The 121,896-nt window shown below is 39.5% G+C and overlaps 2 protein-coding genes and 1 pseudogene across 4 annotated transcripts; 1 reads left to right on the forward strand and 2 right to left on the reverse strand.

The window, feature by feature from the left end:
* Positions 1 to 36,472: 36,472 nt before the first annotated feature.
* c1qtnf12 (C1q and TNF related 12) lies at positions 36,473 to 98,656 on the reverse strand. Its single transcript, XM_020922246.2, has 8 exons — positions 98,221 to 98,656; positions 54,092 to 54,196; positions 53,546 to 53,657; positions 52,834 to 53,015; positions 47,123 to 47,231; positions 46,958 to 47,051; positions 38,535 to 38,613; positions 36,473 to 36,763 (listed from the first exon to the last, which is right to left on the reverse strand). The coding sequence occupies exons 1-8, from the start codon at positions 98,392 to 98,394 to the stop codon at positions 36,665 to 36,667; spliced, it is 954 nt and encodes a 317-aa protein (XP_020777905.1). The 5' UTR covers positions 98,395 to 98,656; the 3' UTR covers positions 36,473 to 36,664.
* LOC129412483 (5S ribosomal RNA) lies at positions 61,360 to 61,476 on the reverse strand (annotated as a pseudogene).
* Positions 98,657 to 104,028: 5,372 nt separating the features above from the next.
* Positions 104,029 to 121,161, forward strand: sdf4 (stromal cell derived factor 4). 3 transcript variants are annotated; one of them, XM_020922239.2, is made up of 7 exons: positions 104,029 to 104,161; positions 106,330 to 106,652; positions 107,680 to 107,816; positions 109,174 to 109,287; positions 112,857 to 113,015; positions 113,388 to 113,563; positions 115,066 to 121,161. In XM_020922239.2, exons 2-7 carry the CDS (start codon positions 106,342 to 106,344, stop codon positions 115,240 to 115,242), a joined length of 1,074 nt encoding a protein of 357 aa, XP_020777898.1. In that variant the 5' UTR covers positions 104,029 to 104,161; positions 106,330 to 106,341; the 3' UTR covers positions 115,243 to 121,161. The 3 variants fall into 3 exon arrangements, with proteins under 3 accessions (XP_020777898.1, XP_020777899.1, XP_020777897.1); XM_020922240.2 differs by lacking the exon at positions 104,029 to 104,161 and adding an exon at positions 104,585 to 104,664; XM_020922238.2 differs by lacking the exon at positions 104,029 to 104,161 and adding an exon at positions 104,672 to 105,162.
* The last annotated feature ends 735 nt before the right edge of the window (positions 121,162 to 121,896 follow it).

Consider the following 121,896-nt stretch of genomic DNA (forward strand, 5'->3'; position numbering starts at 1 on the left):
TAAATTTTCAACTAGTTCAAAGTTCAGTTCATTTTATTTTTAGGTGAGATCTGTAAATGAAAGGCTGAACTTATTTTTCAAACTGACATCCAGTTTACAACAACTTTACAACAAATAAACCATAAGCACTACAGAGCCACATCAGCCCGTTTGACATTATAATGTATAATGTGTAGCTTTGACACATTTGTTTTACAGAACAGAAAACTTAAAACCACATGGCTCATTTGCATAAACTGCGGTGATGCATCAGCTTCTGTCGGATTAAGGACACGACTATATGTGTTCTTTCTGTGACAGAGGGATGTCACTGTAACTTTTGGACGTGTAACTAGAATGCACTGAAAGTGAATGAGGGTGGCTCCACTGCACGAGGTCGGCGTGTGTATGGAGCAGCTCGTCCCGCACACGTAGATTTCAGAAAATAGGATCCATCCTATTTTTTGATGCTCTACGCGGGTCAGTCTGTAAATACAAGTGTGTTCAGCTGTTAGTTTCACTGTGGACCTGATACAAGCAGCTAAACGTGTCCAGTCAAGTCTGATCGGCTTTTCCATCCAGAGCCGCCCGTGTACGTCCTGCTGCAGCTGCCTGTGGAGCTGCTTTCCGAGTCGACGCGCGACAAAGCTGACGAGTGCCCTTGTCACTCGACTCATCAGGTGAAAACAAATGTCGACGTTTAATTGAAGCCCAACAGTGACGTACATCTTTCATCTCACATTAATTTGAAGAAATTCACGTTCAAGTTCTTGATTTACAAATGTGTTGCGTTCGGTTCAAAGTTCACTGAAAAATGAACGTGTGCAATGAACAACACTGGAACCACTCACGCATGTCATCTTCCTCAGCTCGAAATCGGCTGCTGCAAATTCAGACACGGTGCTCCACTTCTGCCCACATGACTTTACTTTGTAGATCGTGTCTGGATTGTTTCCGGTACATTGATACAGTGATACGGTGATTCGTTTCAGTGTAAACGTAACCTAAGATTCCACATGTTCTGAGGAGACGGACCAGATTACAAACTGAACAACGCGGAGAAAGTACAGAAGTCTCCATGTGTATCTGTATCGCAAACATAAAGCATAAATGAGTCTTAACTTCTACATGAGTAATATTTATGTTGAAGTAACAGTAGTCTTACTTGAGTTTTGTTTTGGTTTCTCTTCTCACTGTACATCTACAAAAGCTTTATATTGACAATTCTGTAAGGTCTTAGACTGTAAAGAAATGATATGTTATTCCCCAGACTATGCATTACTCCATTAAAATCCAGTTAAATGTCAGATTTCATCAGCTGGATGTAAATGTACCATAAGTGTGTTTACCTTTAGCGTACACGCCTGGATACTGAAGGATTTGGAGGATTAGGCTGCGTCGTCTGAGAGCTGTGTGAAAGTACAAGGTATTTACTGTTCTTCAGACGCAAATTATTCTATACAATCCACACCAAATATATAAACATGTGTAACTGAGGTCAATCTGAAGTTGTATTAAAGCTCTTATATTATGTCATGTTGCAGAAGTTTTCAAGTTAACAGCTCCTTTTACCTTTAGTTCAGTAGAGATTGGTAATTCTAGGGCAGAAATTATCCAAATGAGTGAAGGTGTATCGAGTTTAAAAACACAGTGGAGCTATTTGAGAGAAGAATTCAGCCTCAATATGCAGGGTTTCTGTGTTAAATTCATGTGAATGAATTAAAACACAACCCCGAGTATGTTTTTGGGGAGAAAACCACATTGTAACATAGTGAAAATAGTACAGTATTGGTCCTTTAAAGGCGCACTGTGTGAGTATGGAAAATAATTAGTTTCATCAGATTTTGAATTTGAAATGCCATTGAATTTCTCACTTTGAATTTTTTAACTCTGAAAAAACATGTTTGAATCATTTTTATTGAGAATTTTAGTGGCTGAAAATTTAAGTGTACATAAGTGTTTAAAATTCTGTATATTTTTTTAAATCGCATTTTAAATATTCAGCCTAAATATTTTCAAGCCCTCAAATTCAACTGTCAAAATTCAGAGAGTAAAATTCGCAGTGAAAAAAATTTGCAGAAAAGATCCAAGATGCAAAGGCAAAAGCAGCTGATCCAAAATGATCTGATCTAACTTACCCTGCGTTCAGTTTTCTTCTGACTCCCACTTGGACCTGCGACTTGATGTGACGTCTGAGCTTGAAGCTTATTATTCTGTTTTGTGTGTCGGACTACGTGGATTATGATTATGACTATTCTCTCATCTTATGAAAACGCTGCCACTTTAATTCATTAAATTTTGGAAATTTGCATTTCATTTTGTTATGATTTCTCTTCCTCTTTCTCTTACAACCTTAGGGACGTTAATGCCCATTAAATCAAGTATTTGTTCAATATTGGTCTCAGAACAACACCCAGTACCAAACCCACAGGCAGTGATACAGATGCAGTAATGTACTGCAGTAATACAAGTGACTGAAACTGTCATTTGTCCAAACACAATGAAAACACTTCATATTTACATGTCACAGTGGGCGGAGCCACTCAGAATCATGCTCGGTCTACTTTTTCTACCACCGAGGTCCGAGCTGCGCTGTCCCAGAAAAAGAGGCGTCTCACGTGTGTTGCTAGGCGACTTCCTCGGAAAACCGATTCGGAAAGACAATCTAACGCAGGATGAATTTTGACGGTTGAATGTGAGGCCTTGAAAATATTTGTGCTGAGTATTTAAGAGGTGATTCTGAAACATACTGGAAAAAGTACATGTGAAATTTCAACAACTAAATTCAGAATAAATATAATTGAAACATCTTTTTTCTGAGTTAAAAGGTGAGAAATTTAGCTGTATTTAAAATTCTCAATCTAATGGAACAAATGATGTTCCATAGAGGAGTGGAAAGAATGGAATTAAACATAACTATCTCCATGAAGACCAAAATGCGATGTCATCCAGCCAAGTTATAGGTCAGATCTGTGGAGCTGCAACCCCGCTCACTGTAAAAATGCATGTCTTTGCAATAAAAAGGCCTGTAATTGAATAATGCAAGATGTAAGTTTAATGTCATACTGTGAAACATTTTAAACTGCTTAAGTGACAACGCCCGCCAGACATTTAAAGAATAGTTCATACAGTTTTGCATTTTTTCATGTTTATAGAGGAGTAAGTGTGAGAGGACGATCACTTAAGGGTTATTGACATTTTTTTTTAGTTTACTGCATTTTAAGAGCGTGCTTCATTTCATTTCATGCGCACAGTCTTTTTGGAGTTAATAAATACAACATTAAATCTCCGTCTTAGCGGCTTCTTGTCTGACTAAGTTAAAAAATGTTCCAGTCAAATACTCCATTGTTCCAGGACTAATAAAGCAGAGCGTGGTGGGACTTGTCACCAATAAAGTCTTTCCATTCTTTGAGAAAAAAACAATACCATAGATTTACAGTGGATGTGTCTACAAATCTGTGCAATTCGGTGACATTTAAAAATCCTAAATTATGCAAAAAATTTCAAGTTAACAGCTACTTTTACCTTTTATCCAGGAAAGATTGGAAGTTGCAAAGCTGAAAACATCCAAATGATTCTCGTTCTTATAGTACTTTTCTAGACTCATAGGCAAGGTGTGTGTGGTGTCTTGCTTAAGGACACAACAATAGCAATGTAGTGCAGTTTTTAGTGTAGAGTTAAAAGCGGGTCATGGTCACTGGTCACTGTTTGCCTTGTACCATGGATCTGAGTTTGATCTTCATTTTGCAGCTGTGTACTCGTCAACGTTAAAGATGCATTGTGTCACTTTTCTGGTGGACGGCCTGTCAAATGTGTGTCTCTGTGGAGATGTTACTGCTCTGTCTGGAACTTTTCACATTATGGCATTAAAGCAGGGGTGTCAAACTCAAATTCACAGAGGGCTGAAATTAAAAACTGGCACTAAGTCTTGGGCCAAACTCAATATTTATTGAAACATTTCAACAACATCTGCATGTTTTCTCTTCTTTTGAGATATGTATTGTTAAAACTTTTCTCATTAAAATAACTACATTGAACTACATTGTGGAACATTCCAGGCACAGGAGTGATGTATAGTGTAGTGACGCAACTCCAAACAAGAAGTTGCACAGTGCACCTTTAAGATCATTTATTATACAGTAATGTGTTTTTCCCCATGTATTTGAGCAGCATATTCAAGTCATGTATAGATGTATGTATAAGCTGCTCTTCAGTATAAGTCAACTACATGCTCTCTGCAGGCAGTCTGCATAATTGTAAAGCACTTTATTCTTCAGTAATCAGGAACTGAGCGTTAGCATGCTAGCTGTTAATTTTACAGTCACAGCAAAACTTTGCTCTAGTCCAGTCGTGGGTCAAACTAAATATTTATTGAAAAATTTCAAAAACATCTGCATGTTTTCTCTTCTTTTGAGATATGTAATGTTAAAACTTTATTATTAAAATAAATGTTTAATAATAGTTTAGCTGAAACACTGAATTCAGAACAAGCACAATATAAAATAATAACATTTTAAATAAATAATGTCTCTATAGCCAATCTGTAGCCGCAGTCTTCATCATGGAGACTAGACCAGACCAGACATTTTTTAGGTATTTTCGAGCAATAAAACCACATTGAACTACATTGTGGAACATTCCAGGCACAGGAGTGATGTATAGTGTAGTGACGCAACTCCAAACAAAAAGTTGCACAGTGCACCTTTAATAGGGTGACCAAACATCCGTTTTTCCCCAGACATGTCCAGTTGGTCAGTCTGCAGCATGCTGAAGCGCACATGTGCATTTAATGATGCCTTACGTACAAGAAACACCCCTGGTAAGGCGTCCGGGTTTTCACAAACGGAAATATGGTCACCCTAACTTTTAAGCTAATTTGTTGTAATTTGTTGTTTTGTCCATGTATTTGAGCAGAATATACGAGTAGTGTACAGATATATTGGATAAGCTGCTAGAATAATCAGGAAGTGCACGTTAGTATGCTAGTTAACTTCACAGTCACGGCAAAACTTTGTTCTAGTCCGTCACAGCTGTGAAAAGCACTTATAAAGTCATTGTGGTGAAGTGAGGAAGAACTTTGGACGACTGCAAACTGTTTCAAATGAACTCGTTCTGTTTTCCACTTTTTAAAACAATGAAAATAATAAATAATAATATTACACCAGACTTATATAGTACTTTTTTGGGATACTCAGAGACACTTAAAATGATCTACTGTGCCTTTAATTAAAGACAAAACATATACTGTTATTGCCAAAACCTTCATAAATACAAAAGTCAGTAAGCCCTGACCTCCCAACATGTCCAAATGATGAAGTCAAGCACAGCAGAGGTTTGAGAAATGATTCAGACTGAACCTTTAAATCCATCACAAAATCACATGTGCTCATTTATTGTTCAGGTCGATTGTCGGGGTTCTGTGTGGCGTCAGTTGGGTCTGACTGCTCTTATTTCTGTCTACATGCATTAATAAAACACTAAACCCTGGATTAAACTCCATCATTCCTGAGCAGGTAAAAGGCTCCTGTAACACAAACAGTGGAAAACGTAATAATAATAATAATGGCTCAGATTTATATGATATTTTACAAGCTCCTCGTGTGCTTAACAGTAGTCCATTTTTCATGTATTGCTCAAAGTCATATTCAGAGGAGGTAAGCCAATCTGTTCCAAAGGCAACCGCCACTTATCACAAACAGTCATTTTTTTAACAAGCAATGCCAACTTTTGGGTTAAGCAAGAATTGTTTAAACGAAGAATTTCAGAATTTTTTTCCCACTAAAATATTGTATAATGATATGATTTGTGTAAAATGTTCAGTGTTCATGTGCACCAACTCTCTGGAGGATTTAAAACCACTCTGCAGTCGCTATAAAAGAACTTATTTGCTCCCAAGGTCAGCAGCCCCGTGCAAAATAATACTGCTCAAATGACAATGGTGGTGTCTGTAGGAACTTCTGGAATAAGACAGCTACAGTTTGCATGTTCTTCTCATGTCTGGTCTCTGCATTTGATTTGATCCATGCTTCTGCGTTGCTGGGACGACCTGTCAGGAGTAATGTGCGACCACAGTGCAGCGCTCGGGGACCCGTCTGCAGATCTTGAACTAGTCTTGGTCAGGATTACTTCAGCTGGAGGATTTTATGGTGCATGTTTTGGGCCACAGCCACTAGACCAGGAGTGTCAAACTCATTTTGGTCCGGGGGCCGTATCCAACCTACTTTGATCCCAAAGGGGCCGGATCAGAAAACTCATGGCATATAAACCCCAAAAATAACAATAAGTTTAAATATTTGTGCAGAGAAACACAAATCTATTACAGAAATATTTTTTTAAATTGATGAACTCTTTCTTTTACAAAATATTATGATATTATGAACAACCTGAAACTTGACGAAAAATGCAATTTCAACACAATGTTTTAACACACAGGTGTCAAACATACGGCCCGGGGGCCAGATCCGGCCCTCCAAGTCCTTTAATCTGGCCCTCGGCTGATTTTCTACTAAAATATTTTAATTATATTTTCTATAAAAATATTGGTAATTTTCTGCGGTGCTGAGCATAACAGCGTCTCCAGCGTCTCTGTACGTGGCCCCTCCCACCAGAGCAGCACAAATGAAGACTTGTCTCTTTCCAAACGCTCTTAAAGGACGATCGTTTTGACTGTTGACCGTGACACCCTCATCAGAAAAATGTCCAACATGAGAAAAGTGGAGCCGAGTGCAGGATTTTACAACAAAAACTGACTTATTCCTATTTACAGACAAGTTAATGTTAAAACATTGTGTTGAAATTGCATTTTTCTTCAAGTTTCAGGTTGTTCATAATATTATAATATTTTGTAAAAGAAAGAGTTCATCAATTAAAAAAGATTTCTGTAATACATTTTTGTTTCTCTGCACAAATATTTGAACTTATTGTTATTTTTGGGGTTTATATGCCATGAGTTTTCTGATCCGGCCCCTTTGGGATCAAAGTAGGTTGGATACGGCCCCCGGACCAAAATGAGTTTGACACCCCTGTTTTAACATGAACTTGTATGTAAATAGGAATAAGTCCATTTTTCTTGTAAAATCCTGCACTCGGCTCCACTTTTCTCATGTTGGACATTTTTCTGATGAGGGTGTCACGGTCAACAGTCAAAACGATCGTCCTTTAAGAGCGTTTGGAAAGAGACAAGTCTTTATTTGTGCTGCTCTGGTGGGAGGGGCCACGTACAGAGACGCTGGAGATGCTGCTATGCTCAGCGGCGCAGAAAATTACCAACATTTAAATAGAAAATATAATTAAAATATTTTAGTAGAAAATCAGCCATGGTCTTGGAGGGCCGGATCTGGACCCCGGGCCTTATGTTTGACACCTGTGCACCAAGGCAACCACTTCATTTGCCAATCCTCCATCTAGGTACTTCAGGAGTCAGAGGACAAATTAACCTATTGGACAAAAAGTACATCTTCTGTGGTTTAGGGGCGGCTTTAGCTCAGTTGGTTGAGTGTTTGTCCACTGATCTGGAGGTTGGCAGTTTGAACCCCACACTCGACATAAACATCACTGGTTGAGCGGTCAGATCCACTAACCTACAGATTCCAGCTCCCACAGATGAATGATGTCATTGTGTCCTTTAGCAAGACACTTAACCCACCTCAGCCCCAGTGTCTGCGTACACAGGTGTATGAATGTTTGTGTGGATGTTGTAAAGAGCTTTGAGTGCCTTGAAGGTGGATAAATGTGACCATTGACCATACAGTATACCATCAAAAAAAAAGTACATACAGTATAGGCCGCACTTGTCTACTGTATAAGCTGCAGGTGTCCATGTTGTAACTTTAGGTATTTACACAGAAAGATTTTTTTAAAATTTTTTATTAAATGCAGCTTTTTTTTTTTTTTATTAAAGTAGACGCTTTTTTCCGAACAGTGCCTGTAACACGGCAGTAAAACAACAGTATTACGACTATCAAACTACAGGATTATCAGACTATGTCACTCAGCACTCTACTGCGTATGTCTCCTGCAGAAAGAGCTGCTGTCCTGTCTGTATCATGTCATTGTCTTGTAGGATTTCTGCAGATTTCAGACTCTCTCAGGGGCGGGGCTAGTTGTATTGATCAGGTCTGAGTGGATGTCCGGCTACGGAAGTTTGAGACGTTTCTTCTCGTCATTTACACACTCCTGATTTAACACATACGGGTCATTAAGATGTATCACACTCACTAATGTTCATTTAGCATCAGAACTTATTTTATCTCACGGTGATAAACTGTTTTAGTGCTGACAACAGCGCTCACTAACGCTGCAAATTCATGTTAAGCGCACAGACAGTGGTGCTTTCTGCACTCAGGCTGCGCGCATCCCATAGAGCGTATATATGAGTGGACATATCTAAAGCTGTAGCCACCGTGTGCCAAATAGGACATTCGTCAGGAGGCTCTTCTGGCTCCTTCTGACCCTGGCTCCAGTGGACTTACATTAGGATCTTGTGGCTCCTGTCTCTGTAACTGCTGCTGTGAGCCTCGTTATTTTGGTCTTAAAATGTTCGTATTAATCCGCTCTACATGATCCTGATTTTTTTTTTTTCGCTATTTTGTCTGTTAAAAAATGCTATTCATAACATAGAGTCTGGCTCCAGATTTGATCCTGTAACTTTTAGCATCTCGAGGCTCATTTGAGCGGTGCACGTCTTTTATGTTCTAGGGTGCATTCGCTGTGCTGATAAACAAATAATTTGTCCATATATTCGCCACATCGTTTTATAAGCCGCTTATAGTCTGGAGAAATTAGGGTTATAATTTTAGCGAGCCAGCCAGAGCCACACACTTTGACAAAACATATGAGAACAACATGGCTTTACTTGTGAAAAAATGAGAAAAAAAAAACAACATAAGTGACTGAGAAACCGTATGGATTTTCTCGGATTCAACAATCGAAGGAGCAAACTATTATTTATCTCAGGTAAAAGAAGTTATACATTTTGTTCTGAATGATACAAGAATTTCAAGAGGAGCATCTTTTGAATCTCATTTAAGAGCCACGAGATACAAATTAGTGGCCGTGATATGAACAGTCCAAGTTTGGTTTTTCAGTAGGGTGACCATATTTCCATTTGTGAAAACCCGGACACCTTACCTGGGGTGGGAGGTGGGGCCTCGACATTGAGCTACAGTCGTCCCTCGCTATATCACAGTTCACCTTTTGCGATCTTGCCGTTTCGCAGATTTTTTTTTTCTCTTTTGTGTGTGTGTCAATTTTGCATGTTCTTTTTTTTTTTTTTTTGTGTTTTTTTTTTACACACGGGTGGGTCAGGACTAAACCAGGTCTAAACCAGGACTAATCTTGGACTTAAGAGAGAGAACGCAGAGCAGTTTTTCCGCAAAAGCATGATTGGGCAATTGCCATGTTTACCTTCGTGAGGTGCGGGGCTCACTGTCGGTCCTTTCTCCTGCAGTCACCTCTGAGCCCGTCCCGACAGTGTGTCCTGTTTTAGTTCTGGTTTAGTCCGAGTTCAGTCCTGGAATCAGTCTTAGGTTAGTCCTGGGTTAGTCCTGGTTCAGTCTTGGTTCAGTCCATGGCATAGGCAGCGCAAAAGTTTGATATAATCTCAGGTTAAGGGGCAGGTGCGGTGTTGTACTGCGCAGGTGCGGTGTTATTCACCTATAACGGGTTAATTTTAGAACGCAACCCCGCGATAAACGAGGGACCACTGTACTCTCACTTCAAAACCTGTGCACATGGCCTCCCACTTGTCCCGACCGGGATGGAAAACGGATAATTTCTTGTACAAGTCATTGTTAAATGTGCATTTGTGCTTCGGCATGTTGCAGACTGACCGACTGTTTGTGTCTCGCTCCTACTGAGTCAGAGAGACGCTCAGTTTAATGCCCCCAATGAACAGTAATGACAACCTGGACATTTGCATCACTTTAAAAAAAAAACAAAAAAAACAGACACCCAGGACAGGACACAAAATACAGACATGTCTGGGGGAAAACGGACGTTTGGTCATCCTATTTTTCACCCTCTGTGGTCCAATTCCAGACACTTGTGGAATGAAACAGACAATTTGGCTGGTCAGGCAAGTACAGATTCTTGATTTGTACATTTTTCTGGGTTCTCTCTTTCAAAAACCATCTTATATTTGATTCAAGAACACTGTCTCCTGCCTCCATGTGAGCGACGTACACAAGCACATTGTATTATCTGAAAACACTGGTGCGCCGGTCATGTCCGATCACAATGGCGACTGCGCAGGGCCTCTTGTCCGTCAGCGCAGGGGGCTCCGTCAGCTCTTATCTTATCCACATTACCATTACCTCCATCTATCAGACCACAGCTCATCAGGAGAACAGGTCTACGCTCTTTTCCCACGGGACACGCATAATGATGGAGAATGTGCCCTTATTAGTGCTATTAAGAACCCAATCATGTCTAACATCTCATTGCAACTCCGTACAAATGCACCCAGTAGGAGACTCGAGCATGCAGGCCAGACAGAGAGAAGCCAGATGACCGCAGTAATAGCTGTATTTTGCAATTGTCCTGAATTATGACAATGATTTGAATAGCTGCGCATTCCACAGGCTCTTATGGTTTTGGAGCCGTGTTTTGGGGGAGTCTGTGGGACCATTAACACGATAGAATCTGCGCGCTGGCTCCAGTCTGCCCCCCCGCTGTTCCCCCCCTGTGATAGAGCCAGTGACACAACCCGAGCCAATGACAGATACATGTCAGACAGAGCGCTGTGCAGACTTTAGAGCAGAGCTTCACAAATGTTCAGAGCAGGACAAAACAAACTACTGTGCAAACAAGCCCCACTGCAAAATGTAAGGGTCGCTTGTAAAAATGCAATAATGTAGAAGTTTCAATATTATTTTAATGATAGTGTTTGCTATTGTGTTTAAAGTGTCTACAGTGGTATGGATTTATTTTTATTTTTTGCACCACCACCTTCTCTCGGTGGACTTGGGACTGCGTTTCCCTGGAATGTTCTACAGTATGGCATTATTTTATAACATTTTATTGCTCGAAATTATGATTAAAAGCATGCATTGGGCAAGACTCTCCACAGATCTGATCTCCAACTTGGCCTGGATGCATCACCTGCTTGTCTCCTGTAGAGAAAGATAAATTTAATGTCGTGTGAAATTCCAAAGGAACTGTCACACCTTGACGATTTAGCCAGTGTATGCCGACGTATGAAAAAATTTGTCAAATATTCTGGCGTATGTCGGATAAGTTATAGTTACGTTTGTTATAAGTTATGAGCACGCTGAAGCACGTTGGTATACAGCAAGGTCGCCGAAAAATTGAGAGAAATTTGAGCATGTTGAAAATTTCTCGATGTATGTGCTTATGTTTATACGTCCTGCACTTGTGGGCCACGAGTTGTAGGTAAGTTATGCGATCGTTGACACACGTTCACACACATTAATTGTAAGTTACTCATAAGTCCAAATATACTGAGAAAACTTGCTTTGAACCTGTGTGTAACTTACATCGAACTTACCTCCAACACACTGACGTATGCAGACGTATTTGACATGTTCCAACGACCACAGAACTGAACATGTTTCTAACTTACAGCTACCGTATAATGGCGTATTGGCAGCGTGTAGGGAAACCGGTATATAAAAACTGGGAAATTGTCAGTATTCCTCCAGACTTCATGGTGAGCAAACCTTGTGGTGTCACCCGCTACACAGATCATCTGAGAAACGTCGGATGCGGCAAGTCTGAGACGAGAATACATACTAGCTGTCCTCAACATCAGCATGATCTCATTGAGTTGTGACTGTACCAGCTGATGCCAACAGAGCCAGAAGAAGAAGAGATCACGTTGATTGATGTTGCGACTGCGATGTTTAGTGTTGTTACGAATCATCAAGCAGCAGTCTTTTTATAGGTAACGACATGTGAGCGTCGCCGATACGCTGCTGCGCGCTATGAATAAATTAGACTGTCGTTGGACGTAAGTTGTGGACGTTGGCAACACGCTGGCATTAGTTGGTATAAGTTATTTATACAGTTTTTGATTGATTGATTCGTTTTTATTTCGAGTTTGTGCCAAGAGAGAAACAATAATAATCATGTATACTATATATACATTGTAAACAACAGAAAAGCACATTAATCGAAAAGGAGTGGGAAGAAGAAATGAAAACGGAAGAAGAAAAGATCAAAACGTTCTATATAACTTACTAATATGTTACGTATACGTCCAACTTGTTACAAATATACTATGTCTACACCCAAAACTGAAAAAATAAAACATCAATAGTTCAGTGTATGCCAGCATTTTAGGGAAAAATAAACGCTCCATCAAAAAGTTACATAGTGTACCTTTCCTGAAAGAGTTATAGAAATAAAATAACCTGTATAACTCCCAGATAATCACCTTAGATAACTTTATGGGATGTCTCACTTTAGAACAGTATTCCCCACGGGTACAAGTATGGCACTTTTCATTTTTATTTAAAGGTCCCATGTTACACATTAATTCCTCATCAAAAACATACATGAAATAGTGTTTTGTTTCATTCATACATTTAACACAAAAATCTTGCATGTTTAGGCTGAATTCTTCTCACAAACATAAAACACTCACAACTCCACACCCCTTCCCTAAAATCTGTTTTTGATCATTTCAGTCCTGGTATTTGAACGGTAAAAGGCAGCTGCTAACTTCAAAATTACCACTTCATGACATCACAAGGTGGAACAGAGCAATTCGAGCTTTAGAAATGTAGACAGACTAATAATAAAGGATTACTCAAACATGTGTGAATGAACCAAAACACAATTAGAGGTCTGGTTTTAAGGCATTATATCACCATTTAAAGCTCAAGAGTCAGTTTTGCGTAACGTAGGACCTTAAACATTTTGTAAATATACGGCAGTAACTGTACATCTACACATGTACCATAAACATGTCATCAAAACTTTTGTTGTCGGTAAATCAAAAACCTGCCAGCTCTGCAATACAAACCACTGGTCCAATAAACGTTTGGATTCAAGACGTTTCAAATCTCACATAATCACATTTGATAAGTTTGTGACCTTAAATCTGGCAACGGTCCACCCAGCACAGGGTAAAACTATCCGCAAACACCCAGAGAATAGAAAGGGTTAAGTTCAGTGTAATTTGAGTTGGTTTGGGTCTGGACTGCAGGTAATATTTTATGTCAGAGCGGCGAGACTTGAAACAGCTTTAATCTGGTCTAATCATTTAGTGCCATTACAAAGCTTTAGTTAACGTACAGCACGGATGACACATGTAGACACCGTGTAGACAGGTAGGAGACTGCAACATTTACTGGTGCCAAATGAGACTTGGGAAATCCTGACAGCTCCGACAGCTCCAATCTAAGACTTAAGTTACTACAGGTACTCAGCGCTGTCTCCAGTGTGTCAGATGAGGCCGTTGTGAGCGGGGCTGCGGACTTGGCAGCAACGTCAAGTAATACGTCTTGATTTTAGGATTGTGTTTCTAGGAAGGTTATAAAATTATGATCGCTTTGTATTTGGCCTTAAATCCAAAGCTTGACACAGTACATAAGTCAAGGTTTTATTTACTTAAGAGGACACACATTGTGAAAATTGTACTTTTTTGACCTTTTAAACCATGTTATATTGTTTTCTTCTTCTCAAAGACATACCTGAAGTTGTGTTTTGCTTAATTTACTCTTATTTAATGAATCTGTTAATCCAAAATAGTCTTCTCTGAGCACTCAAAAATGCTCTGTTTGCAGTATGCCTGGATTGTTGCGTCACAGGTAAAAATGGACACTTCTCCTATGCAGTTAAACCATCATTTGTTTATTTTCCCCTTGTTCATTGAAGGTGCAATTTGTTAGCCAGGCTGGCGTCACCTAGTGCCTCCACTCAATTTAATTTCTCTCCAGCGATTAGGTTAGGAATTGGAATACACTAGGCGGTTTGCAAGAACTCCAGAATTGCGAGTCCGGGCACTAACCAATCAGCAAAGTCATACATTCTGTGTTGGCAATGATTCCCAAGATCAAGGATTTAAAACTGGATCAAAGAGAATGTTTGGTGAACTTTATCAAGGGGAAAGACGTTATTGTTCTTCTTCTAATGGGATTTGGGAAAAGCTTAATATACCAGTTAGCCCCGTTCGCGGCACATTACATACGTCACAACCAAATAGCAGCAATTGGTTAAATACAAAAAAGTACCCGCCCACTGTCGAGCGAACGAATTCTAATGCTGCGAGGTCAGATGATTTCCACAAAGTGAAACTGGCTGATGAATCAGGATAGCATTTTGTAACATTTCTTTGTTCTTGTCTCCACAGAGATGTTTATTGCTTTGCCACCATGTTCCAAAGTGTGGCATTAAACATACACTGTATCTACTGTATGTCCATGGAGAAGAGCAGGTGAGCCACCAGTCCAAGTTACAAGATCTGTGGAGAGGCAACACCAATAACAAGTGCATATTTTTCAAGGTATTTTTAAGCAGTAAAGACATGTGTATGGAATAAATGTGAAATACAAGTTCAATGACTTTCTGTGAGATACAAAAGAGCTTAGAGTAGAGCTGCTGCTCCTTCACAGATTTAAGTGTAGGCTCAGATTCTTACCTTCCCACATGTTGCTATATATTTTTAGCCTGGCCAGCCAAGACTATACACTCTTGCAATACTTAACCAAGTATTTTATATTGTCTGGAACAGTGTCCTTCCTCTACGAGTTCTGATGGGCATGACTGACAGCTGGTCTAATCAATCAGAGAAATGCACAGTCTGTTTATGTCTAAACCATACACTATATATATATATATATATATATATATATATATATATATATATATATATATATATATATATATAAACAACTGTCATGTTCCAAATAGGATGTGAGCATGGCGGCACTTCAGGGATCGGTTGGCCTACAACTTTTTAAGTCTAAATGAGGCAAAACTGAGGTCATTGTGTTTGGCAATACTGACCCCCTCACTGACCTGGGCCCCACTGAAACAGCATGTAAAACAGTCACCAACCTCAGCGTCACTATGGACAGTGATTTTACATTTGACAAACAAGTCAGAGGAGGAGTTCGGAGTAGAGCCGCTGCTCCTCCACGTCAAGAGGAGCCTGTTGGGGTGGCTCGGGCATGTGTTCCGGATGCCTCCTGGGCGTCTCCCTCGGGAGGTGTTCTGGGCATGTCCCACCGGGAGGAGGCCCCGGAGAAGACCCAGGACACGCTGGAGGGACTATGTCTCTGGGCTGGCCTGGGAACACCTTGGGGTCCCCCCAGAGGAGCGGAGGACGTGTCTGCTGGGTGGATGGACAAACAATGTAATACCAGGCTTGTATCACTTGTGGCTTTTAACTAAAATTAAACAATTTTTATCATTTAAATCAGGTGAACAGCCCACGCATGCTTTTATCTCCTCTTGTTTAGTCGACTGTAACGCACTTTTCTCAGGCATTAGTCATCATGCACTTTCCTGCTTACAGTGAGTCCAAAATTCTGCTGCGCGTCTTTTAAATTGGACCAAAAAACGTGAGCACATTACTCGGATTTTTGCATCTTTGCACTGACTTTCAGTTCATTTTAGAGTTGATTTTAAGATTTTACTGTTTGTTTTTAAAGCTTTGAAAGGACTGGCCTCACAGTACGTGTCTGACTTCATCCAGATTTACTCCCTCTGCGCTCTGAGGTCCAGCTCATGGAGCCTAAGATGAGACTTCTCTGTGACCGGCCCCAAAACTCTGGAACACTCTGCCCCCCCACATCTCAACAGCCCCCACTGTGGAGAGTTTTAAGTCTTGTCTTAAAATCCACTTTTATTCTCTGGCTTTTAACACCGCGTGAGTTGTGTGCTCCTCTGTGTCTTTTATTTATTTAATTTATTTTACTTATTTACTGCTATTGATTTTTATGGTTTTGCTCTTATTTGCTTTTACTGGTTTTATTGTTTTAGGACTGGTGTGACCAAATTTTAACAGTTTATCTTTTTGTTGTCTTCATTTTATGACGTCTGTGCAGCACTTTGGAAACTGTTTTATTTGTAAAATGTGCTATAAAAAATAAATTGGATCTGGATTCCAGCTCGATTGATTTTACTTCCAGTTGACTTAACGTTGAAAAATACCTCTCTGATTTTGGTCTTGGTCCTGCTCTACATGATCCTGGTGGGATATTTTTTTCACAGTTTTGTCTGTAAATAAATTTCTAATATCGAACTCTACTATAACCACTACCATCATGAGCTTCATTTGACTGGAGCTGAACATGGTGGGTGATGTCACGCTCCCTTAGTCCACTTTTTTACACCGTCTATGTGCAAAACAAACATAGCAGCTTACAAACTAAATTGTAAATCTGAGGTAAAATAAGCAGGCTGAAAATAAGTGTTAAATTTTTTGTTTTGAATGATATGAGAAGATTCAAAGGAAATGTCTTGCATATTTGAAAGACTCAAAATTAGCATCTATAAATAAATAAATTCTACCGTTGGGCCCGATCAAGCAGAAGTAAACAGCAAGGCCAAAAATTCAAGTTAATGCATCTGATATAAAAATGTATTGAACAGATACATATGTACTCTAGTTTATGAAACTGTTGACCTTTTTTCTGGACCATTTTTGGTTCTAAAGTTCCATATGTTTTAAACAGACCATGTATGAAACATGGAACAAAAATTATTTCCCAAATTTCAAAGACCTGAAAATCATGTAAATAAATGGATGTATTTCATCATATCTTGTGTTATTCCATCTTTGAACTGTGGATGAAGGTACATGATTTTTTTTTTTTTTTATGTATTTAAAATGATAAAAATTTGCTTGGAAGGACTGACATATTTTATAGAAATAGTTTCCATTCATTTTGAAGTAATATTAAAGTATTTGGAAGAAAAAAGTGACAAATGATGTAAAATCCTGCACCTTTTACTTGTTTGCACAATTTTCCCTCCGTTACTTTTCCCTCCGTTACCATGACCTTTCTTAATAAAAAATCTCATGAGTCAAAAAGTAAGAGGTTTTTCAACCTAATCTTGTACCATATGGTAGAAAACTATATGAAGCAAATATTCAAACCAGTTTGTTAAGGATATGGAAGTGAGAACCAAGAGTTATCACTGTTTGGATTTATTGCCCAAAAAGTGCTGCATATTTCATTCCCTCCGTTACCGACATGAGTTTTTACATTTTTTGTCAAGAAGGTTTAACCTGTTGGAGTGTAACTCTTTCCTACATTCTGATACTTTACTTATTTCAATAGTCCCTCTAGTTTCTGAATAAGAGTTATTTGAATGTAAAAATCTGCCCCTGTTTCCCTCCGTTACCACTTGACCGGACCCCGTTGTCTGGTGCCCTCTATGGTCTGATCAGGAAAAAAACTGGAAAAAAACAGCAAGCCTTTATTATACAACCCCACAAAAAGTTCACTTCTCATTGATTCACGATCTTCTAATAGCCCCACAATAGAATGGCTGCCATGCTCGAGTCTTATATTTACACAGCGCTTCTTAATAGAACAGAACGGTGCTATTAAATCAACTTGACCAGGCTAATCTGCGCAGTTAATCTTTCATCCTCTTGGCGGGGCGTCCCGTGAGGAGAGGGGCTCAGGAGGAGGCGCCATGGCAACGCTCCGGTTTGGCCCCTCCTCCGTCAGCGGGACCCGGACTGCTCGGCTCTGTTTGGACTGGGAAAAATCCGAGGCATGCTACAAACATAATACTCAGGAGCCTGCGTCCCCAGAGACAGAGCCACGCGGTCTGCTGCTCCCACGGCGACGGCGGACATGTTTGGAAGTGCTCATAAACACCCGGGGAGAAGGCACCGAACACGACGGGATCAAGGAGCTCATACAAAGACTGGACGCAACACGGGTTTTCTCCAAAATATTTCCACTGTGCTTTTGAAATTTGTACTTTTTCTAGCAACGTGGGAAATCTGTACATGCATCGAAATCCTGTTTGATCAAAAATTTGTTAATTAAAAGTGAAAAAATACATAGCACATTCATATGGCCAATGTCCAAAAGCTTTTTATTATTTTTATATAATGTTACAGTAAAAAAAAAGTCTTCGTCAGATCATTTTTCTTGCTTTTTTTCACTTTTATTTTACTGTTTCTTGCATTTGCACCTCTACAAGAACTTTAGAGTGTGTTTTTGGGGGTACTTGAGAGCTCCTTTTATCATGTGCAGTGGTGGAGTTAGCAATTTGGGGGCCCTAGGTGAACTTGAGTTTGGGGCCCACACTATAGTGCACCGTTTTGTTTTTTTTGTTAGTTTGTTTTGGTTTGGTTTTTTAATATATTTATTGTCTGTATGGTGGATTGGAAACTTGTCTTATTAGTTCCGTCACCTACTATATAACCAGAACTGAAAGTAGTAATATTTTTTTGCTGGTACATTTTTGTTTACATCCATTACATATAATATGATGATTATTATTTTTCTTATGATTATTGTTTAAAAGTAAAAAAAAAGTTTTTAAAAAGTAAACTCTCATTTAATGTCATATTGAGAGAAAATCTAATTGCCTCATATTGAGAGAAAATCTAATTGCCTCAACCATTACTTAAAAATTGTGTTAGTTAAAAGTGAAAAAATACATAGCACACTCAGATGGCCGATGTCCAAAAGCTTTTTATTATTTTTATATAATATTTCAGAAAAAAAAAAAAAATATAGACTTTGTCAGATCATTTTTCTTGCTTTTTTCACTTTTATTTCACTGTTCCTTGCATTTGCACTTCTACAAAATCTTTGTGTGTTTTTTGTTTCATTAGATTCAAAAATGAGTTAATGTGTTTTTTGGGGGGTATTTGATTCCTCTTTTTTTCATGTGCAGAGGTGGAGTTAGCAATTTGGGGGACCTAGGTGAACTTGAGTTTGGGGCCCCCACTATAATGCAATGTTTTTTTTTTTGTTTTTTTTTATATATATATTTATTGTCTGTTTTTACCATTGTTCTTGAGACATGCACATCTCTGTTTATCTGAATTATAGTGGATTGAAAACTTGTTGTATTAGTTTGGTCGCCTACTAGAAATCAAGAACTGAAAGTAGTTTTATATTTTTGCTGGTACATTTTTGTTTAGATCCATTACATATGATTTTTTTTTTTTTTTCTTATGATTATTGTTTAAAAGTAAACTACTCTCATTTAATGTCATACTGAGAGAAAATCTAATTGCTCTGAGGCCTCGCCCATTAGTGGCACTAAGGACAGTTGGTTGGGGGCCCCTCTAGGTTTGGGGGCCCTTGGCAGCCGCCTACTTTTGCCTAATAGTAGTGCCGCCTCTGATGATGTGAATAAATATCGTAACACATATTGAGCTCAAAATTGACCTTTATTTATTTACTGACCTTATTTGTCAGTTCCTGTTCTCTGCCTTTGTATCATGAGCCAAAAATAAGGAGTCATTCAAACACAAATATTCATATTCATAAATATTCATACATTTTCAATAAATTCACATTCATTTCACACATTCAATAAATATACCTTAGTATTCAATTATACTTCAATGATCTTTAATGTGAAAGTATTTGGTGTCATTTTTCATACTGTACACACTTTACTGCAAAGTCACTTGTGTCAAACTGTTTCACTCTGTAAGTGCCGTCGCACGATCCTGATCAGCACTAAAAAGGAAATCCAAAGCTCTTCTGTATCATTTCAAACAAACACATGATGACTGGAGCTTGCTGAGGTGTTCTTATCATGGATGGAAGTCTGGACAAGATCAAGCAAATAATGATCATGTCAGTTACTGCCTTTGGCCTTTGCACGACTCCTTATTTTTGGCCCATGATTTAAAGACAGAGAACAGGAACTGACAAATAAGGGTCAAAGGTCCATTTTGAGCTCAATATTATTCACATGCAAATATTTCTTCATGATAGCAAATCGTTGTCAAATTTTGGGAGCCCTGCTTATTATACTTCATACTCTGGATAAAACAGAAACTCTGAAGTCATTTTTCTCAGTTTCACACTCTGACGAGTTAAAGTCTTTGTAGGGCAGAATACCATTTGCAACCATCTAAAAACACACGTAACAATTTTTTTGGTTTGTTTTTATTTGTATTTATTGCACAGAAAAACATAGGTCCTCAGGGGCAGTTCAAGGAGAGACGCCACATGGTCCCTGGCCCTGACTCTAAACTGATTGGTCCCCGAAGTGTCCGTGTTCTGTCAATCAACTGACGAGAAGAACAACCGGAGAATTCAATGATCACTGATGCAATTCCACCCCCAAACTCTTGGCGGCAGTAGACCTATTGCATCAGTACAACTTAATGGGAGAAGAAACAGATCTGTGGAGGGCTTCTTTTTTTTTTTTTACTGTCTATGCTTGTATTTGCACCGTACTGAATTAATCATTTGTGTGCTTGGATGTTCCCTGAATTAGGCCCCTGAATGTAACATGTGGCCCCTTAATGGCTCCTGTTTCAGAAAAATCCTAGAATTGCCACTGTGTGTTCTTACATTGTGCGGGCTCGCATCTCCACAAACCTGACTCTCGTTTGTTCTGGAAAAGAGCCTTCTCCTACTTGTTTCATGGAAATGTTTATCGTATTTTCCGGGTTATTAGGCGCTCTGGATTATAAGACGCACTGTCATTAAATGGTCTATTTTCAAACTTTTTTCACAAATAAACCGCACTGGACTTTAAACTAAACACAACAGTGTGATGGGTCAGTGGGACTTTGTTTGTCGCGTTCACGGTGACTCTGGGCTTTGTTCAGTTGTGGCGTGTAGGGAGGGTGTGTCTGGGACCAACGGATTGTCGGCGTGTTCGCAGTGACTCAGTTGTTCAGTTGTGTCTAGAAGTGGCACATTGCACTCGCTTTTTCGGTTCGTTCCTTGAGTGATGAGTGTGTCTGTGGGTGTTTTTCGTTGTGCGGTCACTGTCTGCTCCGTGTGTGTTTGCGTGCGCTGCGGGTGGTGCGGCTTTGTAGTTTACTGAAGTCGTGCTGGGACACCTGAGTGGATTCGTGTATAAGGCGCTCTGAAGGGGCGCGCAGTCATTTTTTGATGGGGTTGGAAGGCCCAATAGCTCAGAAAATACAGTATTTGGCTACATTATGGGTTAAAACCTGTCTACCTCCATGGAGAGTATTTCAGTTTTTGTGATTTTTTTTTGGATTATATGACTATCTGTGACCTGGCCCCTGAAAATGGATGGATGGATGAATGACTGTCTTGTGGCATCAGTGGGGAACATGAGTATTAGCACCATAAACTCACGTAGAGATGATTTCTAGTGGTAAATGGTGAATGGTCACATTTTCATGCAACTCTTTTCCATCTTTAAGACCCAAAGCACTTTACTCAAGGAACCACTCACCCACTCACCCACTCACACACACACTCATACAAGGACTGTGTCTGTGGGAATCGCACTGCCAACCTGTGAGTCAGTGGACCTGACCTCTCAACCAGTGATGTTTATGTCGAGAGCAGAATTCAAAATGTCAGTCTTTGGATCACTCAACCAAATGAGCTCCTGTCACCCTTTAAATAAATCTATGCAGCGTTTGTTTGAACTCACTCAAAAATACATTTTTACTATCAGTGTTGGGGAGTAACAGATTACATGTACTGGAGTTATGTAATCAGAGTACAAATTATGAGTAACTGTATTCAGGATGAGTACTGTTTCAGTGAGTGGTAATTGGATTACAGTTACTTTGTTGAAATAAATGGATTACACGGCGGTATTTTCCTATTTTCACTTTTTTTTTTTTGGTAATTCCACTTATAGCTGGAAACTAAACCAGGCCTAAACCAGATCTAAACCAGGACTAAAACCAGGTCTAAACCAGGTCTAATCCAGGACTAAACCAGGAGTAAACCAGGTCTAAACTAGATCTAAACCAGGTCTAAACTAGATCTAAAACCAGGTTTAAACCAGGTCTAAACCAGGACTAAACCAGGTCTAAACCAGGTCTAAACCAGGACTAAAACCAGGTCTAAACCAGGTCTAATCCAGGACTAAACCAGGACTACACCAGGTCTAAACTAGATCTAAACCAGGTCTAAACTAGATCTAAAACCAGGTCTAAACCAGGACTAAACCAGGTCTAAACCAGGTCTAAACCAGGACTAATCCAGGACTAAACCAGGACTAAACCAGGACTAAACCAGGACTACACCAGGTCTAAACTAGATCTAAACCAGGTCTAAACTAGATCTAAAACCAGGTTTAAAACCAGGTCTAAACCAGGACTAAACCAGGACTAAACCAGGACTACACCAGGTCTAAACTAGATCTAAACCAGGTCTAAACTAGATCTAAAACCAGGTTTAAACCAGGTCTAAACCAGGACTAAACCAGGTCTAAACCAGGATTAAACCAGGTCTAAACAAGGACTAAACCAGGTCTAAACCAGGATTAAACCAGGTCTAAACTAGATCTAAACCAGGTTTAAACCACGACTAAAACAGGATTTAACAGGATTTAACAGGACTAAACCATGCCGCGTGGACGTGTCTCCTCGTCTTCCATCAATAATATCTTTAATACAGTTCAGTAAAGTCTGGGCTTTTCATTTTCTTTTAGCAGACAAAACATCGTATGTTACAATATCCTAATTTTTGCTTCTCTACAGCAAATCAAGTAATCCAAAGTATTCAGATTACATTACTTTAGGTGAGTAACGTAATGAATTACATTACAAACTACATTTTGGTGTATGTAATCTGTAATCTGTAGGGGAATACATTTTAAAAGTCACCTTCCCAACACGGTTTACGATGAGTGGTGTTGCCTCTCCACAGACCTGACCTGTAACTGCTCCCAGATTCTGCTGAGAAATAAACTTTACGACACGCTTAAACGCTCATATAAGTCGGATTTTATAACGTCTCTTTTGAACCCAATCCCAAATTCTTCTTGAAAGAATTCAAAAACATACAATTACTTGTTATCACCACTTAAACATAACTCCTCACCTCTTTTTTTTTTCTTTTTATTTCTCTGTCTCCTCGCTAAGATAATTTGCTTGAACCTGTCAGCTAATAAGCCTGTCCCTGCACTCAAAGAATCTCATAATTAAGGTATCATTAGCGCTATAACAACAGCGCGTTTGGTTTACAGGCAGACGGCGCACGGACGCACAATGGAGCCATTCATAGAAGACAGCACTTCAGTGGAGGAAGGCCGGGGCACAGGAGCTCTTAGCGTTTGGGCACATGTAATTGCCATCACTCAGTCTGTCTGATGCTGATAATGGGGCAATGGGAAATTCCTGTCAGAAAGTGTGGCGCAATAGAAGTGGAAGAATCCCTGTTTCATTGAGGTAAATGGGTTTTAACATGTTCGCATAGCTGTCATTAAACACTTCAGGAACACAGGAGACAATCCAAACTCACAAGCAGAGGAGAGAGGAGCCAAAACTCAACTCAAGTTTAAGGACCAAAAATGTACCAGATTTTTCCTGTCATGTATTCGAGCAAAATGTGTCTTTCCCACGGTACAGATTTGTTGTCTAAGCAGCTCAGGAGGTCAGGAGGTCTGCCTGTGTCGAAAGCGTGTCACTGTTCCATAACCAGGAAGTGCACCGTTAGCATGCTAGTTGTTCTTAGCCTTTCCGAGACATCAAAACTCCGCTCCGGTCTCTGAGAGTTGGGAAAAGTGCTTAACGTACGGAAGCGGAGAGGGGTCACGGCAAACGCGAAGGCCGCGACAAATACGAACGCGACGACACGACAAAAAGCCACAACACATCAAAAAGCCAGAACGGAAATGACCGTGGGACTCTATTTTCCGACGGACCGATCAAGCGGCAAGTGAAGAAGAAGAACTACAACGTGAAAAGTAAAGGAACGGAGAAGTTGGAAACATAAGTAAAAGTAATTTATTGTTTTATCATTATTTGTTTCATGTTGTAGTTCTTCTTCTTCACTTGCCGCTTGATTGGTCCATTGGAAAATAAAGTCCCACGGTCATTTCCGTTGTGGCTTTTTAATGTGTTGTGGCTTTTTAATACGTTGTGGCTTTTTAATGTGTTGTGGCTTTTTAATGTGTTGTGGATTTTAAATGTGTTGTGGATTTTTAATGTGTTGTGGCTTTTTAATATGTTGTGGCTTTTTAATGTGTTGTGGCTTTTTAATGTGTTGTGGCTTTTTAATGTGTTGTGGATTTTTCATGTGTTGTGGATTTTTAATGTGTTGTGGATTTTTAATGTGTTGTGGCATTTGCGTTTGTGTTGTCACATTTGTATTTGTTGTGGCGTTTGTGTTTGTTTTGACCCCTCTCGGCTTCTGTACTTATGAACTCATTGTGGTGAATAATTAGGCTGCTCATAAGGTAAGTGCAACTTTGAACCACTGTAAACCATTTAAAATGTAAATTTTAAGACAGTAAAAACAAATAAATACATGTATATAAATGTTTTATGTCATATTTCCATGTCATTATTTTACATTTATTCAAATAATTTGAGTTTTAATTACTTAAAACAAATGCATGTATTTAAACATTTAAATGGTTCAACTTTACATAATGGGTTAGGTTTGAAGGTTAATTGGAAAGTGCACTATGTACTTTTGTGGTGGAGGCTTTACTACCTTCTGGTCTACATTAGAATGTTCCACAGTATGACATTAGATTTATATATCTCCATGGAGACCAGTGGGTGATGCTCCCTTGCAGATCTTTGGGCGACCTATTCACAGAAAGACACATCCTGGTGTAGATATAAGGAGCGTTTGAGGTCAACATAAGTCTGCTGTCAGTGTGTACACTCTAAATCAAATTATAAAGCATTTAATTATCAGATAATCAGGAAGTGCGAGGCTAGCATTCCAGTTGTTGTGGCCATGTTTGCAAAAAGTGCTTAAGGTGCATTGTGCAACTTTTCTGGTGGAGGCTTTTCTCCATGGAGATGTTATTGCTTTGTCTGGAATGTTTCACAGTATAATATTAAACCTTTTTGTCTTCATGGAGACCAAACTAGACCAACTTACAGGTCAGATCTGTGGAGAGATGACCCCGCTCACAGTCAGAATGTCTGTTTTTCTTGGTATTTTTGAGCTATAATACCACCTGTAGTTCAATAAATGTAAGGTAGAGCTGTTTAATGTCACACTGTGGAACATTCCAGGCAGAGCAGTGACATATGTGCCAAGAGGAGTGGTGGGGTATCTGAATATGATACAAATTTAAATGAACAAAGTGATTTACAAAACTCAGAATAACTTATTATTACCATTATTCATTTGTTTCTTTTGTTGGATTAATTTAAGAGTAGACCACAGGGTGTTCACATAACTGCCAAATGAGGACTTCACAAAAGCAGCTGTAAAATACTGTGTCCTTAAACTAGAGTGACCATATTTCCATTTGTGAAAACCCCGACACCTTACCAGGGGTGGGACGTGGGACCTCGACACTGAGTTTCTTGTACAAGTCATTGTTAAGTTAAAAGCACATTTGCACTTCGGCATGTTGCAGACTGACCGACTGTTTGTGTCTGCTCCGAGCTACGAGTAATGGCCCCAGTTGAAAGATCATGAAAACCCGGACATTTCCACCACTTAAAAAAAAAAAAAAAAGGATGCCCAGGACAGGCGCAAAAAACGGACATGTCTTGGGAAAAACAGATGTTTGGTCACACTACCTTAAAACAAACATAAAACAGCTGAAACAAAGCAGCAGCTCGTTCACAGGGTCATCGCTCCACCAGATGACATGCCAAGGACCATTACGAACCCTAAAATGGACATTACATTTTATGCTTCACTCGCTACTACCCTGTTACATGAAGCTAGAACACAATGATCAGCCAACGTAGCTCAGAACACAAACTACTCAATCCACGAGGCCTGACGCCGAGCAGCTGGGACATCTGACAGCAGAACTGACCAAACAGTGGACAGCGGGTAACAGTGACGCTTGAAGAGATCAACATCAGATACACACAGGAGCTTTACATGACGAGCTATAACTCATATTGGTGGCACTATAACAAAGCCAAACGTTAAATTATGAACCTGCAAAATTGTGTTTAAAGAACAGCGGCTCTTTACCTGTGAACGACAAGAAGGCAACTTATACCAGAGCAGATCATACTGACTCCTATTCCTGATGGAAATGGCCGCTGTGGTGGGTGCAGTCAGTGTAACTACATGTATCGCTGCAACAGTTTTAAGCTCCTCACACTGGAAAAGAAATAATGATCAGAGGAATTATATCCTGCAACACAAAGTCTGTGATTTACATGCTCACCTGCCCCTGTGGTAAAGCCTCTGTGGGTAAAACAAGCAGGACTTTAAAAACACGTACTGCAGAACATAGGAGTACAATCAGATGGAAAAACATGAACTATCCTGTGGCAGCTCATTTTGTTGATTTTAACCGTCCTGTCTCTTCCTTATGATATATTGGCATTGAACATGTGGAGCTGCCCCCTAGAGGTGGTGATCTACAAATGCTCCTGTCAAAAAGAGACACTTCTGGATTCACCGAATTAAGACTCTCGCTCCTCACAGACTGAATGTGGAGTTTGATCTAAGATGTTTTTTCTGATAGACTTAATCTATTTCTGTATTTTACAAAATGTTTTTTTAATGTAAATATCTAAACTGTTGTTTCTTGTTGTAGAGTGGGCGGAACTCACTGGGTGACCTCACTTCGGGACCTCCCGTTCATTGGTGGGTATATGGGCACCTGGGCTGGCAACCATTTTGTGTGCTGTGGTCCAAAACAAGACAAATATCTGATGAAGGTTTGTTTTTTTTTTTTTTTGCCAAAACGTTATTTTGTTAATAAAAAAGCATTTGGACATCGGCCAACCGAGGGTGCTATGCATTTTTTCACTTTTGTCTGGCTGCTCCTTGCATTTGCAGCTCTACAAGAATTTTGAAATGCGCCGAATGAGACGCTAAGGCTCACACTGAGAAACACGCAGGTGACCTCCAACCAAAAAGTTACATAGTGCACTTTTAAATAAACTCATCATGGTTTCACTGTTTTAAAATCTGGTGCATTGCCTTTAATAAATACATGTCACATAATCAGTGTTGGGGAAGTAACAGATTACACGTATCGGAGTTAAGTAATCAGAGTACAAATTATGAGTAACTGTATTCAGTTACAGTTACTGTTTCAGTGAGTGGTAATTGGATTACAGTTACTTGTTGAAATAAGTGGATTACAAAGCGGTATTTTCCTGTTTTTATGTTTTGGGCTATATCCCCCTTTTTTTTTTTTTTTTTTACGTAATTCCACTCATTGCCGGACACTAAACCAGGTCTAAAACCAGATCTAAAACCAGGTATAAACCAGGTCTTAACTAGGTCTAAACTAGATCTAAACCAGGTATAAACCAGGTCTTAACTAGGTCTAAACTAGGTCTAAACCAGGTCTAAACCAGGTCTAAACCAGGTCTAAAACCAGGTCTAAACCAGGACTAAAACTAGGTCTAAACCAGGACTAAAACCAGGTCTAAACCAGGACTAAAACTAGGTCTAAACCAGGTATAAACTTGGTCTAAACCAGGTCTAAACCAGGTATAAACTAGGTCTAAACCAGGTCTAAAACCAGGTCTAAACTAGGTCTAAACCAGGACTAAAACCAGGTCTAAACCAGGTCTAAAACCAGATCTAAACCAGGTCTAAAACCAGGTCTAAACTAGGTCTAAACCAGGACTAAAACTAGGTCTAAACTAGGTCTAAACCAGGACTAAACCAGTTCTACAACAGGATTTAACAGGACTAAACCATGCCGCGCGGACCGTGTTTCCTCCTTTTCTATCAATAATATTTTTAATTTGGTTCAGTAAAGTCTGGGCTTTTTATTTTCTTTTAGCAGACAAAACATCTTAGGTGAAGATTTCCTCGTCTTTGCTTCTCTGCAGCAAATCAAGTAATCCAAAGTATTCAGATTACATTACTCACTTTAAGTAATTTGATGGATTCCGTTACAAACTAGATGTTGGTGTATGTAATCTGTAATCTGTAGGGGAATACATTTTAAAAGTCACCTTCCCAACACTGCACATAACACTATACCCTCCGGTGCTCACAAGAGTGCCATTCTTTAAACTGTTGAGCAACGCAAGGCTAAATATTGTGTGTCTGCGAGAGTCCTGGCACGGGCGTCTGCGATGAGAGACAACACCTAATAAAAAGTGAGTGAGCACTTTGTAACAGCAGTCTCTAGAAATATCCAATACCAGTTTGATCCAAGTAGTATGTTTTCAGAGTCAAGACATTTTATACATCGTTGTTTTCATTTGTCATTTTAATAACGTCTCCCGTGACATGTGAAAGGTTTGCCATGGGAAAATGAAAGCCACAGAAGAGTACGGTAATTTATTCAGGAATAATAAGAGTCTGTTTGTGTTTGAGAGCGGAGAAATGTGTGGTCAGCGTACGTGGGTGCAGCTATGTCCCTGCGGTCATCCTGTGAAGATTCTCAGAACAAGAAAAAGTCTGTATTATGTAATGGGCCCTGGTGTTAACAAGCCAATTAAACAGACTAGACTGAAGTTTGTACCTTAAAGTGAGAAAGTCCCAGCTACTTTCTATTACGTCCTTCTCAAAGACCACCCACACTTAGAATGAACTGTCCAGGATCCAGAATACACACTTTTTAATACTTTACAAAGATGTGTGTGTGGTCGCTGGTGAATATCCCAGTTTTCAGGTTGGTGTGACGAATGACAGGTGGATTAGCCAATCAGGGACATGCGTGGTCTGTCTGGATCTAAACAAACATGGCTGCTTATGAGGAAAAAAAGAAATGGAAATATCACAACAAATCTAAAAACAATGCAGATTTACACTGCAGAATCAGTGAGCAAAGCAAACTCTGTTAAAGGTGCAATATTTATGTATTTATTTATTTATTAACCTTTACTGACCTTTATTTAACCAGGATAGTCTCACTGAGAGTAAGAGTCTCTTTTTCAGCATACTCCAGAGGGTATTATATTGTATATGTTTAGTGGTACGGGAATCCAGAGCAGACACAGGGAGAACATGCAAACTCCACACATGTGCCATAGCAGCTTGTCAAAGTCTGATCTCGTCAGATGGCAGAAGCTCAGGGGCGGGTCTGGTTAGTACTTGGAAGGGAGACCACTGGGAATTCCAGGTGCCACAGGGGGTGTCATTGTGTCCTTAGGCAAGACACTTGACCCAGATTGCCTAGTAGTGGTATGTGTGGGAGTGATGGTGGTGGTGCAGATTGGCAGCCTTGCTTCCGTCAGTCTGCCCCAGGGCAGCTGTTGCTACAATGGAGGTTTACCATTACTGGGCGTGAGTTAATGAATAATGATCTGTAAAGTGTTTTTGTGATATAAATAAATAAAAACTTACTTACTTACTTCCACACAAAGGCCTCACACGGTGCCAGAATCAAACCCAGGACCTTCTTGCTGTGAGGAGAGAGCGCTAACCGCTTTGTCGACATCCCCTCAATTTTTGTGGCTTACAGTTCACAAAATTAACTCTTGTGAACTTCAAGCCATGTCATAATGCTGTTATCTCATCAAAACCAGACCTGGAGTTATGTTTTGTTTCATTCACACGTTTAGCTAATCTTGCATTATTTACTCTGTTTACATCTTAAGCTCAAAATGCTCTGTTCCACCTTGTGATGTCATGAAGCGGTAGTTTTCAGTTTAACAGCTCCGTTCAGTAGTTCAGATTAGAAATTCAATAGCTGAAATGATCCAAATAATTCTAGTGAAAGTGTATGGAGTTTAAAAACACAGTGGAGAACTTACCACATGACATCACAAGGTGGAACAGTGTTTTCTGTTTGAGAGAGAGCGTTAAAGATGTTTCACACGAGACAAAACACAACTCCAGGTCTGTTTGTGAAGAGGAAACATTAGTACAGATGTAATATGTTTGTAAATGATAGTTGAGCTTCTTGGTTTGACTGAGATGCGACTGACGGAGTGATTATCTTTGTCTTAGCATTAAATTAAAGTGTCTATAGTCTGCAAGATCAACTTTTACAACCGTGGTATAATGTCCTTTCCTCATTTCAAAATGTTATCTGTTTGACTAATCCTGCGTTTTAAGTCCACGAGCGATGATGTCATGAAGTGCTGCCCTCCATTTCCAGGTTAAGGTCTCGCGTGCAACTTTGTGTTTTCAATGTTTATTTCTACGATTTTAGTTTATTATTTAATTATGTGGTCGTGTGTGTTTGTACATTACACAATAAAATAAAATGTACTGAATTTGAGAAGACCTGGAAGAACAGCTAAACTAAATTAAACCAAAGCTGATTTTTCTAGCTCAGGGGTGTCCAAAAGTGGCCCTCAGACCAGTTTTTGTTGGCCCTCGAGTCTCCTGCTAAACAGCCCAGTGGTCGTAGGTACTGCTTTTACTGTAAATCCAAGTATTTGTCCCACTGCAACCTTAAAAACTTAACCGTGATATTTGATACAGACCTAAAATAATCCTTCCAAGTCTTATTAGCAGTGCAGGGGCTATTTTAAACGTTACATGCGCCTTCGAATCCGTGCCCCCTGCTCGGAATATGTTTCAATATGTGGCTTTTTTTGCTGGTTTCGGTTTTGGCTTCTCCTCGTTGTAGCTTTGAACCGAACTTGGCCCTCCTGTGGCTCTACCGTGACATTTGCAATACAGACGTGTACAGACAGTCCTGCTGCAGACACAAGTATCTGAGCAGATTTTTCTCTGTAAACAGCAGCCATCCAGACAGTTCATTTGGCTGCAGACCCAATGGGAAAAATATCTGAGGCATTTTTGGATCATTTATATTTCAAAACAAGTTATGACATAAGCCGTGTTTGTTTGGTCTCAGACGGTATGTGAATAACACCATATTTTTTTAGTTAAAAGCCACATTTTCTGGAACTAAATTTGTCTTAGAGTTGTTGCGTATAAGCAGCTCTTGCATGCCGTCGATCTGTCTCATTATAAAAGAATTTAAAAACTTCACTCTGGCCTCTGAAAGTTGTGAAAAGCGCGTATAAACTCGATCATGGTGAATCATTAGAGTGTTTTCAATGCGTAAGTGAGGAATAACTTTGGGCCTCTGCAAACTATTTAAAAGAACGACACTGCAAATTTCTCTGATCTGGCCAAGATTTAAAAATATATATCAGGTTACAGTCGTCCCTCACTATAACACAGTTCACCTTCCTGCAGCCTCACTGTTATGCATATTTTTTTTGTGTGCAATTTTGCAATTTTTTTTTTTTTTTTTTTTTTTTTTAACAGAGCATTGTGTTCCTCCCCCTGCGTTCTTATTGGCTAAGGGACTATAGACCATTGTCAGTCAGTCTCCTCCGTGCTGTGTCTCCTGTACAGTACAGAATGTGTTCAGTTTGACAAATGTACAGAAATGTTCGATCTCTAGCAGTGTGATTCTGAAGTGCTGTATGTTTGCATGTTTTCAATCCATCCATCCATTTTCTTCTGCTTATCCGGGGCAGTCTAAGCAGGAACTCCCAGACTTCCTTCACCCCGGACACTTCCTCCAGCTCCTCCAGGGTGGCCCACGAGGCGTTCCCAGGCCAGCCCAGAGACATAGTCCCTCCAGTGTGTCCTGGATCTTCCCTGGGGCCTCCTCCTGGTGGGACATGTCCAGAACACCTCCCGAGGAACGCACCTAGGAGGCATCCGGAACAGATGCCCGAGCCACCTCAGCTGGCTCCTCTTGACGTGGAGGAGCAGCAGCTCTACTCTGAGCTCCTCCTGTGTGACAGAGCTCCTCACCCTATCTTTAAGGAAGCACCCAACCTGCAGAGGAAACTCATTTCTATGACTTGTGTCTGCGATCTCGTCCTTTCAGTCATTACTTTGCAAGTTTTCCCCCCAACAACACCCACAATGTTGACAACAGAACTTTTGTTCTGCACCGACAAAGACTCCTGCGCTCGCACCCAAAAGGCAGAGGAAGATGCAAACCATCGCACAAAAAGTTGGACTTCTGGACACGCTGAAGGAAGGTAGAAGTTACGCAGCTCTAGCGCATTACAGAATAAATGAATCTTTGGTTTGTTACATAAAGAAGGAGGAAAATAACATAAGGATGACAGCAGTGATAAGTTTTAAAAAGGATGTAAAAAGGGTTGTAAGTGTCCTGTCTGAGAAAAGTGCATAAAGTGTGTGCTGAGGGGTTTTACAGACTTAAAACAGATATAAGAATTTATAAAATAAAGATATAAGAATTTAAAAAAGCTAAAAAATAAAGCTGACTACATTGTGGATTTCACCTAACGGGGGACCACTTTATACCACTGTATACATCTTGTTTTTAGATTTATTTTCTACTTACTAGTTCTGAATTCGTTGTATGATCTTAAAAATTGTCACATATATTTTTACAATGACATACATTTTCCATGACTCAACTAGTCAGAAAATCTTAGATTTAGGCAATAAATGTTTAAAAGAAGCTACCATCCATTTACCAGAGTTTTCCCTGCAACACTTCACTTGTTTTTAGATTCAGTGACACAGATTTGTTTATCTAAAACTTAGGATCCATAAACTTATTTCCAGCCCATGAACACTTATGAACACTCACCACGGACAACTTCATTCTAGTCTAGAGGTCGTTTATTTTAAAAGAACTTGTCAAGTAAAATAATCTTGCTGCATGAACACATCACTACATTTCACTACTTTTAAGTCTGATAGATTTAAGTGTTCATATGTTTAATTCTGGCCAAGCTTTGTTGCAGTGTAGTTCTGTTTCATGTTTTCGACAGTAAGCTCCTTTAAAGATTCTGTAGCCCACCTTCTGGCTCAGGAAAACATTTCCTTAATCCACAGTTGATTCTGAAATATGATGTTTTTTTTCAATAAGAACCACAAAGAAGCAACTGGATAGACAGTCAAAAGAGACACTGATAGATGTTCAAACAGCCTGACTGCCCCCAACGGTTGTTTCTCTGTCGTGGTTTAACATCAGACTCATCACACACAGCCCCTGTTGTGCCATGTTTGTATTAATTATTGTTGTATTTTGAGGTGACCTGGATGCACAAGGGCCCAGTGCATTCAGCCGCTTATAAAAGGGATCCGCCTCCTACACCTAAACTTTTGCAGTAGTCGTGTCTGTTGCAGTCACAGAGCCAGGCCGTGGACTAGAGATGCGCAGATTGCGGTTACAGCCGTGGTGTCCATGGCTAAACCGCGGGTCGGGCGGATGACGTGACAAAAAATAATATTTTAATTAAATTCGGGCGGGTGGCAGTTTAACTACTCAAATTATATATATATATATATATATATATATATATATATATATATATATATATATATATATATATATATATATATATATATATATATATATATATATATATATATATTACAGCCTTTATTGTTAAGTGTTATAAGATATGCGTCTTTACTCCTATGTGCAGTGTTTATAGCGATGTGTGGCGTGAGCGTGACTGAGTGACTGCGTGCGCGCCACCGAGGCACGCGCTTCTTGAATGGGCCCTTGGAGCGTACCAGTGTCTATGTTATACTGTATGTGAAATGAACGGTCAGAAGGCGACCGAAGCGAGTCAGGAAGCAATTGCCCTGTTATTTAGTGAACTGGCGCGTTTCTTGAGCCCACGCACTCACGGTGAGGCTCCGAACAGGGAGTTAAACCCCTGAGCAACGAGCGTCGTTTTATGTTACGGACAATTAAGAATGCGAACATGCACGTTGAGCGAATTTTGGAAGGAATGAGCTATAGAGTTTGCATTTTTATCGAGGCTCTTTAATTTGTTTGCTATATGATTGTTCTAAAATCTAAAATCATTGAGCGGATGGCGGGCGAGTGCGGTTTAGAAAATTGGTCAAAACCTTAGGTGCAAATGGACAGCGGGCGGATGATGAGTTTTGTGTCGCGGTTGCGCATGAAAAAATAGCCCATCCGCGCATCTGTACCGTGGACTAAGGGAATGTGACGTCACCCACAGTGTTCCAGTCAAATGAAGCCAATTGAGATTAGCAGTTATAGTGGCTATTTGGAAGCCAAGATCCATATTTGGTAATCCCAGCGCGTGTATCATTGCAACCAACGAGCCAACCATGAGTGAGGCTGTTGAAGGTAATGCCCCTTCCTGCTCTTAGCAACACTGTCAATCAAACCTAGCTGGAGCGAACTCAAGGAACGAAGGAACTTTATCAGTCTGTAGCTCAGCTGGTAAGAGCATTTGATCACTGACCCGAAAGTTGGTGGTTTGAATCTCAAAACATCATTGGTTGAGCGGTCAAATCCACTGATCCATAGGTTGGCAGAGCAATTCTAGCTCCTACAGATGAATATTACCTTGTATCCTTGGGCAAGACACTTAACCCACCTGTGTCTGTGTACACTGGTGTATGAGTGTGTGTGAATGGGTGAGCATTCCTTGTTGTAAAGCTTTGAGGCTACATTTGCACATAGCCGGGTATATTAAAAGACAAATACTTCCCTCCCTCGGTTTTCCAAAAAAGCATCGTGCACACAGCATTGTTTTCAAAAAGGTTTTCATTTCCATCAACCCGCATAAATACTCCACTGAGCACCATCATAACTACACCAAGACTCTGGGCGGCCCCTGGATTAGACTCAAACCTGTAGCATTTATTTTATTACAGTTATATTTATTTTATTACAGTTATTATAGTATAGTATTACTCAAAAATAACATGAAAAACGTGCATTACTGAACGGGCTCGCCTCTCCACAGATCTGTTAAAGAAGTGGCAAAATTGCTGACCTCCAAGCCTCATTTGTGTCTGGTCATGGATATGATCCATCAGCTGTTTGTGCAAATGCAAACACATGAAAAGTGTTTGCCCCAGAAGAATGTGACTGCTGCTCTGATGCTCCATCATCATCATCAGTGCAAAAGATAAAGACTGGTTGCACTTTCGGCGCGTCAGCTGCCTAAAAATCAGCTTATCTCTCTTTTACTTTTACTCACGCAAACGCCAAACTGTAGTTTTCCAGTTCCAGTTTTAGAAGGATTTTCAGAGGCGTATTCGCTGTTTGCGTGTAAAAGATGGGCACAAACAAAGGGAAATGTCTCTGTTTTTAAAAATACCTGTGTATGTTTAAATGGAACCTGAGTGCCTTGAAGGTGGAAAAGCTCTGTATAAAAATGTGACCACTTACCATTTTATTAGTCTGTTATTGATGTTCATATCTTGATGTATGAACAAAATAAAAACCACATGATGATTTAGAGAGAGTTAACATTTTAAGACCAAAATGACGAGGCTGACAGCAACAGTTACAGAGAGAGGACCAACAGCCTTTCAACACGCGAGTTTCATTGTTGACAAAAGTGCGCGTTGCATGCTGGGAATTATTTTGGTCGACGGCAATAAACACTAATTCAACATGACGGACGGAGTGAGAAAGCATGTAAAGGGTATTGATCCCGGTTATTTCTCCACTCTAACGGCAGAGGACCCAAGACCATTTGACCAGAAATTGGTCATAAGCATCGATGGAGCCAAATCACCGTTTTCAACCCCGACAAACCAAATTTCTGGTCGGAATCACCAACTACCTGGACAAATATTCACTTGGGCGATATCCACAATGACTTGGTGGAAACTCCTGGGCCATTCACAGCTGAAAAGATGAAAACCTCCAAGAGTCTCGATGTGTTGTTGAACTTGTTGGAGTCCACGGTTTGTTAGGATCTTCTACGTTTGCTCTGCGAATGTTTGAAAGCCGTTTAATTCACCGTTAGTGGTTCTTTTCACTCAGAATATGAAAAAGACATTTTCCTTCTTCCGTGCTTCTATTTGTGCATCCGATAATGCAGCAGGAATTTATCATTATCGGGGATAAATACGCGAGGTTACGCACTGTGTTTGACGCTACCGTGTTTCTTGCTTCCGACCAAAATATTTCCCAACATGCAACGCGGGCTTTTAATAACAATGACATCAGCTGAAACTCGCCTATAGAAATTTGATTGGAGCCAGAGTCGACAAAACCAAAAGAGTGTATGGTTAAAAGGGAGTAGACTTGGTTCATTCTGAAATATGCTCCACACTCATGGTTCAAACTCTGGTTCTGAAGTCGTTTTTATGAATTAGACCAAATGAATGACTAAATATACTTTTATTTTATCTGTGGTTTAAACATTCATAGAGTGTAAATCAACAGGAATTATATATTTTACATCTCAACATAAATACTGAATAACACTTATGATGCAGCTTACATACCTCTGTATGTCTGGACTTATACATTCAAATTAACATATAATGGACAATAACACATGGTTTTGTAGAATATGTTAAACTGTGGGACATTCATCTCCTTAAGACATTGACAGACCTTATATATGAGCATTTTTCATGGTCCAGTGTACTGCAACTCTAGATTCCAACATACAACACCCAACGCTGTACTTTTTCAGTCTTGATTTTTGCAGAAAACTTCAAAATATGGACATTTGTGGAGCTCCCAGGCCTAAAACAGCATTGTAATAGTATACCAAAACATATGTAGAGCTCCCAGGCCTAGAACAGCATTGAAACAGTACACCGAAACATATGTACCTCACTGAAGTGTCCAAGAAAATGTCCAAAAGTCCATGTAATGTCTTTTTCACCGTTCAAAAAGTCTCCTGAAAGTTCACTGTAGCTCTCATGTCCTGTTTTTGTTTGTTGAGGATGTGGGGATGCTCAGAAGAAGTCCGTTGGGAAATGATTAAAAATCCAAAGAGTCCCACGGTTTGGAGCATTGGCTATACCCCGAGCAGCATGCCCATGAAGTCGGAGCCGTTCTGTATCGTGATGGAGGCCCCGGCGGCGTTGTCCACAAATATGGAGGTGTACTGTCCAGCCTGGAGAGAAATAATGCACAAGTCTGGGTATTGAAATGTAAGCAAGGTTCATAGTAGGGTTATTAAAAGGATCGAAAATCAAATACTGATATAATATGTTAAAACAAGAAACAATCACATTCACAGGACAGAAATGAATGATCTTGAGCTGTATCAGAACAAGTATAAAGGCCGCCACACACTACAGCATTTTTCAGTCTTAAATATTGAAGTAACAATAATCGAAATATCGTGATATCGTATTGTCAAAAGTCTCACAATAATATCGTGGGCTGTTACAATATATTAAATTACAAGTTCCTCTGTTTAAATGCATGGTTTTATCATAGCAACAGCTTATAAACATCAAGAACTACATATCCCATGATTCATTTCAGTGCAGACAACATGAAGAAATATGTTTTTGACTTGAATTCTTGGGATTATGATGGAAATAATTCACACCAAAATCTTGTCAAGGTATTTTCACAGCAAAAAACTGTCCCATCTACAATTATATTAGCCTCTTTAAAATAGTGCAATAAATATCATACCATGAGACACATATCGTGATAATAACATACCGTGAGATTTGGATATCGTTACATCCCTAGTCTTAAACCATTTTTAAAAGTGCAACAAAAAGAGCACACCACAGACATGAGGAGAATCTTATGAGATTTAAAATCTCCGATCTCAAAGACTTCAGTGGGATATGTCTGCGGACCACAGGCTGCGCGCACTGTCTAGAATAAAACCACTCGCTTTGAGAAAAATCTGGTCACCGTGAGCATGTAGACTGGCAATATGTTGGCTTAAAGTGCATATGACAGGTTAGACTAGTCATTTCACTGAAACATAGTTAACTTAAAAAAAAAACTTTAAAAAAAAAACGGCTGAAAAAAGTCTGATCCTGTCAGATCTCAGAAGCTGAGCAGGGCCGGGCCTGGTTAGAACTTGGATGTGAGACACTGGGATAATCAGGTGCCACAGGGGGGCGCCAGTCACAAAAACTGTTGTTGTGTCTTTTGGCAAGACACTTCACCCACATTGCCTAGTATGAATGTGGAGTGTGTGAGTGATGGTGGTTGGAGGGACTGATGGTGCAGAGTGGCAGCTGCACTTCCATCTGTCTGCCTCAGGGCAGATGTGGCTACAATAGCAGCTCACCATCACCAGGTATGAATGAATGAATAATGCTCTGTGAAAAGAGCTTTATAAATAAAAACATACTTACTTTTTATCATTTTATAAGTGTTACTTGACAACCATATATTCTAAACAATGGTCAAAGCTTGTCTAATTTACACATACATATTATTTGACAAATAAAAACATGAAAACACTTTTACTTTCTTAATTATGCTATTTCTGGTTTATGTTATAATGTTTCATCATCATAAACAGATCTTGAGTTGTGTTTTGTTTCATTCACATGTTTAACACAAACTCTGCAGACAACACTCTGTTCCACATTGTGATGTCATGTGGTAATACAGGAAGTGCTCCACTGTGTTTTAAACTCCATACACCTTCACTAGAAATATTTAATTTCAGCATTGGAATCTCTACTGAACTAAAAGTAAAAGGAGCTGTCAACTTGAAAACAGTATTTTGATCTTTGAAGATGTAAACAGACTAATAATAAATAATAAAAGATTCCTCAAACATGTGTAAATGAAACAAAAACACAACTCCAGGTCTGTTTTTGAAGGGGTAACAGCATGGCTTAAAGACCTTAAAAACCTTTAAACTCTCAGAAAAACAACATTAACATGAACTTTGTGCTCACCTGCAGCTCCAGCAGCCCTTGCACACTCACGGTGAATATCTTGCTGTTACTTTCTAATCCCACGATCATTTCAAGAGATCTAAAAGAAAAAAAAAAAGAAAAAGAAAAAAACATAACACAGCTTAACTCTGTGAAGTTATTCTATTTAACAACCGTAATAATCTGCAACAAAATGCCTTGAGCAACAGTGTTATTAAACCACACACAGAGACCGCCCTGGCTCACGTTAAGTGGAAAATGCTCCGACTTTACGCTAAATCAATCATGTATCTCCCTCTCCAAATGTCATCCCAACGAGACGACTTTCACGTTCTCTGCGTGTTGGTGTGTGGGAGGCAGGCTGCAGGAGCTTATGGGAGTCTTTTGGTTCGCTAAGCCTTCATTATGATATTATTTATACGCAGCTTTGCCTGGACCTCTCTGTGGTCTGGGGAGGCTTAGGGGAGAGATTTATTTGGTTTCTCATGGACGTGCTGGTTTAAATAGAGAGGTTTGAGTGAAACCAAAGATGTGTGACCTGAGCTTGAGGTAATGGGTGTCTTTGAGGTAGGACGATCAATCAATCAGTCAATCAAACTTTATTTCTAGAGCCTTTACAACACCAAGATGACATAAAACATTCAAAATATTAACAATGAAATAAAACTAATTGTGCAAAGTGTCACTACATAACAGTCTGAATAGATGAGTTTTGAGCCTGGATTTAAACATGATGTGCAAATCAGGGGCAGTTTGTTCCCGAGACTGGGGCCAGCGACAAACAAAGCCCCCATCACCATTTCAACCATTTCAGTTGAGAACTGGTCGCAGTGAGTCAATGTAGAGTGGCCTAGCGGTGTGTTTATGTTGCACTAGGGCCTGGTCAAGCAGAAGTAAACATCAAGGCCAAAAATTCAAGTTAATGCATCTGATATAAAAATGTACTGAACAGATACATATGTGTCTAGTTTATGAAACTGTTGACCTTTTTTCTGTACCATTTTTAGTTCTAAAGTTCTATACATTTTAAACAGACCATGAATGAAACATGGAACAAAAATTATTTCCCAAATTTCAAAGACCTGCAAATCATGTCAATAAATGGATGTATTTCATCATATCTTGTGTTATTCCATCGTTGAACTGTTGATGAAGGTACATGATTTTTCAAAAAAAATTTGATTGGAAGGACTGACATATTTTATACAAATAGTTTCCTTTAATTTTGAAGTAATATTAAAGTATTCAGAAGAAAAAAGCAACAAATTATGTAAAATCATGCACCTTCTATTTGCTTGCACAATTTTCCCTTCGTTACTTTTCCCTTCCGTTACCATGACCTTTCTTAATAAAAAATCTCATGAGTCAAAAAGTAAGAGGTTTTTCAACCTAATCTTGTACCATATGGTAGAAAACTATATGAAGCAAATATTCAAACCAGTTTGTTAAGGATATGGAAGTGAGAACCAAGAGTTATCACTGTTTGGATTTATTGCCCAAAAAGTGCTGCATATTTCATTCCCTTCGTTACCGACATGAGTTTTTTAAAATTTTTTGTCAACAACTTGAAAGAATATCACAGGTTTAACTTGACCCTGTTGGAGTGTAACTCTTTCCTACATTCTGATACTTTACTTATTTCAATAGTCCCTCTAGTTTCTGAATAAGAGACATTTGAATGTCAAAAATCTGCCCCCGTTTCCCTCCGTTACCACTTGACTGGACCCACTACCATATTACTTTTGTTTAATTTGGCCAGATTTGTGTTAGTGTGTGTGGTCGGGAGGAAATGGGCCTTTTTTGTTGTTGTTGTTGTTGTTTTGTATTTGTTGTGGGTGTTGCTCTTTATGTTTTTGTATTTTGTTTTATGCCGATTATTGGAATTGTTAAATGTTGATCGTTGTAGTTTTTTAATGTTATATTCTGTTGTCCTTAATAAAAACTAAAAAAGAAAGTCCCATCACCCCAGAATTTGAGGGCCTGTTTACACGAGAACGATTGTGGGTAAAAACGACAAAATATTTTATCAGAAGTGCCTTTCGTTTAGACGGTGACGGCGTTTTTGGAGCTTAAAAATGCAAAAATCTGAAACACCACCTCCACAGTGGAAAAGTCGAATAAGCTCCATCGTCACCGTAGTGTCATCTCCGTCTACCACTGCCCAAGAACGCAAAAACTCTGGTCAGATCTGCTCACATCTCTGTACACGTTTAACGTCACATTCAACATGTTACTCTGGTTACCTGGAGGCCCTATGGTCTGGATTAAAACCAGGTCTAAACCCAGGTCTAAACCAGGTCTAAAACCAGGTCTAAACCCAGGACTAAACCAGGTCTAAACCAGGAACCAGGATTAAACCAGGTCTAAACCAGGACTAAACCAGGTCTAAACCAGACTGGACTTTTTATTTTCTTTTAACAGACAGAACATCTTATGTTAAGATTCTGGTCTTTGTTTCTCTACAGTAAACAAAAGTCTGTTCATGGAGACTTGGGCTCAACAGACAATTTGAAGAGAACAAACATGAATTTTCAGGATGTGGTTGGTACATTCATGTAGTTTTAAAAAGCATGACAATATCAAGTAATCCAAAGTATTCAGATTACATTACTCACTATAAATCATTTAATGGATTATGTTACAAACTACATTTTGGGGTATGTAATCTGTAATCTGTAGGGGAATACATTTTATTCTGCTGAAGGTGGACCGGAACACACACACATAAAGTGCATTACAATAGTCTACAGTATTTTGGAGATGATAAAAGCGTGAATAGTCTTTTCAAGGTCAGTGCGATTTATAAAAGGCTTCAAAACTAGTGGAAGGGTTTCAGAGTGATAAAAGTTGAGCATCGTTCAAAACACTAATTAGTTTTATTCATTTACGGTGGATATAAAATAATAATGAACATTTAAGAGCTCATGTTACACTGTTTTCTGATCTACTGTATGTTCTAATGTTGTTTCCTCATTGCAAACAGACCAGGAGTTGTGTTTTGTTTCATTCAGACATGTTTAAGACACAAACCTGCAGATTTAGGCTGAGTTCTTCTCTCAAACTCAAAACACACAGTTTCACCTTGTGATGTCATGTGGAAGGAAGTGCTCCGCTGTAAAGTAACGTGAAAACTACTTCTACATGGCATCACAAGGTGGAACAAAGCATCTTGAGCTTTATATGTACACACACTAATAATAAATGGTTACGCAAACATGTATGAACTCAGAGTTTTGAGGGAGCAACAACGTGAACGTGACTTAAAGCTTCACAAGAGTCGTTTTTGCGTAATATAGGTCCTTTAAACATTAAATCAGCGTGAATAAAAAAGAGCCGAAATGTGTCTGCATTGTATCTGTCCCAGTTTCACTCAAAACAATTGTTCCAACTTATTGAATATTTGGAATGGACAGTCGGCTATAAACAGGAGCTGAAACGCCTGAATAGACTTTGAGTAGATTTCCCTTGTTAAGTTGCAGAAAATGTGTTGGATTTGCCTCCAGTGTTATGAATGAAATAGTACAGCACTTGGAAAAGACAGTGCAGTCGTTTTTCGAGTGGACTGCACCCATTTCCACTGCTTTATTCTTTACACTAATGACTAATTGATTCTACCCCTGTTTCCATTAGTCCATGTTTCCCAGTAGCAGACTTCGCTGTTGTTCTAACAAAGCAGCACTAATGAGTCAGAGCGCTGGAGTTTCCTTCAATATCAGTTTGTTGTGGGCAGTGTCCATGGATAAGGTTCCATATTCTGCAGAGCAATGGAAACCAAATCTGATATAAAATATGTGAATGGACTTTGTGCTGAAAAAGATGAACTTAAGGTCAAGAAGACGAGGAATCAGTGCGTACGAATCTCACCACAGTGTATATGTAAACATGCACTTCAGTATCCTGGTTCTGATCGGGTTTTTTGAGTATCCTGGTTATGTGATTGTCCATCTGGACACAGTATCCTCATTTCAGTATCCTGGATATGCCAGTGTCCCGGTTATGAGAAACCAGGATACTCTCACTGGGTTTTTCTCAGAATGTCCAGGACGGCCTGTAGACGCAGTATCCTGATTTCTCAACACTGGTGCTGAACTGAACATGTGCAAACTCCAGTAACAAAAGGAGGAGGAGTTATTTTCCCAAAACAACTTAAACTTCATAATTACTAAATACTACTAATTTCACTACATAAAATTCTATATAAGTCCAATGTATTATTATACATTTTATACTTCTAAACAATATTAAGCAGTCTACTGTTTAATACAAGCACCTTTTCACTCCAGGCTCATTTCTGTGTATGTTTGTACGTAAGTCCCCATTTACATAGCACTTTTCACAAAGACGCTTTACAGAGCATTACATTCAGCATATATTATTCATTCACTCTACACGTGCTATGCCAATCAGCACCAACTGTCCCTCCGACCACCACCATCACTCACGCACCCACCACTTTCATACTAGGCAATGTGGGTGAAGTGTCTTGCCACTAGCACCAGTGCACTGGATCAGGTTCATTGATTGATTGTATTTAATTGACCATTAACTGCTCTTGGAGACCTATGTAGCATGTTTTGGGTTGATGGCTGAAACCAGAGCAAACCCATCCAGACACGGGGAGAAACATGCAACTCCACACAGAAAGGCCCGGGCAACCTGGGGATCGAACCCGAAACCTTCTTGCTGTGAGGCTTGAGTGCTAGACACTCAGGCACCGTTGCTCTTGAAGTAAATGGACGCTGTGAGACTGTCATTTTTCAACACTTAAAAATGACTCACTGAAGTTGTAACAGAGCTCCACAGTCTCATGTTCTCCAGGAAGCGCTCCTTTTGAATCTTTTTTAGTCTCATGTTCTTATTTTAATATATATCTTCTTTTTTGTTGTTAGGAGCGTTGCTACATGTTGAGCTCCTTGCCATATCTGTGCCATAGTGACCATAGCAACCAATCTAAATATCCAGGATCCTACACAGAGACATGAGTATCCTGGTTTCTCTTGGCACATGTAAACACCATATCCAGAATACTGTCAGAACCGGGATAAGACTCAGACTCGGGATACTCGAGCGCACTGACATCTGCTCCAGTTTTCCCATAGACTTTTTGCAAAAATTTTAATATTAAGAGAAGTTAACCAGCCACATGTTAACTAATATCTTAAAAAAAAAATCCAAAAAGCACATTTGAAACACAAGAGTCTGTTGACTGTTAACGTCAGGGTTTATAAAGTCTGAAAAAGAAAATGATCAGTTTTGTGGTCAGTCACCACAGAGCTGATCAGCCCTGAGTAAGTTTTCAGACTTTTAATATATCTCTTTTTTGGAAAGTCTATGGGAAAAAGGAATGAAAAATGTACTTGTGGAATCGGGGGTTGGGCTCCACATACAATGACCACATGTAGAACTTTTATTAGATTAGGGCTGGGTTTTTACTGCTTATTGGCTTTTATTTTTGAACGACATTTTGAAATTATGAGATCACAGGGAATCTTTGGGAATTTGTTTCACATTGTTTTCCTTGTTTATGGTCAGTAGTTAGTGACAAGTCTAATAACACTTTGCAAATTTGACATTTAATAATAAAACTGAAGATTTATAGCTTAAAATATCAACCCAAATTGTACAAAATACTAATGAAAATATTGGTTTCTGTCCAGGCAGCTTTCCGGCTCTACGCTAAGCTCCATCATTAGCCGTTTCCCACCTCCGCAGTGGGGAGGGATTTGACGGTCGCGCTGCCACGGTAACAGGCTTCCTCTGGGGTCAAAGGTCGCCCTATAAAGATTAGTTTGGCGACAGGGACCGCGGCCCTAAATGAGAGGACATATCCTTTTAAAGACCCGCACAGACGTTTACGCAGGAAATGCCAAAGTGGTTCCACACAAACTGTAACAGACAACATTTTAAACGCCTCATAAATCGTAGCCAGCGGTTAGGTTAGTATTCAGCGCTAATATGACACCAGGGAGACGGCTCTGCGCTGTATACTTCCTGAGATCACTTTTACGCAGTAGGTGTAAGAGGCCAGGATGTTTATAGAGTTTGTAAATGAAAAGCATATGCACAGAGCCTAGTAAACAATGAAAAGGTCAACTAGGTACTGACCCTGCAATTAGGGACTGGCAATATCAGTGCAGCTAACAGGACACCATCTTTGTAAACACCTGGTCTCAATCTTAGACCTGTAGCATTTTTAGGGAACACATGGGCATAAGCATACATTTCTCATATTTTCCCTCAAATTTAGTAATTTCCCTCAATCAGTTACACGCTGCTGCTATTTAGACATTGACGTCTAATTGTTGGAATAGAGGCATAAACATTATATTTCAAGCATCTTGGACTTGGACGTTTTTTCCGCTTTTCCGACATGAATAACATTAATGGGATCCTATTATACTTTGTGCTCTCATATGTCATAAGATGCTTGATCAGAGAATACTTCTGCCACGTAGGATATCAGACAGTGGGAAAGTGTAACTGAGGCTGACCCAAAAGTGGCGTCTTCACTTTTTATTCTGCATTAAGACGAGGGTTTTCGGGAGGAAATCTGCGTTCGTACGGTGATGCAAAAGTGTGTGGAATTGGATTGGGTATGTTTGTACCTGAAGTAACCACAGAGTTGTCCCATCATCTACTGGCAGTGTTGGGAAGGTTACTTTTAAAATGTAATCCCTTACAGATTACAGATTACACACTCCAAAAAAATTACTTTAAGTGAGTAACGTAATCTGAATACTTTGCATTACTTGATTTGTTGTAGAGAAGCAAACACCAGGACATCTTCACATAAGAAGTTTTGTCTGCTAAAAGAAAATAAAAAGTATAGACTTTACTTAACCAAATAAAAAATATTATTGATAGAAGAGGAGGAGACACGTCCATGCAGCATGGTTTAGTCCTGTTAAATCCTGTTTTTGACCTGGTTTTAGACCTGGTTTACATCTAGTTTAGACCTGGTTTTAAAGCTGGTTTAGATCTAGTTTAGTCCTGGTTTAGTCGTGGCTTAGTCCTGGTTTACCTGGTTTAGATTAGTTTAGACCTGGTTTAGTTTAAACCTGTTTTAGACCTGGTTAGATCTAGTTTAGACCTGGTTTAGCTTAGTCCTGGTTTAGTCCTGTTTAGTTTAGACCTGGTTTAGATTAGTTTAGACCTGGTTTAGTTTAGTCTTTTTAGTAGCTGGTTTAGATCTAGTTTAGTCCTGGTTTAGTCCTGGTTTAGTTTAGTCCTGGTTAGATCTAGTTTACCTGGTTTTAAACCTGGTTTTAGATCTAGTTTAGTCCTGGTTTAGACCTGGTATAGATCTAGTTTAGACCTGGTTTTAGTCCTGTTTTAGTCCTGGTTTAGACTTGGTTTTAGTCTTGGTTGAGACCTGGTTTTAGACCTGATTTAGTGTCTGGCAATGAGTGGAATTACTGAGAAGAAAAAAAAAGGGATATAGCCCAAAATGTGAAAACAGGAAAATACCGCTGTGTAATCCATTTATTTCAACAAAGTAACTGTAATCCAATTACCACTCACTGAAACAGTAACTGTAACTGAATACAGTTCCTCATAATTTGTACTCTGATTACGTAACGCCGGTACATGTAATCTGTTACTCCCCAACACTGTCTACTGGTTCTCCAGGTCTCGTTCATATCCGTCTGACTCACCTGAGACCAACTGGTGCATCCAGAATTTGACAGAGGTGATTGCAGATTCTTCTCTGTTCACTAATAGTATCGCTGCAGATTCTGTACATTTGTTGGGAGCCTCCTGTAAGTTTATCAGAGCTGCCAGAGCAACTTGAAGGTCCGACGTGTGATGTAAACGCGTATGCGACAAGATGCGTCTGACCAGAGTTTTGCGTCTTGGGCAGTTTAGATGGAAACACTATAACGGAGCGTATTCATCTTTTCCGCTCTAGAGGGTGCTTTCAGATTCACCGTCTAAACGAAAGGCACTTCCGATAAAATATTTTGTCTTTTTTACCCGTAAGCATTCAAGTTCATTGCACCAGCTCAATGAGATGACATTCTCACAGCAAATATGACATGACGGAATAGCGACGTATCGGAAAATCAACATGTCTAAATAGAGACTTGTCGTAATGAAGGGATGTCAGAATAGGCGGTGGACCCTCCCTCAATCCTTCTAGGACAACCACAGTGAAATACATCTTTAGATCTTTAGATCTGGTCGCCTCATTGGGAGAATATACCCAAGCAGCGTATGCAATGCAGTAGTCCCCCAACCCAAAGAGTATCAACCAAGTTCTGTTGTTGTGTTCTTAGCAGACGTCAAAGGCAGAAATTCCGAAAATTAAAATCTATTGGAATAAATTATCTTCCATCACCTCAGATGTGTTTTACAGCGCCGTCTCACAATAAAACATGTTTCAGACACTGATTATAAAACCAAAATCTAAAGGAATTTGAAGTTATTAACAGATTGAAACCTACGTGTATCTGTGGCAGAGCGAGTCGATGCAGATCAGGACTCGAACATTGTCCCGCGCCTTCAGCTGACTCTTGCTCCTCTTCACTTCATTATGATCTGAGTACAGAGGTGTGGATTATGGTGAGTTTAAGGCGATACTGCTGTAAAGGTTAAAGAAATGTATTCACCGATGTGGACGTTTGCAGAGAACTGGTAGATTCCGGTGATGGGGGCTGTGAATCTGCCTGTGGTTTGGTCCATACCAGCTCCTCTCAAGAACGCTCCTTTGGCTGGGGGCTAGAACACAAATAACAGAACAATATGTCATGAAATCATTATTGAAAAAGTTTCTAAGATCTGTGTCCGTCATCTCTCAGATATGGAGTTTAATCAGATACAATTGTATATAGACTAATCTCTATTTAGTAGAAGTAGTAGTAGTTTATTCGATCATTTTGCAGCAAGATAAAACAAAACATAGACTACAACCCAATAGATCATGACCGAAAGGGTTTAGGCTGAAGTAAAAAAGTACTTATAATGACAAACTCTTTTAAACAATGACAGAATTCCCAGAAAGAAAAGCAGCATATGAACAGCAAGTTTGCATTTACAATTTCACTTGTGATTAGTGTGTATGTAAGAGACAAAATATAAATTAAAACAAACTTATTTAATGCATAATTCATTCATTCCAGAGCTCTATAGCTTTGAAAACTTAAAACGCTTTATACTCTGCAGTGTTAGACTTTTTAAAATCATCACTCACTTGTTCCATATACTAACCCCTCGAACAGAAATACAATCATTTTTTTTCTTGGTTCTTATCTTTTAAAGTTTTATGCTTTAATTTTGCTCATAATTTCAAAAAAACAAACAAAAAAAAGTACTTTTTTGTCACAGGGTCACTACAGATAACAATAGTTAGCATAGTAATTTAAATGCATTTTTATGCCAGATGCCCTACCATATTATTGTGATGATATTAGTATAGCATTACACAGAATGGAGAAGAGCAGATGACGCCACTGGGCAAAGTTGTAGGTCAGATCTGTGGAGAGGCGACTCGCCTCACAGTAAGAATCTATCATTTTCTAGGTATTTTTGAGGAATAAATACACAACTGAATAAATGCTTTATAAAATCAAAGCCATACTGTGGAACATTCCTAGCCTGATTCATCAGCCGGTTTCACTTCATGGAAACTGTCTGACCTCTCAGCATTGGGATTCATTCACTTAACGGTACAGATACTTTTTTTTTTAACCAAGCGCTGCTATTTGGTCGTGACATATGTAATGCCCCAAATCCCGTAGGAAGAAGGGCAATAACATCTTTCCCCTTGATAAAATTCACCAAACATTTTCTTTGTTCCAGCTTTAAATCCTTGATTTCGCAAATCGTTGCCAACACAGAATGTCTGTCTTCGTCTACATCCATCTTGACGCTTTGTTTACTGTTGTGTTGTTCCACAAAAGGGACTCCGACAGACGCTTGAGTTTGACGTCATGGCTTCATGGCTCTTCACTGATTGGTCGGTGCACGGTCTACAACTTTTGGGGTTTTTGCGAACCGTCTAGTGTATTCTGATTCTTGACCAAGTCGCTGAAGAGAAATGCAATTGAGCAGAGGCACTAGGTGGCACCAGTCTGTCTAGAACGTTCCAGGTAAAGTAATATCTCCATGGAAACAAGCAGTACACATTACTTGCTTGTTTCTATGGATATGTCATTGTTCTACCTTAAATGTTCCACAGTATGACATTAAACTGTTCTACCCTACATTTATTCAGTTACAGGTGGTTTTATAGCTTAAAAATACCCAGAAAAAGAGGCTTTCTGACTGGGAGCTGGTTCGCCTCTCCACAGATCTGACCTGTAACTGGATCTGGTTTGGTCTCCATGAACAGAAAGGTTTAATGCCATAGAGTGAAACATTCCAGACAAAACATTAACAGCTCACACAGCTTTGACCAAATTCTTGCAAGCAATAAAATAACTTCTCAGGAACATTTTTGGTTGACAGTAGCTGAACCACTATTCCAAGAGTCAGATGAGAAAAACGTCGATTCTCTCTTCAGTTTTCATCACCTTGACCAGAATAAATTTCAGTCTAAACCTACTGCATTTACAACATTACAGCAGTTAAATTATTGGGAGTGAATTGGTCCCAACATGGCCTAGTTGTTCCACTGAGTGCGTTTTAAACAGTCTCTATTTCTGTCCTCTCCGCACAATATTCCAGCTCAGACAGAGTGGCTTTTGTATGCTGCCCTCAGAGTACTGTGGAGAAGTGAATGTGTGGCTATTTTCTGACCTCAGTGCCAGTCTGAAAGGAGATGGTCCACCACATCTGAGCTAAACTATGACTGCGCAAAACACGGCTGGATTAACCGTTTGGAAACAAAGAATAACGCTTCAAGAGGATTCTCCAAAGAGTATTTTTAGATCAGCGCTGTGAAAAGAGCTATTCTAAACATCTGAGGTACCACCCACTAATACTGGCACCACATGATGGTGGTGGAGGTAAGTTTGTGTTGAAGTTCTGGAGACTTTTTGAACCCCAAGACCCGACTAGTTCTCCAGAAGTGATTCATGGATGAAACCAGGTCTAATAATAACAATAATAATAATGAACTGGAATAATATACAAAGCAAAAACTGGAAGGTTAAAATTTCAGGGTAAGATATTTTAGAGTTGTTTTTTTTTTACATAAAAAGTGTTATTTTAACTATTAGAAAGTTAAAAAGGGGGTTCAAGTTGGGGGTTATTTGCCAAAATTGATAGGGCTGAAGTTAATTCAACTTCCCCTAGTGTTAATTTGGTACCTCCCACCCACCAATTCAAACTCTTGTGAGAGAAGACCAGTTTGAACCAGTTTTGTACATAATTTCATCTTTTACAATGTTTTAAAGAACATAAAAGCTTTACATGTGCTGAATGTGTTTTTACAGTGTATTTTAATTTACACTTTACAGTGTGTAGTTACGACTCCCCAAAATGTTAAATGAACTAAAATAAAGTGTAAAATAAAACACCTCTGTGTGTAGTTTAGATAAATCAGGAGAACCCTACACAGTGTTGTCATTTACTCTCCATATGGTCATATAAAGGGGCTGTCACACCTTGACTATTTAGCCAGCGTCAGATAAGTTACAGGAAAGTTATGGGCACGCTGAAGCATGCTGGTATACGTCAACATACAGTCAGGTCGTAGAATAATTTTGAGTATGCTGAAAATGTCTGGACATATGTCAGTGTATGTTTATACGTCCTGCATACATGGCCCATAAGATGTAGGTAAGTTATGCGATTGTTAACACACGTTCACACACGTTAACTGTAAGTTACTCATAAGTCCAAATACTTTGAGATAATGTCGAGCGTATCCATAACTTTTGAGTAACGTGCTTTGAGCCTGTGTGTAACTTATATTGAACTAATCTCCAACACATATTGACATACACAGACATATTTGACATCTTCAGATGACCACAGAACTTACTGAACATGTTTCTAACTTATATCTGACATATAATGGCATCCTGGCAGCGTGTAGGGAAACTGGTGTATAAAAATAGGAGGAAACCTTCAGTATTCCTCCAGACTTGATGGTGAGCAGACCCTGTGGTATCACCTGCTACACTTATCATCCGAGAGATGGAGGATCCGGCAAGGCTGAGACAAGAATACATATTTGCTCTCCTCAACATCAGCATGATTTTGTCACTGTGCCAATAGAGCCAGAAGAAGAGATCATGCTGATTAATGTTGCTACTGCGATGTTTAGTGCAGTTATGAATCGTCAAGAGGCAGCCTTTTTATTGGCGATGACACGTGAGCGTCGGCGATACGCTGCCGTGCACTCTGCAGAAGTTACACTGTCATTGGGCATAAGTTGTGGAAGCTGGCAACACGCTAAGCATCAGTTGGTATAAGTTATACATATAGTTATCAAAACGTTCTATATAAGTTACTAATATATTATGTATACATTCAACTCATTACGAATACACTGTGTATACATCCAAAATAAAAATAAAAAAAACATAGGTAGTTCAGTGTATGCCAGCTGGTATGTTGACATACACTGGTTAAATCATCAAGGTGTGACAGGGCCATAACTTTTGATTTTGGGTTTAAACAAGAACTTTGGTCCAGTGTTCCTTAAGTAACATTTCCAAAAATGTTAAATTAACTCTAGAACAGATTGGGCTCATATAAACCCTGAGAAAATGTTCAAATTGATTCTGTGAGAGGCACTTTTTGCTGCGTAGAGTCTTTCATGTCTCAAAGTGCTTTAAAGGTGCACTGCGTATAGAAGAGGGCCCTCCGTGGAGATCTTATTGCTTTGCCTGGAATGTTCCATGGTTTTTCATTGCGTGTGTTTCTACAGTATTACTCAAAAATGTCTTCTGTGAATAGGGGCACATCTCCACAGATCTGAATGTAGCGTATAAAATGCTTGTCTCCCTTGTGATAAATAGGTTTATTCTATATTTTGGAAGATTCTAGACACCTAGGCTACGTTCAGACTGCAGGGCTTAACGCTCAATTCCGATTTTTTTGTGAAATCCGATGTTTTTGCGAGGTCGTTCACATTTCCAATTAAATGTGACTTGTATGTGATCCCCTTCGTGAACGTTAAACGGCCCGAAAGTGTCCCGCATGTGCACTGGAGACACGATGACGTCAACCGCAGCGAGCGTGCTCTGTGTTTACGGAAGTTGTCCAAACATGGACGCGAGCATCAAGCACTTGGAGATTTTAAAGTTCCTCTCGTACCAGAGCCCGAACATGTTCAACTTACTTGTTTTAAGGAGGAGATTGAGAAGGAGAAGGACGAGGTTTTTGGTCGTGGTGTTTTGTGGGGCAGCGGCAGCGAAGTTCGTTGAAAGGAACGTGTGGATGTGCCAAGAGTGGTGAGTGGTGATGTGCTTCACTTCAGTGACACGGAGTTCATTAACAATTTTCTCCTACTTCAACGCAGAATAGTGACGTTTGTGGCTTGTTGATAACGTGTAGGTCGAATGAATGCACTTTGGCCGTTCACACTGAAGTCGCATGTCAAAAGATCAGATATGTATCGGTTTCAGGAGCACATATCCAAGTGGCCTGGTTCGCATTTGAAAAAATCGTATCTGTGTGGTTCAGACTGACATTAAAAGATCAGATACAGGAACATAGGGGCCAAAAAATCGGATTCACTTCAGGCTGCAGCCTTAGACACCAAAGTATATTATTCATTCACTCCATACACAGTGGTGGTAAATAAGACCATCATTCTGTGCCAATGTGGATGAAGTGTCTTGCCTAAGGAAATAAAAATAGTATCGAATAGAGCCACGCTGTAGGGGTGAAAATTCTAACCACCACCACCACCACCAAATCTGTATTGTTGTGACTTCCACGGCTTGGCGGACCATTGAACCTAACCTGTGGGGATGCGACAAGATCTCATACCACGAGATTTCGCAAGATAAAACAGTTACACGATGGTGAGTTGTGGTGAATTATGTTTTGAGAAGCTTCTGTAATAATCACAGAAATACTAAATGAAAGAAGAACTGTCAACTCAACCGTATGTGTTATGTGTTATGTATTATACACCAGCAGTCAAACGTTTAGCCACATGTTTCGATGATTATTTACGCTGTATATTCTCTGGGAAGGCACCAAAACTTTGAATGGGCTCATGTGGAATGTGCCAAACAAACAATGAGCTCAAAATAAGTCCAATAAAAGAAGCCACCCTTTGCTTTGAACCATGGTTTGTAGTTTTGTTGTGGTGTATAATCTTGAAAGTAGTAGACAAAAGAAAATATAAATGTCAAAATATCTTGTCTTGTTCTTGCAGACTTTTTCTTGAATTTGCCAGAGTGACAGGTTTTGCACTTACTGTCTGAAAGTTCTGCAGCTCGGCCAGTGTCTTCTTGTCCACCAGCACGGGTCCTTTGAGTTTACAGTGGAAGGCCTCCTCTATGCGGCGGTATGACGTCATGGCCTCTAGGGGGAGCAGAGGAGCGGGCAGCTGACTGGGACCAGCTCTGTCCAGGGTCAAGGCTCTCCTCTCAGACGCCTCTGTAAAAACATCAACACTCCAATGAGACGGGACGGAGGAAGGGGGGATTTTCAGTTTCAGAAACATGACCTAACTGTGTCCTCAGATACAAAGTAAACATGTTCAAATCAAATATAGCTTTTACTGATAACAAGTGTAATGCTGATTTAATCTGAATTACAAAAACACTGGACGTTAGGTTCCATTTATTTGGTTAGAAGGAGAAGCACAATGAGCCTCACATGACTCGCTCATTTGGGTTGCCAGTTTCAATACTGAAATCAAGTTACTTTAAACCTAAAAATGATCTGAATGGTCATGACCTAAACCCCAGCACCTACAGCCAGTCATGAACCAGTGCTAGTGCAGCCTCTGCAGCTCTGGGAGGGAATTCTGGAGGTTCTGAACTTTCGCATAAGGTAACCCCTTTTGTAAAGCAGTAATCGCTCAGGCTACATACATAAATGTCAATAACAATAGAATGCAATCAAATGAAAGGATGTTCTTAGGCCCATTAACATAATCAGAGTGGACCTGTAGATGTTTGTACCTTTAATCATCTGTTTAAACTCCTGCAGCAGCACCTCCTGAGTGACCTCTGCACCTGGAGCTCCAGGAGGGCCCTGTGGTCCTGGGGGGCCGGGTGGACCGGGGGGACCTGGCTGAATATAGACACAGGACAGACTGAGAACATGCGAACAAATCAGTACATGAGATACATGTCCTCTGGGATGGTGTAGTGCAGGATGAGACAGGTTTGGGGTCTATTGTCTAAAAGCCGGACCAGAGTGTACCAGTTTTTCCTTCATAAATTTGATTACCGTTTTTACACCAGTTTGCTCAGGGGCCAAAGGTGTAGATCTATGGTCTGCTAATCTGACTGGAAACATGATGTCACTGCAAGATATCAATATTGCCATACCAGCCGAGATCTTAGAACCTTTTCTGTCGCTCAGAAGCCATACTTTGCCCTCCTAAAATTATGGATATTACGCTAAATAATTCAAACTTGCTTCATCACATGCCTATGAGCATTGTAAATGTAAATTTTAGATGCTGAGCTTTATGCACTAATAAACAGGTGTTGTTCACTCACCAGAGGCCTTTTCCTTTTGCGACATTTTGCAGGAAAATTCCCGACTGGCCGCTTCACAAAGTCCATCCACGACCCCAGAGGGTCCACCCTCTGCTGCTCCGACACCTGCACAAACAAGCGCACACATAAGTAAGGATAAGTCTATTTAAAGCACAACCAGGTCACTTTTTTGCTAACAAAAATATTAAAATAAAAGCATGATTTTCAATGTTGAAAAACATTGTTTTTGGATGAACTTTCTGTTTCCACTCAATCATGCAGGTGACTTGCCACCTGCAGAAAATTACATCATTTAAAGGTGCACTTTTTGTGTTGAATGTTTCACAGTATGACCTTAAATGTATCCATGTTTCCATGGAGACATGCAGGCATTCGCCAAGTTATATGTCAGATCTGTGGAGAGGTGACGCCATTCACAGTAAGAATACATGAGAATTCAATAATAACACAGGTAATTTAACACATGCAAAATGTTTTGAATGGCATGAATGTCACATCGTGGATTATACCACAATGTGACATTAAATGTGACATTCCACCATGTTTAAAAATAACTTCAACTGTGATAAGACTCTACACCAGAAAAGTTACACAGTGCACCTCAGTAGTTGAATTCACAGTTTAAAGCATCCATCACACATGTCAACCTGTCTGCACACGTGATCCTCTAGACTAGTGTAATTATATTTGTCCTCCTCTATAGGGACTGGCCATATTTACCACTTTTATACCTGACACGAAAGCCCAGAGCAGAGTGAGAGCTGAGTCTGTAGTTCAGGTAACGCGTCAGGTCTCATTCCTCCAATAAGACTTACAGGAACACAAATAAACCACGTCAAGAGCTTTTTTGGAGCAGCTGAAGTTTTCCATGAGTCGCTCGGTGAAAAATGGCTCTGTCTGTCCACATGCAACTCACAGATTCAATTAGTCTAGAACAACATGTGAGACCGCCAACAGCTCCTGCTCACAAGTCCAGGGTTTTACAAAGGAATACGACAGGCTTTGAACAAGATAATGATTCAGATGTATGTTTGTTTTCTTAAAGGTGCTGTACCAGAGTCTTAAAATGTGAAAATATGCAACATGTTCATTTGAACTCACAGTTTGCAGTGACCTAAAGTTATTCCTCACTTATCTTCTGCATTCTGAGCGTCTTAATTATTGACTGTAATGAGTTTATAAGTGCTTTTCACAACTGGAGTTTTGTCTTTTTATTTTAATTTTTTTTTGTCATACTGCATGCTTTGACAAATGATACACTTCCAGATTATCAGACAGACAATAAAACTGTACTCTTGTGCACATCTTTGTTACTTTTCCCACAGTGCAAGTCTACAAGTGACAAAAGTGTTGAATTTGAACATTTGAGCAGCTCTGCTTCATATGATGTAGTTTTTTTTTTCCAATTATTGTGGTTTGTTTTATGAAAATACCACCATTTGAGTATTACTTAAAGTTTTTTTTCTTCCAAATAAATGTGCTTAAAATTTTAAATCAGAATCAAAAGTGGTCATGGTCAATTTTAAGTTACTTTTTGGCAAAGAATAACACAGACAATTCTGTTATACGGCCGACCTGACCCCGGCCCCCATCACAGCCAGGAGTGATAATGTGGTCCTCAGAGAAAGAAGTTTGTTGACCCCTGCTCTATAGACACAGCCCCTTCTACCTTTGCACAGTTAGATGGATTCCTGCGATATTTGTGAGTTCACAAACACCTAAACAATGGAATTGTGAGTGCGATAGGGGCCAACCAACCAATTGGCTGACCAATCATGTTACAGCATTAAGGTTTGTGCAGAAGCCAAAGGTGAAACGCCCAAACAAACTAAAACAAACACGGCGACATGACAAACGGACTTGTTCCTCTTCAGCCAATCAGATTCAAATAGTCGTCATGACATTCCATGTTTTCTGATTGTTTTCAGAACTAGATCAGTCTGGTGTGAGCCAGGTTACCCTTCTATGTTGTTGAATGGGTATTAAATGGTTAAGGCAGTGGTTCCCAACCTTTTTTTGCACCACAGACCAGTTTTATATCAGACTATATTTTGTGGACCGGAGGGGATATGTGTGTGTGTGTGTGTTGGGGGGGGGGGGGGGTTTAGACCTGGTTTTAGACTTGTTTTAAGACCTGTTTTAGACCTGTTTTACTCCTGGTTTTAGACCTGCTTTAGACCTGTTTTAGACCATGTTTTAGACCTGGTTTAGTTCTGGTTTAGACCTGTTTTAGACCATGTTTTAGACCTGTTTTTAGACCTGTTTTAGACCTGGTTTAGTTCTGGTTTAGACCTGGTTTAGACTTGGTTTAGTTTTGATTTAATGGCATAGCCCGCCGCGGCATATGGGACGGGGGATGGTCCAAGCCGCGTAAGTGAAGGAGGGTTCACACTTTCACAGCCCAGTACCGGCCCCCAGCCCGGGGCATTGGGGACCCCTGGGTTAAGGTAACACTTTACACACTACTGATAGCTAACTAGAACTAAGCATACAGTAGATCTTGGTTTATTTAAGCAACTTATTACTCTTTCTTTCCTTTTTTCTTTTTTTTTTTCTTAGCACATATTTCCCATTTATGAAGATATGTTTGTTTCTATGTTGTTGCTGCCGAACTTTGAATTTCCTTCAGGATCAATAAAGTATCGGTGTGTTCATATTTTTATCTAGTTCATTTGTGTTATGTAAATGAACACTATTGCACATAAGTAGCATCCAAAAAACTCCTTTGTCAATACTTAGGCCTATTACTACCTGAATAACCATCAGTTTATCAATTACCATGTCTGCGATTAATATAATGTCCCCAAACTATAGTATTACCAAGTTCACCATAGAAACAATTAATATAACAGCTCTGTCAATGTAACAACTCTGCTAATTCCCAGTGCTATTCCAGCCCATATTTACACTGTAACAGGAGACACCCACAGAAGTACATATTTCTTATCATCATATAAAATCATCATTGACATTTTGACGGCACACAGCCCAAACAGTAAGCGATGTGAGACAGGCCGGGCTCGTGGAGGTGAGCTCTCTGAAAAGGAATTTGTTTAGTTTTGGTGCTAAGACACGGATGACTTATCTGCAAAAGCAACACAAGCCTTTCTGCACTTTTACAAACCTGCTGCAACAAAAACAGGCCGTGTTTGTCTTTCTAAATCCTGCGTTATAAAGGAGACATGTTTTATAGCAGGATCTGTGGACTCTCTCCCATCTCACTGACACTGCAGACATAATAAACACTGGAGCTGTGTTTGTGTTGTGATTCGGAGGTTTGGGATCAGATAAAAGGTTGAGACTGGAGAATGCGCTGCTCAATACACACTGTACATTTAAGTCTACTTACAAGACTGGGTAGCTTTCCATATTTGTATTTATTACTTATTAAAAATATTAGAAGATTTTAATTCTCAGATTTTTCGTCAGTTGGTGTTGAATGTATTAAACAAAACTGACAGCGATTATAAGATTTAAGCCATGTTATAATGTTGTTACCCCTTCAAAAACATACCTGAAGTTGTGTTTTGTTTGAGCAATCTTGCTTTTTTAGTCTGTCTCCATCTCCAAAGTTCAAAATGTTCTGTTCCACCTTGTATGTCATGTGGTAGTTTACAATTTAAAGACAACCTATCATCTTGAATTGAGAGACTGGTAATTCCAGAGCTGAAATCATCCAAATGATTCTACTGAAGGTGTATGGAGTTTAACAACAAACTGGAGCACTTGCTGTTTTACCACGTGACATCACAAAGTAGAACAGTGTTTTCTGTTTGAGAAAAGAACTCAACTTGTGAACTTGAACTTGTGTGTTAAATGTGTGAATGAAACAAAACAAAACTCCAGGTATTTTATTTGTGATGAGGAAATTTACTGACATACTCTGACTGGGGTCAGCCCTGTATTCTCTTATTTCTAAGATTTGTCTTATTTCTAAGATTTTTTTCTCAAAATTAAACTCAAAATGAAGTCATTCTTATTTTTAATTTTTAAAGGGATTAATCAGAATCATTTCAACCTAGGATCCTTTGCACCATAACCTCCACATTACATCTGTTGTCAACTGCTGTTGGAGAATAGGTTGGGAGAAAATGGGGAGAAATGATGATGCAAATTGATGACAAAGGAAATATGGGAACATAGGGCCTAATTTTGGAGGAAAAAAAAATATATATATATATATATTTTTTTTTTATTGAAAAAAAATCAACAAAATACAAGATGCAGACATGTTATTATTTGCCAAAAAGTGATTTTTAAAAAATAGGCCATGACACTTTGAAGATTGCCTCACAGGGCCAGTTCAAGTGGTGGGGGCAGAGGGGCTGGGGGACCGGTCAAAGGGGCGTGGAGGGCCGGAATTTGGGCAGCGGGCCTTAGTTTAATGGCCCCTGCTTTATGCATTCTGAGCGTCATGCCATCATGGTAAAGCTTACAGTAACTAGCATGCTACTGCATACTTCCTGATTATCAGACAGACAATAAAAAACAGTACTTTTACTTGTGTACGTTTTGTAAGTCTTGTGTACTTGTGTACGTTGTGTCTACAAGCGATGAAAGAGTTTGCAGTATAAAATGATCGATATTTGAGCAGCTCTGCTTCATATGATGTGTTTTTTTTTTTATTATTGTGGTTTGTTCTATGAAAATACCTTTAAAAAAAATACCTACTTTGAGGATTACTTAAGTTTTTTTTCTTCCTAATAAATGTACTTAAAATGTAAAATCAGATGAGATGTTATTGCTTTGTCTGGAACGTTTCACAGTATGGTATAAATCCTTTCTACATTCATAAAGACCAAACCAGACAGAGTTACAGGTCAGATCTGTGGAGATGAAACCCCGCTCACAGTCAGAATGCCTGTTTTTCTAGGTATTTTTGAGCTGTTTAATGTCACACTGTGGAACATGCAGACAAAGCAAGGACATATCCATAGAAACAAGCGATGAATAACACTCACACACTTACAGTAAAGACAAAAACTACAGTGTCAGCTTCCCATAGAACCCAACCATTTGTTTACACTCCAGTGTGTTTAGGAAGCAAGGAAATGTCAGATAAAATAAGTAAAGATACTGTCAGTGAGATACATGTCACTTCTCTGGAAAAGATGCAACAGCTGATTCGTTCCAAACACACAGATATGAACTGCTCCCGAGGTCATCTGTGTTACATTTGCTCACAAACTTAGATTCAGTTTGATTTGTCTTTGCACATACAAGTCAGAAACATGCAAAGAGATAGAAAATATAAATGACTGTGCAGGAGAGAGTGAGAAGACCAGAACAGCCTGATGAGACCACCTCCCCTGAAACACTGTGTCTACCAAAACAGACATGAACAGACGAGTGGATTTACTTACAGTAGTTCAAATATGAAACATGTGCATGAATCAACATTTGTTTTCATTGTCGGTGTGGAAATAGATTTGAGAGTCGGGCTTAAATTCAAACTGATAATGATGCATTAGTGTTACAAAGTGCTTCTCCAGACACTCCTTTTCTGCCCTGGGACAGACTGATGGAAGCGAGGCTGACAATCTGCACCAGCTTTAAATCTGTAGAAAAATGTATTGCCTAGGGATGTAACAATAACAGAAATACCGTGATACCGTATCGTCAAAGTTCTCACAATAATATCATGGACCATCATAATATTTCAAATTACACGACTCTTTTCTTAAATGAAGAGTTATAGTGCAGCAACAGCTAAAAAAAGATAAAGGGAACTACATAGACCATGATCCTTTGCATTTCAGTGCAGACTACAAGAAGAAATAACAGTTCTAAGCACATTTAAGTTTTAGTTCTTTGGATTAAGTTTTGTCAAGGTGTTTTAAGAGTAAAAAGTAGCATATTCACAGTTTTAGCTGTTTAGCGTCCACAAAATATCACAATAAATATCGTACTGTGAGATGTATATCGTGAAAATATCGTACCGAGGGATTTAGATATTGTTAAACCCCGTAATCATGAGCCTCCCCACCATATCGTGAGCTTTCCCACAATATCACAATAAATATTGTACCGTGAGGTTCATACTGTGATGATATTGTGTCGTGAGACACCCCTAGTATTGCCACATATTGGTACATTTTTTCAGTACTTCACCAGACCAGTATTTCATATTTCAATGTTACAGGTCAGATCTGTGGAGAAGCAACCCTACTGATCAGGTATTAAGTATATTAACAGCAATCAAATATCCTGAAGTGAATAAAAGTAAGATCGATAAGTCTGATGTCAACATCCCAAACAAAGCAAAAACATCCACACAACCAGGTGACGGACCCTTAAAAGAAAAGTTACAGAAGTTCAAAAGTTCAAAAAAGCTTAAGTTAAGTTTAAGTTTAAGTTTCTGCATATGAAACATTAGCCAGACTGGTGCCACCGAGTGACTCTGCTCAATTTCATTTCTCTCCAGTGACTAGGTCAGGAATCAGAATACACTAGACGGTTTACATGAACCCAGAAAGTGTAAGTTCAGGCACCAGCCAATCAGTGAAGAGACAGACATTCAGTGCTGGCAACAATTCCTGAGATTGAGGATTTAAAGCTAGAACAAAGAGAATGTTTGATGAATTTTATCAAGGGGAAAAACGTGCAATGTCCTTCTTCCTATGGGATTTGGGAAATCTTATTATACCAGTTATCCACGTTAGTGGAGCATTACATACGTCATGACCAAATAGCAGTGACTGGTTAAATAAAAAAAGTACCTGCCTAATGAATCCTAATGCTGCAAGGTCAGATGGTTTTCACAAAGTGGAATTGGCTGATGAATCATTCTAACAAAACATATGAAGAATCAAAATTGTGTTTCTCACTCTCAAGTGTATAAATAAATAATACTAAATGGAAAAGTCAGAGTGTTCTTTGGGGAGACATAGATTCCTGCTTCCTGGCCGCCTGCTGGTTAGAGAGGGGAAAGGGTTCAGTATCCTAACAGCCTGGTGGATGAAGCTGTTGGTGAGTCTGGTGGTGTGGGGGGTGTTGGGAGTGAAGAAGGGGGGCAGTAGCAGTAGCAGCAGGCTGATGAAGTAATCTGAGCTCTTCTTGCATCTCTGTTTTAGTGTCCAAAACATCACAGATTTTGCTTTTCCGTATCTCTAACAGGGCCTGTCGACAGTAATTATATTCCAGAGTAGACTGACGAGAAAAACATTCAGACAAACACATTTTTACTAATAAAACACTGCACTATTTGGAGAGCCAGAGGCCGCTGCATGTACCACCACTAGGCAATGTAAGTAAGTGTAATGTTTTGCCCACTGCAGCACCAGTATTCCCATCGGTCTCCCGTCCAAGTACCAACCAGGCCCAGCTTTGCTTCGCTTCTGAGATCTGATGGGATCAAGCTTTGACAAGGAGGTTTGGCCACAAAATAAATCACACACTTAGGAAAGCTGCTAAATGACTTGTTATATTTCATGTGAGCAGTGTTCCATGTTGAAGAGTGCAGTACATTTCCATTGGATTACCGGTAAAACAGTAACACTGTGAGTCAGCAGCACACAGAGCTGCTAATCTGAAGGCACCACTTCATAACGGCTCAAACCAGATCCTGATTTATGCGCTCCATGTCAAGAGCTCGCTGGCCCACACATTTATAATCACACATCTTAAGCTCTCCCTACGTAATAATACAAATCACAGCACATCACTGCCAGGAAACGCACCTTGCAGCTCGCTTGTACACGCCATAGTAATTAAACTATTAAAACTGTGCCCCAAGGACAGTTTGAGCTCAAGGAACCAAGCAAAGGTAATTATTATCCACATTTCTGAGTGTAAAAATAATAGTGGTACTAGATAAACAAACTGGGCGGGGAGAGTGCTTAAAGGGCTTTCGAAAATGTAAATGACACGGGTAGAAGTAATTAGTGAAAAGAGGATTTAAGCAGAGGCTTACAGAACTGATTTATTACAGGAATAACAGAGCAAACATGCAGGAGTTTAAACTAATACATTATGGATTTCAGCTTTTTGGACACTTAAGCATTCATTGGCGGTCTGTGTTTTGCTTAGAATAATTTATTTATGTTAAGTTATTCAGCCTTGATTTTATGATGATTTTATGATCAGGGCTGAATAAAAGTATCTCTTTACTGTTTTCTTTGATGAATTCTTCTGTGTGTGGCCCCTGTGAAATAAACAAACTAAATCAGTGGTTCTTAAACTATACACTGATTCTTGTGCAGTCACATTTATTGATTTACATTTATTTAGAGATCATTATTTTACATTTGATACTAATAGTTTAGTCCTTCTTTGGGTTAGTCTTTGTTCAGAACTATAGCAATAGTGTAGTGTGTAGTGCATGGTTAGACCTGGAATCATTCTGTTTTTGAACCGGTTTGGATCTGCTGATACTCAGAATGCCAAATATGTGTGTGAAAAGTTTAAGAACCACTGGTTTAGGTTACATTTACACTGAAACGAATGACCATATCGCCGTAATGGAAAAGGTTTGCATCCAGACACGTCGTTTCTGTTGTCTATGGATTGTCTCTTCACATGATCGATGTCACAAACCAGCGAATCAAGTAGGCGCAAGTCACAGTGACATGGTCCAATAAGGACACAACTAGAGCTACTACGTCAGTGTAATCAAGTTTTCAGGTGTCCACACAGTGCTGGATCAGATCTGTACTCAGATGAATTTGTGGGAGCTGGAGACACCAGATCGTTCTGTCTCTGGAGCCTTTTTCCATCAGATGAGTGTGGATGAACACCGCATCCACAACGAAAACGACTCGAATACGTACAAGTGTGGATGGGAACTTAGATGAAGCTATAATAAGTGAGATAATCATAAGTCTAGTGACATCACAAGGTGAAACATTTTGGGTTAGGGATGATGCAATATAGATTTTTGTTCTTATCTTTGGAGCAGATGATTGATAAAACACATTTTCTTAAGATATAAATGATTATTCTTTTTTATCATGTCATATTAGTATATAATGATAAACATACAGCCTCCTTCACAGCTTAAAATGTGTCAAAAAATGTCACATATTGATAATTTTCTTTCAAAACTTGGTCACCAGGCTATGTTACAGGTCAGATCTGTGGAGAAGCAACCCCCTGATCAGATATCAGAGATTTTATCAGCAATCAAACACCCTGAATTGAATAAATCGAAGTTCAACACCAACATCCCAAACAAAGCAAAAACATCCAGACAAGCAGGTGTTGCGCCCTTAAAAGAAAAGTTACATCGTGCACCTTTAAATGCAGCTAAAATAGAAGAATACTTAAAATGCGTCAACTCTGTCTGGTGTTGTATGTAAGTATGGATTCAAAAACACAGAGGAGCTTCATGGATAATTATGTGTGTTCATGATGGATAAGTTATTTTATCCCTGGAGGTTAAACTAATCACTGAAACATGCAGAAATGAAACAAAACTACTCTGCTTGGATGCAATTGTATAACATGATTAAATCTTCAATTTGACATTAACAAGCAAAATATGAAGCAATTTCACTTTACAAGGTGCGTTATTCGCCACAGTTGCCCTGGGGCAGACTGTCAAACTGCACCTATAACTCACCCAATTCCTACAACAGTAATAACCCCATACAGAGTTACTGCGTTCTGAATCAAATGTAATCGATGTTGAAGTTACACAGAAGCTAAGGACGTTTTATTACAAGAAAGCTGCGATTTGGGTCTGGCTCAGTATTTCTTCTTCTGCCCTAAGTGTGTTTGTGGAGCAGTTTAGGCAAAATGAAGCAGAATTTATTTGAAGTCATAAAGCAGTGAAATATTTCTGCTGGGCTCCACGCCACAGAAAACAAACAGCCCCGTTACAACATGTCTGTGGGTGACTGCCAATCACACAAATACAGTCTAGACTCCTGAGGCCTGCTCCCTGCTCGCAATGTATATGTGCACTCCTCGATTTACGTTTTAAGTGCTTAAGACAGTAGCAGTAGTAGTAGTAGTAGTAGTTGTTGTATGTTGTAGCTGTAGTAGTAGTAGTCTAGACTCCTGAGTCCTGCTCCCTGCTCTCAGTGTATATGTGTACTCTTCTATTTACATGTAGAGTGTGTTACAAGACCACAACAAATGAAGGGGAAGTTTAATCCTTCTAGGGGCATTTATTTATAAAATAATCAATCATAATAATAGTTCTGGTGGCGGTGTGGCCTGGAGGATGGAGTGGAGAAAGATGAGAGAGAGAGAGAGCATCGGTGACAGGCTTTTATAGTCCTGTACAAACTGGAGGGCGGAGCAGCAGGTGAGGCAGGAGAGGACACCTGAGGAGACAGAAGAGCAGCAGGAAGGAGCAGTGCAGGACAAGACAGTAGTATCAGCAGAAGTAGTAGTAGTAGTAGTAGTACTAGTAGTAGTAGTAGAAGTAGTTGTAGTTTTGCTGTAGTAGTATTAGTATTAGTAGTAGTTGTAGTTGTAGTTGTAGTTGTAGTAGTAGTAGTATTAGTAGTAGAAGTAGTTGTTGTAGTTGTATGTTGTAGCTGTAGTAGTAGTAGTATTAGTAGTAGAAATAGTTGTTGTAGTTGTATGTTGTAGCTGTAGTAGTAGTAGTACTACTAGTAGTAGTTGTTGTAGTTGTATATTGTAGCTGTAGTAGTAGTTGTAGTAGTACTAGCAGTTGTTATTGTAGTTGTATGTTGTAGCTGTAGTGGTAGTAGTAGTAGTAGTAGTAGTAGGAGGAGGAGTAGTAGTAGTACTAGTAGTAGTAGTTGTTGTAGTTGTATATTGTAGCTGTGGCAGTAGTTGTAGTAGTACTAGTAGTAGTAGTAGTTGTTATTGTAGTAGTAGTGGTAGTAGTAGTAGGAGGAGGAGGAGGAGGAGTAGTAGTAGTAGAAGTAGTTGTAGTTGTATATTATAGCTGTAGTAGTAGTAGTAGTAGTAGAAGTAGTTGTAGTTGTTGTGGTTGTATATTGTAGCTGTAGTAGTAGTAGTAGTAGTAGTAGTAGAAGTAGTTGTAGTTGTATATTATAGCTGCAGTAGTAGTAGTAGTAGTAGAAGTAGTTGTAGTTGTTGTGGTTGTATATTGTAGCTGTAGTAGTAGTAGTAGTAGTAGTAGTAGTAGAAGTAGTTGTAGTTGTTGTGGTTGTATGTTGTAGCTGTAGTAGTAGTAGTAGTAGTAGTAGTAGAAGTAGTTGTAGTTGTATATTATAGTTGTAGTAGTAGTAGTAGTAGTAGTAGTTGTTGTTGTAGTTGTTGTGGTTGTATGTTGTAGCTGTAGTAGTAGTAGTAGTAGTAGTAGTAGTAGTAGTAGTAGTAGTAGTAGTAGTAGTAGTAGTAGTAGTAGTAGTAGTAGTAGTAGTAGTAGTTGTAGTTGTAGTTGTTGTGGTTGTATGTTGTAGCTGTAGTAGTAGTAGGAGGAGGAGGAAGAGTAGTAGTAGTTGTTGTGGTTGTATGTTGTAGCTGTAGTAGTAGTAGTAGTAGTAGTAGTAGTAGTAGTAGTTGTTGTGGTTGTATGTTGTAGCTGTAGTAGTAGTAGTAGTAGTAGTAGTAGAAGTAGTTGTAGTTGTATATTATAGCTGTAGTAGTAGTAGTAGTAGTAGTAGTAGTAGTAGTAGTAGTAGAAGTAGTAGTAGTAGTAGTAGAAGTAGTTGTAGTTGTAGTTGTTGTGGTTGTATGTTGTAGCTGTAGTAGTAGTAGGAGGAGGAGGAAGAGTAGTAGTAGTTGTTGTGGTTGTATGTTGTAGCTGTAGTAGTAGTAGTAGGAGGAGGAAGAGTAGTAGTAGTTGTTGTGGTTGTATGTTGTAGCTGTAGTAGTAGTAATCCTGTCCTGAGTCCTGCTCCCTGCTCTCAGTGTATATGTGTACTTTTACATGTTAAGTGTGTTACGGCCCCGACTCGAAAGACTGCAACAAGTGAAGGGGAAGTTTAATCCTTCTAGGGACATTTATTTCTAAAATAATCGTAGTTGTAATAATGGTTCTGGTCACGGTGTGGCGCTGTGGCCTGGAGGATGGAGTGGAGGAGGAAGACGGAGAACAAGAGCATCAGCGACAGGCTTTTACAGTCCTGTACAAACTGGAGGGCGGAGCAGCAGGCAGGGCAGGTGAGGCAGGCGAGGACACCTGAGGAGACAGGAGAGCAGCAGGAAGGTGCAGGGAAGGACGTGGCCTGGGCCGTAACACGTGCTTAAGACAGTAGTAGTAGTAGTAGTAGTAGTACAGTAGTTGTAGTTGTAGCAGCAGCAGTAGTAGGAGGAGTCTAGTCCTGAGTCCTGCTCCCTGCTCTTAATGTACATGTGTACTGTTCTAGTTAAGTGTTAAGTGCTTAAGACCGTAGTAGTAGTAGTAGTAGTAGTAGTAGTAGTAGTAGTAGTAGTAGTAGTTGTTGTTGTTGTTGTATGTTGTAGCTGTAGTAGTAGTAGTCTAGACTCCTGAGTCCTGCTTCCTGCTCTCAATGTATATGTGTACTCTTCTATTTACATGTTAAGTGCTTAAGACCGTGGTAGTAGTAGCAGTAGCAGCAGCAGCAGCAGTAGTAGTAGTAGTAGTTGTTGTATGTTGTAGCTGTAGTAGTAGTAGTCTAGACTCCTGAGTCCTGCTTCCTGCTCTCAATGTATATGTGTACTCTTCTATTTACATGTTAAGTGCTTAAGACTGTAAAAGTAGTAATAGCAGTAGCAGCAGCAGCAGCAGCAGAAGTAGTGGTAGTAGTAGTAGTAGTAGTAGTAGTAGTAAATGCAGTAGTAGTAGTAGTATAATAGGAGTAGTAGAAGTAGTTGTACTAAGTTTAGTAGCAGTAGTAAGTTTAGGAGTAGTAGTAGTAGTAGTAGTAAGCCTAGGATTAGTAGTAGTAATAAACCTAGGAGTAGAAGAAGTAGTAGTAGTAATCTTAGTAGTAGGAGTAGTAGTAGTAGTACTAAACCTAGTGGTAGTAGTAGTAGTAGCAGTAGTAAGCCTAGTGGTAGTAGTAGTAGTAGTAGTAGCAGTAGTAAGCCTAGTAGTAGTAGCCTAGTAATAATAGAAGTAGTAGCCTAGTAGTAGTAATAGCCTAGCAGAAAATGAAAAGTATGTATTAGAAAAAAATAATAAGATAAAGTAACAGTGACAGTTGTGGTAGTTGTAGTAATGTTGTTAGAAGATATTAATAGTACTTTGTAATAATAATAATAATAATAATAATAGTATATCATTTGAAGCAACAATTACTTTGAAATCCAGGTTCAATACTTTTAAATATACTACAGCATTTGAACGATCCTGGACTAACATCTTGGTATGTGGATGGATTAAAGTTATGCCTCACTTTACTTACACACTTACTTATTCACAGTAATGAGATTAGAAGAGCTTTTCACATCTTTCACAGACCAGAGTGGAGTTTTGCAGCATCGGTAAAGCTACTCCTGAAAGCACTACTCTGTTCTCTCTGCTCTGTTACTCAAATTAAACTTAATCTGATTTTAATTTGAACACAATCTGAACATAAAGATCTGATTTAGTTGGATGATTTGTGCTGTTAAACAAGTCTCTCTCAAATAACATTACACTCACAAGCTACTGTATCCATTCTGTATTTTTTCTTGAGTTTTCTGACAATCTTAAAACTTTTTTGGTCTGTGTTTGCAAATGTATGCATTGTGTTTCCATGGTAACTGCTGAATATGAATAGAGAAACATGTAGAACACCCCCAGCGTGATGTCAAAAATCAATACAATATATGTGGACTGGGGAAATTTTGCTCAAATACATTTTTAAAAATCAAGCACATTACCTTTAATATAGTTTATCTTGAAAATAACATGACATTTGCTTGTAAAACATGTTACATAAATAAAAATGGATTGAACTTTGAACTCTTTGTTACGAGTTTGAACAGCACAGATCTCGGTGCACATTTGGCACGGTTCAAAACGCTGCAGATTGTGGAAGCTTTAGTTTGGACAGGATGATGGACTCTTGTTTAATGCCTTGTTTTTACTTGTAGCGTCTCTCCCTGTGCACTCCTCCACGCATGACTGACAGGACCAGCCCTGCTCCACCCTGCCCTCGAGCAAGGCATCCCCAAGGCGTGGGACACACACGGGGTTGTTATTTTATATTAAAAAAAGTGTATTATTATGTGTGTATTATATTTTGCTGACAAAATAAAAGGTAACATGTGATGACCAAAACAAATAGATGCAATAAAAAAGATGCAACACAAATTTCCACTGACAAAATTAAACCACTGAATTTACAATTTTCAATCTTCAACATCAACCTCCCAGTCTGACACATTCCAGATAGATAGTCCAATATAATTATTAAAATGTGCATTTAAACCATGGGTCACCAAACTTTTTTCACTGGAGGCCACATTATGGCTCCTGACTGTGATGGGGGGTCGGGTCAGGGCCGTATAACACAATTGTTTGACCCTGACAACACAGATTATATTCTTTGAAAACCACCACACTTTCTTTTCATTTCAGACAAACTGCACACTCCTTACACTGAACTAAAAAATAATCAGATGTCCACTGGTCTTTAAAAACTCGGCACTCTCTGTCAACTTTTTGTACTTTAACACGAGCCATTTTACTGTTCTTAACTGCACTACAGAACTCTGCACTACAGTACTCTGTCCTTAACTGCAGTAAAGTACTCTCCACTACAGTACTCTGCACTAAAGTACTCTCCACTACAGTATTCTACACTACAGTACTCTGTCCTTAACTGCACTACAGGACTCTGCACTACAGTACTCTGTCCTTAACTGCAGTAAAGTACTCTCCACTACAGTATTCTACACTACAGTGCTCTGTCCTTAACTGCACTACAGGACTCTGCACTACAGTACTCTGTCCTTAACTGCACTAAAGTACTCTCCACTACAGTATTCTACACTACAGTGCTCTGTCCTTAACTGCACTACAGGACTCTGTGCGTACGTCAGCTGTCACTGTTTGATCTCAAGTTTGTCAGGTGATGAAAATTCTGTGGCAAATGTAAATATGTCATATAATTATGTAAATATAAATATTAATACTTCATATAAATATCATTTTTAATTGAAAAAATCAACAAAATACAAGATGCAGGCGTGTTATTATTAGCCAAAAAGTAATTTAAAAAAATACTCCGTGACACTTTTGAGGATTGCCTTATGGGGCCAGTTCAAGTGGTGGGGGCAGGTCAAAGGGGTGTGGCCTTAGTTTGAATACCCCTGATTTAAAGGTTCACCATGTAACTTTTCACCTGTTTGACTCCATGCAGATTAAACATCTCCATGACGACCATCAGGTGAACTTGACAAGTTATATAATAGATCTTTAAAAATAATTTTTGTTCAGTCAGTCGTATATTCAAACTTTTGCCTAGACTAAATTATATGTTGTTGATGGCCGGCTCTGTTTGCACTTACGAACTGACTTTTAATTCTGTTTTATTCCAGGTTTAGTCCTGATCCTGGTCTAGTACTGGTTTAGTCCTGATCCTGGTCTAGTACTCGTTTAATCCCACTTTTGTTCTCCCTGCTCTTGATTTATGCATGTGAAAAAAGCAGTGGTGGAAGAAGTACTGTTGTAATGTTGTTACCATATTGGCAGGGAAAAAGCGTCCACATCAACAGTCAACATCAACATCATCAACAGTTATCGACGTACAACACCAACAATCTTCATACAACAGTACAACACCAACAATCGTCATACAACAGTACAACACCAACAATCTTCATACAACAGTACAACACCAACAATCGTCATACAACAGTACAACACCAACAACTGTCATACAACAGTACAACACCAACAATCGTCATACAACAGTACAACAACCAACAACCGTCAAACAACAGTACACAACAACAACAACCGTCAAACAACAGTACAACAACAACAACCGTCATACAACAGTACAACATCAACAACCGTCATACAACAGTACAACATCAACAACCGTCAAACAACAGTACAACAACAACAACCGTCATACAACAGTACAACATCAACAACCGTCATACAACAGTACAACATCAACAATCGTCATACAACAGTACAACATCAACAACAACGTCATCAACAACAACAGTACAACATCAACAATCGTCATACAACAGTACAACATCAACAACCGTCATACAACAGTACAACATCAACAATCGTCATACAACAGTACAACAACAACAACAACCGTCATACAACAGTACAACACCAACAACCGTCATACAACAGTACAACACCAACAACCGTCATACAACAGTACAACATCAACAATCGTCATACAACAGTACAACATCAACAATCGTCATACAACAGTACAACAACAACAACCGTCAAACAACAGTACAACATCAACAATCGTACAACATACAACAACAGTACAACAACAACAATCGTCATACAACAGTACAACAACAACAACCGTCAAACAACAGTACAACATCAACAATCGTCATACAACAGTACAACACCAACAATCGTCATACAACAGTACAACACCAACAACCGTCAAACAACAGTACAACAACATCAACAACCGTCATACAACAGTACAACACCAACAACCGTCATACAACAGTACAACACCAACAACCGTCATACAACAGTACAACAACATCAACAATCGTCATACAACAGTACAACATCAACAATCGTCATACAACAGTACAACATCAACAATCGTCATACAACAGTACAACACCAACAATCGTCATACAACAGTACAACAACAACAACCGTCAAACAACAGTACAACATCAACAATCGTCAAACAACAGTACAACATCAACAATCGTCATACAACAGTACAACATCAACAACCGTCATACAACAGTACAACATCAACATCGTCAACAGTTATCGCAGAGTTTTAACTTTTCATATTAACTTTTTTGATCCTCAACATTCAGCAACTTAGAGTAAGATGATGAAGTCATGTCAAAACAATTAAATGCAAAACCTACTTCAAAATAAGACGAGTTATCTCCTGACAGACAAACGCAACACAACTGTCAACACAAACGAGTCCCACTGACTTTTGCCTACCAGCCACTGCACACGTGCGAAAAAGCCGGATGTAAACAAAAACTACATTTTCTCCTATCTGTATACTTGTTGTAAGTTGGAAATTTAATTTTAAAAAATAAATAAATAAAAAGTATCCATTTTCAAACATTCTTAAATACTTTGTACTTAAGCACCTTACTGTAGTACTTTTACTTCATGTTGTTCCACCTCTGTCGTAAAAGTGAACAAAAAACTAAATTAAAAGCTTCTAGACTTAACCCCAGAATCTCTAAGGGCTTTTGGCACATGTTTTTTCAAAGTGGTTTTAAACTACAACTGCAAATACACAAACTGAACCTAACAAAAGCTCAAACTCAATCAGAAGTAGCTGTCCCGCCACGGTACATACACGCACTGACTCTCCCCGGTGTTACTGTTCCTGGCAGGCTGCACACTCCACTGCACTGCCTCAACAAACACCAGACGAGGTGTAAATGAAATGCTGCTAATGATTTAGTGCTACAAACACACAAGGAGTGGGAGCCAGGGTTTGAAAATGTTCGGTTTACTCCTCAGAAACACTCTATTCGTGAGTTTGACGCTAATCTGAGAGAATCGGACCTGATAAGAGCACAACATCTGTTTTGTAGACAAATTACAACCTGGCAGAAGCAGTACTTTTACTCAGTGGGAGGTAAGATGAACTATCTGTGAGTATGTTTCTGAAGGTACATGACGTTAGGGGAGAGTAATTGTATATTATTTGTATTTTATTTGACACTGTTTACGGCAATATATTATCAGGCATTTTGTACCTACATTCACTTGTATGTGTACAGAGCAAAACATGGAGTGTAAAAATTACTCTCACAGAATCAGTTTGAACATTTTCTCAGGGTTTAGATGAGTCCAGTCTGTTCTAGAGTTAATTTAGCATTTTTGGAAATGTTAATTAAGTAAGACTGGACTAAAGTTTCTGTTTTACCCCAAAATCAAGAGTTATATTAACATTTTGACAGTAAACAGATAACACTTTGTAGAGTTATCCTGATTTAGCTAAACAACATACAGATGTGTTTTATTTTTACACTTTTAGTTTGTTTTTAGTTAATTTAAGATGAAACTGGTTCAAACTGGTTTTCTCTCGCGGGAGTTTGAAGTGGTGGGTGGGAGGTGCCAAATTAAGACTAAGGGAAGTTGAATTAACACTAGGGGGAGTTGAATTAATATGAAGAAAAGTTGAATTAACACTAGGGGAAGTTGAATTAACACTAGGGGAAACTGAATTAACACTAAGGGAAGTTGAATTAACACTAAGGGAAGTTGAATTAACACTAGTAGAAGTTGAATTAACACTAGGGGTTGTTGAACTTCAGCCATATCAACTCTGGCAAATAGCCCCAACTCGAACCCCCATTCAAATTTCAAATAGTTAAAATAACACTTTATGTGTGAAAAACAACTACTCTGAAATTTCAGAGTCCCTCCAGTTTATGGTGGTATGGTCGGCTTTAGTTTAAACAGGCATTTTTCATGATATTTGAAAGGTGTTTATATTACTCTACATACGTCTCCACGCCGGCCGCACCGCCTTTCCTAACCAGTTTTCTGTGGGAAACATTGAATACTGCTTTTCCTTGTTTAAAACTTGAGAACCCTATTTTTCAGACTATAAGGTGCACTTAAAATCCCTTAATTTTCAGAAAAATCAATAGTGCGCCTTATAATCCCATGCACCTCATGTATTAATTCTAGTTGTGCTACTGACCTCGAACCAACTGAGTCATGTTCTTTAGTCCGACAGAAGCTTACTGCATCAGCTTTTTTTCTTTTTTTTTTATCTCTTATAGTTTATGCAAATGAGTCATGTGGTTTTAAGTTTTGTTTCTGTAAAATGTAAACAAATGTGCACAAACCTGAATTAAACACATTGTTATTCAATGTATATTTGAGTCCTCCTCATAGGAAAGAAAAAAATCTTAAGTCTCGATTGTTGTCTGTATGTTTCTCTTAATGTGCCTTATAATCCGGTGCACCTTATGTATGAAAATAGATGAGAGAATTTAACATTATTGATATTGTGCCTTAAAAATATGGTCATACTAATTGTTCAGAGAGACATGATCACTCAGTCAACAATAAAATATCCTCATTAATGTTCAATAATGGTCACAAATTTATTTTGTGATTGACGAATAATGTCTGTTGACTTGGGTCACGACAATTTGTGACTTCTAAAATATGGGTCCCCAGAAAAAAAGTTTGGGAAACACTGCTCTGGAACATTTCTGGCAAAGCGATAACATCTGTGTGGTGTCAAGCAGGTGTCGGACCCTACTTTTGTGCAGAATTCACCCATAAAGTGGAAGTTTTCAGGTTTGAGTCATGTATCTTTGTGCATTGCTGGCACAGTACAATGGAGCTCGACAGCGACCGCCCACTCCCCAGTTCCGGAACTACATTTCTCATTCATTTTTTCCGTAGACTTTCCGGACAAAAGTTATATTAAAAGTTTACAAGCTTAGGGCTAATCAACTCTGTGGTAACTAATAGCCACAAGACCTATAATTTAATGTCAAATCTGTTTCTGAAACTTTATAAACCGCTACGTAATTAAAGCATTTTGCCAAATCTTGTGCGTTTTGGACTGTAATATTTGAATTTTTGGAGAAGTCTATGGGGAAATGTATAGTTTTCCCACATAAGTCAAATTTACAGTCAAAGTGATTGTGACCTGACCAATATTGAGAGAATCATAATCCTGAATCATGTGTGGTATTAATAATGTGACCAGCACATGAGGAGAATGAGCTCAGATTAAAGGCTCCATATGAACCTGCCCTGATACAAACCGCTGTACTTCGCATGTGAAAGTGAACTCAACCTCCGTTTTACCTCAAAGGGTCTGCGGCGCTAGTACAAGTATTTAAGTAGTATTTAATGCAGTGGAAAGAACATGTTGAGGAAAGTATGTGAAAAACCAGTCAGCTGCCCCCACATATGGACATAACGTATTGTACGGGAAACAAAACCGTGTTCTGCTGTTGTTTGAGCGCTGGGCCGGCTGTGAGTTACATCATGGACCACAGCGTTTAGGGGGAGAAGGGAGAGTTTGTATACAGGCCTAAGTGAACGAGACTAAATAAATGGATTTCACTTTTTTGGTCAAGTTTGTGTGTATTGTACTTGGGTTTATGACATCGGTAACTTTTCACTAAATTTATGGGTTTCAGAATGATGAGAATAGAACTGTTGCCAGAGTGATTTAAATATTTTTAAAAGTCCTCAAAAGATTGCATATAACAGGAAGCTAAAAACCCTCTAAAAGTCTCTACAGGGACTTGGAAATGACAAATTATTACCGTAACAAAGCATTGCACTGCAAATTTTTCTGGCCAAGATTTGAAATCTTATATCAGGTTATTCATCTTGTTTTCAGATTTATTATCCACTGACTAGTTCTGAGCAGTGTTGGGGAGTAACGGATTACATGTACTGGAGTTACGTAATCAGAGTACAAATTATGAGTGACTGTATTCGGTTACAGTTACTGTGTCCATGAGAGGTAATTGGATTACAGTTACTTTGTTGAAATAAATGAGATTACGTGACGGTATTTTCCTGTTTTCACATTTTGGGCTATATCCCTTTATTTTTTATTTTTTTTAAAACAAGTCTAAACCAGCACTAATTCAGGATTGAACCAGGACTGAACCCAGGACTAAAACCAGGTCTAAACTAGATCTAAACCAGAACTAAACTAGATCTAAACCAGGACTAAAACCAGGTCTAAACTAGATCTAAACCAGAACTAAACTAGATCTAAACCAGGGCTAAAACCAGGTCTAAACCAGATCTAAACCAGGACTAAAACCAGGTCTAAACTAGATCTAAACCAGAACTAAACTAGATCTAAACCAGGGCTAAAGCCAGGTCTAAACCAGATCTAAACCAGAATTAAAACCAGGTCTAAACTAGATCTAAACCAGGACTAAAACAGGATTTAACAGGACTAAATCATGCTGCGTGGACCGTGTCTCCTCCTCTTCTATCAATAATATTTTTAATTTGGTTCAGTAAAGTCTGGGCTTTTTATTTTCTTTTAGCAGAAAAAACTTCTTATGTGAAGATATCCGAGTCTTTGCTTCTCTACAGAAACTCAAGTAATCCAAAGTATTCAGATTACATTACTCACTTTAAGTAATTTAATGGATTACATTACAAACTACATTTTGGGGTATGTAATCTGTAATCTGTAGGGGAATACATTTTAAAAGTCACCTTCCCAACACTGGTTCTGAGATGCTTCATTTGAGTCTAGAGGTTGTTTATTACCTGGTCTCTGAAGAGTTGACCGGGTTTTGTATTCACCCTGTGTGTCTGTGTGTGTCTGTGTGTCTGTCCGCCCACGATAATTTAAACATTTACGGACAGATTATCACCAAGTTTGGTACATGGGTCAAGCCCCCGTGCCTTGATGCCTGCAACAAAAGTTTGGTGACGATGTGAGGTCATTTGAGGTCACATGGGTCAATTGAAAGGTCACACCATTATAAAGGATCGGCAATTTTGGCAATTTCTGAACTAAAATATTCACCCAATCATCACACAAATTGGTGCACACATAACTGGGGTACACTGGATGTTACAGGTTGAAACCGGTTAAGGTCACTTGAAGGTCAAGGTAACTAAGGTCAAATATGCATTTTTGATCATAACTCTGCAAAGGATCGAGCTAGAGTAAAGGGAGTGCTCTCAAAATCTCTGAAAAATTATCATCTATTTATAAGACTATGCATTTGTATAGTAAAATATTAATAGTTTTCCAGATAATCACTAATTATAACAGTTCCTTGTGTTTTTTTTAACGTGTATGCCATTAAAATTCTAATTGGAAGCTTTTTTGCAGTGTACAAAGTTCAAAACTATAGTAAATGGTCATGTTAAAATAGTTTTTTTGCTTCTTTACATTTTTGTGGCTTTAAATAAAGGAACCATCAACCACCATTCTCACTCAGCTTCACACACCAGTATACACAGACACTGGAAGTGAGCTGAGTTGAGTATCTTGCCCAAGGACAAAACAACACTATCTCATCCCCCCCACTATCCACCATCTGTGGAACAGTGTTTGACTGGTGGTTCAAAATCTGGAAATGGGTCTGTAGGTGCTGCACTGCTCCTGTCGGTAGGATTGATGAAGGCACAGGGCAAATGTGTGAAATGAAGTGAAGAAATCTTAATGAAGACCTATAGGCTCTAGTCACGCATCAGGAGACGTTAGGAAACATGAGGATGATGACTTCTGGTGTAGTTACCGATACTGGCCCATAGACCGTATAAAGAATATTTATATATACAGTCTATGTACTAGATAAAACCATGGATTCAGCAGCGTCTTCACAACCTGCCAAAGCTTTCCAAGGGGGACGAAACTCTAATCCAAACCAAAACATGGTACAGCTCCAGAGCCACATATGGCCCTTTGGTTGATTCTGACCAGCCCGTTTAAGCTCATTTGAAATCACAAAATAAACATATTTTATCATTTTACCTCAGGCATGGACTAAAGCTGCATTGCTTTTATTTTAGAGGGTTTTTTTAAATGACATTTTTTGTAAGACAACCTCACTTTTTCATTGCTTAGTCACAACATAAACTCTTACCAGTCTGACCATCTTGTCAAAACAACGATATTTACTGCTTTTTATAAAGAAATACAATTCATATTGTGCAGAACAGAGTTAAACATTTTGGCCCGGCCATCCACAGTATTTTCTGTGTCTCATGTGGCCCCACGGAAAAATAATTGCCCACTCCTGCTCTAATCGCCTCTTCAGTGTCACTTACAGGCAGCTGGTTGGAACTGTTACAATGACATATACATATATATTTTTATCATGTTAGACAAATTCTAATGAACAAATTAATAGGCAATTTATAAAAGGAAAAGAATACAAAGAATACAATGACATCTAGATGGAGAAAACTGGGCCATTCTCTCAGTTTTCCTGGATTTTCTCAGAGTTACTATCGACAACAGAGTCGAAAGGTCATCATCCACATGTTTCACATCGTCTTCTTCTTGGTTTTGCGATGTAAGCATGAACAGAGCCCATTATAATACTATATAATACTACTTCTATAATACTAAAAAAAAAAAATAAAAAAAACAGATCTCGAGTTGTACGATGCTGTCAAATGTAACATAGCCATTAAAAGGAAAAACATTCTTAATTAAGTTAGACACATTATAAGACACAAATTAAGGCCATTTATAAAAGGAAAAAAGAAAGAATATAATTACATCATTGTCAGTTATTATCATCACTAGAGTCCAAAGGAAGCCGTCATCTGCATGTTTCTAAACATCTGCCGGTTTTGTGACGTAAGCGTGAATAGAGCCATTGTGCTTGTAACTTCTTGGGTTCTTTTTAAAGATGATGCAGTAAAGTGTATTTACCTTGTTGACATGTTTCAGCTGACGTGTCGTATATCAGCTGTTTTTACTTCCTGTAGGCGTGGTCAGACCTGATGGACCTGGCAGGTGGCTCAGACTGACCACGCTTCAGGAGGAACGCTTAGGAACGATTCATGCAGCACTGTATTGTCTTTAAAAAGCACCCAAGAAGTTAAAGTATATAAGAAGACACAATGAACATCATTGGCCATTGTGCTTGTGTTTGCAGTATAGTTGAGGATATCATTTATGACACTCCTGGATCTCTATTTTTATGTTTAAATCCCTATATTTATCCAAAAAGACTGAAAAAAAGAAACATGTCTGCGACTCGCCGTAAACATCATAACAAAGAGTCGTGAAGGTGTCGGCACCTCTGATGGATCGCTGCAGATTGCAATTGCAGCATTTTTGTTTTTGTATCTTCATTTGTGCAAAAATTATTATCGCAACACTGCAGAATCTTATGCGTATCAGAGATTAAGAAAATAATATTGGAGAACAAAGTACAGAGCAGTGGCCGTATGCTGGTGGCAGTGAAAACAGGTTGAAAATAAGCGATTTTCAACCTGTTGCTCAAACATGCACGAATCACTAAAAATGCAACTTCAGGGGAGTGAGTGGTGAGGGGAAAACAACTATAACATGGTTCAAAGCTCTGAAAAGTGCTCTTTGAAACTGCATTACCCCAAAACAACACAAAAGGAGAAAGCAGGTGGTAGTGATTTTTACTCATTTCCAAGAAAAAAGGTGAGTACCCCACATCTAGGACTCTGATCTTCCTTGGTCTGGTGACTGGGGTGTGCTGTATTTTTTCCATTGCGAGTTAGAGTCAAACGCCTTGCTGAGGTCCGCCCGCTCCACATTCTTGTCGTTCTAATGAGACAGGTCCAGTCTGCAGAGCTCACCTTTTGTGATGACTTTCAAATGGAAAATCTCATGAGGAATGCGGCGAGCAGTGCCAGCCGCTCTCTCTGAGGACTGGTCCATCATCACACCCTTTCCACTGGGCACAGGGAAAGCCACAAGTGTAAATGTTTAAATGTTTGGTTCTTTGTGAACACTGCTGTCAGCCCAGGACAGCGCTAATGGATCTGCGCAGGCTGGGAGAGGCTAGACGTACAACAAGTGACACAAAATCATTATTAAACTCACTTTCGTTTCACTTGTTATAATGCTGTTTTCTCATCTAAAACGCACTAGGATTTGTGTTTTATTTCCTTCACGTGTGTTCAAAGCTGTATATGTAACTTTTCGAATGGAGGGTGACACCTGCTTGTCTGTCTCCATGGAGATGTGGCTTTGCCTGGAATGTTCCTCATTACATTAAACTTATTTATCTTTGTAGAGACAAGAAGGTGACGCCAGCAGGCCAAGAGACACATGTTTTTCAAGACAATAAATAAGGCTACGTTTACACTGAAACGAATAACTGTATCACTGAAACGATCTGCGTCGTTTCTGTGTCCACAATCCTTCCCTATCCACACAGCTTTGAGCATATTTGTTTACGTTTTAAAGAAACGAAACTTAAAACTGCATGGCTCATAGCTTAAAAAACAGCTCACTATTGTGCACTGATGCGGTTTAGCTTCTGTCAAACTAAAGGACATGGAATATGAGTGTTCTTTCTGTGACAGAGGGGTGTTCTGCTGATGGTGAGTCTGTTCTGTGTTTCTATCACGTTGGAGATGGTTCATGTTAAACTTTTCCGAGATTATACGTCTGCAGGTCGTACACACAGACTGTATAAATGAATGGACATATATTCTAGCCTCTTAACGTTTTGGTGGTGAATTACTTCCCGGCGCATAGACCTACATCAGCGTATCAGTGTTTTCAGGTGTCCACACAGTGCCAGATCCGAGCCGTACTCAGATGAATTCGTGGGAGCAGATTAGTGGGGACAAACACTAGCCAGACTGGCGCCACCTAATGCCTCCGCTCAATTTAATTTCTCTCTAGCGACTAGATCAGGAATCAAAATACACTAGACAGTTCGCAAAAACCCCAAAAGTGCAAGTTCAGGCACCAGGCAACCAGCAAAGTGTTATTCAGTCTTGTCATCAATTCCCGAGATCGAGGATTTAAAGCTGGAACAAAGAGAATGTTTGGTGAATTTCATTAAGGGGAAAGACGCTATTGTCCTTCTTCCTACGGGATTTGGGAAAAGCTTCATACACCAGTTAGCCCCGTTAGAGGCGCATTACATACGTCTCGAACAAATAGCAGCGACTGGTTAAATGATAAAAAGTACCCGCCTACTGTCGAGCGAACAAAATCTAAGGCTGCGAGATCAGACGGTTTCTATGAAGTGAAACGAAGTAAAACCGGCTGATGAATCAGGCTAAACAAACACTGCATCCGCAACAAACATGACTCGAATATGTACTAGTGTGGACGTGTGCTAAAAATTTAAATGCAATATTTCTGTTATAAAATTCATAAGACTAAATTTGTATTTAATTTAAATAGCTAAAAAAACATATTCATTTGATATAAATAGATACTTAATTGATAATATTGTTTATTTTATCAGCGTCTTTACTTTACTGTTACTTTAAGAATGTGACACTTAAAGACTTATGGAAAAAGCGCATTGATTTGTTGATGGTGAAAAACGAAAAATACTTGTAAACAAATGAACCAAAATCGGAAATTAAAAGTTGCCCAAAAGCTAAAATGAACGCGAGTCTTGTCGTTCATTTCAGGGGTGCAACATAAATATAAAATAACTAAGTTTAATGCCAAACTGTGGGACATTCCAGGCAAAGAAATAACCCATGGAGACAAGCAGGTGGTGGACTTCCCTCAGAAAGATTTATGGACCTTTATGTAATCCAGCAAATATACTGTATTAGTGTGTCAGTGCTCAAACGTTTGGCCTCACCAGCTGACATCATACAGTAGCCACTCAGAAATGCTTCTCCGTGTTTTTAAAGTCCGTACATCTGCACTGGACATGATGTGCATAAGTGTAGTGCTTAAATCGCCGACACAACAGAGCCTTTTATTATTTCTGCTGCTCTTTTACACTTTCAACATGGTGCATCTTCCACTTGGGCCTTATTATGTAATATGAGACGATCATATATAAGATTCTTTTTCTTTTTAATTATATTCCAAAACGAGATCTTTAAACGTGTTCGTATTGTTAGATCTAGTTTGGTTTTATTTTTCTGTGAATGTGGTTTGTAGATTTTGACACATTATAACCTTGAATCGTCTCCACGGCTCTGGTTCTCATCAGAGGTTAGAGTTTGGCCCGAGTTTCAGAGCGAGCTGTACGACTCAAAGTGATTATGACATAACTCTGACTGACAGGATCAAAAAAATGCTGGCATGTTAGCAGTGGCAGCATGGGGGGGTTATGTGTGTTAGTGTATAATATTGTATATAGTCAGTGTTGGGGAGTAACAGATTACATGTACCAGAGTTATGTAATCAGAGTACAAATTATGAGTAACTGTATTCAGTTACAGTTACTGTTTCAGTGAGAGGTAATTGGATTACAGTTACTTTGTTGAAATAAATGGATTACATGGCGGTATTTTCCTGTTTTCACATTTTGGGCTAAATCCCCCCCCCACCCCTTTCTTTTTTTTTTTTTCTCGATAATTCCACTCATTGCTGGAAACTAAACCAGGTCTGAACTAGATCTAAACCAGGACTAAAACTAGATCTAAACTAGATCTAAACCAGGACTAAAACCAGGCCTAAACTAGATCTAAACTAGATCAAAACCAGAGCTAAACCAGGACTAAAACCAGGTCTAAACTAGATCTAAACCAGGACTAAAACCAGGACTAAAACCAGGACTAAACCAGGACTAAAACAAGACTAAATCAGGATTAAACCAGGACTAAAACTGGACTAAAACTGGACTAAAACAGGATTCAGCAGGACTAAATCATGCTGCGTGGACGTGTCTCCTCGTCTTCTATCAATAATATTTTTAATATGGTTCAGTAAAGTCTGGTTTTTTTTATTTTCTTTTAGCAGACAAAACATCTTATGTTGCGATATCCGGGTCTTTGCTTCTCTACAACAAATCAAGTAATCCAAAGTATTCAGATTACGTTACTCACTTTAAGTAATTTAATGGATTACGTTACAAACTACATTTTGGGGTATGTAATCTGTAATCTGTAGGGGATTACATTTTAAAAGTCACCTTCCCAACACTGTATACAGTGTGTTATAATAATGCACACTGCAAAAATGTTATATATTTGAAGGTGGTTTTTGTGGAGTCTGCCACAAACTTATTTCCATGCTGTTCTTGTTTGTGATCTGAAATGTTCCACAGTATCACATTAAGATTATCTTCATCAAGATTAGCAGCTGATGCCACCAGGTCAAGTTACAGGTCCGATCTGTTTAGAGGCAAGCACACTCACAATAAGTGCGCATGTTTTTTTTTAGTAAAACATACTTGAATAAATGGTTTGGTTGATTAATGCCAGATTGGTGCAGCGTCTGCCGTGATGTGGTTGCTGTATCGGACCATTGTGATAAAGAAGGAGCTGAATCGAAAGGCAAAGCTCTCAATTTACCTGTCAGCCTTCGTTCATACCCTCACTTATGGTCATGAGCTCTGGGTAATGACCGAAAGAACAAGATTACAGATACAAGCGGTTGAAATAAGTTTCCTAAGTGGCTGGGCACTCCCTTAGGCTACGTTCAGACTGCAGGGTTTAACGCTCAATTCCGATTTGTTTGTGAAATCCAATGTTTTTGCGAGGTCGTTCACATTTCCAATTAAATGCGACGACTTGTATGCGATTCCCTGTGTGAACGTTAAACGGCCCGAAAGTGTCCCGCATGTGCACTGGAGACATGATGACGTCAACCACAGTGAGCGTGCTCTGTGTGTTTACGAAAGTTGTCCAAACATGGACGTGAGCATTGAGCACCTGGCGATTTTAAAGTTCCTCTCGTACCGGAGCCAGAACATGAACAACTTTTTTGTTTTAAGGAGGAGACTGAGAAGGAGAAGGATGAGGTTTTTGGCCGTGGTGTTTTGTGGGGCAGCGGCAGCGACGTCCGTTGAAAGGAACGTGTGGATGTGGAGACGTAGCCAAGAGTGGTGAGTGGTGATGTGCTTCGCTTCAGTGACACAGAGTTCATTAACAATTTTCGCCTACTTCAGCTCAGAATAGTGACGTTTGTGGCTTGTTGATAACGTGCAGATCGAATGAATGCGCTTTGGCCGTTCACACTGAAGTCACATGTCAAAAGATCAGATATGTATTCGGTTTAAGAGCACATATCCAAGTGTCCTGGGTCGCATTTCAAAAAATCGTATCTGTGTCGTTCAGACTGTCATTAAAAGATCAGATACAGGTCACATAGAGGCCAAAAAATCGGATTTGGGTCACTTCAGGCTGCAGTCTGAACGCAGCCTTAGAGATAGAGTGAGGAGCTCAGTCACACGGGCGGAACTCGGAGTAGAGCTGCTGTTCCTATACGTCGAGAGGAGCAGCTGAGGTGGCATGGGCGTCTGGTCCGGATACCTCCTGGAAGCCTCCCTGGAGAGGTGTTCACATCCACCCAGGAGTAGGTCCCAGGGAAGATGCAGGACACAATGGAGGGACTATGTCTCTTGGCTGGCCTGGGAACCCCTCAAGATCTCACTGGGAGAGCTGGAGAAAGTGTATGCGGAAAGGGAAGTCTGACTCGTCCCCGGATAAAGTGGAAGAAAATGGATGAATGGATGGATGATTGATGTCATACAGTGAAACATTACAGGCAAAGTAATATCATCTCCATGGAGACAAGCAGGTGGCGCACTTCAAGTCATTTGGATGTTTCTTTTTTTTTGCTGTGTTGTGAGTGAGGACCCTATTGTGGGGTTTTGTCAGGGGCTCTCACGGCTCACACTGCCCCAGATCTGAGCGGCCCTGCCCCTATCACATGTCCCAGACTCAGAGGAGACAGACGGCTCCAACACAGACACCAGCACTGGGAACACAGAGCGCACCTCAGACTCAGGCACCAGTTACATCATGGACCACAGCGTTCAGGGGAGGGTTTTATAGGCAGGGCTAAGTGAATTAGACGAGAACTGGATTTCACTTTTTTGGTCATGTTCACACGCAGGACGCTCAGATCTATGACGTTTGTACCACTTCACCCTATAGCCAGTTATACTCAGACACACACCCACGCACTACTAATAGATGAGCTCTGAGATTACATACAAACAACCAATAATTCATAATCATATACATTTTATAGCTCTTTTCAAAGCACAAAAAAGTGGAACAAGGAAACACACATTCACACACCAGTCTACACAGACAATGCGTGTTGGTGGGGGTTATGAGTCTTGCCCAGAAACACAACAACACTATCTAACACACTGCCAACCTGTGGGTTTTTGGATCTGACCTCTCTGATGCCAGTGCACCAGATGTTTGTAGCTAGTCCCAGTTTGTAATTGAGATTGACTGACCTGGCCCCAACTTTTAGAGGTCAGAGTGGAGTTTTGCCATAGTAGCAACACTAACAACTTGGAGGCTTAGGGCTAGGGTTATATGATGACGGTCTAAACAGAAGATGTAAAAGTGGCGTTGCATCTTCACTTTTTATTCCGTGTTTAGACGATCATTTTCAGGAGTAAATCTGCGTGCATACAGTGGAATTCGATTGTGTCTGCTTGTACTTAAAGTAACAAGAGCATCTTTGGACATAGTTTTCACGCCATGCATTTTCATCAGCTAATCCTTCCACAAAGTTGTTCCACCATCAACTGGTTCTCCAGGTCTCGTCCATATCTGTCTGATTTGCATTTGACCAACTGGTGCATCCAGAATTTGACAGAGGTGATTGCAGATTCTTCTCTGTTCACTAATAGTATCTCTGCAGATTCTGTACATCTGTTGGGAGCCTCCTGTAAGTTTATTGCAGTTGCCAGTCGTTTTTTCAGTTTTCGATTTTGTGTTTAAATGAAGAATGGAAAAAACGGATAACGGCCGTTTCCCGTTTACGTGACTTCCGTGACTGCAATGCCAAACTTTTGCACTGGGTACAGACTGAACTAGGACTGATCCAGGTCCGAGACCAGAGTGGGACCAGAGCAGGACCAGAGCGGGACTGGGGCGGACTCCAAGCTTTGACTCTGAGCCTCCGCGGGGTCCAAGCCTCAGCTTCGAGCTCCGGCCCTGCCGTGGGCTCTGAGCCTCCGATCTGGTCTCGGTCTTGTCTCGTTCTTGTCTCTGTCTCAGGCCCGCTCTGGTCCCGGTCTGGTCCCAGTCTCAGTAGAGCTCTGGTCCCGGTCTGGTCCCAGTCTCAGTAGAGCTCTGGTCCCGGTCTGGTCCCAGTCTCAGTAGCGCTCTGGTCCCGGTCTGGTCCCGGACCTGGTCCATTTGAACCAAAAGCTCTTAGTTCGGTTCGTTTTCGTTTGTGTGAAAGTGTCAGTTGGATGCTTTGCACCACCTTGGAACCAGCCGCGGTTCTTGAGTGTGGAGGACTGGAGCAGCCCGTCCGGACCTGTAGTCCACAGCGCATTCTCACTTTCCCCGCACGGAACCAGCGCGGAGACAATGACACGGAACCGCTCGGACCGCTGGTCTCGGTCTCAGTCCCGCTCTGATCCCGCTCTGGTCCCGGTGTTGTCCCGGTCTCAGTCCCGCTCATAGTCCCGCTCTGGTCCCAGTCTGGTCTCGGACCTGGATCAGTCCTAGTTCAGTCCGTACGCGGTGCAAAAGTTCGGCATCGCAGTCACGGAAGTCACATAAACAGGAAACGGCCGTTATCCGTTTTTTCCATTCTTCATTTAAACACAAAATCGAAAACTGAAAAAACTAATCATTATCCGTTTTTTCATTTTGGTTTTGGAGACAAATAACGAAGAAAACTGTTGTTTTTTCGTTTTCTTATTTTTGGTTTTATATTGAAAAACGAATGAACGAATGATACACGGATTCTGTATGTATGTGACGTAAATGTGTACACAACGTGAGCAGATCTGACCAGAGTTTTGTGTCTTGTGCAATTTAGACAGAAACACTACGGCGGAGCGTATTCAACTTTTCCACACTGGAGGGTGGTTTCAGATTTTGGCATTTTTAAGCCCACAAAACACCGTCACCACCGTCTAAACGAAAGGAACTTCTGATCAAATATTTTGTCATTTTTACCCGCAAACTTTCTTGTGTAAACAGGCCCTTACGGCGCACTCCCTGGTTCACGGAGGACAAAACGTTTCAGAATCAGCTGCCGACAGCACATACCAGTGTCATTCCGATCCTAAGAGCTGCTTTTGGCAAGACACTTTTGGCAAGACACCTTTTACTTACTAATTACACGAAAATACATCTGATTCATGTGAAATGCTATTCAGTTCAATATGGTATGTTATTCACAAAGCTTGAGAATGTGTTTTGTGTTCAGTTATGTTAAAATACTAATTGCAGAATGTACAAAGATACCGCAATACACACGATCCAAGTGGGACATACTGTATCACCAAAAGCGTAATCAGTAGAAAATATCTCATTATATAGTGTGTGCAGTAGCCTTTTTGTGCTGACAGCCTGAGGGCCCCCGGGACAGAGTTGAAACCAGGTCATGCCTCAGCTTTTTCACACCAGACCAGTTCAAATAAACACGTCCAAACCACAGCCACCTTCAATGTGTTTGTAGAGACACCAAAGACCAAAGACCTCCCCTCACGCTCTCCCCTCTCCCTCCAGGGTGGATGAGTTCACACACTTATATAAAGACTAAACTATACAGAAGGTCTAACTCTGGTACACACTACAAATACTGACAAAATATAAAACAAACTGAACAAAGCATGGACAAATGTGTAAGAATGATTCAGGCTTAGACATCCTATAGACTGTATAAAAAAAGTGGGCTTAAGGGAGTGTTCGGCTCCAGTCAAATGAAGCTCAGTGAGGCTGATGGTTACAGGGGCCAATTTGGAGCCGAGTTCCATGTTTGGAATTCCGACTGCAAGTATCATAGCAACCAAAGAGCCAATCCCAAGCTGGGCTGTTGAAGGAAGTGTGAGAGTGAGAGCAACCACGGTGAAAGAAAATAAAAGCACCAGGATCGTGTAGAGCAGGTTAATATGAACATTTTAAGACCAAAATGTGGAGCTGTAACTGTGTAACTTTTTGGTTGGGGGTTCGTTACCTGTTTGTTTCGGATATGCCATTTCTCTGTATCAGTATCTGCCTAGAACAAGAGTCTCCAACTTGTAGTTCGGGAGCTCTCCACTCCCTTTCAAGTAGCTGGCCAAATGATTTCTGAATTATGTGTATTATGCTTAATAAATAAAATCTTGTAAATGTGTCATTTTGATGCCTAACTTGTGCACTAATAAATTAATAATGGTTTATTTGTTAACTGTACATAGTCTAAAGCTTGCCCCTTCTACTTTCTCAATGGCATTTTCGTTTTAACAAAGAAAAAATGTTGGAGACCCCTGGCCTAGAATATTCCACAGTATGACATTAAACAGTAAACCTTTTATAGCTCAAAAAAACCTAGAAAAACAGCATTCTGACCAAGGGTGTGCAAAAATATTGAAATATCAATATATCATGATGATACACTATCAATATCGTGGGCTGCTGTATCGATATATCACCAAGAATATAATATTTTACTAAATGATTTTGTGTTAGAGCTACAGTTCTGGTGACATTTTCACTGTTTTGAGTAAAATGAGCGACAGTAGCTCAGTTGTTTGAGTGTTTTTCCACTGATCTGAAGGTTGGCGGTTTGAATGCCACTCTCGACATAAACATCATTGGTTGAGTGGTCAGATCCACTGACCCTCAGGTTGGCTGTTATGATTCCAGCTCCCACAGATGAATTCTGTCATTTTTCCCTTGGGCAAGACACTTAACCCCCCTTGCCCCCAGTGTCTGCGTACACTGGTGTGTGAATGTGTCAGCGGTTCCTTGTTGTAAACAGCTTTGAGTGCCTTGAAAGTGGAAAAGCACTCTATACAAATGTCACCATTTACCATTTTCACTTTGCACAGTCTTAGTGGACATAGTAGACTTTAGTATCACAACCATGATATAGCCTTTGTTTTTCACTGAACTGTATCGAATCTGTTTTAAATATATCGTATGAAATCGTATTGAATCAAAAGTGCACTGCATCGAAAAACATATCATACTGAGGTATGTGTCGTATCGGCAAATTCTTAAAGAAACCCAGCCCTAATTCTGACTGTGAGGGGGGCGCCTCTCCATAGATCTGACCTGTAACTTGGGGCTTGTTTACATGAGAGCGCTTCGGGTAAAAACTGCAAAATATTTTATTGGAAGTGCCTTTCATTTAGATGGTGACGGCATTTTTGGAGGCTTAAAAACGCAAAAATATGAAGTCACCCTCCAGAGTGGAAAAGTTGAATAGGCTCCACCGTAGTGTTTCCATCTACACTGCCCAAGACACAAAACTCTGGTCAGATCTGCTCATGTCACATACGCGTTTACGTCACATACATCATTACCTAGTGTCACCACCTGGTCGCCTGGCATGCATACACAATCGAATTCCACACACTCGTCTAAACATGGAATAAAAAGTTAAATAAAGATGCGATGCCACTTTGGTGTCTTCTGTTCAGACTGTCATCATATAAATGTAGCCTTGCTCTGGTTTGGTTTCCATGAAAGTAGAAAGGTTTAATGCCATACTGCCAAACATTCCAGGCAAAGCAATAACATCTCCATGGAGAAAAGCATTTGACAGACCCTTTACCAGAAAAGTGACACAATGCACCTTTAATAGTCTTTTTTATTCATTATGAAGTCTTTGTTCATTCTTTATTAAGGCTAATTTAAATGTATGTATAATAAAGTACTGTTCTTCTCTTTTTTGCAGTGTAGTTTATGGTTATGTTCACACTTGCGTCACATCAAAACAAAATACTGAAACTAAACCTGGACTAAACCAGGACTAGACCAGGACCTGACCAAGTTTACACCAGCGCTAAACATGGGCTGGAGGCAAGACCAAAGCAGAACAAGTGTGAACGCGCCCATAGCAACCAAATATAAGATAATCCAAACAATTAGAATCTCTGTAAATATTCAGAATCATTTGAAGTCCATTGGTTTGTACAGTGTTGGTACACACAGGGCAGTGGCAGGGCCGAGGGTGCCAACTCAATGGGTGGGCTGAAGGCAAAACAAACAGAGCGTTGGAAAGTTTGACAAATATGCAACAGCTGAAAAACACCAATAAATAACACAGAGCGGCCCAGAGAATCAAAACACAACACAGGTCTACGGCTGCAGTGAAGAGGAGACTAGATTTATGTACAAACACTTTCGAAAACACGGCAGGGCCACTGGTTCTCAAACTGTGGGGGGCGTACCGTATTCATATTAGATTATATTGGGTTTATTTTGTTTAATTTGATCACTGTTTTATGAAAATGTTGCAAGTTGCTTAATGTTTAATGTTTAATAGACTGGATTAATGCTACTGAGCTCTTGTTCAGTCCTGGTTTAGTTCTGGTATAGTCTTGGTTTAGTTTTGGTTATGTTCTGGTTTAGTCTGGGTTTAGTCACTCAAACATATTCAAATACACAGTAAGACGAGTGGCTCAAATAAAAGTTACATAGTGCACCTTTAATAGACTTGATTGATTAGACTGATTTTTGATTTGTTTAGATTTAGTCCTGGTTTAGTTGTGGTTTAGTTATGGTTTAGACCTGGTTTAATTCTGTTTTAGACCTGGTTTAGTCCTGGTTTGGACTTAGTTTGTTTCTGGTTTAGACCTGGTTTAGAGCTGGTTTAGACCTGGCCTGGTTAAGTCCTGGTTTTGACTTGGTTTAGTTCTGGTTTAATTCTGGCTTAGACCTGGATTATTCCTGGTTTAGACCTGGTTTAAACTTGGTTTAGGCCTGGTTTAGTCCTGGTTTAGTCCTAGTTTAGACTTGGTTTAGTCCTGGTTAAATTCTGGTTTAGACTTGGGTTAGTCCTAGTTTAGACCTGGTTTAGTCCTGGTTTAGTCCTGGTTTAGTCCTGGTTTAGACTTGGTTTAGTCCTGGTTAAATTCTGGTTTAGACTTGGGTTAGTCCTAGTTTAGACCTGGTTTAGTCCTGGTTTAGTCCTGGTTTAGACTTGGTTCAGTCCTGGTTTAGTTCTGGTTTAGACCTGGTTTAGACTTGGTTTAGTTCTGGTTTAGACTTGGTTCAGTCCTGGTTTAGTTCTGGTTTAGACCTGGTTTAGACTTGGTTTAGTTCTGGTTTAGACTTGGTTTAGTTCTGGTTTAGACCTGGTTTATTTCTGGTTCAGGCCTGACTTAGTGCTGGTTTAGATCCGCTTTATTCGTGGTTTCGTTCTGGTCATTTAGTCATAGTTTAGTTTTGGTTTAGTTCTAGTACAGTCTGGGTTTAGACACATTCAAATACAGCAACAACACATCTGGTTCTTAAACAGTGGGGGGCGTACCTCAGCTGGTTCTCAGGACGACATTAGTATTAGATTATATTCAGTTTATTTTGTTTAATTTCTTTTGGTCTTGCTTGTTCCAGTCTTGCTTGTCCTGGTTTACTCTGGGTTTGACCCTGGTGTAATTCTGTTAGCTCTGGTTTAGACCTGCTTTAGTTTTTGGTTAGACCTGATTTATTCTGTTTTAGTCCTCGTTTTATCCAGTTTAAACCTTGTTTATAGTTTAGATCTGGTTCCTTCCTGGTCTACTCCATTTTCATAATGTTGGTCCTGGTTCAGTGCTGCTTTTAAACATATTTTCCTCAATATTCCATCCTGATTTATTTGTGGTTTAGGGTTTATTTTGATCTGGACGTGGTTTAGTCTTGTTTAGGACCAAGTTTAGTTCTTGTGGCACCAGACAGTCAAATATTTACTGTGTTCTTTGTTTGTATTGTTGAGATGTTTTCATAACTTTGCTCAGATCAATAAAACAACATGTCTAGAAGCATCTGATTTATCTGCTCTGACATGGTCCATTCCCACAGACCCTCAGAGCCATATAGACCCGCCCCAGAACTCCCTCAGCCCCCTCAGAACCCCTCACGCCCTTGGATTCGCTTACATCCCAAACCCTCAGACTTCAACCCTTCAGACCGCCGCAGACCAATCAGACTCGCTAAGACCCCCTCAGACCCCTCAGATCCCACAAACCGTTAGACCCCTCAGAACCTCAGACCCCTCAGATCCCACAGACCGTCAGACCCCTCAGATCCCACAAACTGTTAAACCCCTCAGAACCTCAGATCCCACAGACCATCAGACCCCTCAGAACCTCAGACTCCACAGATCTTCAGGTCCCTTAGACCATCAGACCCCCACAGACCCTTTCAGACCAATCAGACTCACTAAGATTCCCTCAAGCCCCTCAGAACCTCAGACCCCTCAGACTTTCAGACCCCCTCAGACTGATCACACTCACCAAGACCTCCTTAGAACCTCAGACCCCCTCACACTCCTGAGAACCTCAGACCCTCAGACCCCCTTAGGCCGATCAGACTTTCTAAGACCCCCTCAGAACCTCAGACCCTTCAGAATTCAGACCCTCAGACCCGCTTAGACCAAACAAACTTTCTAAGATCCCCTCACATCCCTCAGAACTTCAGACCCTCTGACCCCCTTAGACCAATCAGACCCCGTCAGACCCCTAAGAACCTCAGACACCCCTCACGCCCCCTCAGAACCTTAGATCCCACCGACCTTCAGACCCCTCAGAACCTCAGTCCCTCAGACTCCTCCACACTTTCAAACCCCCTCAGAAACTCAGACCCCCACAGACGCTCAGACCCCCTCAGACCCCTCGGATTCTCAGGCCCCCTCACACCCCCTCAGAAATTCAGATCCTCAGACCCCCTCAGACCGATCAGACTCAAGAAGACCCCCTCAGTCCAATCAAAACGTCAGACCCGCAGACCCCTAGAGACTCTCAAATCCCTCAGATCCTTCAAAACTCCAGACCCACAGACCCCCTCAGACCCCCAAGCCCGTCATACTCCTCAGACCCCCTCACATCCTCGGACCCCCTCAGACCTTCAGACCCCTCAGCCCCCCCTCCTGAGCCCCCGTGGAGAGCAGAGGAGCACTAATTGATGTATTGATCCGGTCGCAGATGTCACATTCTCGGGATTCTTCCTAAACTCATCCATTTGGATTTTCACACTTTCGGGTCCGGATCATGTCTCCGGCCTGACCCCCGGGGCACACCTGTCTGCACGACAAAACTAATGAACCTACAAACTCAGCTCATCTTCCACAGTACGGCATTAAACTCATTTATCTCTATGGAGACAGCCCGCCACGCCATCGGGCCAAGTCACAGGTCACATCTGCGGAGAGACTTGCCCCTCACACTGATCAAATTTCTCTGATCTGAACAAGATTTTAAAACTTATATCAAGTTATTCATCTTGTTTTACAGAGTTATTATTTACTTACTAGTTTTGAGATGCTTCATTCTAGTCTAGAGGTCGTTTATTTTAAGATAAGGTGTCAAGTAAAATGATTTTGCTGCATGGACACATCATTTCACTACTTTTAAGTTATTTTCTGATAGATTTAAGTGTTTATATCTTAAAATTTGGCCAAGCTTTTTTCCAGTGAGTGCATTTTTTTTATTCCTGTAACTGAATAAATGTGACATGACTATATTTAATGCAACACCTTGGAAAACCTTATGCAAAGCAAAAACATCTCCATGGAGACAAGTAAGAGATGAACCCCCACCTGAAAAGTTACATGAAATGTTTTTAACCTATTGCCAACATTTATCTTGGGAATAAAATTATATATTGAAAATGATTAGAGATGTGTGGTCCATGTTCTAACTTTTGAATTTCAATTAAGAACGAAAAACAATCAAATGGGAAAACAATTTGTTATTTTATTTTTCCGTTTTAGTGGCAAATAAAAAAGCAGATTTCAACCTCTGTTTCAGTTTTGATATTTTATTCTCTCTGGTTTATTTTCCCTGGAAGTTCTGCTGCTAGGACTTAACTGAAAAATCATTGCAATTTTGTGGACAAACAGCGATGCGTTTACTTTCACGTCTTAGAAAGTAATTGTTGAACTCCATGACGAGAAACAAGCAGCAGCAATAAACTCTCCTTTGTCCATTTGACACCATAAAACTATAATAAAAATAGTTTTTATTATAGATCCAGGAGCAAGCTTTAGTGTGTTTGTAATTACACCACCATTCCTATAGAGGGTGCACATTCCCTGTTTTTTCTTCTTCTTTTTTTTCTTTTTTTTTAAGGCTATGTTTACATGATGACAGTCTGAACAGAAGACACAAAAGTGGCGTCGCTTTTTCACTTTTTATTCTACGTTTAGACCAGCATTTTCGGGAGGAAAGCTGTGTGCATACAGGGACGCGAAAGTGTGTGGAATTGGATTGGGTAAGCATGCCGACATGTTTGTTTCTGTGTACTGTATGTATGTGACGTAAAAGTGTATGCAACATAAGCAGATCTGACCAGAGTTTTGCATCTTGGGCAGTGTAGTCGGAAACGCTACGGCAAAGCGTATTCAACTTTTCCACTCTGGAGGGCTGGTTTCAGATTTTTGCATTTTTAAGCCCCAAAAATGCTGTCACCATCTAAACGAAAGGCACTTCCGATAAAATATTTTGCCGTTTTTACCCAGAAGCGCTCTCGTGTAAACAGGCCCCAAGTTACAGGTCAGATCTGTGGAGAGGTGCCCCCCCCAGTCAGAATTAGGGTTGGGTTTCATGAAGAAGTTGTCGATTCTCATGTAATCAGGCCCTCAATTTCAGCCTGCATTGTTGGGTTTCCCAAATGTTTTCAATCCAAAAGCATGAAGCTACCAATTTTTCTTGGGGTTAAGTTAGTTATAATGTTGTTACAGAGCCAAATAAATGGACCAACTACTCGAAATACTGTCTCATCCTTGCTATCCTGAACCCAGGTGAGCAACAAACGAGTTTAACCCTGAATCCATGGTTGATACTGCAGCAGAACTACCGGGATGTATGAACCAGATGGAATAAAATATCAACATTTAAATACACATCAAAAAGTGGAGGGATAAAATTGACTCTCACAGCATCAATTTTAACATTTTCTCAGGGTTTATATGAGTTCAATCTGTTCTAGTGTTAATTTAACATTTTTGGAAATGTTAATTAAGTAACACTGGACCAAAGTTCCTGTTTAACTCCAAAATCAAGAGTTATATTAATGTTTTGAGAGTAAACAGATAACACTTTGTAGGGTTATCCTGATTTTTCTAAACAACACACAGTTTTTTATTTTAATTTTTTTAAACACTTTATTTTAGTCCATTTAAGATGAAATTATGTTCAAGACTGGTTCAAACTGGTTTTCTCTCGCAGGAGTTTGAAGTGGTGGGTGGGAGGTGCCAAATTAACACGAAGGAAAGTTAAATTAACATGAGTGGAAGTTAAATTAACTTCGACCACAACAACTCTGGCAAATAACCCCAACTCGAACCCCCATTTCACTTTCAAATAGTTAAAATAACACTTTTTGTGTTAAAAACATCTCTGAAATATTTTACCCTGAAATTTTAACCCTCCAGTTTTTGCTGTGAAGGCGCTGAAACTGTTTTTTGACTGGTGTTGAAATAAACTTTAAATTAAATATTGGAAATAGAGGTCGAAATCAGTTAGGTTTTTGTTTTTGTTTTGTTTAGTTTTTTTGACACTAAAACAGGATCATGAAATAGCAAACTGTTTTCCCATTTTATCATTTTTCGTTCTTGTTGAAATTCAAAAGAACAAATGGTACACGGACCATGTGTTCAGAGGAATTAAGAGCAAATAGTTACCGATTCATTTTTTTGCACCGCAGCTTTTGCCTCATTTATTCTCGACGAACAAACAAGTGACACACGAGACATACCATGAGCCTGAAGTCAACAGCTCCGCTCTCCACACATCACACTCACATGTAAATAATGCGTATCAAGTCTGCACACGTCACTCCCGCAACATTCTTCTGCTTCTCCAAAGTACACCACCAAATCAGTTCTGCAAAAATGACTTGAACTGGAACTGTCATTTTAAAAAGTTGAAACTGTCTGGATCATTTTTTACTCGTTCGGCAGCTCGATTTCAAACAAAACTATCTACCATTTCCAGATTTTTGCTTCAGTTGAACTTTACTTAATGCCTGTAACATTTCAAAGTGCACTATGTAACTTTTCTGATAGAATGTTCACCTCACCTGCTTGTCCCCATGGAGATATTATACTTTACTTTGTATACTTTGCCTGGAATGTTCCACAGTATGGCATTAAACTTATCATCTACTGGTGCCAAAAGATGACACCAACAGATTAAGTTGCAGGTCAGATCTTTGAAACCTTCAATAAATCCTTAATTAAGTGTTTACTAAGCCCTAATCATTCTTAAAAAGGTAAAGCTGCACTGTGTAACTTTTTGGTTGAGGTTCATCAGCTGTTTGTGTTGGATATACCATTTCTCTGTCTAGAATATTCCACAGTATGGCATTAAACAGCTCTACTGGTGGGTTTATAGCTCAAAAATACCTAGAAATCAGGCATTCTTACTGTGAGTGGGGTCGCCTCTCCACAGATCTGACTTGTAACTTGGTCCGGTTTGGGCTCCATGAAGGTAAAAAGGTTTAATAAATATAAATATGTTTCTTGCTTTGGTCCACAGTATCACTTACGGTGGTCCAAAGTAGGGATGGATATGATTAGTCGATTAATCGATAAACGATCATTAAGAATTTCATCGATTACGTTCATTTTAATCGACAAACCGATTGTAGGTTGCTGTGCATAGCGTAGGGTGACCAAACGTCCGAGTCCGGACATGTGTCTCTCTGCACTCAGAAGGAGCGAGACACAAACAGTGGGTCAGTCTGCAACGTGCCGAAGCACAAATGTGTATTTAACGTTGACTTGTACAAGAAATTCCACACTTTCTGTTGCGTTTGGGACAAGTGTGAGTCCATGTGCACAGTGTATAAAGCAGCACATATGTTTCAGTGTCCAGTGGGAAACAGCTCACCAGGACACCCAAAACATGAAAAAGCTTTGCCAGGTGAGAGTAGCGCAATGTCGATGACGAGTCCCCACCTCCCTCCCCCCGTACGGTGTCCTGGTTTTGACAAAGGCAAATATGGTCACACTAACCTGTATTCACCTGAGTTGTGCACAAGAGCTTCGTTTATGCAAATTAGCCATGCAGTTTTAAGTTTTGTTGCTTTGAGACTGAAAACTGCATTAACGGGCTGATGTGGCTCTAGAGTGGTTACGGTTTATATGTCGTAAAGTTGAATTTATTTATGCAGATTAGTCAGTGCAGATAGTAATAATAATGATGATGATAATGTTAATATAAAAACGTTAATGATTAACCGACAATCAATCGTTAATTCTCTCGACGATCGATTAAGATAAATTTGATCGAATGCCCATCCCTAGTCCAAAGTAAGAAACATGATCTGATGAAGACTTTTTTGGCGAAATGTTATTTTAAAATTTCAAAAAAAGCTTTGGACATCAGCCATTTGAATGTGCAATGCAATTTTTCACTTTTTTTTAACTATTCCTTGAATTTGCACCTCTACAAGAACTTTGTTGTGCGTTTTCGAGAAAGGTTTGAGAAAGGTTTAATGCCATACTGTGAAACATTCCAGACAAAGCAATAACATCTCCACAGAGAAAAGCGTTTGACGACCCTCCACCAGAAAAGTTACACAATGCACCTTTAATAAGCTTTTTTGGAGATATTATACTTCAGTCATTATATTTTGTCTGTTCCACAGTATGGCATTAAACTCATCATCTACTGTATCTCCATGGAGACAAGGAGATGATGCCAACAGACCAAGATACAGGTCAGATCTTTGAAGAGATGATCCATAAACTTATAAACCCTTAATTAATGATTTACTAAGCCTGAATCATTCTTAAAAAGGTAAAGCTGCACTGTGTAACTTTTTGGTTGGGGGTCTGTTAACTGGATATGCCATTTCTCTGCCTAGAATATTAAACAGTATGACATTAAACAGCTCTACAGGTGGTTTTATAGCTCAAAAATAATGAGAAATCAGGCATTCTTACTTAGAGCTTGGTCGCCTCTCCATAGATCTGACTTGTAACTTGGTCCGGTCTGGTCTCCATGAAGGTAGAAAGATTTAATTAAAGTGAAAAAAATGCATAGCACACTCAGACGGCCGATGTCCAAAAGCTTTTTTTTATTTTGAAATAATGTTTCGGCGTAACGTACGACAAATGATCTGACGAAGGCTTTTTGCCGAAACGTTATTTTAAATTTTTTAAAAAGCTTTGGGACATCGGCCATCTGAGTGTGCTATACATTTTTTCACTTTTATTTTACTGTTCCTTGCATTTGCACCTCTGCAAGAACTTCGGTTTCATTCAAGAAAGCTTGCGAAACATTCCAGACAAAGCAATAACATCTCCACGGAGAAAAGCATTTGACGACCCTCCACCAGAAAAGTTACATATTGCACCTTTAATAAGCTTTTTTGGAGATATTATACTTGAGTTATTAAGCTTTTCCTGGAATGTTCCACAGTATGGCATTAAATTCGTCATCTACTGTATCTCCATGGAGACGCCCACAGACCAAGTTACAGGTCAGATCTTTGAAGAGACGATCCTGCTCACCGTAAAAATGCAAGTTTTCCAAGCTGCTGTAGATAAGTTTAAAGTCATACTGTGGAACATTATAGGAATAGCATCCTTCTGGAGACCAAATTTAAGATCTAAACACTTAAATCTATCAGAAAATGACTTCAAAATAGTGAAATGATGTGTCCCTGCTGCAAGATCATTGGACTTTACAAGTTCTCTTAAAATAAACGACCTCTAGACTAGAATGAAGCGTCTGTGGTGAGTGTTCTTAAGTGTTCATGGGCTGGAAATAAGTTTATGGACGCTAAAGTTTTAGATAAACACACTCGAGTATCAAACAAATCTGTGTCACTGAATCTAAAACAAGTGAAGTGTTACAGGAGTAAACTCTGGTAAATGGATTGTAGCTTCTTTTAAACATTTGTCGTCTGAATTTTAAGATTTTCTGATGAGTTGAGTCATGGAAGAAATATATGTGACACATTTTTTAAGATTATACAACCAATTCAGAACCAGTAAGTAGAAAATAAATCTGAAAACAAGATAAATAACCTGATATAAGTCTTAAAATCTTGGTCAGATCATAGAAATTTGTAGTGTAGTAAGTAGTTACACAGTTCAGCTTTAAACAAACTGAAATTGGAAATCGATTACTTGAGTAGAGCAGATTTGACTTAAATCTTTCATTCAAGCAACATTTTTAAGTGCAAGTTGTATGAATTTTCTTATACACTGGGAAAAAAAACAATGTCTAGGTAAGAAAAAATGACTTAAATTAAGATTTGAGTCGATTCAAATGATCTACCAATGGAATAAGTGTGTTTTTCTTAATTCAAGCCACATTTTGCACGATTTGTTTCTTATTTTAAGCACAAAAAGTTATTGTATTTCTTATTTCTTGTTCCACTTGCAGATCATTGTACTTGTCAAGCGAAATTGACTCAAATCACGAACAAACTTTCATAATTCAAGTCATCTTAACTTGGCAAGATTTTGTTTTTTTGCAGTGTAAGCGCAAAAAAAACTGTTCCCTTGGTAGATCTTTTGGACTTGTCAATTGAAAAGTTCTCAAATCGAGGTCAAACTATCTTAATTTAATTTGTTTTTTGTTATTTTCGTCTTTAGAATCAGACATGCGACGGGTTGCTTCAGTACCTTGCCGGCTCCTCCGACCTCCTCGCTGTTGGACACCGTCGCGTTGAAGTTCTCCGTGTGCTGAGGAGCTCCTTCTTTTAGCTTCTTCCTCTCCTTTTTGGCTTCCACTCCGGTCAAAATCAAAGTCCAGAACAACGCAGCCGCTATCGCCCAGGGCCCTACTCCGCACCTCATATTGTCAACGAAAAAAAAAAAACAATCGCCGGGGCCTGGAAGGAGATCTGAGGAATTCTAGGAGATCTGAGAACTTCCGACGGCTTTATCTGCTCGTTTGGATGAGAACGCCGCGGCTCTGGTTCGACCGCCGCTCCACGACTTACTCAACTATGAAATGAGTCCGAGGGAATGCTCCAGTGGACTGACGCATCGGTGAAGATCTGACAGAAAATAAACCCATTAGTGAGATTTTTCACGCTCTCTGCTCTGTGGGGGGGTGTGTGGGGGGCGGCGTAGGAGTAGGAGAGGGGGGTCGTCCCAAATCGGGATGGTGGAGGCGATTGCGTGCGCGAGACTTCTCCTCCGCCGCGTCCTCCCGATGCTCAGAGAAGACGTGAAAAAGTCCCAAACTTTTGCACGGTCTTTGAAAAGCGGCTCACTCGTCCGGCGGGGTTTTGTTTTGGAAAACTGTCAAAATCGAGTCAAAGATCGTCCCGGGGAGCGTGGACGAGAGCCAGGTCGGATCTTTGCCGTGTCTTCTTCTTCTTCGCCGTTGGACCTTGAAGTAAAAGTAGAAGTTGAAGTAAATTGTGAAGTAGTTGTGTTCAAAGTGAAGTATTTTTGAATTGAACTGCCCCAGAAGGAGAGTTGGAGTGGATGCTGGTCCTGTGTGACTCGGAGTGGGTTTGCAGGAGGGCTCACGGTGCACTTTTATTATCAGCTCTCTCTCTCTCTCCTCCCTCCCTCTCCTCTCTCTCTCTCCTCCCTCTCTCTCTCTCTCTCTCTCTCTCTCTACTTTCTTTCTGTCATCACTTTCTCTGCTTTCTCCCTTCTCTCTCCTCTATATCTCCATTTCTTTCTCTCTTTTATATCTTCTCACTACTCTCCTTTTTGTATTTCCTCCCCCCCTTTCTCTCCTTTCTCTCTCTCCTCTCTCTTTCTTTCTTTCTTTCTCTCCCCTCTTCTTTTCTCCTCCTCTTTCTCTCACTGCCCTCATTCCTATCAGTCCTCTCTCTCTTCTCTCCTTCTCTGTCTCCCTCCCTCCCTTTCTCTTTCTAGTTCTCCCTCTCACACTCTCTCTCCTCCTCTCCCTTTCTTTCTTTCTTTCTTTCTCTTCTGTCCTCTCTTCTTTCCCCCTCCTATTTCTCTCCCTCTTCTTCCACTGTCCTCACTCCTTTTAGTCTTCTCTCTTTCTTCTCTTTCTCTCCCTCCCTTTCTCATTCTAGTTCTCCCTCTCACACTCTCTCTCCTTCCCTCCCTTTCGTTCTTTTTTCTTTCTCTTCTCTCCCCTTTTCTTTCTCCTCCTCTTTCTCTCCCTCTTCTCTCACTCCTATCAGTCCTCTCTTTTCTCCCTTTCTCTGTCTCCCTCCCTCTCTCCTCTCTTCTTCTTTTCTCCTCCTCTTCTTTCTTTCTTTCTCTCCACTCTTCTTTTCCCCTCCTCTTTCTCTCCCTCTTCTCTCGCTCCTCATTCCTATCAGTCCTCTCTCTCTCTTCTCTCCTTCTCTGTCTCCCTCCCTCCTTTTCTCTTTCTAGTTCTCCCTCTCACACACTCTCTCTCTCCCTCCCTTCTCTTCTCTTTCTCTCTCTCTCACCCACACACTCTCTGTTACTCTGTCACTCTCACACACTCAAACTCTTTCTCCTCCTCTCTCTTTCTCTCTCTCTTTTTCTTTCTTTCTTTCCTTCTCTCTCTCTTCTCTCCACTCTTTTCCCCCTCCTATTTCTCTCTCTTTTCTCCCACTGTCCTCACTCCGATCAGTCTTTTCTCTTTCTCTGTCTCCCTCCCTTTCTCTTTCTATTTCTCCCTCTCACACTCTCTCTCCTCCTCTCCCTTTCTTTCTCTCTCCTCTCCCCTCTTCTTTTCTCCTCCTATCTCTCTCCCTCTTCTCTCACTATTCTCACTCCTCCCTTTCTCTTTCATTCTCTCTCTCTCACACACACTCTCCCTCCCTTTCTTCCTCTCTTCTCTCTCCTCTTCTTTTCCTCTCCTGTTTCTCTCCCTCTTGTCCTCACTCCTATCAGTCCTTTCTCTTTTCTCTCTCTCTCTCCCTCCCTCCCTCTCTGTCACTTTCTCCCTCTCTCCTCTTTCCCTTCTTCGTTTCCCCTCATATTTCTCTCACTCTTCTTCCACTGTCCTCACTCCTATTAGTCTTCTCTCTTTCTCTGTCTCCCTCCCTCCCTTTCTCATTCTATTTCTCCCTCTCACTCTCTCTCTCCTCCTCTCCTTTCTTTCTTTCCTTCTTTCCCCTCTCACTCTCTGTCACGCTCTCCCTCTCACACTCTTTCTCCTCCTTTTCTTTCTCTTCTCTCTCCCCTCTTCTTTTCTCCTCCTCTTTCTCTCCCTCTTCTCTCACTGTCCTCATTCCTATCAGTCCTCTCTCTCTTCTCTTTTCTCTCTTTCTCTGTCTCCCTCATTCTATTTCTCCCTCTCACACTCTCTCTCCTCCTCTCCTTTCTTTCTTTCCTTCTTTCTCCTCTCTCTCCTCTTCTTTCCCCCTCCTATTTCTCTCCCTCTTCTCTCATTCCTCTCAGTCCTCTCTCTTTCTCTGTCTCCCTTTCTCTTTCTCTCTCTCTCACCCTCTGTCACTTTCTCCCTCTCTCCTGTCTCCCCTCTTCTTTTCTCCTACTCTTTCTCTCACTCTCCTTCTACTGTCCTCACTCCTATCACTCCTCTCGCTTTTCTCTCTTTCTCTGTCTCCCTCCCTTTCTTTCTATTTCTCCCTCTCACACTCTCTCTGCCTCTCCCTTTCTTTCTTTCTCTCTTCTCTCCCCTCTTCTTTTCTCCTCCTCTTTCTCTTCCTCTCCTCTCACTGTCCTCATTCCTATCAGTCCTCTCTCTCTTCTCTCCTTCTCTGTCTCCCTTCTTCCCTCCCTTTCTCTCTCTCTCTCAAACACACACACACACTCTGTCACTTTCTCCCTCTCACACTCTCTCTCCTCCTCTCCCTTTCTTTCTCTTCTCTCTCTCTTCTTTTCCCCCTCCTTTTCTCTCCCTCTTCTCTCAGTCCTCTCTCTTCTCTCTTTCTCTGTCTCCTTCTCTTTCTCTCTCTTTCACCCTCTGTCACTTTCTCCTTCTCTCCTGTCTCCCCTCTTCTTTTCTCCTCCTATTTCTCTTCTTTTCTCCCACTGTCCTCACCCCTCCTATCAGTCTTCTGTCTTTCTCTCCCTCCCTCCCCTTCTCATTCTATTTCTCCCTCTCACACTCTCTCCTCCTCTCCCTTTCTTTCTTTCTTCTCTTTCTTTCTCTCCTCTTCTCTCACTGTCCTCACTCCGATCAGTCCTCTCTCTCTTCTCTCTTTCTTTGTCTCACTCCCTTTCTCTCATTCTTTGTCACACTCTCTCTCACACACACACTCTCTCTCCTCTTCTCCCTTTCTTTCTTTCTTCTCTCCCCTCTCTCTTTTCTCCTCCTCTTTCTCTCCCACTGTCCTCACTCCTATCAGTCCTCTCTCTTCTCTTTTTCTCTGTTTCCCTCCCTCTCTCCTTTCTCTCCGTCCATCCTACCTCCTCTCTCCTCCCCTTTCCCCCACGTATTTCTCTCCCTCTTCTCTCCCCGCCCTCTCGTCTCTCCTCCTCTCCCTCTCTTTCTCCCCTCTCTACTCTCTCCTCCTCTTCTTTTCTTTCTCTTCTCTCTCCTCTTCCTCTATCTCTTGTCCTCACTCCTATCAGCCCTTTCTCTTTCTCTCTCTGTCACTCTCTCTCCCTCTCTCTTTTTCTCTCTTTTTTGGCACTCTGTCCGTTTCTTCCCTTCTGTTTTATCTCATTTGAAGCTGTGGGGTGAAAAGGTTCATTGGCTGTAGTTGTGCATAATATTCGACAAATTGAAAGTTAATAAGCATCACACCAAGCAGCTTTTCTTTTTTTGTTTTCATCATGTTTGTAATGTCTCCTTTAAGCTTCTGCCTACTGTGTACTTTCTGTTGCAACACTGAAATTCGGCCAAAGACTGTCTTATCTTACAGGATCCTAATTGACACTACGATCCCCCACTGATTTGTCCCAATTTTGTACAAGAAATGTCCTCGGTGTCCCTATTTTTGACCCATCTGATCCTGCCAACAGTTTAAAAAAAAAAGGAATATGTTGCCAGATATTTTCATCTAAATACAGAAAACTGTGCTTGAAAATGACCAGAAGACTCGTCGTATTCTGATTCACAAGTGAGTGGAGAATGAACCCAGTGCCTAATACTGTTTTTAATTACAGCTACCCGAAAGTGGGTGTGTCGCAGTTTTTAATTTTGAAATTGACGTCCATATTTACCTACGACAGTTCCGGTTTTGAGCCTCGTGTCCCATGTCCCAGCAGATTGATCTAAAACCAGTGATTTGTCCAAGTTTTATACAAGAGGTGTCCCTTTTTTTGACCAATTTGATCCCTACCAACAGTAAAGAGAGACATACGTTGTCATTTGTTTAGATAAAATACAAAAAATCTGGTTAAAAGTGACCAAAACACAAAGAAAATGTTAGTTATGAATGTTCTCTCCATAACAATTTTCCTTAATTACGCACTTTCTTAACCATTTTATTATTGCCAACCACCAAAAAAATGGGGGTGTCCAAGTTTTTTTATTTTGAAAATCTGGTCACCCTAAAGTTTAAAGTCAGGTCCAGGAAATGAGAAAGATCCATTCTGAATTTCTAATTTGCTTTTGCAAATATGGTAAAAACTGGCCAAAAAATAATCACAAAGTCTTATAAAAACAACAAATTTTTTTAGCCTTGACTACTACTTTAACCACTTACTACTACTACTACTGTAACTACTACTACTACTACTACTAACTACTACTACTACTGACTACTACTACTACTACTACTACTACTACTACTACTACTACTACTACTACTACTACTACTACTACTACTACTACTACTACTACTACTACTACTACTACTACTACTACTACTACTACTACTACTAACTACTACTAATACTACTAATACTATAACTACTAATACTACTAACTAATAATACTACTAATTATAATAATAATAATAATAACATGCAATAGTAGGGAGTAGGGTAGGGTGACCAGAATTTCAAAATAAAAAACTGGTACGTCCCTGTTTTTTGTTTTTTTGTTTTTTGTTTTTTTTGTTTTTTGTTTGTTTTTTGTTTGGTTTGGTGTTTTGTAATGATAAAACCGTTTGTAATTAAGGAAAATTGTTACGCAGAGACCATTCATGACTAATATCTGAGTCAGTATAGTCACATTTTCTTTGTGTTTTGGTCGTTTTTAACCAGATTATTTGTATTTTACCTAAACAAATTACAATTTATGCCTCTGTTTTCTGTTGGCAGGGATCAGATTGGTCCAAAATAGTCCCTATTTTGAACATTTCTTGTATAAAACTGGGACAAATCAATAGTTTTGTATAAATCTGCTGGGACAGGGAACACAGAGCTCAAAACTGGGACTGTCCCGGGTAAGTCGGGACGTGTGGTCACCTATAAAACTTGTAAAACAGCGCCACTTAGAGGTAATAACCAGTTTTACAACACATTTTTTTGACGAGCTTTCCTTTTACTCGCTACGATTTCAAAGTAAAAGATAATATGTTACGTGTAGGCAAATTCTACGCTCAGTCATCAAGAAAACTTGCACCATCTTTACTTATAAGCATATTATATGGCTTAGAACTCATTATAATTTAGAACGATATAAAATCATAAACACATTGTCATTTTATTTTGTTTTGGACATTTTTGTTAAAAGTCCGTACCGGAAGTTTACGCCTGCGTTTTATCAACTTTAACCACACGTCACCGGAGGGAACAGGTAAGCTAGCTCCGAAAAACTCAATTTACTCTGAAATGAAATTAAATCTGAAATCAGGGTAGAATTTTATCCACCTCTTTTGTAGTATATTTTCTGTTTTTTTGTTGATTTATCCTGGGATCTTTGCGAGAGAGCCACGTTTACAGGAAATGACAGCTGTGATCCAAGGCTGGTCTGGGTCCAGGAAGTTGAGCTAACATTAGTAGACCTGTGTCAACATTTATTCATTACTCAAATCACTTATTTTCACTATTTAACAGTCTCTAATGTTACTTGTTCATTCATATTGAAGGTTAGCGTGTAACTGTGTCCTTTATCGTGTGAATCATTGTTTGGATTGTCGGGAATATCCTGTTATTCTGTACAGATCAGATGTGGTTTGGCTCATAGTGGGTTTTTCTTTTTAATTTCGTAACGTCGTGTTCCCGTAATAATTAGAGGGGTTTTTCCGGAGCTGGAGTACCGTGAAATCTACGGCAATTCTCACCACTGAATTTATTTAGGTGAGCTAGACGAGGGGAATAGAAAGGGGAAGCTCTGTATCACTACTCTGGATTTAAGCAGGACTAAACTAAGACTAAACCAGGACTAAACTAAGACTAAACCCGGATTTAGCCACTAGGACTAAACCAAGATTTTATCAGGACTAAAGCAGGATGAACCCAGGAATAAACAAGAACTAAATTAAGACTAAACCAGGATTTTATCATGACTAAACCAAGACTAAACCAGATTTAACAACTAGGACTAAACCAGGACAACACCAGGAATAAACAAGGACTAAACAAAGACTAAACCAGATTTAACCATTAGGACTAAACAAGGATTTTTTTCAGGACTAAACCAGGACAAACCCAGGAATAAACAAGGACTAAACTAGGACTAAACCAGGACTAAACTAGGATTTTATCAGGACTAAACCAGATTTAACCACTAGGACTAAACAAAGATTTTATCAGGACTAAACCAGGATTTTACCTCTAGAACCTTCTCCCTGGCAGGTTGGTTATAGACATGTCATTTTCCAGGTCATTTCCAAACCTAAAATAATAATAATTTTTCTGTTGACGATTTTAATATGCACTGTGTAACTTTTCTGTTGTCGATACGGAGATGCTGCTTTGCTTGCAATATTTTACAGTACAGCATTAAACTTCTGTAACTTGCATGCATTCAGTTGAAGGCATTTTTATTACTAGAAAGCAAACAATACCTTGAAAAACATGCTTTCTTGAGAGTGGGCTCGCCTCTCTGCTGATCTTAACTGTAACTTTCCTGGTAGCTCTGCCTGCTTAACTTGTCTTGTTGGAGAAGATGGAGATGTTTAATGCTCTATAATGGAACTCTGCAGGCAAAGCAATAACATTCTCCATGAGCCTAAAAAGTTACGTGCTGCACCTTTGAATGTTCTTATTTAAAAATGTAGTTAGGAAGTGAACATGGAGTGTATGTATATGTTTTTTCATTCTCGTAAATTAAACAAGAATTCTGAATGTTTTTATGGAAAGTTTATTTGTAATTTTTGGAACAACTTTCTCATCTTTGTTGGTAATTGTCAGTGTGTCAGTATTTGAAAGAGGGCCCCATTGACCTTATTCTGCCCCACCCGCGTTTGTCTTTAAATGCTACTAAACAGCACGTTTGTTGTGGTGACTTCCAGTTAGGTGAGAATCCCAGTCATTTAAATGGAGAATTTGAGAAAAGCCTCACAACACGGAGGCAGAGTCAGCAAAGTGCATTAAAAAAAATGCAAAAACGGTTCCAAGTTGTTTAATTCGCAAACTTAAATGTCTCACCTGTCAATCTGAAAAGCTTTTTCCCTGTAAATGTCTCAAATATGAGTTGTTTCAGTGTTTTAAATGACAGTAGTCCATACATTTGTTTACTGTTGCTATTGTGATGGCCACAGAGCGGTGACATAGAATGTGACTGTAACTGATGCTGGATTACTTCTGCGTTTTGCGTTATTATTGCCTGACAGTTTGACAATGGAATTCTCACCGACCATTGTACAAAGTAGGTTGTAAAATGTTCATGTGCACCAACAAGTCAACAGAAAATCAATTGTCCATTCTCTGGGAGGCTTTAAAACGGCTTTGTAGTCCATATAGAACTTATTTGCAGTCTGTTCAGTCTTCACATTTCAGTTCCTCACAAGACAATTTTAGTTTCAGGTAGCTATGGCTATTTGGAGAAAGATGTGGCGCAGAAACCTTTTGTCCGTGTCCCTGCTCCTCTGTGTCGTCCTTCACTCTATGAATGTGAACGCGCGACCGGCCAACATGTCCGCCGCCAAAGAGAAAGCCCAGGACAGCAAGGACGAGAACGAGATCCTGCCCCCAGATCACCTCAACGGTGTCAAGATGGAGATGGATGGGCACCTGAACAAAGACTTCCATCAGGAGGTTTTTCTGGGCAAAGAGATGGAGGAGTTTGAGGAGGATTCTGAGCCGAGGAGGAACAGGAAGAAGCTGATAGAAATCTTCACAAAGTAAGAACGGATAAGGAAGAATATGTTATGCATGGAGTTGTGTTTTGTTTCATTCACACATGTTTAACACACAAACCCTGCATATTTAGGCTGAGTTCTTTTCTCACAAAAGTCAGAAAGTCATAAAACACTCCAATTTGTTCTTGTTCCACCTACAAGAACACTGTGTTTTTAAACTCCATACACTTTCACTAGAATCATTTGTGTAATTTCAGACCTGGAATTTCCAGTTCCAGTCCATTTAGGTCTTTGGAGGATTACGCAAACATGTGTGAATGAAACACAACTCTGGGTATGTTTTTAATGAGGTAACATGGCTTGAAGCCCACAAGAATCAGATTTGTGTAACATAAAACCTTTAATATTAGATTTAATCACCAATACGGGGTGTAGTATTATGTTGATGATGTTGTTGTTATTATGTTAGAAAATATGGCCCATAATAATAAACTATATTTCAGGGTTAAGGTTAGAAAAAACTACATGACCTGTACTTTGGCAAGTCAAAGCTTAAACCTTTTTTAAAAAATTGTAATTAAATATATGTATATTTCAAATATTTTTTATTGTTTATAATGTATATTTATCCTTTTCCATAACACATTTTGAAGCATGATATATTGCCAATCTAACGATAGAGGATAAAATAGAATATTGAAACCAAACCATAAAGCAGAATGATCCCCAAAAACTATTCAAAATTTATGATATTGTTAAAAAATATGAGCTGCAATAAATAAAAGAATGCAACAATTAGGTTGCATCTGTAATGAATCATAGAGGTTATTAATTCAACCCTCTAGAGCTTAAATTTGATCATAATACAGAAAAATACAAACAAACGTTTTCCCACTAGTACAAAGAAAGAGTACCCATGATAAATACTAACCCCCAAAATGATTGTTCCATCTTCCATGTATTGAACGATAAGTAGATAATAATTATAGTGACAGTTATGAGTGTCCAGAAAAGAGCTTTACACAAGTAGTGAATTATTATGATTAACCTCTGCTATTATTGTTCTCAGAGTTGACTTCGACAAAGACCGGAGCATCAGCGCGAAAGAAATGCAGCGCTGGATCATGGAGAAGACGGAGGAGCACTTCCAGGAGGCCACCATGGAAAACAAGAACAGCTTCAGAGCGGTCGACCCGGACGGAGACGGTAAGACACACACAGCAATACAAATTCTAAAACGGTAAAAAACTTAAAACGTGGTATTTGGGTTAAGAAAAGCACTATGTCTAAAATATTTTCGTCCTTGTTTTCGTCCTTATCACACATTTATTCTATTTGATTACATTCCTATGGAGCTCTTCCATGTGACTCCATAGACACAACAGGAACAATAGGAACTTTGTCTTGGTGAATTAAAGGTCCTGTCCTATGGCTGTATTGCTTTGCTTGGAATGTTCCACAATATGGCATTAAACCTATATCTTGGCATGTATTCAATTAGAGATGTTTTTTACAAGGATTCTTGCTGTGAGAGCGATTCACGTCTCCACAGATGTGACTCGTAACTCGCTCTTCTTGTCTCCATGAAGATAGATTAGTTTTGGGCCATATTATGTAACATTCTTAGCAGGTCTTGGGCAGAAACATGGTACATGGTGCACATTTAAAACCAAAATAAGTGCTAAAACACAACTCGCGGTGTGTCTTTTGAGGAGGCAGCAACATTTTAACAGGGTTTAAAGCTCAAGAGTCCATTTTGCGCAATATACAAACTTTAATCTTGACTACTCAACTTTAAACTGGATCAGTCAAATTTTGATTTAAAAGAAATTCTAGTATAGTGGAGTATTTTAAGTCTCGTCTTAAGACCCACTTTTACTCTCTGGCTTTTAACACCGTGTGAGTTGTGTGGCACTCTGTCTCTTTTAATTTATTTATTTTTATTTTTATTTTTTTATCATTTTTAGCTTTATACATTTTAACACTTTTTATTTATTGTTTTTATTTATAATTTACTGTATTTTATTGTATTAATTTGTCTGTGCAACATGTCATGTTTACAAAATCTGCTATAGAAATAAAGTGGATTGAATTGGATAAAACGTAAAATATAAATAGAATATTTTTCAGGTTTTGTTTCATTCACGCATGTTAGACTAATAATAAAGGATTACTCAGAGCATTTTGAGCTTTGGAGATGTAAACTATTCCACCTTGTGATGTCATGAAGCAGTAGTTTAGTAGAACAGCTCCTTTTTACCTTTTGTTTAGTAGAGATCGGCAATTCCAGGGTTGAAATGATCCAGTTGATTCTAGTGAAGTTGTATAGAGTTTAAAAACACAAGAGAGCACTTCCTGTGTTTCCACATGACATCACAAGGTGGAACTGAGTGTTTTCTGAAGAGCACAGCCTAAATATGCAGTATTTGTGTGTTAAATATTAGTGAATGAAACACAACTTCAGGCATATTTTTGATGAGGAAACAACATTACAATACAGATTAGAAGACCGTGTAATATGAGCCCTTTTCCTTTTCTTATCATCTCACATTTGCACTTTCAGGTCACGTGACTTGGGATGAATACAGAATAAAGTTCCTGGCGAGCAAAGGCTTCAACGAGAAAGAGGTCGCAGAGAAGATCAAGAACAATGAAGACCTCAAACTGGACGAAGACAGTAAGAATTAAAACACTTTGCTGCTGATATCATCAACATTCTCTGGGGTGTGATGCTGACCAGAGGCTCCGCTCTGTCTGAGGCTCTGTTACTCAAGTTAGACTCTAATCTGAGCTTTGTTTTAACACCATGTAACCATAAAGAACTGACTTAGTTGAAACTATAGCAGGTGAGCTGGTTTGTTCTGTTAAACAGGTCTCTCAAAAATTTGTCTCCAGCTCACTAGGATTATCGTATTTTCAGGACTATAAATTGCTCTGGAGTATAAAGTCGCATCAGCCAAAAAATGCATAATGAAGAAGAAAAAAACATATATGTCACACTGGACTATAAATCACACTTTTTGGGACGAGGGACCGACATTTCATGTTGAAAGTCAAGTTCTAGTAATAACAATAGAACAGAGAACAACAGACTGTTAACGTCACATATGAACAGTTCTTCAGATAAACTATAACATAAACAACAGAACAGAACAAGTTTACCAAACTCTCCATCTCACTCCAAATCACTAAATCCATTCAATTGTTCATCCTCGGTGTCACTTCTGAGCAACTCTCCGACCTCCGGAGGTAAACAGAGCACCGCTTCCTCTTCTGTGTCGCTGTCATCAGACTCGGCATCAGTTCCAGTTAGAATTATTCCGGCCTTTCTGAATCCAGACAGGATGGTTTTGGTGTCACTGAAGTCCAGGCTTTGTCCATCCAGTGACTTCCAGTAAAGTTACATGGTGCACCGTTCCGGTTGCTGTGAAAGCTGTGTTCTCCATCCCTGCTTTTCACCAGTTCCTCACAAGTTTCTCACTCACTCCAAACTTTCTTTCTGCTGCTTAATTACCGTTTTCGGCTGCATATTTCACAATTTGTAGCAGGACACATGCAGGAGACATGCGCAGTAGAGTGAAGTGACAGTGGTACAGGAGTAATAGTCGTAGCAGATACTGATACACAAGACTAGAGCCTCTCGCTGGTGTCAGTGTGAAAATTTTAATATATAAGTCGCACCGGAGTATAAGTGACAGGAAACACCCAAACCATGAAAAAAAGTGCGACTTATAGTCCAAAAAATATGGTAGTATTTAGAATCAGATGCACCAAAAGTAAAAAAAAAAACCTAAACCATGAACACTGTTATCACAGGCTCCTGAAAATGTGTTGTTTAAATCCATTTTGTATTTCCTGAGTTTTCAGACCATCTTACAGCATTTTTGGCAGTCTTTGGGCTTGTGCAGACTCTGTACCTGATTTTTTTTTTTTCCCCCCCAAAATGCATCTTGCCCCAGTACAGATTTATTTCATAAGCAGCTCAGGTCTTGAGGTCAAAATCAATCCTCTGAGCACTGCCTGCATATAATTAGAAAATGTTTTATTATGCGTGTTCGGCATGCCAGTTTGTTGCTTTACCATCACTGCAAAACTCTTCTCTAGCCTCTGAGATTTGTGAACAGCCTTACAAACTCCTCAAGGTAAATAATTCTCAAAACGTATAAGGTTGAGTGAGGAATATTTGGAACAGTGCAAACCAGTTCTGTTTTTTTGCTTTTCAAACCATGGAAGGAGGAAGTATGTGTTTTAAATCTATCTAGCGAGTTTTCCTCTCTCACAAACCATTTGGCACAGCGATATTCACAAGGCAAGTATTTCTGGTATGTGCAGAGTTTTAGAAAAGCTTCACAACATCACAACTTTCTATACACCAATAATATTTAATACAGATGGGGCTCAGCTAAAATGAATATTGTTATTGTTAGTTCTTGGGTCTAGGCACTCTTACAAACGATCTGGTTCAACATTTGTGCGTGTATCTTTTGGATACTTCATGGCAAAGTACAATCAATAATCAGAACTTTAGACACAACGGAATCCAGGCACTCGGAAAAAAAAGAAAAAGTTGGACGAGGAAAAGTAGAGTTAAAAGGTCTTTATTTAAATGGCCAAAGCCAACATGTTTCGATCACAACTATCCTGCGACTTTTGCTTTTTTGGAGCGTCTGGATTTCGTTGTGTCTAAAGTTTTGATCCTTTTTCCAAGAGCGCCCTTTACGTGTTCTCATTTAATGGAAAACTTTTAGCAAACACACATTTTTGTTTTTTTCTGTGCAATTTAATCAATGGGGAAATCTGTCTCTTGCTACACAACTGGAAATATGACGACATCACATTCTAGAAACTGAAAACACCAATAGTGAAGTGAAACTGCCTATAATCACTCTATCCCAGCAATGTTTACAGCTCTTACTTTTGAGTAAACAACAGATAAAGTACTTCATTTTTAGATGCAGACAGTGAGCAGTGGTCTGATTTTACTGTACATTCTATGGAGGAAAGCAGAAAATGTACTTATTTACAAGAATAAAGTCCTACACCCCAGCGTTAAATTCATTAATAATGAATAATGTAATATTTTAGTGTTTGTTAATGTTGGTTATGTTCTGTTTCAATAGGTTAAATGAAAATATTACCCTATTTTTTGGACTATAAGTCACACTTTTTTTTCATGGTTTGGGTGTTTCCTGCGACTTATACTCCAGTGCGACTTATATTAATATTTTCACACTGACAGCCACGAGAGGCTCTAGTCTTGTGTGTCAGTATCTAGTACTACTGTTACTCTTGTACCACTGTCACTTCACTCTACTGTGCATGTCTCCTGTATATAAAGCCGCTGTCTTGCTGCAAATAGTGAAATATTCAGGAGAAAACAGTAATTGAGCAATAAAAAGACAGCTTGGAGTGAGCGAGAAACCTGTGAGGGACTGACAGAAAGCGGGGATGGAGAACACAGCTTCACGGGAACCGGGCGGGTGCACGAAACTTTCCTGGAAGTCACTGGATGAATCGACAAAGCCTGAACTTCAATGACAATCGAAACCATCCTGTCGGGATTCAGAAAGGCTGGAATAATTCTAACTGGAACTGATGCTGAGTCTGACAACAGCTACACAGAAGAGGAAGCGGTGCTCTGTTTACCTCATGGATCTATGGTTATTTCCGGAAGGTTGCGCAGAAGTGACACCGAGGATGATGAATTCACTGGATTTAGTGATTTTTAGTGGAGATCGTGAGTTTGGTAAACTTACATTCTGTTGTTTATGCTATAATTATCAGAATAACTGTTAATATGTTACGTTAACATATTAATGCCTATTCAGTCTGTTGTTCTCTGTTCTGTTGTTTTTACTAGAACTTGCCTTTCAAGACGAAATGTCGGTTCCTGGTCTCTGATTTTATAAAATACATTTCCCCAAAAAGTGCGACTTATAGTCTGGTGCTACTTATGTTTTTTTTCTTCTTCATTGCGCATTTTTGGCTGGTGCGACTTATAGTCCAAAGCGACTTATAGTCCGGAAAATAAGGTATATAGGAAGACTGCCTAAGAATTGATTATAAAGTTGAATGTAACCAGACACTAATATTTTTATGCAATCTGTACCAAATATTGGCCAAGCGCACACTCTAAAAACAGATTTTTTTTGTCTAAATTATGACTAGAAAGAAAAGTAAGAAAGCATGTAATTCAAATGCTCTCTCTCATCTCAGACTAACCTTGCCCGCTCTCTCTGCTCTCAGCTCAGGAGGTGCTGGAGAGTTTGAAGGATCGCTGGTACCAGGCTGATAACCCCCCGGCCGACCAGCTCCTCAACGAAGAGGAGTTTCTGGCCTTCCTGCACCCGGAGCACAGCCGTGGCATGCTCAAGTACATGATCAAAGAGATCGTACGAGACCTGGGTATGGAGATCGCACTACTACTCTTCTGTTTGGCCTTCACGCTGTTTGTTTTCCTTTTTCCACTTATATACTTGACACGGGGATTTATCTCTTTTTAATTAGTAAATGGTGAGGTGAGGTTCATATTTTATTGATTTCAAATTCTTACTGAGCACCACAAAAGGACAGGCTATACATATTTAAAAATGTGAAATTAGCTGCTTCTCCGACAAAGCCACAAAACTCTCGAAACCCTGGACAGATTTTGTAATAGAAAGATATTCAATTGACACTCTTTTCATGATTTCTTTACAGTTTTGCACTTACATGTGTCACCTCTGTGCAGTATAAAAGTAAACACCATTTTCTGACAGCCCAGTTTTGTCCCTTCAGACCAGGACGGTGATAAGAAGCTGACTCTGTCTGAGTTCATCTCTCTGCCCATGGGCACCGTGGAGAACCAGCAGGCCCAGGACATCGACGACGACTGGGTCCGAGAGAGAAAGAAGGAGTTTGAGGAGGTGATCGATGGTGACCATGACGGCATCGTAACCATGGAGGAGCTGGAGGTAAAAACACTGCAAAAATCATGGAAAGGAAATTCAACTCTCAGTCAAAAATACCAATTAGTCGACCAAGACACTTTGTCATAGTGTCTTGGTCAACTAATTATTTGAAGATAATTATTATTATTTTGAAGATTATGAGGATTTATATAGGTCACACCAGAAAGGAGTATTCATGAAGTGAGTTTCTGCAGTGACATTTCAGTTTTTCCCTACTAAACTCTGTACATGGTGTTATAACAGGATTATCTGTTCCTAGTTCTTTTTGGCTATGTCAGTGCAACCCAGGTAATTTGGCAGCTTTCTGAAGAATAACTGTGTGCTGCCTCCACTGGCCACTGTTTCAAGCACTGTCTGACATCACACGACTGCTTCTCCCCTTTAAGGCTGGTTTATAGTCCTGCGTCAGAGATAAGGCTGTGCAATTATTCAAATTTTGATCACAATTTTAATTTGGGTGTCAAATGATCTCCAAACTCATATAATCGAGTTGAAACAATTTACCTACCAGTGAAAGTGAGGACCAGGGCAAACTTGGTGTCCTACACTGTGTGTAATGTGAGCTGCAGTACTAATTATCTCCATAAACTTACAGAGGAGCATGACTCATATCTGTCTCACTATTTAATAGATATTTCTGCCACTGGTCTTACTTTCTCCGCGAAAGTGTTAGCTCTGCTGTGCCACATGTAAACAAACAGTGTTGTGTCATGACGTCATCAGCCATGGCCCGGTTCGGTTGTGCAGGGGTGAGTGCTGAACATAGAACCCACAGCAGTTGTCCTAGTGTCAGTGTGCCCTAAAGTTTAACAAAGTTTATTTTGGAATATTTTTTTATATAAATAAGTATATTTATTTTAAGAATGGAGATTGTAGAACAGCTGGATATAGTTAATTTTGGATACATTTATGATTTTCTATGCCTTATTTCATCTTCAAATGATACTTTATTCATTTTATGTTTTATTCATCACAAAACTGCTCTGTACATAGTAGCCTATATTTATTTTCAATATGAAAGTTTTGCGTAATTTATCAATATCAAGTGTATTGGGGTTTTTTTTGAGAGAGAGAACTGCTGAATAAATGCATCGTGTAACTAAAAAAATAATCGTTTGAATAATCGTGATTTAAATATTGACCAAAATAATCGTGATAATGATTTTTTCCATAATCGAGCAGCCCAAGTCAGAGCTGATGTCCTGACGCAGACCCAAACCATACAAGCTTCTGCAGAAGAGGGAATCCAAGGGAATCCAAACCAATCACGGCCTTTGCATTCGGTGGAAATTCAACGTGTAATAACTTTTTGTTCGAGGTGCAAGTACACGGCACATACACAGCACACACAACTAGCTCTCTGATTGGCTTTCATGACGCAGAACTATGAAGCAGCCTTTAGTCCTCCAGGTTTAAAGCCCGGTTTAGTAGATCTATCCGAAATGTGGTTGTGGGCGGAGTTTAGTGTTGATTCCCACTTTAACAGTGAATCCTGTCGTCTTTAGGAGTACATGGACCCCATGAACGAACACAACGCTCTGAACGAAGCCAAGCAGATGATCGCTGTGGCCGACGAAAACCAGAACCACAATCTGGAGCTGGACGAGATCCTGAAATACAGCGAATACTTCACCGGCAGCAAACTCATGGACTACGCTCGGAATGTCCACGAGGAATTCTGAATTCTGGCAATAGGGAACGCTCACAATCTGATGGTATTACTGTGTGTAGTGACTATTCTGGCTTTTAAAAGTACTCTTACCAATACTTTTAAGAGAAAATTCCCATGTGGATTAACAAAAGTCTAAATATGGAAACAAAATTGCTCTACTACCTTTTGGTCATTCGTTATGACTAAACAAATGCGACCAGAAATTTGAATAGCTGCATTTTCTGTATTTTAAAGGGGCACTGTGTAACTTTTATGTTGGAGGATCTGTCACCATGTTTGCTTTGCCTGGATTGTTCCACAGTACGGCATAAAACATTCCAAAATATGGCTTTTTCTTTCTATCTCTCTGGAAACGAGCAGCGATACCACAAGTCCAAATAATAGTTTTTACCTCTAATAAAACTATAAAAAATGGAATGACTGCAACAGATATACCAGTAAAATGTTTAATACTGTACTGTGGAACATTTTCTGAGACAAGTAAGTGGGTATCCTCCGCTAGAAAAGTTACATCGTGAATCTTTCATTTACAGAGTAGCCCATTCCGACTCTTTGCACACTTGAGTAAATCAGTCACATGAAAAGTTCCCATTTAAAAAAAAATTCTCATTTGCAGATTTTTGTTCTGTAAGTAAAAAAAAAACTACTCAAGGAAAAAGCAATACACCGATTACGTTTTATTAAACAAATTCAAATGTTCCAAAATCATTAAGAGTACCTTTTTAAGAGACTTCTCGGTACTTCTTAAAACGCTTCTGGCTCTCTCTTCCTGCTGTACTGAACCTAGAGCAGCTCTGGTTTTGGTTTTGAAGACGTTGTTTGGTTTTTTTTGTGCAGTGCTGTCTAAGCGAGCCCGTTCTCACCGGGACGTATCTTTGGCGATCTTTATAACGCAGCCTTTCACTCGGCTGTTCTGCCTTTTCTGTGCCGTTGGATTTGTTCTAAATACACCGCAAAAACAATATCTATACGAGATTAAATGACTTGAATTCACCGTTTTGACTTAAACCGTTATCCTCTTTTCTGGAGAAAGAGGGTCTGCTTATCGTCGTGGAGATGTTACTGCTTTGCCTGGAGTGTTCCACAGTACGGCTTTACACCTAGAGGCAGTTCTGTGTCTTAAAAGCACCTCAAAACATGCACTTTTATTATGAGCGCAGTCGCCTCTCCGCAGATCTGATCTGAAATTTATCTTGCGGGCATCATCCGTGTATAGAGAGATGTTTAATGCTATACTGTGGAACATTCCTGGCAGCGAATCAATATCATTTTCACGGAGACCAGCAGGCGGCGAAGTTGAACCCTGCACTTAGAGCGTCTTCAATTCGTTTTGGCCATTTCAGATTTATTTACACATCGTAGTTCTTTTCTGAATTCAAGTCATTTTAACTCGTGGAGAAATCTTCTTGCAATGCAGCTTAACCTGAAGAATAAACTCGGCAGAAGATTATGTAATAGCTTATATGTATATGAAGAATTTTAACCTTTCTGTAAAGTTTTCCCGATGCAGCGAGGCGGGGAGTTCTACGAATGTTTTGTTTTTCTTTTCCTTTTTTATCTGTAAATCTGTAAATAATATACATTGTCATATCAAACTTTAGTGCGAAGAAAAGGCTGCTGGAAAAAAAATATTTAGCTGAGATGCAAAGGGACTCCCTAAACGTGCGGGATTTCGTTACGGGGCGGGACTCTAAGCCTTATATTAACCGTTCTTAAGTCATACCCGAACCTTGAAGAGGCAGGATCAGGGACTAGATTTGTGCGGATGGGCCATTTTTTTCATCCACAACCGCATCACAAAACTCATCTTCTGTCCGCTATCGATTTGCACCCACGGATTTTTGACCAATTTTCAAAACTGCACCCGCCCGCCATCCTGCTCGGTCTCCTCTAAGTTGCTCAGAGTTGCGAGTTTTTAATTTGTCGGAATTTAGTTAAAATATTATTTTTTGTCACGTCATCCGCCCAACTCCGAGTCCGTAGTTGTAACCGTCATCCGCACATCTCTATTATAGACATGTTTTATTTATTTATTTATTTTAAATGTCATCCGTGCATGTTTGAATCATTTAGTGATCTCTCCTTGGCCCTATTCGCTCCCACATGACACTTCTACTAAAAATACATGACATTTTTTTATAGCGCTTTTCAAGATACTCAAAGACGCTTTACATCAGGCTTGTCCAAACTATGGTCCGTGGGCCAGATGCGGCCCTCAGACTAATTTTTCTTGGCCCTCAGGCTTCCAGGTGAATTGGCCCAAATTACCTTGCCTCAATTAAAAATAAACTTTTACTTTTACTGATGGCTTATTCTAACGTGTTAAACATGCACATATTTCAATTATTTACTCTATTGAGCTCCGGTCTACGGCCCTCGATCAGCCCTCTGTTTCGTTTGTGTTTAGATATGTGGCCCTTGATGAAAAAAAATTGGACACCTCTGTTTTACATGAAGAGACAAACAAAGGCAAACAAGAGAAAAAGATAAAAAATAAATATACAAAAGCGTGACACAAAAATATACACAGCAACTTCACAAACCTGATGCAACGTGCAGTAGTGACAATGATTGCGTTGCGACAGAGTGACTTAGCACGGAGAGCAAAGGAAGTGGAGACTCCGAATGTCAAAAAATGAAAACGAAACTTATAAAACAAGTTAAAATGTTGTTTTCATTGAATACAGCATTTTCAAAACCATAAAAGGTAACACGGTGATCTAAATATGTGACAAGTTAGCAGTTAATACCCCATAGAAGTAAAAGTACCCCCTCTTTAACCTCAGAATGAAACACACTACTGGTCAAAAGTTTTAGAACACCACACTTTTTCCAGTTTTTTACCGTTTACTGTTGACCAAAACGTATTCTAAACTTTTGATTCATGAAAGTGTCCACCTTTGGCAGATATCACAGCTGAACACACTCGTGGCTCATTCTTTTTACAACAAATCAAATATTGTTCAGAAAGTTCCTCCCAAGTCTGTTGCAGAAGTTTCCATAAATGTGTGGCACTTGTAGGTTGCTTCACTCTTCTGTCCAGTTCATCCCAAACCAGCTCCATGGGGTTTAAGTCTGGACACTCCATATTTTGAAGCTTTACCATCTTGTTCTTTTTTCCTGAGGTAGTTTTGGCAGAGTTTGGACTTGTGTTTTGTATCTTTTATCTTTTTTTAACCTCTGTCTGTTCAGTTCTTACCTTATCATTTCAAGCTCTTCACTGAACTTGCACAACTTGAACTGCAATAAATAACTGGGAAAAACTAGGGCATTCTTAAACGTCTGACCGGTAGTAATCTCCACCCCTGTAACGAAATGGCAAATATTTAGGGAGTCGCGAAATGCAAATGAACTTTAGTCACTTTATTCAGCAGCAGCATGTTACTCTAGTCGTCACTGAATGAATCACACGAGACCATCCTGAGAACGAAATACGAATAAAAACTACAATGTAAAACGCGTATCCATGGGTTTCAGCTCCCTGTTTATAAATGCCATTTTGAGTACTTTTACCATTCAAGAAATAGAGATAATATTTAGTTTTGAATTGTTTATTGCTATGGCAACAGTGCACATTTGTCATCACTGAAACCCATGGATAGACATAGGGCTGCACATAATCACAATTTGATAAAATATTTGTATGTATTCTAGCAAAAACACAGGATAGTTGGAAGAAGTTCAATGAAATCTAAACTTAAAGACCTGTACCTGAGTTTTACCGTCTTAAAAAAACGTAAACACAAACTAGTTCTTAAACGATTCGCAACGGCTCCAAAGTTCTTCCGCATCTGCACCTAGACAATAAAATCAAGGCAATAAAATTCTTTCTAATTAGATGCAGACAGTACACAGTGGGCTTATTTTGACCTCAAGAGCTGCTTATAAAATATATCTATACTGGAGCGAGACATTTTACTCAAATACATGGAAGAAAATCAAGTACACGCCTTTTAGCTTAGATTTTAAAAATTTAAACTTGCAAATTCTGAAACAATTCCTCTATTTTGATTGAGAATACCCTTAAATTCAAACCGTCAGCACTTGAATAAGGTTTGTTACACAGGTTATAAATAAATAAATATACAAATTCATGAAAACGATTGGTCACAGTCCGCGTATTTTCAGACGTAACCGATAATTGTGCAGCCCTGTCACAATACATTGCACCATAGTGATTCTAGCACTAACTATTGACACACAGTTAGATCCGCCTGCGTGAGACCAGTCCAGGTGACTTCTGTGATAAAGAATATTTGTTTTAATATATTGTGTCACAAAATGTTTTATATTGACTTAAAGTTACAGAATTAACTACAACACTACTCCATAGAGACTGGGGCTTTTCATTGGTTTATGTTTTGCAATTTCATGTAAAAAAAAAATCCACACATGTTGAACCTTGAACATTCTGGTCAAGATTTAAGTCTACTTATGATAAAGCTTTTCTGTTGTTTTGCCATGGGAAAGTCAGTTAAGTTCATTGTCTTGTCATAATATTTCTGGTATTTCATATGGCATTCATTCACGCAAGCATTAAACCTTAAAGGGGTAGTACGTAACTTTTTAGGGTGGTGGTATGCTGCATGCTCGAATCTATGTAGCTTGATGTTATTGTGTTGTCTGGAAAGTTCTACAAACATTTAAATTTACATGGAGAAGCCAAGTGAAATCCCCAAGATACGATAAGCAGGTCAAATGTTATATTTTGTATGCACTAAAACCACCTACAATTTAATAAATACTGTATTTTTTGGACTATAAGTCGCACCAGAGAATAAGTCTCACTCTTTGGGGAAATGTATTTTATAAAATCAGAGACCAGAAACCGACATTTCATGTTGAAAGTCAAGTTCTAGTAAAAACAGAACAGAGAACAACAGACTGTTAATGTCCCATATGAACAGTTCTTCAGATAAATATAACATAAACAACAGAACAAGTTTACCAAACTCTCCATCTCACTCCAAATCACTAAATCCATTCAGTTCTTCATCCTCAGTGTCACTTCCATGTGACCTCCAGAGATAAACCATAGATCCATGATGTAAACAGAGCACCGCTTCCTCTTCTGTGTAGCTGTCATCAGACTCAGCATCAGTTCCAGTTAGAATTATTCCGGCCTTTCTTAATCCAGACAGGATGGTTTGGATTGTCATTGAAGTTCAGGCTTTGTCGATCCATCCAGTGACTTCCAGGGAAGTTACATGGTGCATCCTCCCGGTTGCCATGAAGCTGTGTTCTCCATCCCCACTTTCCATCAAGTCCCTCACAAGTTTCTCACTCACTCCAAACTGTCTTTCTGCTGCTCGATTACCATTTTTGGCTGAATATTTCACTATTTGCAGCGAGACAGCGGCTATTTCTGCAGGAGACATGCGCAGTAGAGTGAAGTGACAATGGTACAGGAGGAACAGGAGCAGCAGATATTGACACACAAGACTAGAGCCTCTCGCGGCTGTCAGTGTAAAAACTTTAATATATAAGTCACACCAAAGTATAAGTCACAGGAAACACCCAAACCATGAAAAAAAATGTGATATAGTCCGAAAGATACGGTAATATCTCAATGGAACTGAGCAGGTAGTGTACCCCCACCAGAAAACTTATATGTGCACTTTAATTTTTGTCAGTTTGAGACGCCAATCTTTGGAATATTATAGGTTCAATATTTGTGGATTTGATTGTCCAGGTTTTTTTTCAAAAAGGGGTTATTGCCCACAGAGTAATAATGGCCCCAGGTTTTCATTTCAAATTGACTCCTGGGTACACAGTTTATTCTTTATTTCCAATGACCTGTGGCAAGTTGGATACATTTTTTTCTGTTTCTGTGTTAATAGTGTAAAATAAAAATATCTTTACAGAATGTCATGAAGCTTTACAAATGTAATGCAAGTTTGCTGTTAAAATAAAAACCTCTTATTCATAATTGTTGGTTTTGGAATTTTGTGGGTTGTGGTCGATGGAGTGGGTGAGGCGTGTGTCATTTCCACAGTTAAAATGCATGGTTATGATTAAGATTTCACTGTAAAAGAGTCTAGATTTGTTCACGCTTGTTTTAGTCCTGGTCTAGTTAAGTTATGGTTTTAGTCACAATTTTGATGAATATGGATGCACCCCAATTAGTATAATGAGACTAAAGGAAACAGACTTTATTTTTCATTTTCATTCAAAAGAGATGGTCATCCTAAAAAAATGTATAAAAATATGAAACATTAAAAGATTTTCACTTCATTATATTAACCTTAAAGTACTTAAATAATCTACGGGTGTGGCTATTTTGGCATTTACATTCAGAACACATTTCAGACTTAGCATATTTAATAAATTATCCTGTGTTTGACCAAAAATGTAGCACGCTCATGCAACTCTTTGAACTAATAACTCCTGTTAATGAACAAAGATTATGCAGGAAAAAAAAAACATTTGTCTGACAAAGGCTTAGTGCTGAAATGTTGCACGGCTAATAAATCTGCTTCCTCTCCTCTAACGCACCCACCTCAAGTAACTGATGTGCAGAGTTTTGTTCATTATAAAAGAATTATAATATAAAAGATTACAATTTTTATTGAGCCATTCAAGCAAAAAAAGTCCTGTATTAATGCAAGTGTTGCTCACCAGTGAGTATTGTTTTTCCTCATCAAAAACAGGGGAAGTGTTTTGT

The sequence above is a fragment of the Boleophthalmus pectinirostris genome, unplaced genomic scaffold, assembly GCF_026225935.1.
Source record: "Boleophthalmus pectinirostris isolate CB_2022bp ecotype Guang Dong unplaced genomic scaffold, ASM2622593v1 HiC_scaffold_8, whole genome shotgun sequence".
NCBI lineage: Eukaryota > Metazoa > Chordata > Actinopteri > Gobiiformes > Gobiidae > Boleophthalmus > Boleophthalmus pectinirostris.

What these genes read in the sequence shown, in the direction of transcription:
- c1qtnf12 (XM_020922246.2), bottom strand. Translation starts at nt 98,394, where the DNA reads ATGAGGTGCGGAGTAGGGCCCTGGGCGATAGCGGCTGCGTTGTTCTGG. An exon ending in GTTTAAACAGATGATTAAAG is followed by an intron (nt 53,016 to 53,545) that starts GTACAAACATCT and finishes ATGTTTTTACAG; the next exon opens with AGGCGTCTGAGAGGAGAGCC. An exon ending in CTCTGCAAACGTCCACATCG is followed by an intron (nt 47,052 to 47,122) that starts GTGAATACATTT and finishes CTCTGTACTCAG; the next exon opens with ATCATAATGAAGTGAAGAGG.
- sdf4 (XM_020922239.2), top strand. Translation starts at nt 106,342, where the DNA reads ATGGCTATTTGGAGAAAGATGTGGCGCAGAAACCTTTTGTCCGTGTCC. An exon ending in CCTCAAACTGGACGAAGACA is followed by an intron (nt 109,288 to 112,856) that starts GTAAGAATTAAA and finishes CTCTGCTCTCAG; the next exon opens with CTCAGGAGGTGCTGGAGAGT. An exon ending in TAACCATGGAGGAGCTGGAG is followed by an intron (nt 113,564 to 115,065) that starts GTAAAAACACTG and finishes TGTCGTCTTTAG; the next exon opens with GAGTACATGGACCCCATGAA.